Source organism: Chrysoperla carnea, chromosome 5 (genome assembly GCF_905475395.1).
Source record: "Chrysoperla carnea chromosome 5, inChrCarn1.1, whole genome shotgun sequence".
NCBI lineage: Eukaryota > Metazoa > Arthropoda > Insecta > Neuroptera > Chrysopidae > Chrysoperla > Chrysoperla carnea.
In genome coordinates this window covers 1,133,575-1,277,753 of record NC_058341.1, presented here as the reverse complement: position 1 = coordinate 1,277,753, position 144,179 = coordinate 1,133,575, and the positions used below count along the sequence as shown (strand labels likewise).

At 29.1% G+C, this 144,179-nt stretch overlaps 1 long non-coding RNA gene across 1 annotated transcript; it reads right to left on the bottom strand.

Moving 5' to 3' along the window:
- Positions 1 to 44,740: 44,740 nt before the first annotated feature.
- Positions 44,741 to 122,573, bottom strand: LOC123300718. Its single transcript, XR_006535393.1, has 3 exons — positions 122,479 to 122,573; positions 102,808 to 102,933; positions 44,741 to 44,815 (listed from the first exon to the last, which is right to left on the bottom strand). It is a non-coding gene; the product is annotated as an uncharacterized LOC123300718 (long non-coding RNA).
- Between the last annotated feature and the right edge of the window lie 21,606 nt (positions 122,574 to 144,179).

Below are 144,179 nucleotides of genomic sequence, written 5' to 3'. Positions count from 1 at the left end.
AGAGTATAATTCACATATACGTAAAGAAATCGTTTCGCAAATAAAAGGGGTAAAATAAATATATCTCGGTATGACTTCTATATCATTAGGTATAAAAATTTTGTATTTGTTTAAATTCCTGTTTGATCCATTGATATAAGTAAATAATATATAAAATATAAAGAAATAGATCAATATATTTATAAAAAAAAACTACATCAAAATATGAAAAATATACCTAACACGAACTTATAATAACTAGACAGGGTGATTCAATCATTTAGAAGCAATGTTATTTATGAAAAGATATCGAAAACATAGTTTTTATACCCTGTATACATGTTCCCACTGTCAGTTTGCCTGTCTATGGGCCCGATGTTTAAAAAATGTAAAGATATATAAAGCTGATAGATTAATAGCGTGCTCGGGATGTAAAAACTGAGGTTGTGCTCTCGTGCAGGGAGATGAATCACCTTATACTTTAGATTATATTGTACCTATATAGTTGGATGAAGGAAAACATATTTATCGCTTCATTGAACCATATTAAAAACTTCATAATATTTATTTTTCTTAGATGCTTTTTACTTTCTCATATTACTGTATATTTTCGCCATATTCCGATATAGGCTAGGAGTCTGTGATACCAAATTCGTCCATAAATACACTTAAAAAAGTTGTATAGCACTAAACTTAATATACCTTAAATTTTCAGAAAAATATCTTTTAAGTAAAAAAAGTAAGTGCTATAATGTACGATGTTTCAAAGAAAAATAATCCCTACCGGGTGTCCCGTGACAACTGTCGTTCTTTTTAAACTGTCGTTCTTTTTAAGCTCTGTGTAGTGAAAAACCTAATAATGTAACTGGCAGGTACATATTATCTTTCAGATAAATAATCATTTTTTATTCAAGAGCTATCAATCGTTCTAAAATCAGTCTTAGCTGTAACAGCATGAGCTTACTTGATATCGAACACCTATGAATTTTTGGTAAAAAATAATTCGAAAATAAAAAACGAATTTTAAATCCAATCCAAAGTTTTCTACTTAATATGCCTTCTATTCACATGGATACTTCTTCTATCATTTTTCAAGAAACTTTAGAAATTCCATACCAGTAAGGCTCATTTCGAATATCGTTGGCACCCAACCTATAATATACTTTTTACCACCAAGCAAAACTATTACCACATCGAGTTGTTTGTAATAAGTTTGTGGTTTTTTTTTCGATATCATTTTCTCTTTTCTCTTGACTTTTCCGTAATAAAAAAGTAGTTTTTAAAAGTCATATTAATCAATTCAAAAGGTTTTCATAAAATAATTTGAACTGGTATTATTATTATTATTATTATTATATGTCAATAAATTATTCTTTTTACAACACAAAACCTCAGCACATCTGATAGCAAGCTTAGATCTATTCATATTCACCACTCACTATACAAGTTGCTTCATGTGGAATTAACGTATCTTTATAAAACTATCCTTCTAGATAGAATTCTATCTAGATAGAGTAACCATACCAATCTATACACTAAACTCCAGAGGGTAGTTTTTGAAGTGTGTATTATTCATCATTATTTGAAAGTTTTTGGTGGGTCATAGATATTCATTTACTTACAGGGTGCAACTTAAAAAAGGTTGACATATGCTTGACCTAGGTTTTCAAGCTCAATGAAAAGCCAATTCTATTCCATAACGGGTAATCGATAGATGAATACTTTAAATTAGAAAGTTTTTGTTTTAAACATTTTTCCGAAAACCCTACATTGTTTTTTCGTATCAAAATTAGCTGTTTCAGTGAAATCTAGGCACTCTTTTTCTAGAAAATTATCCAGTAAATCCAATAAAATTGGTTTCCTTCGCTATAAAGCCCATTTTTTGTTCAAATTGAATGAACAAACCCACAAAATGTTAAATTTTTGTTAACAAATACTGTCAAATGGTTCAAATACAAAATGTTGGCCTATTTATAAAGAACAACTTTTTAATTAAAGAATTTATCTTATATTTGTCCACTATGAATCGAATTAGATCGAATTCGATGCCAGTATAAGATGTGTGCGCCTTCGAAACTAACATTTTTCGTTTCGAGTTTTTTAAGCATGTATCAACTTTAAAAAGCCACTCTGTATTTATTAGATACGTATATATATATTCAACAACTTACCACTGAGATGAGTTTGGAAAACTTTTAAAGTGAGAGAATTCATTTATTTTGATTGTTCAAACGAAACTTTAAATAATAATTTAATGACCTGTGTATATTGAGATAGTCGAAAAACTTGTTAAAAAATTTATGAGTCACTCATGCTTTAAAATAAATTTTATTCTAACTCAGACATTGACACTCTATATAACTCACCATATATGTATATATAAATTTTAACGATGGTCATTTTTGACATCTATTTGGTGTAGGATCGATGAACATTTGAAGAAAGTTTTTCAAAATTCTATCATTAGTACAAGAGCAATAGCTCTATTTCCATCGAAAATTCGCTTAAAAGTTAAAAAAAATTATTAAGAGTCGTTTTGTTTTTGTATGTTTTAAAAACAAATTTATTTAAATTGACAAATAACAATTTTGATGTTGATTAAAAATTTTAAACAAAGTACACATGTCTGTGCCTCGAGTTGTGTTAGTTAAAAAACTTTTTAATAATTTTTTGCTGTTAGCTATTAATTCTTTTTTTAAATGTAAATTAATTGCCTCTGTGAAATTAACACCATTTTAAAACATTACCAGAGAAAACAAAATGCACAATAAAATTGAGCGTTAGAACACAATACACTTTAACAACTATTGAAATAAAATAGGTCAGGAGCAACGGGACCAAAAAACGTGGAAAAAAAGATCGAGTAGTGTCGGGGACACCTGGTAAGAACTATATTCCTTTCGTACCTTATTATTCTTATTTTTTTCATTTACAAGATATTTTTCTGAAAATTTAATGTACTAAATTTTCTTGTCACGTATTCTACGCTCGATTTACGCAGACCAAGATATGCACGCAGACCAAATGGTCAATTTTTAATAAGCTGTAATGAAAAATACATACCTTAAGGAATATAAGTTGCTTAAATTTTTAAACAGTCAAACCTGTTACCATGTAGATAAAAATGTAATCTTTTATGTATCTCACCTCTTAGACTATTCAACAATACTGCTTGTTTTTGTTTGTTGTTTATCTTTCAAGAACACAACATCATTGTTGTATGATGTTTGTTGTATTATTACGTTCTTTGTGTATAAATTTCTCCTTAGAGATGTGATTATTTTTAAAGTATTGCTGATTATTATACGGATTGTATTTTTTTTAACTGAACTTATACTTTCAGTAACATTATACCTCATGTTATAATGTAAGGAACAAAATTTTGATCCGTAAATCCTATTGATCCCTATTGATGAAATATACTTGACATGGAGGAAGTTTGAAGAAAGGTTAACTCAAGTGAGAGACGATCACAAAACCGCTGATAATTTTCAAGCACTATCAATCTGACCTACTGAGACTTCTGTAAATCACGAAATTTCGAAAATTCATCTATTTACTTTTGACATCGAATATATAGGGTATCCACAAGTTGAAAAAGTTCGATAAGAATGTTATTGGTCGTTTAGAAATGTAAAAAATTTTGAACAGATAATAATGGTAACGGTTTTAAAAATCACTCCCGGGAAATGTATTGAAATTATTAGCTTAAAGGCGGTGTACCCATACCAACACTTTCAGCTATTATTTGTAATTAAAGATCCAATTTGTCTATCTACAATTCTAAAAAATACAACCTGTTTAAATGCAGTACAAATAGAAATATTATTATTTAACACTTTTTCAATTTATTTTTCTTACAACTTTGGTGTACAACTTTAGTGCATTATAAGCATCAAGAATATATACTTTTATGGCTTATGTAACACCTTTTTATATGTGCTTCAACATTGCCATAAAGACTTATTTTATCAATTTTTAAAAACTATGTATTTTTGTAAATGGAACTCATAACTAAAATTTAATGTCCTGTAAAAATGTTTCAATGGTTTGTTTTTATGATTTCGATTTCCCATGAGCAAATAACGTCACTTTTGAGAACGATTTCTAATTTTAACCTGCGATAATTTTCTAATAAATTTTAGATTGCCCATCTTGATTTTTTTTGAATCTTTTGTAGATGAGTATCAAAGTAAAAATTTATGAATCAATTATTGATTGAAACTGATTCAATTTTTTTGAGTTAAACAATACAAAAACTTTGAAAAAAATACTCAATTTATTTTTTTTATAATGCAATCATAAAATTTATTTAATTCTGTAAAAGAGCAAAAGAAAAAAGACTTGAGAAATCTTCTTATTCTTCTCATAAACAAAAGGACGCTAGTTTTTTAAACATATTTGTATATATGATAATATCTATAATAGTTTATATAATATTAGGAATAATAGACCAGAAGCTAGCTAGAAAAATTGGGTAATTAATCCGATCGAAATGAAGCTTTGACTTTTGTACTGATAATGAAATAAAAATTCTTGGAAAACTAAAAATGCAATACTCGATTTAAAGAAAAATTTGTTATTTTTTCAATCTCGGAGGAATTTTGCTTAGATAACGGGTTATGAATTTATTAAATCTTTATTCGCGTTGTCCTCAAAATACACGTTACGAACTTACGCCCCTTTTTCATGTAACTTCTCAATTGATTCAAGTGGCGTTTGGATTGGAGTATTAGGTCATTTTGTAGCCTAATTCCGGTCTAAAAGAATGCAGTAAGACGAGATCGTAGATACATTCACGTAAAAGAGAAGATAAACTTACCATTCGTGTACCTACGTAAAATTATCCGTATTACCTTACGATGAAACAAGTCAAAGGATATGAACTGATAATCGTATAGACAGAGATAAAACATCGTCTTCTTTCACATACCAAATACATCAACACACATAAAATATTGGAAAATGGCATACTTTGAGCTTTTGTTATGGGTGGTTGTGTACACTTTCTTGGACGAAGCAAAGTGAGTTATTATATACACGGTGTCTACTTATTACGACCATTAACATTTTCAATTTGTGACCATCCTGTATATTCGATGTCAAAAGTGAATAGCTGAATGTATTTTTGAAAGCAGAGCTTTTTATAAAGAATAAATTTTTATCGTAAACCCAATAATAAAAAAGTTGTAGCCAACTTAAGTAGACACCCGGTATACTTGGGTGTTAGTAATGTCATCTGGAGAAGAAATGAATATGGTTTCAAGCTATACATTTATACAGGATGAGACAAGAAGGATTAGTTTTATCTTTTGTGGTGTAGTTTTGGTAAGTTTATGGATATAATAAGAAGAACAATGCTCCTTGTAAGTTTTAGACTATTTTATTGGGTATTTTCAAGAAATGTATATTCGATTATCAAACTGTGGATTTGCATAAAAATGAAACGATAAGTTTTAAATCGAGCTTGAACAAAATGCTCATAATGCGAGTGCTGGCGTGTTAAAATGAATTCTACCTTCAATATTTCTCGAATTAGCTTTACATTCATATATTATAGATACGGAAGCTTATATTAGAGGGGTTGCAGATAAATTGAATACAATATGAATTTATCAAATATATGCAAGAATTAACTCTCTTTACCCAACAATTACATGTATAGCAACAAACATTTAAATATAAATATTGTTGTAATTAGTTTGTTCGCTAATAAATGCTAACGTATAAATTTTTTATACTAAAACTGCAAAGTTTGCTTAAAAAAAACTAATTTTTTGTTTGTTTAAATTTTGATTTTTTTTTACATATAAATAGAAATTTTATCCCCTTTTATCCCCCTTCTGTTGCTGTTCTGTTGTGTTATTTAACAAAATAATTGTGATTGCTGAGTGTGTTAAAAATATATTTATATTCAGTGTTAATGTTGTTAGTAAACAGATTGTATTTTTTATGATTGCATATAGAGAAAATTTGAGGGAGCTCTTATACTATCACAAGTGAAATTCTGGATTATTGTTAATGATTTTCTTGTTTTCAGCTAACATTAGGAGCTTCAAAACCAAGATCTGGTTCATTCACCGATTCAACGTAAAGTTTCTCACATGAGGATTGAAATTGCTTTGTATAACAATCTTTGTATAAGACTTAGGGCGATATTTCAGAAATCACATGTCTGATCATCAAATACACCCAATAATCGATTGTTTTGGGTCAAAATTAGTCTTGAAAATGATTTGTATCTTATTCGGAGCCAAAAAAGTTCCCCCGATTTTTTGCAATTTTTTAAATGGTAGGAAACGCTTTTAAGAAATTGTAGAAAATCAAAAAATGATTTTTTGATCTGGAAGTTGATGAAACTTTTCTTACAGGGTAATTTTGGCCCGTAAAGTACATAAATCGGGATCATTTTAAACCTGGCTGACTAATTCTGGAGATATCGGCCACCGTATGTGATTTTTTGGTAATATTTCAGCAATTACATATCCAATCGGAATATAAACCAAATTTTTGAATTTATTGGGTCAAAATTACTCTAGAAAATAAGTTTTACTCAAATCGAAGACAAAATAATTTTATCGATTTTTTGAAATTTTTTTAAGGGGTACCCCTTCAAAAAAATCCAAAAAATTAAAAAAACATTTTTCGATCAGGAAGTTGGTGAAACTTGTTTTATAGGGTAATTTTGACCCGAAAAGTACAGAAATCGGGTACATTTAGAGCTTGGATCACTAATTTAGAAGATATCGGCCATCGTATATGATTTTTGGGTGATATTTCAGCAATTTTATATCCAATCGGAAAATTAACCAGGTATTTGAATTTTTTGGGTCAAAATTACTCTAGAAAATAAGTTTTACCCAAATCGAAGACAAAATAATTTTCTCGATTTTTTGGAATTTTTTTAAGGGGTACCCCTTCAAAAAAATCCAAAAATCAAAAAAACATTTTTCGATCAGGAAGTTGGTGAAACTTGTTTTATAGGGTAATTTTGACCCGCAAAATACAGAAATCGGGTACATTTAGAGCTTGGATCACTAATTTAGAAGATATCGGCCACCGATTATGATTTTTAGGTGATATTTCAGCAATTACATATCCAATCGAAAAATTAACCTGCTATTTGAATTTTTTGGGTCAAAATTACTCTAGAAAATAAGTTTTATCCAAATCGAGGACAAAATAATTTTCCCGATTTTTTGGAATTTTTTTAAGGGGTACCCCTTTGAAAAAATCGTGAAAATCACAAAAAAGTTTTTTGTATTAGAATTTGATACAACTTGGTACATAGGGTATTTTTGACCCAAAAAGTGCAAAAATCGGATTAATTTAACATTGGATGATTAGTTTTTCTGATATCGCACTTAAATCCCATATAAAATGCTTTTATTTTGAACCGATTTTGAAAATAGCGTTGGTTCCCAATGTTTTTAAGTATTAATGAGCCTAAATAATTCAAGAACACGAAAATACGATTATTTTGACTCTATCCAATAAATTGGCAGAAACTATTCCGAAATTTCATTGTTCGGGTACAATTTTCGAGAACTTTATATATCCATAAATAATTTGTTTTCCATATTAAAGACGATAATTAACGAAACAAGATTTCTTACTTATTGTAAAAGTTTTCATTCATAACTGTCTATATACAATCCAAAAGAATCCAACCCGTATTAAATTTTGTGCTGTTTTTATAAAAAAGGGGTGTACAATTTAGTAGTCTATTGAAATGATCATACACTCATTAGGGTAGCTATTTGTCAGTATTTAAAATTGAATTATCTATTTTACGATGTACATGACACGAAATGAAATCATATTTTTATTCCCTATTTTATATTTAAACGAAGGGTAAATCATACGATAATCATCTATGTATAGATTAGTTCATAATCAAAAATTTAAATTTTTCAATATTTTCTTTTCCCCTACCACCTCAGAAAGGTCTCATTGAATTCATTGGCTCATATTGACTACATCGATTTAATTAGAAAGATGTTTTACCATAATTCAAGTAAATTGAACATTTTGTTAAGTTATTTCGCTTTATAAAGCTTTCAAAATTTCGAAAACCAAGGAAGTTATAACAAAATTCATCAAAAGTTAAAAAAAAAAGGTACATATAGGGAACGAAACCTTATTTTCCATAAAATACTAAGAAAACCAACTAAATCGAACCATTTAAATAAAATGAAGGACAATATTATTTATTTTATTGAATGGGAGCGTAGAAAAGCGAAAACGAAAAAGTTCACTCCCACACACACACAAACAAATATTAACAGAAAATGAAATTTTCTCTTTTATGTTTTTCTGACAGTCGTACAGGACAACGAACGTTGAAAATTGTTGACATTTCTTATTTTGTTTTTTTTTTTTTATACCATGTATATTTGTAATATATATCACAAGGTATACTAAGTTTAGTCCCAATTTTGTAGCGCTTAAAAATGTTGATGCCACGTACAAAATTTTGGTATAGGTGTTCATAAAATCACCTATTTCGCCCATTTTCGCTAGTTTTTCCGCCCGTCTGTCAACACGGTGACTCAAAAATGAAAAAAGATATGAATCTGACATTTTATTGCGTTAAAGTGAGGTCGAGTTCGTAAATGAGCAACATGAGTCAATTGGATCTTTGGTAGGACCGTAGGACACCTTTTTGTACACCATTAGCGATATAACAAGTTTAAATGTAAAAAATTGTTTCTTTTAAAAAAATTAACAACTTTTGTTTGAAACATTTTTTTGCAAGCATCACTGTTTACCCACAATGGTGCAAATTAGGTGCAAATTTTATAATATGTATGAATATGGGATTATCACAGTTATGTGTGTGTGGATATCTAAGAGTGTCAATACATGGTATTTAAACAATGAACTCAGTCAATTGCTTGTTTTCACGTGTTTTTTTATTCTTTTCATTTTCAATGAGAGTTAAAAAAAGAATATTGTTGAGTCATCTTCAAGTAATATAAATCTATAACAAAGGGTTCTTTCGTTCTTCTAAGTAAACACCATTACAGGAGGGTAAAATATGGTGACATATTTGTTTTGTTCGAACGAACATTTTTGAGATTTCTGAGTGATTATTGTTAATAATTATCTATAGATAGGTACAATATGTTGTTTTTCTCGACTTGTCTCTTGTCCACATTCCTGTTAAAGAATGTTCAAATAAATTATTCAAAAAATTACTGTATTCCAGGCAGAGCTGGTAGCCATCATAAGATGTGCTGACCACCTCCAATTGGCCCTGGCGAGGCACAATAAAGTCAATATTACCTGGATCCCCGGTCATGCTGGTTGGAACGGTAATGAGAGAGCAGACAAACTGGGAACCACCATGGCTCCCACTCAAGAAAAGCTTGCGAGGGAATTAAACATACCAAGAAAGTCTTAACAGATTAGCAGATAATCTGAAAAACCAACAATTAAAGGCATGGGCCAGCTACGAGGGAGGGCGAATCGCCAAAAGCCTGTTGGGTGAAGGAAACTCGCTCGGTAACCCAGCCGAGGAGATCTTGAAACTAAACAGAGCTGATATTAGAGTCATCGTAGAGTTACTCACAGGACATGATAACCTGAACAAGATCCAACATCCAATTGGAAAAAGACAATCTCCCGCGTGTGACAGATGAGGAGAAATTTCAGAAGAGACATCGATCCACTTTCTCTGTTACTGCCCGGTGCTCATACAGCAGCGAAGGAAATGGTTTGATCCAGCTATAGTCGAACCAGAAGAAATTAGGAAACTCAGCGCTAGGCAAATGCTGGGTTTCAATAGATCAGTTTGTTATAATAGCCACTAAAAAGCGTAGCGGGGATAGAGTATAAGGGTCTATTTGGCTAGGTGCTCTGAGCCATTGCTCCCAACCAGCAAAGAAATAAGAACGGTAACGTGCGATAAGAATCAGAGTTTCAGAAGTTCAATAAACGTGCTTACTTCAACCCAGTAATTTTCCTTTACAGTGTAAAATATTAAAACTTTCATTCTCTAACATTCAAAAAAAAAAAAAATTCTACTTTTACGCTCCATATAACTAACTATACTTTCTATGTCTGCCTAATTCATATAGAAAACATATATTCGCCTACCATATGCATGCAATATACCTTTCTAAATAAAAGCTGAGATAATCCTTCGATATGAATTTTAAAGTGAACTGACTCCAACATACACACATACACACGCATGCAGTATATAAAGGATTTTCGTCCTTTTTCTGGTATATTTTTCACAAATAATTATAAGGATTTGGTTCCTAGAATGAACACAGACATATTATTTATATAAAATAATCATAATAATAAAATGTATCCATTTTTTTTTTAAGAACTTATAAAACATATTTTTATTTAATCGGATTAAAAACAAAGCTTATATGTTCGTATGTACGTAGGCATGTATGTATAAAAAGTATGTATGTTTTTTTTTTGATACTCCAAAAAAAAGTCGTATATAAAGTGTTTTCTATATTTTATTATGAGGAATATAAAATTTTGTTTTTATAGCATATTGTAGTAATTCTATATTAACTTTTGTACAGTGTACTTAAAAAGTGTGTTCTACTCAGAAAACAGGAAAAAATTCAATTATCAAAAAAAAAAAAGTTCAAAAGAGTTCAAACAATCTGTATATATAAAAATTAATTGCTGTGCGTTAGTCTCGCTAAAACTCAAAAACGGCTGGACCGATTTTCAAAATTTTGTTTTTGCTTTGTTCGCTATAGTTCAGGGATGGTTTAGAAAAAAAAATTAAACAGAGCTGATATTAGAGTCATCGTAGAGTTACTCACAGGGCATGATAACCTGGACAAGTTCCAACATCAGATTGGAAAAGACTATCTCCCGCGTGTGACAGATGCGGAGAAAATTCAGAAGAAACATCGATCCACTTTCTCTGTTACGCTTTACAAAGTTAAAGAATATTTAACGCATATGCAGAGCGCGTGCGCATTTCTCATCATGCGACTAAAGATTACCGAACGTGCCTTGAGTGCTGATGGGTTACAAAAGTATGTGATACATAAAAAAAATCTTAGGTTATACTTCTTACAACTATATGCTCTCCAGGAAATCGCTAAATGCCTTTCCTTATTTCTGAGCATCCTGTTTTCAATACTTTTGTATATAATTTTATAAATATAGATATATTTTTCGTTTAAACATAAATTTATTTATAAGGATTGGATAGAAAATGGATAACCCAAAATCGCAAATCTGATTAAACTTTAGTATTTTATGTGAAAAAATATAATAATTTTTTAATATTTTTTTATGAATAAGAAAAGAAAAAAATCAATAGGAATAAGTACCCAAAGTTTTTCCCACAATTACGAAGATTTAATCCAAATAAAACCCAAATATATTTTAAAATAAAAGAATTTCTAATCAAAGAAAAATTTTAATAATTTGAATCTTGTTATTCGTTTATAATGTCAAGCAGGAACAGAAATAAATTTGGGAACTTTGGTACCGGAAGATTTAAAAATATGTTTAATATCCCATCAATTTCTGAAGGCTTACGTGAATTAATACTTAAAGAATACTTTATGCAGAGTTAGAATCTGGTGCAGGAGTGTTATTGCATGGGCTTGTAGACTATAATACTATTTTTATAAGTACTAATCATTAAAAATCGATGTTACTTGGATCACTATAATTCTACCATCACCAATTTTAATACCAAGATCATATTACAAATATTAACAGCCCATTTTAATAAATTCATAGGTAGAGAGGCAGTGCACGTTTTGTATACTTGTATAGAATATAGAAATTCACTTAGTACACAAAATATGAAGAAACATCATGACGATGACATGACGATATGATACGAAAGAGCTATGAAGTTAATTTGAAATTGAAAATTTAATAATTTGTCACTCACTACTAGTCACTATATACTCAAGTCACTTTGTATTTAACAATTACTTTTCATTAACTATAGCTACTTTGAGTATGTAATTTTGGAGTCAAGTATAAAGGGATTCAGTCAGAAATAGGGGTACTTTTAGAAAAGCAGTTAAAATATTTCGTACAACAAGAGAAATTTACAAAATTTAAAAAACCCAGGACAAATTTTTTGGCCACGGATCCTTCAACTCACACTTGTAACATATCTAAACTCTCCATTTTTCCTTTTTCCTTAAGGTATTTTCCTTAAGGAATTTTTTTAGTTTTTTTCGGGTACTGAACTCTAAACTCGCACTTAAAACATAACTTAGAACACTCTCCATTAAATAACCTTTCAAAAGAAAAAAAAATCGGTTCATCCGTTAAGGCACTACCATGCCTCAGACAGACAGACAGAAAGACACACTCACACATAGCCTTCAAAAAGGATGATTAATTGAAAAATTAAACTATAAATCTTTGGTCCCATTTTAATTTTTTTAGGAATCGTAATACTTTAATCTAGAAACTTACATTCTTGACTTATTTCCTTTATACTTGACCTCGAAGACGTATGATTAGTATGAGAGTAAAGCTCACAAGTTAAGTGTTGTAACATCTATTGTCAATTAAGCATACATAATCACTTTTCATACACAATCAAGAAGAACCAAATATAATTTTAAATGACATTTAATGATTCTCTAAGGTAATCAACATAACCTTCTATCCACCCGCAAGGTTTTGAACCTTATCGTACTAACACGAACAGTTTAGTAATGCCATCAGGAGTATTCCTACTCTTTTTAACTGGATGACATGATGTCCCTAATCTGTCAGTATTCATTAATGAATATTTAAACAATTAAGTAATTATTGTCTTAAACTATATAGAATTACGAAATTTGTTGAAGAACGTGACCCAAGGATGACGAGGTTACTTTTAAATATGTACAGTGCGTCAATTTTGTTTTGTGATAAGAAGAAAACCGTGAGTGATAATATACTTTTACGGTCACATGTGATTAAATCACGAGAAAATATAAGGCTTTTTAGTTTAAAGTGGGTATTTGTGGAAATGCCAGTCGCAATCGGCTTTCAATTTTTTCCAGTTACTTTCATCAATCCTCCCTTTTCATTAATTTCATTAAACTTTAATCGTTGGAAAAGTTCGAAAAAGTCGAAAAAAATGTATGTGAGTGATAATTGATACTAACAAACCATAGTAATTTACAACTATACCATAAAAATATATGAATGAACTGTCTTATAAAAAGTAGCTTACTTTTATCAATCCTCCTTTCAAACGGTAAAAGCAAAGGGCTCACAATCAAAACTTTAATTTAATTAATTTCATTAAACTTAAATCGTTGGAAAAGTTCGAAAAAGCACATTCAAAACTTTAATTTAATTAATTTCATTAAACTTAAATCGTTGGAAAAGTTCGAAAAAGTCGAAAAAAATGTATGTGAATGATAATTGATATTAAGAAACCATAGTAATTTTCAACTATACCATAAAAATATATCAATGAACTTACCTTATTAATATGTAAACCTGCTTTTGACTGCCACATTGAGTGCTTGACACCATTAGAGATTTCAAATATGGCTCTTAAAGCATTTCAGACTTTTCAACGACTTTTCAAAACGAAAATTGTAAAAAAATCTGCATATTTTTGAAGAACACGGCCATAGAGACTTTTGTTTTTCTCGTAATTTCGTGCCTAATCCTTCATTATAGTCCTAGCTCGAATAACGTAGTTGATATTTAATAAACTGTAATAATAATTATAATAATAATGTATTTACAAATAAAGCCTAAAACCTCAAAAATAATCTATAAATGTATGTATGTTGTACCTACCTCTACTATAATGTGTGTAATTTTGTAATATTTATTTGACCAACCGCACACGATATTTAAAAGCCATTAAATTTTATTTACAAACAAACATAACACAAGTACCAACTAATTGTGTAGCTGTGTATACGATTTTAATATTACGTTACCAGACCAGTATGACCACAGTCCATACAAAGTCCATATAGTCCATGGTCCATGGTCCACAATATATATATGAGTGATTAACCAATAATAGATACATTTTCTGATATAAAGTTTTTGATTTCATTCTGAAAATTGAAAAAAAAAAACAGTTTATTAGAGTCGAACATAATTCAGAAAAGAATTTTCATTCTGTGTCATCCAAATTTAGACAACTTTCGTAAAAAAAGAAGCTATTGCCTAAAAATTGAATTAGAAATGACTGGAGAAATTCGTGAGTCGGGTAGCATGAATTTGTTGGAAATAATTTGAGTCACTTATTCGTCAGGACTAATACAAGAGAGTCTTGATTTTTCTTGCTTTATCTTATCAAGAGTTGGTTTTGATTTTTAAATGGTCCTATTCAATACCGCTTGCATGAACGAAAGTGTACACTGCACATACTCATTAATGAATTAACAAACAAACCTATTAACCGTCTAATATTGATTTTATTGTAAAAAATATATATATTTATAATTATAGTAAGAGACAAATAAAACGTTCGGTTTTAGGCCAAGAGTCAGTGACATCAAATGTTTACTACACACTATTTATACAACTTAATTTCTTCTTGTTTAATTATAACGATTACTGAAACTAACCCTCGTATGTTTCTAGGTTGGATAAAAGGCAGTTAAAAATTCAATAAATTTGAGGATTGGATTGCGTTCTTCTAGCATGAGTCACTCAATAAAGTAGTTACGTAGCATTCGGAAACAGCAGCCAAACTCATAAATAATGATTTTAGCAAAACAGTTCCATATAAAAGTTGTAGAGCTTAAGAAGTTGTATAAAGCTGGACTTTTAAGATCACTGATAAGTGACTCTTAACTCCTGTATGATGATAGATAGAGGAAAATTACAAAAAACCAACAACTTTGATGATGATTTAGACAGAAGTCTAGTTTTCGCAATATTTTTATTGCCTTTTTTTACTGATGGGTCAGCCTATTTTTCTAGAACCATGTTTTTCCGAGTTCGGCTGATGTTCCAGGATATTTCTAACACCCGGTTTAAGTCGTCCATATTTTTGAATTTATGAACCTTATATTAGAGCCTTGATCGATTTGAAAAATGGATCAATTAAGCCCTAACAAAATTGGACCAAAATTTTTGTAATTTTTTATTGAGACTGTAAAAACAGAATTATCATGATAAACAATCAAGGCCATTTTTTCCGTCCTATACTGTATACATTTATTAGAAACACGAACAAATATTTACATGACATAGACTATAATATAAATGTACACATATACAACATATGACTGGTGAGAGTATTTTCAGTATATTTCAGTAAAATGTCAATCTAAGTTAAAACTAATTTGTAAAGGTGTCAAAGTGTAAATACCATTTGTTGTTGTTGTTGTACAATCAGAAGCACACAACATACATATATAGAAAATACATAGAAATTTCTATAGAAAACAAAATGAATATATGTAACAGCGTACCTTGAAGTGTTGCTTGCTTTCATAGTGTTTGTTACTTCATTTTACTGTTTTCATTCTATTTTATTATATTTGTAACACAAGGTACCAGTTGTACAACATATCGTCATTCTGATCGTCATCGTCATGACGATGTAACAAACTGTTGATGTGAATGAATGAATTGGTGTGTTCGTTGTAATCTTTTTGGAAAATGTTGTAAACAATTACAGGGTTGGTTAAATATAATGCAACTAAGATAACTTGTTTGGGAAATTTCGAAGGAAAAAGAGCTATTGCTTTTGTACTGATGATCATCTAATGTTTATCGATCCTATCTAAAAGATGTCAAAAATGACCATCGTTAAAATTTATACATGTATCTATACGTTTATGCGTCCTTACCCTCTCTAGCGATCAAGATGTCCAAATGACCATCGTTAAAATTTATACATGTATCTAAACGTTTATGCGTCCTTACCTTCTCTAGCGATCACAATTTAAGGCCGATTTGAATATAATTTGGTGTTAAGAAAGATTTTGGTATTTAAAGAATCAAGTTCGTAAAATGAGACAAATCGACATATAAACAAGGTGTGGGGAGGCGTGCAAAGTACAAAATTTTAAAATTTTTTCCTCATTTCCTCAAAATGAACCAAATTTCTGTGTGTTTTTCTTAAACAAATCCAAGGTACAGTTCCACCAATAAATATACGTTAGTGTATTATGTTAAAATTGGCTATTGTGGTCCTGTTAATTAAATTTTGGACAACCTTTGAATTCGCTGGATGACATGTAAGAATATATTTAGAATATACAAAACTAATTTTACCCACTCATCGTCAACTTTCACTAACATAGAAGAATCTAGATGCATATTCTTGATAATATTATATGTGATACTTGTGTGTTAGCTGAAGGCAATCTAGATTAAATACCCGGTGTTTAAAAACAAGTCGCCTATTGGCTAAACACACTAATCGAACGAAATCGGTTATGCTCATAATGATTTTTGATCTATTCATCAAAGTTGCTCTCAGAATCCTTACATTTTTACAGAAAGTCGATTCCAAGCGTTGCCAAGAGTTTCATTTCAAAGACAATATTTTTTGGATTCTAAAATACACAAAAATTTTTTGTATTGAAGTAAACTAGTTTTTTACTTGGTTCAAGTAAATATTTCTTTGGTCAACGATCACATTACCTTAATTCAAGAAAATAAGTATTTGACTATTTAAAAATTTAGTATTTTCGTGCAATATGCTACCATAACGGAATATTTTCTTGTAACAAGTACTTGTTTTTCTTGCAACAAGTAATCTTTTGTTTAGTTGTTCGAGTGATTTGAAACACTTGGTGTATTTCCTTTATATATATATAAAGAATAGAAAAGGACACAAAATATGTGACATGTATCGTGCGACAACACCATCATATTCATTCATTCAATTCTCATTCACTCTCACACGATAACACGATTTAATCACGATAACGATAATAATCATTGAACCAATTCACTCCACTTACATCTATTTAATAAACACGTCGAAAAACATATGTTGTATTTTACATTATGTTTCATTTAGAAATTTCTATTTCTATCCATATCATATAGAAGAGTTAGAAAAGTTCAAAGGGTTCAAAAACATTCTACCCATTCACACAGGGATCTCTCTGAATGGATAAGATACTTGAGTGAAACATTTGATATACCCTAAAAACTTTATTTTATTAAAATGTTTAGTTAGACAGTCCTTAGTGTTTTAGGTAGGCTTGGACGACAAACGGAACCAGCAGTTATCAATCGTTTTATATATGATTTATTTATACCCTATGTATACAGAGATTTCGAAGTTTTTCGAAAAATGTATAACAATAAACTACATTCATCCTTTTAATTCCGAGAAACTTCGAAATTTAAAAATTATCTTCTAAAAAGATATCTTTCTCTTAGGAGGAATGACAAACTTATTCCATACTAGAATCGATAGAATTTCGAGTTCAATGTCTGTTGCATATTTATTAAGTTCTCGAAATAATGTTTAGAATAATAGTTGCTGGTTTTTTTTAATGAGTAAAACCTTTGTAGTTTTAAATTTTATATTTTACCAATTAAACGATTACCTTTCAGTAGTGACCTTGAAGGCCGGGCTTGGCTACTGTCCCGGAAAATTTTAGCACAGTATGTAATGTTAAGCTAATAAGAAAAATTCCAGCTTATTTGACTATTAAACAAAGTATTTATTAAGAAATGGCCTGAAATCGTTTCGAAAAATCAATAATATTCTTTGATAATTGCTTACTTTCCGGTTTGCCCCATTCCCGTTTTTATAAGGGCTATGTGTCTCGTATTAATAACTCAACTGCATCCAAAAAAACCATCTTTGTGAATTCCCTATTGAAAAGTTCAATAAAATTAAAATATACACAGGGTATATACATAATTGTTTCATCATCACAACTTGTTCAAAGTTTCTAGGTTGATGAGTGAGCCCTCTATACGTGTCTGTATTTGAAAGATTCAATTAATTAACAAATTTTAAATGCAAACATCTTTAATTATTATATCTACGTTTGTGATTTAAAATTACTTTTCAAATCAAATTCTATGTAATCAACTTGAAAGGGTAATGGGCGGCCTAGACACAGGAGGAGTTTAGTTTGAGGTGTGGGTGGTGTTAAAAGTTAGGTCTAGTGTCGGACAAAAAATTTTATAAATCTTTTAGAATGTAGAGAAATTTAAGTGACGCCTATTGCCAAGGCTATTCCTAACAAATTAGAACTTTTGACAGAAAAGTACTCAACTGTTTTTTGGAGGGAGGATTGTGGTATTACAATAAAACTGAAATTTTGTGTGTCAATTAATCAGTATTTAAAGCCCTTTAAAGCAGAAACAAGCCCTTTTTTCATATTGGTGTATGAAGAAATCGTAATGAATGTTGGCTTTTTTAGTTAATAGGTGCTTTTAAAAATGTTTTACCATTTACATAGAAAAACTTTTATCAATATTCCTCAAGTTTTAAGCAATAAAATCATACCAAACTTAAGAACCGTGCATAAAAATTAAAAGCTTTTTTGGGTTTTCTAAAAACAATGACTTTGATAGTTAATTTCTCCTTAACTCTTCAGAGAAACGATATGAAATTTTCAAAAAAGACGTATAAAAGGATGATTAATTGATCAATAGATCAAAATTTTTGCATTTTCATTTTTTCGGTATCGAATTACCTTAAAACACAGCCTTTGGCTTTAACTAACAATCAGAATTAACTGTCAAATTCTACGCTTGTCCCCAGTCTATCTTGTTTGAAACTATTAAATTATTAATTTTTTATTTTTGCATTGTTTTTTCTTAAAAATTAAAGTTGTTAATTATTCATTCGCTTCGGGCGATTTATTTTCGTTTGTGTTATTTATTTGTGCTGGGAAATATAGAAGGAAATCTTTCTCCCTCTGTGAGACAAAGTATCATTGTGTTTTTGCATTTTGTATATTTAATATTTCATAATTTGAATGTTTTTTCATCTACCATCGTTCAAAAGATTTTCATATTTAATTGGGAAAATTCATCGGGAAAAAAGAAAAGTCAAAGTAATTATAAAAATTGGGTAGAAATTTTAACCCTTTGTGTTTAACTTAGCTTAAGGATGTGAAAGTTTTTTGATTTAATCTTTTTTTTTTAATTATTTTAAAATTATATTTCAATAAGTTTCTTCTAAACAACTAAAAAATTGGTGATGATCTTCAAAATAGGTTCAGTTCAGGAAAAGACTTCTTTCAGGTTCAGACAGAAAAATGGAAATTTAATGGAAAGACTTAATATTATCTTAAAAGTTTTTTGTAATTTGAATTTTGTTATAGACACTTATTTATAAATTTAATCCGCAAATGTCAGAAGATGATGTTAAATTTCAATAAAAATCACATTAAAAGTTTCAAAATTTTTAGCCAACATGCTGTGAAACTCAGTTTAAAATAATTTTATCGCTACAATTTTTCTTTAATGATGCATTTTTTTTTAAAAGTTTTTATTAAAAAAGTAAACAAAAAAAAATTTTATTTCTTAATGTGTTTTTATCCACCCCATTTTTAATTTTTGTTGTTTCGGGTAAATAATAACAATATGTGTTTTTTTTTTTTTTATATGTCTGGCGATAAAATTAAATAATAATGATATTTATAATTACCTTGAATGTTCTCTTGTTAAAGTCCGCTGGCCAAATTTTTATGGTAATTCAAGTTAAGATATTCTTACAATTCATTTTTAACCCCCGAATAAAAAAAAGGGTCGTTGTAAGTTTGACCGCTATGTGTGTGTGTTTGTCTGTCTGCCTGTGGCATCGAAGTGTCTAAACGAATGAAATTTAATGGAAAGTGATTTAAGCTATGTTTCAAGCGCGACTCTAGGGTTCCGTACCCGGAAAAACTAAACAATTCTCGAAGATCATCAAAATCGACTCAGCTTGAAAAAGGTTTTTAGGATAAAGCCTTATTTCGAAAATAGGTAAAATTATATGAAGATAGAACAAGTTACCATTTGAAGCATAAAAGTGATTTACGTTTTAAGTCACTTGTGAGCAAAATTCTCATGACGCGAGTACTGACAGGTTAAATTTATATTATTATTATTCTAGCAAATTCTACCCTTATCGTTCTTATTTCTTTATCAAATTCCATGATTCATATCTCATTTTCAACCTTATTATGTCTTGGTTTGACGAAAAATATACTCACGGTCTAAAAATGTACCACTTAGGAAAAAACACGCTACACAAATAATTTGGACAAAAAAATATCTGTCTTAGAAGTAAACTCATATTGCATTATTACAGTTAGCCCTCTGTAAATACCTCAATAGGGTGTCCATCTCATCATATTAATAACAATTGTTTATTACAAACAATAATACTACCCCCATATATCCCCTATTTCCCCTTTTTTATGTGGTTTGCTTTATATGTGTGGTTTTTTAACACAACATATATATTTTTATGATGATTAGTATTATTAGCAATGTGAAAATGGATATATATAAAAATTTGTGCAGAATCATATCATAATAATTAGCATTTTTATATTAAAATAGTATAATGAAGAGAATGGAAGGGGTGGGGGAGGGAGGGGGGTTGAGAATAACTAGTGGTTGGTTGGTTTGTTTGTATAATAAAAAATAAATATTTAAAAATAAAAAGTTACATGTGGCAGCATATTATTATACCTTGCATATATGTAATATGCAAGGTATACTAAGTTTAGTCCTAAATTTGTAACGCTTAAAAATATTGATGCTACGCACAAAATTTTGCTATAGGTGTTCATAGAATCACCTAATTAGTCCATTTCCGGTTGTCCGCCCGTCTGTGGACACGATAACAAAAAAACGAAAAAAGATATCGAGCTGAACGCCTTACAGCGTACTCAAAACGTAAAAAGTGAGGTCAAGTTCGTAAATGAGCATCATAGGTCAGTTGGGTCTTGGGTCCGTAAAACCCATCTTGTAAACCGTTAGAGATAGAACAAAAGTTTAAATGTAAAAAATGTTCCTTATCAAAAAATAAACAACTTTTGTTTGAAACATTTTTTCGTAAACATCACTGCTTACCCGTGAGGGCGCCAATTAGGTAGAAGTTTTATAGTATGTACTATACTTGAATATCAGTTATGTAGGTGTCACATGCATGTATATGTTATGTGATAAAGAAATCAACACTGATTATGCATGGTATTTCAACAATTAACTCAGTCAATTGTTTGTTTTCACTTGTTCATATATGTTTTTAGAAAAATATATGAATAAACATATTTTTTTGTTCATAATTAAAGTGGACCAAAGTATTCCATACATTTAAGATCAAATTTTTGAAAATATGACTTTAATTTTACTATAAATAGGACTCCTCTGTTATTTTCGCTACCGATATTTCTGTGAGGCCTCTCTAGGCCATATATTAAATTATCCATACATCTCGAGTCTACCAAACTTTCTTACGTTTTTAAATGAGCATGATAGCGGTATATTTAAGCTATCGGTCTGAATGATCAGCAAAATTTAATCATGCTTGTGTTAAAAACAAAAAGGGCAAATGTTTATCCCCAAGATTTTGATGGTTTCTCTACTTTTTTCTCGTAGTGTATACGTATATACTTAGTAACTAAATAGACCAATTTGTATTACTTATATAAATAAATACATATGTTATGTATATAATATATTATTTATAATAATAGATAATAATCATAATAATAATGATATGGGTGGAGGACATTTAGTTTTATTATACATACCAGTCTTCATTTATACACATAACAAAGTTATACTCATTTATTTTATTTAACTATAATTGATTCTCAAATTCCAATAACTTTTTAGTACTTCCTATTTTTGTCGAATTGTTTTTTTCGTTTAGAAACCCGTTTAACCATCGGCGAAGGCAGTTTATAAGGGAAAAGAAAATAATAAATTCGATTTACACTTGAAATGATAATATTTCAAAAAATAAGTTATATTAAAAAAGACTAATTTATTTTCTTCGCCAGCTATAAACAAGAAATGATTTTTCAACGTTCGTGAAAAGCTGGATGGAATTCATTGCTTCCTAAAGACTCTAGCCTTCAATCACTTTTACATAAGTTATTATTTCAGAAAGTTTTTCGTTAATATATCAAAGCTGCTTCTTTTCAAATGAATTATCCAGTATGTAGGTAATTTTGAATGTAGTATACTCAAACCAATAAATATATTATTCATATGTTAATGTTTATACATATTATTGTTTTTAATGGTACATACCATGGTATATGGTTATGGTATGATGGTATATAATGTTTACTTTTTACATAACAATAAGCATTGACTAGCTCAACTCGTGGGGAATTCCGCTCCTGTAGTTGCCGTAACCAGTGGCTACCCTTTACCCGTAGCTAAAAACCACAAATTTCGTAGAATAGTGGTGAAAAAATTAAAAGTGTTAATATTAATATTTGGAGAACATGTATTAAAAATAGTAATTATACGTCTAGAGTATTAGGAGAAAACGTGGTTTTTCCTAAGCGTTACATTTTTAGACCGTGAGTATATTTTTCATCAAATCTAGACATAATAAGCATGAAAATGAGTGGTGAACCATGGAATTTTATAAAGGAATAAGGTACATAAAGATAGGACAGAAAGAAACTTGCTAGAGTAATAATATATAAGATATCGTTAAATAATACATTTCTACCATAGTACTATAGCAGCACTGTTCACTGTCAGTTTGTAATTATACCGAACATTTATACCAAAACAAACCATGTTTTATTGAAAATACATTATCTGAATGATTCAAATTACATTTACAGTACAACATATACTATACAGTAGTGTATACTTTGGATACAGGTTGTATGTTTTATAAATGTATATACACTTTTACATAATTATGACATATTTTCAAAACTCTACGCCTCCTTGATTTATTTATGACAATATATTTAGGTAAGTCGAGCAAATTATTTAGGAATATAGTGAAAGCAACCTATGTACAGATCTTAAAAATACAGCCTGTATATGAGCATATTATTAATCATTACAAGTATAATAATTGAATTATTATGTCAAGACTTTAATTATTAAATTTCTGATCAATCTCTTAGGTTGTTAAACAAACAAAAATAGGGAAAAAACGAAATATAATTTTCGTAAATAAAGTCTTAAAAAAAATTAAAACAATAATTATTAACCAAAAATTACAAAATAATTTTAAATGTAAAAAAGTTGGAAAATTTGTCAGGGTGATAATCAAATAATAATCAGTCTTAGAAAAGAATTTCTTCTTCATAATTTCCCCATATCATATATTTTTGTTTTTGATATAAATATGATATTTAAAAAACACAAAAAAGGTGAAAAAATTTAATATAAAAAGTTTTTTTTATAAGAAAGAAGAAAGTTGAAGTTAAATTATAAATGAAAAAAGTTTTATACATTTATATTCATTCATATTTATTAAGGGAGATGGTGTAGTTACCCACAGTGTATTATTACAACACTTATCATTATGTAAATAATATCTAATATTAATACTTCAAAATTTACAAAAAAAAAAATGGTCAAGTGTGACTGAAAACTATGTAGGAAGGCTCCATACCGAAATAAATTGCAAGTCTCTGAATAGATAAGTAAGCGCCTATAACTTCCCCGAAATCATGTACAAATCAATAATATGGTTGTTGCCTGATGTCAAATTTACCATATTACCCATAAAAATGTAAAACAAGACTTGATAACATGACTTGATTTGAAAGTGAAATTAAAATTGATTAATTTTAATAATAAGCTCAATAAGTGCAGATAACGTTTTAGTTAAAAACTTTTTTTTATGATTTATTTATATTTCAATTTTTATTGAAAGCATTCATAATAATTCAATAAATATTTAGGTAGGTACAGTGATTAATGAATATGATTATGTTTATTTTGATTTTTGTTCTAAAATTATTCACTTATTCAAATTCGCACTCAGTAAATTAAGGAATATTTAATGCGCGAAATATTCGACGCATATTCAGAATTCGTGAGCAAGTCTCTCATCAGGGAACTAAGGATTAGCGAACGGTTGGCGTGAGGATTAAACTTTATATCTTAGAGTATCCGAATGTATCACAAATTACCAAGTCTTGAAGAAAAGAAAAGACATGGGAGTCATTAAAACGGAATCTTAAAAAGGTAAATGAACGCCTACAGAGTTTTCTCTCTTGTTTAGGTTTTAACTTGATATCTAAACAAATTAGTACTAAACTTTGTGATGATGTGATGTGATCATATTAATTAAAAACCTGGCAAACTTTTTTTTGTTACTTTCCCTTCATTTTCATTTTAATAAAATATTTTAATAATTTTACATTAAATACGAATAAAAATTAAAAGTTTTTTTTTTTTAACTAAAATCTTCATTAGCTTCTTGTTTTTTTTCTCCGTAAAGTTGTTTAAAAAACATCGAAAAAGACACTTTAAAATGCATTAATTATTTATTTTTATGTGCTACGAAATCAATTTTAATTAAAAATTTTTTTTCATTGATTCAGTCACTCAAATCGTACAGTTTCTCAATTTTTATAGTTAGATTTTTATATTCATAGTATTCCAAATGATAGTTCAAAGTTCCTTGATAACAATAAATACAGTTTTGGAGTCTCTTGCGAGACAAAATTTTGAATTATTTCATTTTAAAATTCTAATTTTGAACAAAGTACCTTATGGAAGAACTCGCAATAATGTTAACTGTACAAAAATTAATTGTAGAATGAGCTTCAAAAAAGCTTTTATCATGAGAAAATTTTATCATGAAGACTTTGGTGTTCGGCGCTTTTTCGATATTTTAAAAGTTTGTTTTTACATTTAGTCATACATATTGCCTAGTTTACGATAGTTTTAGAATATTTTCTTACATTTACGTCATACAAATTGCCTAGTTGACTAGTTGACTAGTCACGTGACCACTTTAAAATTCTAAAATACAAAATTTGAAATTTCAATCGTGTTCTTGACTAATACACAAATAAGGAGCATTTATTCGTATATAATTAACACAATTCTATTTGTAATAAGTCATTTAAATAAATACCTTCGAACTGATCATCCGTCAACTATCGCGACGGTTCCCAAACCATGATGGTCATGCCAACAATCGAACACACAACAGAAACAAACCACCAATGTGTGTTATTTTGTTTGTTGTGAAGTTTAATTTATTACTTTTTTTTCCTATATTGTCTATTTTTATTTGTTTTTCTAATAATATATTATCAATGTCAATAGATTGATTTTTTTTTTAAATCATTATGTTTTTAATCAATTTTCTCTTCGAAGAAAGTAAGCTGACGGTTTAGGTTAAGCTGAGTTGAAGTATTCAGTCAGCAGTTTCAACAGTTACATGGAGGTTTGAGGCAAGTGACACCTTTTGATTTTTATACCATGTATATAGGAAATATATCAAGGTATACTAAGTTTAGTCCCAAGTTTGTACCAAAATTTTGGTATGGGTGTTCATAAAATCACCTAATTAGTCCATTTCCGATTGTCTATCTGTCTGTCCGTCTGACAAAACGATAACTCAAAAACAAAAAATGATATCAAGCAGAAATTTTACATAAGTCAATTGGATCTTGGGTCCGTAGTACCTATCTTGTAAACCGTAAGAGATAGAACAAAAGTTTAAATGTAAGAAATGTTTCTTATAAAAAAATAAACAACTTTTGTTTGAAACATTTCTTCGAAAACATCATTGTTTACTCGTGAGAGAGAAAATTAGGTTTGAATATTGAAAGATATGTATTATATGGGAATTCTCTTAGTTTATGCAGCTTCTGTGTGGAAGTAAGTGTTTTTTTTTTGTATCTATAAGGAAGAAGAAATAAATAATATGTCGTAAAATTGTACGCTGATGTTGATGTTGATGGTGACCCATATAAGATTTATTTTTATAGTTTTCAATAAAGTATCTATCTTGTATCTATCTTTAGATTCTATAGATACAAGATAGCTATCTATATCGATATTGTAGATGATATGTTTCTTTACAAATAATTATCATGTACTAAATACACACATAGATGTGAAATAAACATCTTATATTTCTTTCTATACAAAAAACATCCTTTCTAAACAAGCCAAAAAATGGGTGGATCTTTCGTTAAAATAAACAAGATTTTTCAAAATTTTGGCCCAAAATTAGCTGAGAAAACGATTTTCATAGAAATCAAGAACAGAAAATTCTTCCATTTTTAAAAAAAAATTACAAAAAATCGAAATATTATTTTTGTTTCCAAAATAAAAATTACTGTTTTAGGCTAATTTGGACCCAGCGAAAACGATTACGACCTTAAAAAATCGATCAAAGCTGTGGTTCTTACGTTGTCAGTTCTATGATACTAAAATTCAAAATCCACCGAATTGACAATGTCGCATTTTACATTTTGTATACCTACGTGAAAATACACATGATTTTTTAATATTTAGGCCGAAAATTAGCTGAGAAGATGATTTTCATCGAAATCGGGCACAAAAAATTGGATATTTAAGATATACTTTTTCCTATACACGATCACACCATACTACCAGTGATAATTCCTGTCTATATTTATACCTAGCTATATAAAACATTTATTTTTAAACTCATCTCATGTATGTTTTATTAGAACAAAATAGATTATTTGTTTCCATTGTAACAATAATGATATGTTTATTTTGTTGCCAACAAGACCTAATCATTAAATTTTTTAATTAATTTTTATTTTCTTTTATCCTTGGACAGTTTTTATTTCCTATAATCTATTTTCTTTTAAATAATAAATCGTTTTTCTCACTTAATTTTCTTTTTTTTTTTTTTTTAATAAATAAAATGGATATAAATGACCATTTAGTACTTATTTTTATTGTATCTATGACATGACATTCTTAAAATGTCATCTTTTAAATTCAATTAAATAATTTAATAGAAAGGGAAAACATTTTCGTCGTAAAAGTCGAGACACTTAAGAAAAATTATTGGACAATTATCTTCGTTTAAATGACACTTTCATTTTATCATATTTTTTATAGAAAAGAAAATAATAATAACAAGTGAAAACAGACAATTGACTGAGTTAATTGTTGAAATACCATGCATAGTCCGTGTTGATTTCTTTATCACATAACACATACAAACATGTGACACATACATAACTGATAATCAAGTATAGAACATATTATAAAATTTCCGCCTAATTGGCGCCCTCACGGGTAAACAGTGATGTTTACGAAAAAATGTTTCAAACAAAAGTTGTTTAATTTTTGATAAGGAACATTTTTTACATTTAAACTTTTGTTCTATCTCTAACGGTTTACAAGATGAGTCCTACGGTCCCAAGACCCAATTGACTTATGATGCTCATTTACGAACTTGACCTCACTTTTTACGTCCTGAGTACGCTGTAAAAATTTCAGCTCGATATCTTTTTTCGTTTTTGAGTTATCGTGTCCACAGACGGACGGACGGACAACCGGAAATGGACTAATTAGGTGATTTTATGAACACCTCTAGCAAAATTTTTTTCCTAGCATCATTATTTTCAAGCGTTACAAACTTGGGACTAAACTTCATATACTATGTATATTTCATATATACATGGTATAATTACTACCAGCTCGACCCGTGAGAATCCCGCTCCCGTAGTTACCGTAACCTCAAGCTACCTTGTATCCGTGGCTAAAAACATCAAACGAAACTAACATGTTTGCCCAATAAACTTGTTATTTAAAATTATGATATTTTTTCGTTCAAATTATTTGCTTGTTTTTCTAAGCGGTATTTTTAGACCGTGAATATATTTTTCGTCAAACCTAGACATGATAAGCTTGAAAATGTTGAGTGAATCATGGAATTTGATTGAAGCATACCTTAATATTAGAAGAAGATGATATGGAATATAATGAATATAAAAAGTCAACTATAATAATTATAAATATAACATCTCTGTTAATGTTATATCGTTAGTTATTGTGTAGTTAGTCAGTCAGTCAGTCAGTGGTTTAATTATAATTTTCTGTTAATCGAATTCACCCTCCCTCGTACTTTTAGCTCAGTATGTCAGTATTGTATGCTTCTACAACATATCTATATAATAATAGATATCTGGTATAAAGTGTGTCAACTCACTGTCTATTTTTCTTTTGACAGACATTGTCAATTACAAAACTAAGTGTATTTACATTTAAATACATAAACATAACATAATACATAAAATACATAATAATACATAAACATAATATCTGGTAGTGTTTTCAACGTTTAATATTACATAGAGAATATAATATTATATGTACAGGTGGTATTCTTTACAACTGTATATATAAAAAATACCGGATATATTCTAGCATAGAAGTTGATATATGCTTGAAACTTAAAAAATAACTTATATTGTTAAAAATTGGGCGTGTAGGTACACGCAGACATTTAACTTGACCTAAGTTTTGAAGCTCAATAAAAAGCTCAATCTACTACATAATTGGTAATCGATAGATGAACACTTTACCTACAGTTTAGACAAAAACGTACTGAAAAGATTTATCCAAAATTGTTATTTCATATAATTGTTTCAGTGAAATCTAGGCACTCATCAATCAGGTTTGTTTTTCTATAAAAATCATTTTTGTTCAAATTTAATGAACAAACACACAAAAACTAATAAAGAATAATATAATAACTTTCTAATTTAAAGCGTTTATCTAATGGTTGTCAGTTATGAATCAGATTGACATTTTAATTGAATCTGACAACTAAGATCGAATTCGATTCCGTTTGAACCTAACATTTTTTGTTTGAAGCATTTTTCTCGATTAATTTTTTTTAATCGAGTTTGAAGCATATATCAACTTAAGTCAAATGTACACTCTGTGTACAGTTGACTTAAATATACGCCTTGAACCTTCAAAGGTTTTACCATGGTAATTACTTTATAAAGTGTATGTACAATTGTAATGAATACAACCTGTATTATATTATAAATTTTATATGTTGATAATTAACAAGTTACATACATATTTAAAATGGTAGATAGATAACTGATAATAATTATAATATTTTATTTATTTTGTAAATGTATGTCAATTTTAATTATTACACAAATATTACAATAATTAGAAAGACGTTTTATAACGAACGAACGAAATGAGTTAATTGTTAAATATTTTGTACGTTAATTGTTTATATGGAAAATCAATTAGCATACAGTTATAATAAATAATTCATTATTAATTTATAAAATAAAATATCAGAAGGTTATCTGTAATTTTAAAAACTAAAGGTAGAAATTTTTAAATCTACGTGAATATTTAATGTTTGATCCATTAAACTTGTGAAAAAGATTTCACTTAATATAATATATACAGGGTTTTTCTGCAAAGCACGATCATGGGGCGTTTTTAAAAAGAGTAGCCATATTTACCTAAACAATGTCAAAGTAGCTGAACATAACATTTTATTTTATTTCACCATACTTCTTTGTTTTTTAATTAACTGAGTACGACTTGTATTTAACTAATGACAGTTCACGACCAGATCGGAAAATTGGTTATTTTTGTCGCAATCGAGTGTTCTTATACACAGCTTACCCATTTAAATGGTAAAGTTTTATTAATCAACCCAGAATGTCCCCTTTGTGCATATTATATGTCCACAGCTTAATTTTTTTCAACGCCTAAGTAAAATATTTTGATTTTCCAGAAAATTTACCCGAAAGAAATATAGAAAATGAGGCAAAAAATAATTTAGAATGATAGAAAAATATAAATAAACTATTCTGGCGAAAGTATTTAAAAAAACATTGAAATTAATTCTTGGAAGTAGTACACCGTTGATTCTTCGATTATTCGCATACAATGAAATAAAAAAATCTAGGCTTTCTAGGCTAAAATATGTCAATTATAAATATAACATGATAGTTAATTAAAGTTCTAAATAATACATTTTGCTACTCGACACTTTAAAAGCCAGGAGATGAGTAAAAAAGAAGATTCTACTTAACTTTCTACAAATAATATTTTCTATGAAAAAGTAATTAGAAACTGATAACAATATTCATACATATATAGAATCTAGAAACGAACGTTCTATTGTCTTGTTTTTATTATTCCCAAGCTGCAATTCACATCACAATAATAAAATAACGATCACATAACGACAAGTTCTCTGATGATGATGTTCGTTCAGCTAACTTTACCTGTTATTAGGTACTAAGGTACTAAGGAAAATACTACGTAGCCGCCACTGAGAAAAGGTAGTCCTTACGCTGGCTGTGAAGTAAATTGTGAATTTTTTCTTGACGGTAGATGATAGTTCAAAGTCCATTGATCACAATAAACACAGTTGGGACCTCTTGCGGGATAAACTTTGGAATTATTTCACTTTGAATGAGCTTCAACAAAGTTTTCACAGTACTTTACGGTGCTTTTCAAAGAGAAAACATAAAAAAACTTTGTTTTTTGACGATTTTACGATATTTTTAGAGCATTTTTTTTACATTTACGTCACACAAATTGCCTAGTTTTCAATATGTTTATACCATTATACCATATATATATGAAATATACATAGTATATTAAGTTTAGTCCCAAGTTTGTAACGCTTAAAAATAATAATGCTAGGAAAAAAAATTTGTCATAGGTGTTCATAGAATCACCTAATTAGTCCATTTCTGGTTCTCCGTCCGTCCGTCTGTGGACACGATAACTCAAAAACGAAAAAAGATATCGAGCTGAAATTTTTACAGCGTACTCAGGACGTAAAAAGTGATGTCAAGTTCGTAAATGAGCATCATAGGTCAATTGGGTCTTGGGTCCGTAAGACCCATCTTGTAAACCGTTAGAGATAGAACAAAAGTTTAAATGTAAAAAATGTTCCTCATCAAAAATTAAACAACTTTTGTTTGAAACATTTTTTCGTAAACATCACTGTTTACCCGTGAGGGCGCCAAGTAGGCGGAAATTTTATAATATGTACTATACTTGATTATCAGTTATGTATGTGTCACATGTTTGTATGTGTAATGTGATGAAGAAATCAACACTGACTATGCATGGTATTTCAACAATTAACTCAGTCAATTGTTTGTTTTCACTTGTTTTCTTTAAATTTACGTAATACAAATTGCCTAGTTGACTAGTTGACTAGTCACGTGACAGCCGAACAACTTTAAAAGATATAACATTCAGTTTTATCAGTTTCCCTACCAGCTGCGCCAATTACAATTTTTGAAGTTCATCTGAAAAAGTTTCTGAAGTCTGTAAATATTGTTGGTAGTGGAGTCACTTCCATATTATTATTATTGTTATTATTATGATCAATGCGCATAAAACAAAACAAAACAATATCAGAACTAGGTAGCTAGATGAGCTAACTGTGGTAGGTAGGTAGGTAGGTAACTAGTACTAGCTCCTAAGGGTATGATATAGCTCAGATAATCAACGCCACAAACTAATACTAAAGACGAACTGAATAGAAACATGATACGATTCAATATTGTTGTTGTGTCTATTAATAACAATATTATTAAACTTAACAAGTACATTATTGATCAAAAAAACTGAACCAATAGTTCTATTTTGGTACAAGTTTTCACAATATACCTTTATTATGAAGATAAAATGGGAAATTTAATCAAAAATTCATTGTTTTATTACTCCCGTGTGAACGAGAGTAAATTAGCATTCCTAAGAACTTTCAATATTTCAAAAATACGGTATATATCGAAAAGTTTTACTCTTAACTTTCGTCTTATTTTCCCACGTTCTAACAGAATTCACCCACACAATTTGAAACGGAAGGATTTAAATTATAATTTTCAGCGAGCTATAATTCGCTTAGTACCAAAACTTTTGGATAAAAATTATCATCTTTATTAGTGGAAATTATTTCAAGTAGATTCAGTTTTCTTGAATTAAACATTTTATGATCTCGAATATAATAAAGCGTAACTACATATGTTCGGTATACCTCCTAGGTAGTTGTTTGTGGATGGATTATCGAAACTATCACACTTAACAACAGTTCAGTTTGTCTACGAAACCTGTAGACGTAGACAAAGTTACCTATATATTATATACAGCTTCAATAAAGACTGTTATCGTTAAGTTTAGCCAATTTTGCTTTTGTATTAAATGTCTCACTTCACTTAAACAGCCAAAAATTTGTCGGAAAAAAGTCACAAAGATGTGTTGATTTGTGTACAAAACAATTTCTAAGTATGTTTCCTATGAAAAGCAAATTGTTTGATCACTGACCAATTTGCATTTTACAGTAATTTGTAACAATTTCGATAGGCTGTCAATTGCCCACGAAATTCTATCTAGAAGCAAGAACAGAAGAGGTTATCAAGTGTCTTATTAGCAATCTATATGAGTTAGCTTTCTCCTTCTACAATATTTTAAATGGGAAATGTAAAAAGAACAAGATATGTCGTGGGACATTCCGTTGAAATTATTTTTATCTTATTTCCAACTTTGATGATGGATTTTGTTATAACTTCATGAATGTAGACGAAAAATACGAATAAAATTTTTCGATATGTGTCTTGGTTTTCGAAATATCGAAAGCTAAATAATTAAACAAAATTTTCAATTTTCGATATTTTGAAAATTAAGCCAGAAATCGAAAAATTTTATTCTTACTTTTCGTCTTATATCGTCAAGTAATAATATAAATTTATCATCAAAATTGAAAATATCTATTTTGAAATTTGTGCCCCCACTACCATGCTCATACATCCTTAACTTATCTCAATTATCTTTAACTTTTTTTTTTAAATTAATCGAACTTGAATTTAAATACAACTTCAATATTTTTAAATAAGGTTTTAGTTTAAATTAAGAACCATGAATGGCCAACCTTGATGGTAACAACCTATAAATATGTGTATTAGAATGTTTTTCAAAAACTATACATACAGATAATGACCAAAGTTTGTTAGTTAATTACATTAGTTAAGTTTTATACACAACACATTATTATTAAAATACACTTTACTATACCTACACTGTTCAGTATATACAATGTTTATAAACATTTATTTTTAGTTATAATTATATGTATAACAATATTGACAACACGTTATAGTTGTTACCTATCCAATAACAAGGCTATAATCAACGTTTGTTTCCAGGTAACTTGGCTATCACATTGTTATTACCACAGGAATTTCATAAAATCCTATCTGATAGTATTACGGGAATAAAATGAGATGATTTACCCCAAGCTTAGTTCCCAGAGATTATTTTAAGAAAGTATAAAATATTGAAGAATAAAAATTTGTTGGTATCTTCAAAAATTGTGGTCTAAGAAACGGTATAAGGTCGATCTTCACCCATCTGATAACCACGATGAGACATTAATAAAATTTTATTGATCTTAAAACACTTCTATCATGGTTTTTCTATCGAAAATTGTCCACGGCTATTTTGATTACATTAATTTTTTATCAATTTTTAACCACCGAACTAAAAAAGAGGGGTCTGTCAGTCTGTCTCTCTGTGGCATTTATTTGTTTGTTTTATATGATTTGTTTGAGCGCCTCAAGCTTTTACAAATAGTCGGTTATAAGTGACTCATAGATAAAATTATTTAAGCTTGTCCACTAAAAAGTATTTTTTATTAAAATTTTTTCTACTTCAATTTTGAAATATTCTAAGATTTACTGTCCATAAATACTGTTTCTATATTAATTAGACATAATACAGTGTGATTTGTACATTCAAGTAAACATTTCGGTTCATGATACACCGCACAAGAAGGTTTAACCTTACACCGCATTACATACGTACCTTGAAGTCATACAAATAAAATTACAATTAACATCATAAAATAATTAAAATCATACAACTGTTTAATTATTATTGTGTGTATGTATTCTGGTTCTACATACTACCGGTACTAACTAATTAAAATTAATCAAAATATAAAATATATGTTATATAGTCATTAAATAGTACAGAGTGTACCATCTACACTATGTCGCATTTAATATGAAGACACCTGCCCTATTTATAGCAAAAAATTTAATTTTAAAGTGAGCTTTTGTACTTTAAATTTTCGTTAAAAAATAACTATAAAAATTGGATATTAAGTAGTGACTTAATCATTACGGCACCATTCTGTATTTATCCTGTAAATTCCTACCCAAACTATATTGGTTAGTTTGTTTATCACAAACAAAAGGGAATAATTATCAACAACAATTTGTACATTTACAGGATGTACAAAGAAATATTACGACAAGAAATATTAGATTTTGTTATTATTATAGCAATAGTTTAAGAAATCGTTCAAAGTCAAACTAATTTTGTTTTTCTTTTACAGGTAAAAAATTTTTGAACATTCCTAGCAAGTAAGTTAAACAGCTTTCATCAAAGAGTATTATTGAACAAAAAAATCACAATTTTTCAAAATCAACTAAGAAAGAGATGATCTGAAGATGACTTGGTGCAGTTTTACTTAGAATTTTAAGTATTCAGTATAAATTTTACTCAAAAAACCATGACAAAGTCGAAGGATTTTTTAACACAAAATTTTACCAAAATTTCAAACATATATCTCTTTGCGAAAAGTCAATTTTGGAATTGCAATAATAATTTCTAGTTTTGGAATTTCTTCTGCTTTTTGACATGCTTTGAAGTATATAGAACAAAATAGATAAATAGAATAGAATAGAATATAGATATGAACAAAATTTCAGAGCGATGAAGAGATTTAGTATTTTCGATGCAGAAGTGTCAATTTTTGTTGGAATGGAGCTATAAATTTTGGAGAAACAGATTCTAAAACTATAAAGTAAAAGTTTTCAAACGAGCAGCTCTAAATTCGATGGTTTTTCACAAAGATACAGTGATTTTTTTTAATACTTTGGTGGAGTATATTTTAAAATATTAAATGAAGAATTAAAAGAAATATGTGTGACATCCGGTACATATATTATATACACAAAACTGATATAAATAAACATTTTACAAAACAATCTTCAATTACAAATTTAATTTTATTTTCACTAAAAATAAAATTTATTTGCATTTTGTGAACAAATTAGAATGTTGTTGTCAGAGTCAGAGTCAGTCGTCATTGGTGTGGCGTAATGTTTAGATATACAAATATAATTCATGCAATTATTTTATGACCCTTTCTTCTTTCTACATACCCTCGTCATCAATATAGTCATCATGACTTGTCGTCTTTTTATATACAAATAACAATTTTGTACAATAAAATTCACTTAATTGAATTTGAAATTTTCAATTTACGATTTCGCTGTTGATGTTTGCTGGCTGCAGTTTAACGAAACAATTTATGTAGAAGAGAACTCGAAGAGAGTTTTTATTAGTTTTGTATAATAAGATAAATTTTATGAGTTTTTAATTGAAAACTTTACACAATTTATTTGTCATTCTTAAATTTTAATTTGAACAAAATAATTTCTTGTTAAAATTTTATAATTTTACCTAGAAAGGTGGTTGGGTTGGGTTGGGTTGGGTTGGTTCCAAATACAAATTATTGGAAAATGGTAAAAAAAAGAATCAAATTTATTAGAAACAAGTGAAAACAAACAATTGACTGAGTTAATTGTTGAAATACCATGCATAGTCAATGTTGATTTCTTTATCACACTACACATACAAACATGTGACACATACATAAGTGATAATCAAGTATAGTACATATTATAAAATTTCCGCCTAATTGGCGCCCTCGCGGGTAAACAGTGATGTTTACGAAAAAATGTTTCAAACAAAAGTTGTTTAATTTTTGATAAGGAACATTTTTTACATTTAAACTTTTGTTTTATCTCTAACGATTTATAAGATGGGTCCTACGGACTCAAAAACTGCAATAACATTTCCCAATTATGGTACACTTTTTCATGGAATCACCCCAGGAGATGATTGAAAGTTTTTGGCACAGAGCATATAAATCATATAGCTGTTTCGAAAAATGCAAATAAATTTTTCAAGGACCACAAAAATTGAAACAAAATCGGCTACCTTCGCTAGAATCAAGGGAACATTTTTTGCGTTATTAAAATAAATACAGAATAAAAAGCTTATCTCTGCATTATATTCGTAAAGCTTATTGCCTACGTAGGTATATAATAAGTATGTAAGGTACGTGAGATAAAGTGAAATATAAACGTATTTTTAAAACCACACACACAAATAAAAGTACTTAGTTGAATGCTACGACCTGCTACGACCAGCTACGATCCAACTACCTACTATTTTTATGATCATTATCCATTTATGTGCTTAAATACGATTAAACATTACACGTGGTCTACACACACATGAAAAGTAGTCAAGTCTTTAAAAGATCATATAGTAAGTAATCACATAAACATCAATCCACTTTCTCTGTTACTGCCCGGCGCTCACACAGCAACGAAGGAAATGGTTTGGTCTGGCCATAGTCGAACCAGAAGAAATTAGGAAACTCAGCGCTAGGCAAATCCTGGGTTTCAGTACATCAGTTGGTTTTAATAGCCACTGAAAAGCGTAGCGGGGATAGAGTACAAGGGTCTATTTGGTTAGGTGCTCTGAACCATTGCTTCGAGGCCCGATGCTCGAGCATGGCCCGCTAACCTCCATACTCATACTCATACTCAATCACATAAACACATAAATTTTCATTACAAAACAACTCAAGATCAAGTCAAAAAATTTACTTGTTCTACCATTGACATTTACCAAGTGATATAGCCATAACATTATATGATAATTACATGTACTCTTATAGTAATATCACTTAGAATGATTCAACTTTTGCGTTTATTTTGACTTAGAATTGTCTTATTTATGACAAAACATAAAATTTCCTTGTACGTATTTTAAATTATCTCTGTTATCTTTAACTTCTGATAGCCCACTTTCATCACTCATTTTTTTAAATAATAAAAAATACAAATTGAAAAATTATAAAAATATTTTTACATATTCTCAAAATTCATGGCGAGCTGAATCGATTGAGAAAGTTTTAGTTTACTAGATGACCATGGTGAAAATGGCCGGTTAATGGCAGGCAAATCAGAACAATTACGTGTAATAAGGAATTTTGTCCCAATAAAATTTTAATTTCTATTAAAAAAAGTTATCATTCGATTATAACTTGCAGGATATCGTCCGATCAACTTTGGGACGCGAAATATTTTTAACGAAAATCACAATTGGATAATTTTTTTCAAAATAGAAACGATCTCCGATATTATAACTTTTTCTATGAAATATCCGTAATTTTAATGCAAGTGTCAAAGCTTTTCCACTTTTCCACTCCATGTACGCGTCCCTATTATATGGTTTCATGTCTATGTTATGCAGTACTTATGTTATAAATGCTTTTTTATAAAAAAATATAAGAACTCTCTTGAAGATTAACTTTTGTACATACATGAATGGCGTAGGTAAGTAAATTATGCACCAGGTCTTAGTGATTATGGCTACTATTCATTTTTCTAATCTCTGCTTTTATTTTGTATATTTCTAGTATTTTTATTTGTGATTAAATTGTTAAGATTTGTATATTTATAATGTAGGTACAATAAAGTAGGTATTATTTACTTCCATTTTCTAACTAAAAAGTAGCATCTTCGAAGGTTTTCTAGGATAGGTTGGCTTTTTTACCGTAGCTAAATACTGTTGAGTTGAAACGCGAGGAGACAAGATAAGATAATCGGCTCTATTCTAATATCTGGAACGGGCCCAACGCTCCCTTTTCTGCTACTAATTATTGAATTATTTACAAGCGTTTACAAAATTTAAAAGGTCTCGGACAAATTTTTCGGGTACGGAACCCTTAAATCTCACTTGAAACATATCCAAGAACATTCTCCATTAAATTACTTTTTTCCGAAAAGCCTTTTCCAAACTGAACCGATTTTCATGATAATCGTTAATTTTTTTAGTTTTTTTCGCGTACGGAACGTTAAACTCGCCCTTGAAATTTAGCTATGAACACTCTCCATTAAATTACCTTTATAATGAATAAAACAAATAAAATCGGTTCATCCGCTTAGGCGCTACGAGGCCACAGACGAACAGAGAGACAGGCACATACAAAGTTTGAACGATTACAGAGAAAGTTTGTCCGTTTTTTTCTTTGTTCTTGTTTCAGCTATTTGAGTAAGGTGAAGAGGATAGGGTAAAAATAGGATTTAATTCCCCATGACAGTTAAATGCTTGGTGGTAATGGAAGTAATGTGTTGTTCTAGTCTTTCTGGTTTTTCTATTATTTATTTATTTTTTAGTGTGATGTTTTAAATTTATTTAAATAAAATTAAAATTACGATTCAAAGTACTTAGATAATGCAGCAGACGATGTGTATTCATTCTATCTACTCTGTGTGAAATGTGGTTTTTATTTATCTAGAAAAAAACAAGAAAACTAATCTAGGAAAAAAAACCCAGCTGCTACTGCAATGTGTTTATAAGATGTGATTTTTCTCATTCGAGATAAAAATCGACTAATTTTTTTTAATTATTAATTTAGAAACTAAAACATTCATGAATAATTATTAAATTAGTTTAAAAGACTCCCTTTCATTTGATACCAAACATGCTATCATTAGATCGAAATCTGTTTTTCGATCATAACTTTATGCCCTCTAGTATGCGCAATATAAAGTTAAATGTGACGCAATTTCAATTCAAAAATCAACCTTGGATCGATTTTTTTCGATATCTCAAAAAATACCCGCCCAATCGTTAAATGAACCCGATTTTTGAATTTTTTGGGTCACTTATACCTTAAAAACTGTGTTTCATCAAATTCCGAAACATAATTTTTTTTTTTATTTTTTACCATTTTTTGAAGGGGTACCCCTTGGAAAAAAATCGAAAAAATCAAAAAATTTTTTCTGTTTCAGAATTCGATAAAACTTAGTTTATAATGTAATTTTGACCCAAAAAATTCAAAAATGGAGTTTATTTGACGATTAGGCTAGTAGATTTTGAAAAAAACAAGTAATGGGATAGATTTTTGGCGATATCTCAAAAATTATCCGTCCAATCGTTAAATGTACCCCATTTTTGAATTTCTTGGGTCAATTATACCTTAGAAACTTTGTTTCATGAAATTCCGAAACAACAAAATTTTTTGGATTTCTTGCAATTTTTTGAAGGGGTACCCCTTGGAAAAAATCGAAAAAAATCAAAAAATTTTTCTGTTTCAGAATTCGATAAAACTTAGTTCAGAAGGTAATTTTGACCCAAAAAATTCAAAAATCGAGTTCATTTGACGATTGGGCTGGTAGATTCTGAAAAAATCAGTCCTAGGATCGATATCTCAAAAATTACCTTATAAACTAAGTGAATACTGACCAAATCTTAGTGAATACTGATTTGTGGATAATTTACAGCGGATCATTTGTGTGAACATTTGTAAATGGGTTTTCACTCCGTAATCATCTAATCCGGTCGATCAAACTTAGTTTATCAGGCAATTTTGACCCAAAAGTTAAGTTTGACGCAAAGTTAAAAGTGACGCATAGCCTATAACTAGCGGACAATCAAGGCGCTTTTAACGATACCTCACTTGCAAATTATGATAAGTAGTTTAGAAACCAGGTGAGAACAGATGAACATGCATACATACCGGTTCAACACATAACCCTCGCCATAGTATGTAGTCGGGGTAAAAAGCGAAAGTTAAAAAGATTATCCTTCCATATTAAGTTCAATTCAACTTGAATGCATAAAGAATTAATAAATAAAAATTGAATAGTAAAATATGACATAAAAATATGAAAAACACTTCCTTCTTTATCCTGTCTACATTCACACAACACACCTATCCTACAGGAATATGTGTTGATAATTGTTGCATATTTTATCCTATAAGGATATATAAAAAAAAAGATAATATAATATACACACATCGTGTGAGATATTCAATGGATTATAACCCATAAACTGAATCATCTTGAATATAACAACATATTAAATATACAGATTGGAATTTATTCTATTTTCCATTATCATTGTCTGCAGTAAGAAGACATTCTTATTTATAAGACAAGGACAGGCTCTTTAGACAATTAATAGATGATATTGTGTACGCATTACGCAATCATAACATTTCAAATAACATAAACAAAGTCTGTACAACTGATGAACTTACTGAGTATTTCTGTTCATTTAAGAAACCCCCACCCCACTCTTCTAGCGTCTAACAACTTACTCAACACGTATCAAAGCTTCAATACAGCTTCTATAACACCTCTTGCTTAGATGCATTGCTTAACGCATGTATTCTGTCATACTCGTGGTAGGCCAATGATAGTGCGTACAATATCATCTATTAATTGTCCAAAGAGTCTTTTCTTATCATATACATAAGAATGTCCATAAAAACTTTTCTTACTACATATATCATAATGGTAAACAGTATAAAATCCAATCTGTATACACCAGGTGTATGTTGAGACAGTATATATAATACAATTGTGAATATCATCTTCGAAGGATAATATGTCGTTGTGTAGAATGTCTAGGTGTGCTAGGAGCTATTATATTTAAACTCTACACATAAACACACTAGGTACTGTTCGAAAGTATCTAGAACCACCACAAAGGAAAAAAAATAACAGAGTAGAAAGAGCTATTCAGTAATAGTGATAAAATTTCACAGCTATACGGGTAATAAAAGATAAGGTGGAAAATGCGTAGGTACTGTTAGGGTAATATTGTGTTGTGTGTAAGTGATGACGGTATATAAAACGTAAATAGGTATACGGAGGTTCATAAAAAATTGAACCATATATGAATTCAAATAGATCCTTTAGGTTCAAGATGTTAGATCCTGAGATGTAAACTTCTTTACAGAAAATTAACCGTAATTTAACAAAATTTTTTTAATGGGAAACCCAATATTTTGAGGCTTAAACAAAGATTTAAGCGACTTCTTAACATGTTTAAGAACAATTCCTCAAAATTTTTAGCTCATTAACGAGCTAAAAAAAAGTTGTGTTATAAGTATGACGGCTATGTGTGTGTGTATGTCTGTCTGTGGCATCGTAGTGCCTAAACGGATAAACCGATTTTAATTTTACTGGTTTCGTTTGAAAGGTAATTTAACAGAGAGTGTTCTTAGCTTTTAAGTGGGAGTTTAGGGTTTCGTAACCTAAAACTTTGCCTGGGGTTTTTTAAATTTTGTAAATTTCACTTGGTTTCTGTTCAATTTCTAATTACTTTTTAGGAGATCCCGTTGCCAAGTGACAAAAACCCGAGTCCTTTTTCAAACTAGGAACTGGTCACAAAATGATTTCAGTAAAATTAGTCATACGCTTTTTTTGCCACAGCCGTTCAATTTTTTGAATGTACGCACAAATATGTACTTTACGTACATAGACAATCACCAAGAGAAACGTCATATACACCCACCAACAATACTATAGACACTACCAACAAAATAATATAATTCCCCTAAAACTAAACACACCAGAACTAACTATATAACAATACTCAGAACGTTCTTGTAGAGTAGTAACGTAGGTAGTATAGTAAGAACGTAAAATAGTAAACGTAGATAGTAAAAAACAATCCAGATTTACGAACTGGAAATGAAATTTAACCACCTATTTAGTAACACTTCAATAAATTTATTTAAAAAGTTTATTCACACAACCAACAATTTTTATTTTCAATTACTATTAAATTATTTTTTTATGTGCATAAGTCTTTTTAAAAATCATTTTCACAGTTTTTTTTTTTGCGTCTCTCTTTCTTGATTTCCTCTTGGGTTGATTCGGTTTTTGTATATCCGAGATTTATTTCCCTCTACCCCATATTTAAGGAATAATATAATTTTAATTATACAGTTTTATTATTCTCACGTCTTACTTAATAAATTAATTAGGAATAATTGTTCATCTTTTTTTACTAGTACAGTACAATATGTTACAAAAATCGCACAAATTAAGGAAAATAACATGATCCGCTTGATTTTTTTCCTAAAACCTGGTGGAATATGTTTCTTAGGGGTCAAATATCATTCGGAAACCATGAGTTAATTGCATAAAATGTTTCTATTTGTAATTAAACAATAAATTGTTAAAAGTTGACTTAACAAATTAATAAATAGGCAACTTGTATGACGTATATGAATGATTATGATACAAACATACAACATATATGCAATACAAGTTGCCTATTCATTAATTTTTAAGGGCAAGGTAAGTTTAGACTTATAGTTGAAATTATTTATACCTTATTTTCTACTTTGATGATGAATTTTACTTATAATTTCACGAATGTAGACGAAAAATAAGAATACAATTTTTCGTTATCTGCCTTGTTTTTCGAAATATTCTTTTATAGAGAGAAGTCAATCGAGGAAAGCTTGTAGTGGGTTTGAAGGGAGCCGTATCTAGATCTACTAAGTTAATCTTTAGCTGACTCCAATATTCGTCAGGAACATACAAAGATTAATAAAAATTTTGTTATAACTTTAGGTGAAAATAAATAATAAATACAAAAAGCTTTGCTCCCTTTTTCAGTTCGATTCAATCTCATAAAAAACATTTCATAAAACACGAAAAATTTTTTTATTTGTTTTATACGATTTTGTACTACAAAGAAAAAAATTTTATATGAAAAAATATGACTTTCTACATTGAATGAAATATTATTATCAATTCGTAAAGCGTATTTTATACAGGGTGAAACAGGAGGAATGTAAACAAAAACTCAATGTATATACCTATGTTCCAAAAGAAAATTATATATAAAGCCACAGTAAGGTTGGGTTACCTTATCCCAGACTTCGAGTACTAAGTATCGGGAAAAGTAGCCCTGGAGATGGATGAATGAATGGATGTTTGTTACTCAATCCCACCAGAGTGGCTGAACGGAGCTGGATTGAATTCGGCAAAGAAATAGATTAGCACTGTTTATTCCAGTAAAATGTTTGAATCCTGAGCCATGTTTTGGACTAAATACTGAATTTTAATATGTGTAAAATGTACTTTCAAGGTCAAATACGTTTCTTCTGGCTCACCCTTTCCAACTTTATATAGTGGGGGAACAACAGCTTGCCTGACCTTGTAGAATGAAAAAAATCAGTACAACTTACAAGGTACCCCTTCAAATAAAATGTATTCGATCATAAAGTTTAATAAAATAATGAAATATTTTTCTATTATTGCTGCAGTCACCGCTGTTGTCACTGGTGACAATAATAGAAAATATTATTTTATTATAACACTGCGACTGCAAGCAAGAAAAAAAATGATTAAACTTCTTCTAGAACTGGCTAGCGTTCCCCTAGTTAAATATATATACTAATAATTTTATATGAATTTGTACGATTTGTAGATACCTAAGTCGAATCGAAGGAATTTTATAGTTTTAGTCATTTATTTATGGATTTTAATAGCTAGGGGTGAAAATGGTAGTAAATTGAAAAATCACGATAATATAGTGACATTTTGAAGTATATAAAAATGTAACGTTTAGGAAAAAAAAACGCTAAATTAGATGACAAAGCATAGGCGATCTCCCCGTTCGACTCAAAGCTCTTATTAATTTCATTTCGTGGGTGTGGGTGTGGGTGTGGGTGTGTTTATTCCCATATTGTTTAAGGCCAGTCGTTGGAAGTTTGCGGGATTAATTTAGAATTTCCATGCTTCTCGCATGGACAACTATATGTCGCGTGTTCACGTGTAGGAAAGCCATTGTCTTTATATATTTATGCTCCGAAAAACCAAACTAAAAACGTAGTTTATCAAAAAGCTTTAAATTGAATAGATATATTTATTATGTTTTGTTATGTATTGATTATATTTTGTTGTGTTAATAAAACACATAAAACATGTTAAAATGACCAACAATAATCACGAACCAAAAGTTGTAAAAAAAAAAGTTGCAGGTGATACGAAGTTCACCGGGTCAGCTAGTACCTTAATATTAATTTCCAATGAACTTAAAGAATTCTAGATAAAAAATGTGAGCATTTCAATGAATATTTCTATAACTCTTACATAAAAGATATAAAAATTTCTAAATAACAAATCTTTTACATTTTTATTTAGTTCAATAAATTAATATAAAGAAATCCAGCAAACAAACATGATCGACATTTAAATAACTGTTTTATTTTGACCTCTTTCCAAAAAACGTTTATTTAATTTGGCAGCCAGTTTTACTACAATATTTGCATCTTTAAATATTCACTTCACATACAGCCAAAAAATATTGCTTGTATAGTGAAATTCATTTATAACGACAATCTGTTCCATATATGACATAATTTTAGATAGGTATACTTTATAATAATTCCTTCTCCAAGAATATATTTTGGAATTGGTTAGAGACAGCGAGCTCTTGGGCAAAAGTTTTATATCGTGTATATATGAAATATATATCAAGAAACGTTTTAGTTCCAAGTTTGTAACGCTTAAAAATAATGATGCAAGGAAAACAATTTTGTCGTAGGTGTTGCTGATTAGTCCATTTCCGGTTGTCTGTCTGTCGTGTGTCGTCTGTCCGTCTGTCACCACGATTACTCAAAAACGAAAAAAGATATCAAGCTGAAATTTTTACAGGGTGCTCAGATCGTAAAAAGTGGGGTCAAGTTCGTAAAAGAGCAACATAAGTCATTGGGTTTTGGGTCTGTAGGACAAGGTCGATGAAACACGTCGCCATAATTGTGTTGCATTTAAAACTTTTCTAACTTTTTCTAACAAGCACTGACATTTAATTCTTTCTATACGGGGTATTTAAATAATTAATTCAGTCAATTGTTTGTTTCACTTATTTATAAAATGTTTTGAAAATGGGACAATGAGCCTCATTTTTTTATTTTTTTCAATGAAATTATATAAAAACCGACTTACCTTGGTCGGTTTACTTCTTGGAAGATTTCTTCTAAGCAAGGAAATGTTCTCGAACAATAGACATCTTGAAGAATAACCTAGAAAAAAAAACAAATTCTAATTAGAAAAACTAATTTCCATTCGATGTCGAATTATATTCGTAAACGAATTCCACTGTACGGTTTTATATACGGACTAAACATAAAACTGTAAGAATATATGAATTTATTTTCTATATACCTTTTCGAATAATCTATGTGGAATAAATACAACCATAAAAAATAATATAAAGAAAAACGACGATCGAAAAAGAGAAAAAAAAACAATTACGAAAAACACGTACGAACATTAAATACGTTGTTTGTATATCCACCCACATCATTATACATTAATTATTTATTATGTACACATAAACGTCTCGTAAATAGATATACATCATTTTACTGAACATCCTATGTGTTTTTATAAGACCTGTTTTCCATGAAATTGAAGAAACTTCGATTCATATATTTTTTTCTTTAAAAGACAAGAGCGATAGAAATCATTTTCTTAGTAAAAAATAGTAGTAATTTTGACCGAAAAATAACGAAAATCACTATATTTCATGAAATCAATATTTCAGTCCCCGAGGGTTTTCAGCTTGAGAGACTATGGAGCAGATATTTCGAAAACAGATTGTCTGATCGAATTTTTGATGGGGTACTCCTTTTATTTATGAATATTTTGCTAAAAACCAGAAACGGAATGTCAAATTTGACTCAATAATTATTAAGAAAATTGTTTTCGTCGGTATAAGCAATAATCGTTTACCTTTTTGGTCAAACCCATTCAGAAGAAGTAATGCTGGATAAAAGTGTATCGTTAATTTTTCAACTGGTTATTGTTTTATTTCATATACATCATAATATTTCGATTATTTAATGTACTTTCTGTGTCTTAAAACAGTGTTTTATACATTTTAACAAGAAAATATATGCGGCCTCCATTAAAAAGCGGAAAAAAATACCCAAAAAAAGAATTATTGGTACATATTTTGTATTTTTTCTTCTTTTTTTTGGAGGCATACAAGGTTACAGCCAAGGTTAAAAGGTTTTTGATATATACGGCTGTTTAAAAAGTTCTTGAACCGGGAAGGAGAAAACTAGAAGAGAATAATTAGTCGAATTACACGAAAAAGATAAAAAAGTATTTTGCTGCTCACTTAAATGAAGAGAATTTCCGAATTAATTGCGGGTATGACATATTCAAAATTGGATTTTTAGGTAAAATCTCGATAATCAAAAACGTCCAGTTATCGAGTCAATTTTCGCCCTTCTGCACTTTCCACAACCCTCTCTTCACAGTCAGTCAGTCACTCAAAAATGATATTGTCTGTTTGTATATACATCAAATATGACTCTTTGTAATGATTCTAAAGACACAATAACACGTGTTTAATGCTGTATGTACAGTCTCGTTTACATAAATACTTACGGCAATGATTCATTTTATTTGAAATAAATATTTTCAGAGGAAAAACTCTTGTACTTGGAACACCCCTGGTTTTACTGAGTGCCAATAATTGAGACTCTACTGTTTATGTTTTTCAGCTCTTTTGACTGGCATTTCTAAAATAATTCGAAAATGCAGAAAATAATCATTTTTCCTTAAAAAGGCAGGTCTCTATTTCGTAAATAACGGTTTATTTCTACATGGAAACCTCGGTAAATCTGCCCCAATTCTAGTCAAAACTTCCAAACATACATTCGGGATAGATGCATTGGGATAATACCTCAATTATCTTTCAGATAAAAATCATCCCATAATAACCCAAAAAAAAAATACAACCTCTGTATTATAAACAGGAAAAAAAATATGATATATAAATATTAATAATATTCCATATTCCCATAAATGTCTTCGATGTGAACCAAGTTTATATTCTTCCATTTGGTCTTCTCTAACGTTATCTTTCTGGTAGCTGGTAGCTGGTAGCTACTATACATGAATATGAACATAGAAAATTCGAGCAAGAAACATTGGTAAAAAATGTCGATATAAATATTGAAATAATATGTATAATAAATTTTAGCTAAAAAAATAAAAATATATAAACTTAAGGTAGTTTACGAGAAAAACTACTGAAAAATTTAAAAGGCCTACATTCAGGCGTAGTATTTAATAGCCATTTTAGTAAGCCTGGAATACTAAACCGTCTTTTTACAAAAGTGTTCACACTCAAACAGAAATGACTTCTTTTTCTGAGGGAATGAAAAAATTATACAATTTGAAACATGCTTAAAATTGATAAATATTAGTTGTAGACCCCGTTCTAAAATAAATCTGGATGTCACTTGCATTAATTGTTAGAAATCCCATAAAAAAAACATTTCTGGTCTATCGAAAATTTTCATTTTCACCCTTTGAAAATGTACCCCTTTGAAAAAATCCGAAAAAACCAAAAATTTTTTCACACACTCACTTTCAATGAAAATCATTTTCCAAAGTAATTTTGGCCTAAAAATTACGAAAATCACATTGATTTGGATGCCGGACCCGTATATTTCAAGATATCAAGCTTTTCGCTCTCAACATTTTCAGCTTGAGAGGTTATGAAGCGATATTTCGAAAATAGATCGTCTAATCGATTTTTTGCTGGTCGCATTGTTTTTGCCGGAGTATAATTAGTCTGAGAATGTGTTTTAATAGTTTTAGGCGAAAATTTCTTATACTTAGACCATTCACTTAAGCGTCTATCTTGAAAATTTTGTTCTAGGAGAAATTTCTAACAGACTGTACACTAGTGGAAAAATTAATGATATTTAAATGAATCTTCGATGGCTAAGCCTAAACTACCTTTGAATAATTTTAAGGAAAGAGAAAACCGTACCATCGAAGACGAAAAATGAAAATCCACTATAAAACCCATTAAAAAAAACCACATAGAGTGTATTTATTGACCTTCAAATAAATTAAATTATTTAAATCAGTCAACTGATAAACTTGACTGGGTTTTATTTGATATTCCTGTAGGACTGTTGTACTAAGTAAGTTATTATATAGTAAAGGATATTATTTTATGATCAACGTGAAATATTGTCTGGAACAAAAGGTTTATATTATTATGATTATATTATACAATTGTGTGCGGTTAGTTGGTTACCTCGTTGTCAAAATAATTCAATTTTTGTTCTATATAAAGCCCTTTTTATAGGTTTTTTTTGTACAAGAATTTTATTGTAAAATATATTCAGTTTTACAGTTCAGTTCAAGTAAAAAAATTCTAAGCCATAACAAAAATTTATTAACTAGCCAAAAATCTATTTAAATATCTCGAATTTAAAACCGCTGATAGTAAAAACTTCGGAAAATCATGAAGAAAATTTATTACAGATTCTGTTTATGCAAAAAAACATTACCTTACGGCTTTTTCCAAGAAGACAATTTGAAAAAACTTTGGTTTTTGACGCTTTTTCGATACTTTTAGATCATTTTTTTACATTAACGTCATACAAATTGCCTAACTTATGATGTTTTCAGATGATTTTCTTATATTTGCGTCATACAAGTTGCCTAGTTGGCTACTAGTTGACCAGTCACGTGACAGTCAACTACTAAAATGATTGATGATCTGATCGGCTTTTCGACTAATTTTCGGACGGTCGTATCATTAGTTCATAAGAGAAGGACTGAAGTAGATTCTCCCATTATTATTTTCTAAACTCTCTGTACATTTGAATTACTAAATAACATATTACATAAATAAATGTTGTTATTTTTGTTTTTTTATAAAAAGAAATAATCATAATATAAATACAACAATTTTTCGTTGTAAATTTATTTAGCATCATAAAACACGCAAGTTTTTTTTCTTTCCGTTTTCCTTTCTTTACCATCAACATCCATCCTTACATTTCGTATAGCTCACTAAAACCCACGTGACATTTTAACGATCTTTCTAACACACACAAAAATGTTATGTTTATTTGTGGGATAGATGTATGAGATATTCTTTTACTCCTTATTTATTGGAAGAAATATCTTTTTATACCTTCCCAAAAAATAGAGTGTCCTTGTTAAAATTTATGTAGAGGTTATGATTTACAAAGTAAAAAGAATATTTGAGGAATGTACAGAACGTACGAGTAAATCTCTAATGAGGTGATTAAATATTACTGAACGATTGATGCGAGTGCTGACGGGTTAGTAAAATAATATCTAGAAATGTTCGAATCTGTCTAAAGCAAATTTTCTTTTCATTGGCGCGTTAAAAGTTAAAGTTTCCTACTTAAAGCGTTTGTAATATTTGGTGTCAAAGTTTTACATGTATCCCAAATTGTTAGGGAAGCCACCCTGTAGATCAGGATAGATATCTTTGCTCCCTAACATCATATAAAAAGATAGTTATGTTACAGGGTACGGACGTACGGACAGCTCCTGTGGATGAATGGATAAAGAATAATTTTTTTTCGAAAGTTATTTGAAATGCATACTGCAGCAAGGTTATGTGTGATTATATTATTTTTAAGAGGGGAGAAAAATGATAATTCGAATTCGTTATTTATAGTTATTGGTCTCAAATGTGTGTACGATTTCGATATGATTGTTTGAAAGGGTGTGAAAATTTATTGCAAATTACTTTGATTATTGAAAACACGATTCTAACATTTTCGAAGCAGAGTTTGTGAATCAGTCGAAATGTGAATCTGAACTTATACAAGATGAAAAGTAAGTATTATTTTTCAATATTTCAAAAAATCGAAAATTGAAAATTTTGTTTAATTATTTAGCTTTCAATATTTCGAAAACCAAGCCAAATATCGAAAAATTTTATTCTTATTTTTCGTCTACATTCATGAAGTTATAATAAAATTCAACATCAAAATTGAAAATAAAGTACGAAATAATTTCAAGCACAAGTCTAAACTTGACTTGGCGCTCGGACTATAATAATTATAGTCCGAGCGCCAAGACAAGTAAAATAATTTAAAATGAAATCTTAAACGTCGATAAATAAAAGGAAAAAAACAGATTTTATTCCTGTAAGATCATAAAACTGTATAATTAGTTCCTGAATTACAACGCAATATATTTTTTATTTTTACAGATAAATATAAAACATTTTTTATTCCCAATTTATTATTAATAAGATTGTCCTATATAAATAAATAAGAAGATATTCCCGTATCCTGTATTAAAATCTATCTCTCGTTTATTATTATTATATAGGTTAAATACACATACATGTATTTTTACAATAACATATTAGGGATACAAATAGCTATCCTGTATCGTCCCGTTCAACCTTCTATGCCCTTACATCCTTGTAAAATAATATGTAGTAATAATTCCTTTTACAGAATTTTTATTTTTATTAGAAATCTTTATTATTATATGAACTTTCGATTTAATTTATTAGTTTTGTTTTATTTCTTAAAGGTTTCGATGTTACACGGGGTAATTTTCTTTCTAGATATTTACAAAAACGGTCGATTTAGGGGAGAAATTTTTAAACTAGTCGGTGGAAATTAAAGTTAAAGACCTGAGGTATTAATGAAAACAAAAAAACCCGTTGTGCCTCACTAATTAAGGATGTATGAGCGTAGTAGTGGGGACACAAATTTAAAACAAAATATATTTTTTCAATTTTGTTGTCGAAAAGTAAGAATAAAATTTATCGTTAATTGAAGTAATTTTTAAAATATCGAAAATTAAAATTTTTGTTTAATTATTTAGCTTTCGGATATTTCGAAGGCAGATATCGAAAAGTTTTTTTCTTATTCATCATCAAAGTTAAAAATAAGGTACAAATAATTTCAACCACAAGTCTAAACTTGTCTGCGCACTTGTACTACCTTAACAAATTTGCAGAATCAATCATAGTAAAAAGAATAATTAATTCTGGGCCCCAAAAAAGAGGAAGTTCTTTACACAGTCAACACGATAGCTCATTTTTTTCCGCTGTCTGATTCAGCTCTTCCCTGATAAAATGATCAGTCATTCTTCGACGACCTCTCGGATTTTTACCCCTGCCTGTGGCATCGTAGCGCATAAACGAATGAATCAATTTTGATTTTTTTGATTTCGTTTGGAAGGTAGTTTAATGCAGAGTGTTCTTGGCTATGTTTCAAGTGCGAGTTAAGGGTTCCGTTCCGAAAAAACTACAAAATGCTAGAATAAAAGTAGTAGAGAGATAGTATATAAGACAAGCCTTGTTTATCCTACCCGAAATCCCACAGTAGTCGAACTTTACTTCAAAAAACTTCCTCCGTATAGATAAAAGAAATTAAAAGAAATTAGATAAAAGCTCATTTTTTTCCGCTGTCTGATTCAGCTCTTCCCTGATAAAATGATTGAAACACACGGGTCATGGGTCAGTCATTCTTCGACGACCTCTCGGATTTTTACCCCTGCCTGTGGCATCGTAGCGCATAAACGAATGAATCAATTTTGATTTTTTTGATTTCGTTTGGAAGGTAGTTTAATGCAGAGTGTTCTTGGCTATGTTTCAAGTGCGAGTTAAGGGTTCCGTTCCGAAAAAACTACAAAATGCTAGAATAAAAGTAGTAGAGAGATAGTATATAAGACAAGCCTTGTTTATCCTACCCGAAATCCCACAGTAGTCGAACTTTACTTCAAAAAACTTCCTCCGTATAGATAAAAGAAATAAATAAATAAAGAAACCATGATAAAAAGGAACATATTCTATCCATATTCTAAAAACGTTTACGAGAGATATAAAGTATTTATTAATTTGAAAGATTGCGAGTGTAAGACGAGTAAAAAAAAAGACAAAATGGTTGTAAGATACCTATTAACTAATAATTATGATCTTCTATTCTCGTTTTTTTTTTTAACGAACTCAGAACATAACAATAACAACAGCTCTCACATCATCATAATTTACGAGTTGTTTTGTATGCGTTTAAGTATCTTCATAATATTCTTTTTGTGTCTTAATAATAATCAAGTTTTATGTGTTATGTGTTCTGTAAGAGAGAGATTCAGTTTTAATGTGATACTTATGTACTCACTAGATCGAAAAATGTGTAGGTTAGGTTAGGTTAGAGTGGCTATCCTGGAATGGGATACACTTAAACCACACGGTCCGTTGTTATAACGAAAAAGGATTGGCCCAGCCCCCAACCACTACTACATGAACCAATTGGAGTTGTTTAGGAACAGCAGAAGTGCTTTGACGTCAACGGACTTCACCACCTCGTGGCAAGAGCTGGGTAGTGACAGAGAAGATGATCTGCCCCAGGCTTTTAGCGTGCCTGCCACCTAGTCAGTGTGTCCTGTAATAAGGATTTTGCTAATAGAAGCCCTTGGAAGTGATATAAAATCTTCGGAACTCCTACGATTATACTCAGACCATATCTGTCTTGTAGTACCACAAGTACGTTCCTCCCTCCATCTAAGACCTTTTTTAAGATATCCTTTTTTAGGAGCCACATGCATTTCGCAAATGGAACTCCCGGATGTCTAGTGATGCTTGTTTCCGGCAGCATTGTGCCATTTCTAGCAAGCTTGCCGGCTTCACAATTTCCGGGTATGTCTCTGTGTATCTTTTTAAAAATGTGCATATTTAAAAAAACAAAAACTGGCCAGAAAAGAAATTCAATTTTATCAAAATCGTTCTAGTAGTGTGATGGAATAAACAAACTTTCACTTTTATAATATTAGTAGGATATTAGATGGCATATTTGAATAATTTCTCGTTTCTGTCTTTAAGGGCTAACAAGTATTCTATATGGTTTATAACTCAGGCAAATTTAAAAGGGAACCATTTGGATAAATAAGTCGAAAAATTGTCTTTCTCAAGCTTTACAACTGTAGATTAAATTTTTCGAACGAAAGTGTACACCAAACAGGAAAAAAATAAACATTTAATGATGAAAATGTCGTTTTTATGATTATTTTATGAATGGATTGTAAGCGTGAGCTGATTATTATCATACAGATAATTTCTTTCATTGATTTATTCGTTAAATTCTACAACTTTCTGTAAACACGCTATAAAGTCTTTATTTTTCAGGGCTATAGATAGTGTAATTTTTTTGATTTGCCAACTTTTAAACGCGTCTTCTTGTCAAGACCTTTTTAACGAGTACCCACATGACATGGTTCGGGCAGATATATGCCGAATATCGGGCTCTATCTGAAGAAATTTTTCGAAATTCCATCTTCAGTACAAAAGTAATAGCTCCATTACCTTCGACAATTCGTTAATAAATTATATATGAACCAATTAGCCAAATTTAATTAATTAAGCATTAGATAAAAAAAAAAGTTAATTGATTAACGCTCCCATGAATCTGATATGAATCAATAAATTTTGTTCACTCATATATTTTTTGAATCACTTGATAAATTAAATCTACCTACAATTAATTACTCGAACCAACCAATTTCAATTTCATTGATTAAAATCAACAATTATTATTTGTTTAAAATAATGTATTATGGACACCAAAAAAGTAATTTTCAATTTATCTGATTTAATTTTTTGATAAATTTAATTTGATTACCCGGCCACATATAACATATTTTTTTCTCGAAAACATACATCCCTGGCTCATTTTAGGTTTTTAGGGAATTACCGAAGGAAATGAAGCTATTGCTTTTGTATTGATGATGGAATTTTGGAAAAATTTCTTCAAAGGTTCATCGTTCCGATCTACTACATGTCAAAATTTACAAAATTTCAAAAAACCCCGTCAAATTTTTGGGGTACGGAACCCTAAACTCGCATTTGAAACATATCTAAGCCAAACTGAGCCGATTTGGAAGATCATCGCCAATTTTTGTTTTTTCGGATACGGAATCCTTAATTCACGGTTGATTGACATGGCTAAGAACATTCTCCATGAAATCACCATTCAGAAAACACCAAAAAAAAATCAAAATAGGTTCATCCGTTTAGGTGTTACGATGCCACAGACAGACAGACACACACATATAGCGGTCAAACTTCCACCCCTTTTTTTTAGTTCGGGGGTTAAAAACGAACGTGTCTGTAAACTCTCTAGAGGTCGCAATTTAAGCTCGATTTGAATAAAATTTGGTATCAAGAAAGCTTTTGGTATTCGAAAGGTCGACCGAGAAAAATCGACCGATAAACAAGGGTTGGGAATGCGCAAATTACAAAATTTCAAATTTTTTAAAAATAAAAAATATTTTAGTAGTTTTTGACCAGTTTTAAGCAAAAAAGTATTATTGTGATTTTTTCTCTAATCTGTTAGTTTTCGAACAAAAAATTCTTGAAAAATTAAAAATGCTGATTTAAAGAAAAATGTGTTATTTTTCCAATCTCTGAGGGAATTCACTTAGCTCTTACAGCTCCTGCGATACGAATTTTTCGTTGTTACCTTGATTTTGAGAGTAATAACTTTTTTCGATTCTAATTTTACAATCATAATATTATTTATTAATAAAAAATATCTGTATATATCTATCTGTTTTATAAAATATCTGTTTTAATATCATGATTATTATTAAATAGATATGCGATACCAACTCTTCACAGATATTATTAGAGTACGATTTTAATTAAAATGTCTGCTGTTATCTCTATCTCGAATGTTTTTGTTTATATACGGGTGTTACATTATATATTAATTTATTCTTCTATCTTTTTCTATCTAGAAAACATATTCAACATTCAGCTATTATACAGAATGTTACCACAAATAAGTGAAAAAGCTATCCAATATTGAATCCAATCAATTATTATAATTTCTCAAAAGAAGACAAGTGGAAATTACAAAATTTAAAAAAACCTCCGACAAATGTTTTTGGTACTGAACCCTAAGAATACTTTTCATTAAGTTACCTTTTCCAAGCTGAGCCGATTTTGAAGATCATCGCCAATTTTTTAATTTTTTCAGAAACGGAACCCTAAACTTGCGCTTGAAACATAGTTAAGAACATTCTCCATTAAATTACCTTTCAAGCGAAACTAAAAAAATCAAAATCGGTTCTTCCGTTTAGGTGCTACGATGCCACAGACAGACAGACACACAAAAAAACAAACACAAAGCAGTCAAATTTATAACACTCCTTTTTTCAGGTCGGGGGTTATTAAAAATGACAGTTCTCTCATAAGGATCAACTTTCTAATTTAAAGTTTTATTCTATCTTTTACTTTTTAAGGTCTAAATTAACTATTAAAGTAACCTGGAGGAGGAGATAATGTCTCATCTTCACTGCCCAGCTCTAGTCATGGACTTACTTGAGCCAGCCTCTCTTTGACGACCTCTCCGGCCTAGAGTCCGTCGACGTCAAAACTCTCCTACTGTTCTTAAACAGCTCCAAATGGTTGTACATGGAGTAGTGGCCGGGGATGGGCCAACTCTCTTTCGGTATCACAACGGACCCTATGGTCTAAGTGTGTTTCAATCCCAGGATAACCACTCTAACCTAACCTACCGAACCTAACCTGGAGAACTAAGTCCAATCTGATGTCAGAACATAGTGTCCCCCATCAAACTCTACACTCTGTTTAAATTATTTTAGATTGGTTAATTACGATACAAGTTATTAGCCATAATAGATTAAAATGATCGACCCTGTATAAGAATTCAGTCGAAATATCTCTATTTCGACTGCCTTTCTCTGTTACTGCCCGGCGCTCATACAGCAGCGAAGGAAATGGTTTGGTCCGGCCATAGTCGAACCAGAAGAAATTAGGAAACTCAGCGCTAGGCAGATCCTGGATTTCAGTACATCAGTTGGTTATAATAGCCACTGAAAAGCGGAGCGGGGATAGAGTACAAGGGTCTATTTGGCTAGGTGCTCTGAACCATTGTTTCGAGACCCGATGCTCGAGCATGGCCCGCTAACCTCCATACCCATACCCATACCCATCTTTATTTCGAAGTATTAACCGATTTCTCATTGAATGTGGTCATAACCTATATTTGGCTATATTAGCAAATATTTTTTGTTTTTAGCACATCCTGTATATATGTAAATACATATTAAACAATATTTATCTGATATAATGTCAACATTGTAATAATAATAATAATAACTATGATTACATACAAATATACATCCACACAAAAAAACACTGTACCATTACATGTTTATTATTTATGTTTACAATCATGGATGTTGTAAAAAAAATTTGTACAAATTATTATTGTTTTGAGTCAAGTCAGTTTTATTACTAACTAACTCTGATGATGAGAATAATACTCAATATTTATTTACTTATAAACAATGGACAACAATGGATATGTTTGTACGGTACGGTTCAATAAAAAAAATGTGATTGTTGATTGTTGTGTTACCTGCTGAAACACAAGAGGAAACAAATATTTATTGTTGGTTTTACAAAAAAAAAATCTTTGTAATAAAATATATTGATATGTTTATTTATTTTAAAAAAACATGGGAAATTACAGTACAACCTCTTTAAATATGGTTGTAGATTTCGAACGACATTCAGAGCTAATAAACTGCTGTTTATGAAATAAAATTGGTCGGAATTCTGATATGAAAATCACCCGCATTAACTATTAAGAATCATTCCAAAAACATTTCTAGTCTTAGATGGAGGGAAGACCTACTTGTGTTAGGTACCAAAAGGTAGATATGGTCTGAGTATAATCGCAGGCGTGCCGAAGATTTGATATCACTTCCAAGGGTTTCTATTAACAAAATTGTTGCGGGTACTACAGGACACTGGCTAAGCGGCGAGGGCGCTGAACGCCTGAGTTTTCCAGTGTATCATGACTACTACAGGAGCTGTCACATTGAGGAGGATGCAGAAACGATGTTTCATCTTGTCTGTCAATGTCCAGATCTTGCCATGAAGAAAAGTCGGAAAGGCTGGTTCAAGTGAGCTCAACTCTTTTCGGTATCACAACGAACCCTATGGTCTAAGTGTGTATCCCCCCTCCCACGGGACAGCCACTCTAACCTAACCTAACTTACTCCGATTATTTTCATTCACGTTTCATTCAACTTTGCTTTCATAGAATGTCTCATTCTAAGCTTACTCGTTATTTTTCGAAGTATATTTGACTGAGTAATGTCGGAATGTCGGGCATGGAATGGTTGAAACCTTGTTCGAAAGGATTCTAATATTCTTGATCCAAGTGGCATCTTGATCAGAGTATCGACTCAATGGTTATTCTTGATATTATAAGTTTGACCGCTATGTAGCACCTAAGCGGATGAACCGATTTTGATTTTGTAGGTTTTTTTTAAAGGCAATTTCATGACGAGTGTTCTTTGCTATTTTCAAGTCCGAATTAAGGGTTCCGTACCCGAATTTAATGAAGAATGTTCATAGATATGTTTTAAATGTGAGCTTAGGGTTCCGTAGCCGAAAAATTTGTTGGGGGTTTTTTAAATGTCTTAAATTTCACTTCAGACCGAAAGCTTTTTTTCCTAAAGAAATTTTACTATACAGTTAAAATAACTATAACAAAAATATAAAAATAATGCTTCAATGATAATATATGGGACCACCAACAATTTATTTTTTTAAATTTATACATAAATGACAAATTTTAAATCAAATTTGAAAACAATAGAAATTGTGTTGGTTCGTTGCTCGAATAGCTACATATAGAGTGATTTGTTCGTTACTTCCATATAGCTGCTGCTATGAGCTATGTATGTATAGAACTGAGCTAGCTATTCATATGTTGACAATTTAAATGCTATTGTAAATTATATTCTTATTTACATGTAAAATACAAATCTGAATGGTTTTTTTTTTGGACATAGAGTATACTAGACCGGATGTGTATATCAAAAGTTTGGTCATTAAAAATGGTTGTTAAAATAATTTAATGAAAGCTGTAAGCCAAAATAAACAGGGACTAAAAAATACACAGTTTTATGATATTTGTATACTTTACAGCCAATAAAAGGCGATTCTGTAAATCAAAGAGGAAGTATTAAGCGTAAAAATAGTGTCTTGGATCTTTTGTAAAATTTTCAGGCTTCCAGGTATATTTCGACTAACAATTTCTAACCAAATGTACAGAAATTTTGATTTTTTGCTCATATTATTCCAGGCGAAACCTCAAAAACTATCGCTAAATGGTCAAATGATAGTGTTTTTGGATATTTTAAGGATTTAACTTGCATCCAGTTTTTGCAATAAATCTCGGAAAATGAAAAATGGCCAAAAAAATCAGTTAATTTGCTTATTAGACACAATGCTTTTAAAAATTGCCAGAAATCGATCCGACAAAGCCATTTTCAAATAAGATTTTGGACGAAAACACAGAAACTATGCTTCTTATCATCAAATGAACCTGATTTTTGAACTTTTTGGGTTTAAATAATCTTATAAACTGAGTTTTATCGAAATTGGAAACAAACAATTTTTCTCGAATTTTTGCAAATTTCTTAGGTGAGAAAAAAGCATGAAGTCTAGCGCTAGAACATGAAAATTGGTAAGATTAGGTTAGGTTTTGAGAGGCTGTCATGGAGTGGTGAGACACACTAATGGAGGGCCCATCTCGGGCTACTACTCCATGAACTATTTTTAGCTGTTTAGGAACCTTACTACATTAAACATGTATATTAATTTTTGATTCTTTCAAAAATATAACTTTTTATCCAATATTTTTAATCGTACACTGAATTAGAGAATCCGTAATATACACTAAAAAGTATTATCTACCAATTTTAAGCACATATTTTTATCCTTACTCAATCCACAATAATTTATCATTATTGAAATGACAAAGCAATTAAACGTATCTAGATATTAAAAAACATAAAATACAAAAAAAAAACTCATTTAGGTTTGGTTTGGAATTGTTGTAACGTGATATACATAAAAGGGTTTAATATAAAGGCAACAGGAGTAGTTAGAAGGAGGAGACAGCAGCAGGCTACTAGTTAGGCTCTACCTACCTGTATACGTAATGTAAAAATTGACTATTTGATAACATATCCTTCAGATTTAATCGAAATAAAATTATATATCATTGAATGAACAAAAATGTATACATATTTACAAAGTTTACACGACATTCATAAATACCTACGTAAAAAAAATTAGTCTTTAGATAGTTCGCCATTTCGCTCTATTCGCTCAGTTGGTTAAGGCGTAACCAATTCCGTGCGCGGTATGCTTAGCGGGTACGATTCCCGCCGTCGCAACAAAATTAATTTAATTAATAGTTGTGATGGGCTGGTGTAGTGCATGGTATATGCATGAAGGAGGTGCACTCAGCCTCTGAAATTAAGGAGCTGATAAAAGAAATTATCAGCGGATAGGTGGTAAAACATATATATGGTATCACAATGGGCTCTATAGTCTATGTGTGTCCTTCGTGGACAGCCAATAAAACCTAATCTAACCTAACCTATGATAGTTCGGCTGTTTGCTAAGTCAAGAACAGCCTAAAACAGTTCAAAGTTCCTTGATCACAATAAACACAGTTTTGGTGCTTCTGGGAAGGCCTAATTTTAAATTATTTCATTTTAAAATTGTGATTTTTAACATAGTACTTTATGGAAAATCTCACAATAATGTTAATTGTACAAAAATTAATCGGTAATTCAGCGTAGTAGAACTTGAAACACTCTGTACACGTCTGGCATACTATAATTTATTGGTTACTTCAACAATCAACAATCAATTATAACGCGAATTTCAACAATCAACAACCACTTTTAACAAATAACAATCAGCATTTATAGTCTACAGTACATGGGCAGGGGTATGATTTTGTGACTAAAATTCTCACGAAATACAGGGATACAGACACAATTTTAACATTTTTCAATCTTTATCCAAAGCACTCTGTAATTTAAAAGATTTAAAAAATCGTCGATATTTCTGAATCACATATAAAAATAGGCTTTCAATATGAAACCAACAAACCATCAATGAATAAAACGCCACCACACATATGAACACACACACACACACACACACATACAACAACAAAAAATCCCTATTTCCCATTCCTGGATATATATGGCAAAAATATCCTGTACCTAACTCAATACTTTTATATTATACACATACGGGCAAAAAACCACCACCCCCACCACCATTATGAAACACACCATTCTGTGAACGAACTGAATGAACGCGCGTATCCCACACCGCTCATTCTTCCCCCCTCCTCACCTCGAATCTCGAAAAATTCATCTATCTATATATGCTTCAATATTATATAAATTTCAATTGTTTTATTTTCACTACTCGATTCAATGTGTTTGTTTTTTGTTTGTTATTGTTGTTGTTGTAATATGATGGAGTGGGGATGAGAGTGGGGGGTAAATACATAGTAGAGTTACTAGTTAGAGCTATCTAATGTCACCCCTCATACTTTAACGTGTACGATGGCTGGCTCACTGGCTGCTACCTCATTGAACTAACTCCAATATTTTTTGGTTGAATCAGATTGTTTTATAAAAGAATATACATCTATCTGTTCTGTTCTGTTCTGTTGTGTTGTCTCTGATACAATACGTACGTACGGGTAATAACAATATAAATGACATGTTTTAGAAAAGGAACACGATATGTGATTTTTAGGGCTCAGTATCCCAAAAAATTTTGAAAAAATATTTTTACAATTACATAAAATTTCGATGTGATAGAAACCAATCAATTTTCGTGGATTATGATGACGTCACATAGTCACAGGTGTTCATAAAATCACCTAATTAGCCTATTTCTCTGTCTATCTGTCTGCCTGACAACACGATGACTCAAAAATGAAGACATATCTGTCAATCCGTCTGTCTGTTCGTCTGTCAACACGATAACTCAAAATTGAATACATATCTGTCGGCTCGCCTGTCTGTCTCTCAACACAATAACTTAAAAATGAACAGAGTGACTCAAGCTGAAACTTTTGAAAGCGTGGTACGGACGTTAAAAGTGAGAAGGAGTTAATGAACAACATAGGTCAATTGGGTCTTGGTTCCGTAGTACCCAACGTGTAAACCGTTAGAGATAGAACAAAAGTTTATATGTAAAAAATGTTTTTTATAAAAAAATAAACAACTTTTGTTTAAATCATTTTTTCGTAAACATCACTGTTTACCCGTGAGTTAGCATATTCTATATCCACTGAAGAAGTGAGAACATATACTTTTATTACTTTGTTTGTAAGAGTGGCTGTCAACACTGTCTATTTGTGGTATTTCAATAATTAACTCAACCTGTTTGTTTTCACTTGATTTTTTCATAAATTTATAATATATCCCCAACCCTCTTCGTTGACCTTCTATACAGTACATAGGTCTATATTTTTGGAGAAAATATGGCTCAAAATACGAGTAAAATGAATATATTAATTATATATTTCGTTTGGCATACTTTAAGCAGTTCGGAATATTCTAGAAACTTGAAAATGAGAAGATTAAGAAAAAACATATAATTGACAATATTTTCTATATACATTTTTAGTATCTAATAAGAAGAAAAGCTGTTGATGAAAAACACCCACGTCAAAAAAAGTTTGTAAAGAACAATTAAAAGTATATTCTTTTTGAGAAAATTATTTCAATTCTTCTTTTCGCCCTATGCTTGTATCAAAATATGAGAAAAATGTGTATTAATTTGTCTTTTATTCATATTGAAATTATTTGTTACTTTTTTTTTTTTTAATAATCCACCATTGTCTTTAATAACGCTTTTCTTATAATTCTCATCGAATATTTTCAAGATGCGCAAATAAGAAATTTGTTTTCGAGTGGAAAAATTCATTTCATATCAACAATATGGTAAGGATATTTTATTTGGGTCATTATAATTCGGCAGTTAAATCTATTAGTAAATTATAACATGATCATAAAATCCATAAACAGGATTCTAGAAACGCGTCGACGTTTGGTGAAAGATGGAGATCCAATTTTTCGAAATAAATAGATTCTGTTTTGATACAAAACTAAGATCCAAATATCTTTTATTTTGATCGATTTTACTGATTTTCAAGTGAAAACTGTCAAAGTTTGTCGATGGGTCAGGTTTTTCCTCCCTACAAAACCAGTATATAGACAGTATAGGGTCGTTCTTCATCCTTCTGATAACCCGGCGAGACATATTTTTAATGAAATTTTATTGCTTTTTAATAGCACTTCTATCATAGTTTTTCAATCGAAAAGTGGCTACTGCACACTTTTCGTTAGAAAAACTATAATAGGCGTGTTTTTATGGTCAGATGGGTGAAGTTCAACCTTATACCGTCTCCTTATGCTACAGTATTCTCAACTATCTCAAATTTTACAAATTTATTTATACTTGGAGAAAACAAATTATTTTATAAAACTTCAGTGCCAGTAAATTTTATCCTGATTAAATAAAACTATAAGTCTATCTAGAACATATGTTACACCTACGAACCCCTCATTATGTGTTTCCCCCTTGTCTTAACCAATGGTTGTTGTCTGTTATACACACATTTATATATATTTTTCAAATTTTCTTTATTATCAAACAAATTCTAACGGATTTGTTTTATTGTTAGTCGTGGAGGAGATGGATAGAATGGAGGAGTTCTACCAACATAGAATAAATAAATATTACTGCATAAATTTATATCATGTTGTTATTTTTCGATATTTTTGTATCCATTTAAATGGTTTATTTATTGTTTAAATAAATTATTGTTTATTATTCACAGCAAGCAGAAATAAAAAAAAGATTTACACTCACTTCACTCACTCAACTCAACTCAAACTAAACTCACTTAGCAGTAAAAGACCGTGAGTCTATAATAAAGTGAAAAATTCCTATGATTGTCTTTGAACACTGAAGAACGTGTGACATGAAAAACCCCTAAAATCGACCATTTTCACCTAGTTTCAGCTAGAAAACTCTAAAACCTTTTCAATCGATTGAGCTTGCCATGAATTTTGAAAATATACAAAAACATATTTGTAATTTTTCAATTTGTATTTTTTGTCAAAATTTTAAGCTTTTTCGTTTAAAAAAAAGAGTTTTGAAAGTGAGATTTCTTAGCGAGTCTTAAGTGCGAATTTAGGGTTCAGTACCTACAAATTTAATGGAGACTGTTTCAAATACGAGTTTAGGGTTCCGTAGCCGAAAAATTTGTCAGGGAGTTTGAAATTTTGTAAATTTCACTTGTTGTTTCAATATATACAGCGGATAAAATAATCATAGAAAAACACGAAAATTCGATTTCCATTAATAAAATACTGGATCTACAAAAAATAAATTTTTGGTTGATTATGGATGGGTTTACGGTCCATCATCACTTCAAGTTGTGTGTGGATCCATGTTGTTTTTTTTATGTGCTGTAAAAATAAATATTACACAAAATAAAATTGGTTTTTTTGTTGTTGTTGTTATTTTGATGTAAAATTATTCACACTTTTATGGGAAAACCGCACCACATACAACAAAACACAGCGCAGACATTAAAATTAACCTTTTTTTTATTTTATTTATTTGTGTAAGTGGGTGGGTTGGGGTGAAATGTTTGTTTGTTTAATTTTATAATCTTTTTGTAATAAATTGGGTTAATTATTGTAATATATGTTATGGATGGTTACTTTGTTACCTATCCACTCAATTTTAAAGTGATTTGGCTGTTCGAGCAAGTACGATGAATGTTCAATTTTTCTTGCGGTAGATAAAGTCCTTTGATTACAATAAACACAGTTTTGGGGCCTCTTGCAAAAAATACATTACCTCACGGCGTTTTCCAAAAAGAAAACATAGAAAACTTTGATTTTTGAAGCTTTTTCGATATTTTTAGAGCATTTTTTTACATTTACGTCACACAAATTGCCTTACTAACTAGTTGACTAGTCACGTGACAGTCGAATCACTTTAATTAGGACCGAAAATTTTCATTGGCTCCCAATTTAATAATGAGGTTATTAAAAAAAACCAAAACAAATACCGAATGAGTAATTTTTTTTGAAAAGTTTAGAACAAAAAAACATTAATAATTAATTATGAAGGGAAAACATAGAAAACATAGAAAAACATAGAAAAAAACATAGAAAAACATGTGTGCCTATTACATGGAAAAACACGTATGCATAATGAAATGATATATGAAAAATTACATTTTTATGTGAAAATTATTAAATATGAAATGAATGTGAACATTTTTTAATAGTAGGTACCTATACGATGGTGATGATAAAAAGAAAAGTGGAAAAACCGAAGGGGAAATAACTACTTCTTTCTAGATAATTCAATGCATATAATAGGTAAGGTGAATTAGTACAATCGATGGAACATTATTTGAATCAATCAGAAATTAGTTTTGAAACTATGTTCCTTATCGCTGAGGTAAAACCAAGGAAAGTGTAACAAATGAACAACACGATCATTTGCACCTAGGTCATCTAGGGAACTAAAACTTCCTCAAGCGATTCCTCATGTCTGAATTTTGAGAATATACAAAAATATTACTTTTATTTTGTATATTAAGATTTAAGCCTGCTTATGATTGGCATAATGACGTCAGTAGTCATTTTCTTAATATACTAATAAGTTTTTCAATTAGTAGGATCAATTTTTTTTGAATATCTCACATTACGTAATAGCTATTACATCACACTATATTTCTCATTAATGCAGGTTTAATTTTCTTTTTTTCTATTTTCTATTCCGCAATATAATAAAAAAACACATTACATATAAAACCAACCACATGAATAAAGACATTATATAATAAAAATTATATTATACATGTGTGTGTGTGTGCAAGAGGGTAAAGTAGTTCTAATGAAGCGAGAGGGACACAGATAGAGGTATGAGGTATGAGGTTATTATAGTTACTCTCACTAGTAGTATGTTATGAATACATACATACATAGTTAGTTTAATGTATATATTTATATGCAGATTGCAGATACCTTATATTTCATTATTAAATAACATTTAATTGAAACAAATAATAATTATATGAGTTTTATATTTTATACTTCCAACATACTTTATTTTATTGAAGGGAAAGAAGCCTTTACATTTTCTAGTCTGATTCAGTAGCTATGGGGAAATTAAATTCATTTCATCAACTTGGTGAAACGAAAATGCAACTGCAAGTGAAATTTACAAATTTAAAAAACCCCCGACAAATTTTTCGGCTACGGAACCCTTAACTCGCACTTGAAACATAGCTAAGAACACTCTCCATTAAATTACCTTTCAAACGAAACCAAAAAAAACAAATTGATTCATCCGGTTAGGCGATACGATGCTACAGACTGACAGACAGACCGACACACAGTCAAGCACACAGAAAGGCACACACACATATCGGTTCAACTTAGATTACCCCTTTTTTTAGGCCGGACAAAAAAAAAACTTTTAAAATCTGTTTGATCCGATTCAACAAATAACAACCATTTCAACAAATAACAACCAATTCAACAAATAACAACCATTTCAACAAATAACAATCAAAATATAAGAATTAACAACTAACAAAACAATTAAAATAACAATTAATAAAACAATTTAAATAACAATTAATAAAGCAATTTAAAATCAATTAAGAAAGCAATTTAAATATCAAAAAACAAAGCAATATTTTATATGCGATGAACAAACAAAAAATGGTGTTGGCGCAAGGAAGTGTATACTTGATATATCAACATATAGTGATCATTGTGTTAACTGCGTTTCCACCATATTTTTTGTGTTAATATTGATATACTTAATAAAATGCTTGGGAAAATATTTTAAGAATTTTATGAAAGAAAAGTATTCTTAAGTTGTTAAATTTACCGTGATTCATGGCTTTTAGACTTCTAAAAATTCCCTTAATTCTTACGAAAATAAGATAAAGTAACTGAAAAAAGACCATTTGTCCAAAGAAGATAGTAATGGGTTGGGAATTTTTAATATATTTCTGATATGTTAGTTTTGATTCTTGCGGTAATTGATTGTTTAGAAATTATTGAGAGGATTGTAACTTCTGTAACTTCTTCAGTAGGTCTGAAAAAGGGCAATATTTGAATTTGATAGAAGATTTACTGAAATTTATACTAGCAACAAATTTTTAGAGTCGACAAACATAATATTTTCTAATTAGAATACACTCCTAATTGAGTTATTCCTTGAAATTTGTTTTTTAGGCCAATGAACGAGTACTCTTTTCTGAAATTTATTTCTGGAAGTTTTTTCTTGTAGGAAGAATAACTTTAGGGAAATCCTTTGAATGTAAACCCAAGTTGGTGGAACGAATGGGGTGTAAGCTTGAGCTTATTTTTGTCTTACGATGTATGATTTACGAAATATTTGATAAAACGTGTTTTTTACACGCCAGTAACTGAAGTTCGCCCCCCTCATCCAGCAGAATGGGTTGAAATTCGGTTAATATCCTCGAACATTTTCTAAGAAGACAAACTTTCTGCAGTAAATTGTATTATGAACCTATACTTTTGTTGGTCTGGCATTTATGTGAAGTGAAATTATGAAAGGATAATTTTTTCTCGAAAATTAGCTTGAGTCTCAAATAAAAAAAAAAAGCTTTCAGAGAAGACGAGCATCAATAAAACAGAAAAAAAAGAACACGTTATTAATAAGAGTTAATTGTTATAAAATTTTCTTCAATTCAATCAATGATTTTTCAATTCCAATATTAAATTTCCTTCCCATACCTTCTTCCCGTTTGTCCCACACCTCACACATCTTGTAAGTAAGTAAGTAAGTACTCCTCCGTATAAGTAAATAGTTAGGTATATAATGAAAGATTTTCATTTAATTTTATTAAAGTACACTTGTAAACATTTTATTATATCTAGTAGCTAGGTATAAAGACAAAGACAAAGAATGCTAAGACCTCTAGACCTCTATATAGACCTCTTCCTCTACATATAGTTATAGTATAGCTAGCTAGCAAGAGTCTAACTCCATCACTTGAAAAAGAAAACTCACTTAAATCAATATAATAATATAGTTTTCCAATAATTAAGAAGGAAATGAAAATATATTTCCAATTTTATGATTGCAATGTGAGGGTACAATAATAAAAAAAACAAGAAGTAACAACTTACTATTACCTAACAAACTTATTAAGTTGGGCAATTATTTGAACTGATTTACCTGAGAGAGACTAAGAATTGGCTAATAGTACAATTATGTACGACGGTTATTTCAAAAGGCCAAGAAATATCTGGGAATGTTTCTAAGGTGTTAAGTTCGTAACTAGCACTTTTTTTGAAGGTATTATGTCCGCTATGGTCAAGTTCATAAAATGGACAAGAGGTGTCGTGGAACACCTGGTAGGAATTATGTTCTTTTCGTACCTTCGTACATTATTTTAGTTTCCTTGGTAACCTAGTATTTTAATGGAGATTGTTCTTAGATATGTTTCAAGTGCAAGTTAAGGGTTCCTTACCCGAAAAATTGGTCGGAGGCTTTTTAAATTTCACTTATTGAACAAAATTAAAATAAAACACTTTAAGCTATGATTTAGAAAGATTCAGTTTTAGTCGATTGATACGTTAAACTCATGCAAAGATATCCAATTTAGATTGCGAAGAGCGCCAGTTTAGATATCTTTTATAATTGACGAGTAAAACATTTGGAATGTAGCAATACTCAAAAGAACGAGTTTTCTTAAAATCGACTCAAAATTTTAGTTTACGGGCTTCAATAATATTTAAAAAGTGTTAATATAAGCTTTCTTTATCGTTCAGATAATTTAGTGCCCCAATGATTACCTCATTCAGAACTGTATCATTTTTTTTTTTTTATATATATATAATAATGTTTTAGCGTTGAGAATCCAACCGCCACCTCCATCACATTTAGAGTTCTATACAAAGTTAATGAAGTAATTTCATTAGTAGACGATGTTATACACTTATATAATATATAAAACTAGGATACGATATATATATAGAACGAATAACGAATAGAAACAACATAGAAAAATATCAAATCATTCATAAAACGGAAAATTCCTAGAATATAAGCAACCAAGCAAAACAAACTGAGCCGAATATGTATATATGTGAACGGATGACGACAGACCGTTGCATCAATAACGATGCTTTAGAATTCTAGACATTAAATTAATATATACAGAATTATTTACGTTTATTAATTAAAACATTCAATTTAAAAAAAAATATTCAAGATTTAAGCCTGTTCAAGGCTAAGTCATTCTAGAGTCAATTGAAAAATATTTCTCTAAAAACATCGTAAACTAGGCAATTTGTATGACGTAAATGTAAAAAAATGCCATAAAAATATCAAAAAAGCATTAAAAACAAAAAATTATTTACATTTTCTTTTTGGAAAGCAGCGTAAGTTAATGTTTTTTTTTTTTTTTTTTTGCTTAAACAGATTCTTTAATAAATTTTTTTCATGATGAAAACTTTTTTGAAGCTCATTCATCGATTGATTTTTGTTCAATTAACATTATTGTGAGTTCTGCCATAAGGTATTCGGTTAAAAATCACAATTTTAAAATGAAATAATTCAAAATTTTGCCACCCAAGAGGCTCCAAAAATGTGTTTATTGTGATCAAGGGACTTTGAACTATAATTTACACCTCAATTGACGATGATCTTCCAAATCGGTTTTGTATAGAAATGGGTTTAATGAAAAGGGAAATTTAATGGAGGCCGTTCTTAGATATGTTTCAAGTACGAGTTTAAGGGTTCCGTACCACAAAAATTTGTTGGCATGTCACTTTTTAATAGTGGAGAAAAAGAAATAATCACGATGATTAAATAACCCTGTATATTATTTATTTACTTATTTATTTATTTACACTAATTGCAGTTTTTTTTCAATTCTGTTTTGTAATGAAACACTTGACCATTGAACTGTAAAACTCTCCACAATAATTATTAAGTACATTATATCATCATGTTTTTTAACTCCTTTTACATCTATCCCATCTTTTACTTACTCATTCCTGTGGGATTGTTTATGGGAGGAGCTTACATAAAAATAATTATCACTATAATATATATATACTAGCTCGATCCGTCCAGAACAAACAACAAATTTCGTAGAAGAGTGGTGAAAAAATCAATAATTCTCAAAATACAATTAGGAGAACATATGTTAAAAACGGTTATTTAATGTCTGGAGTATTAGGGGAGCATCTGTAAAAACTAACATGTTTGCCTAAATAAACTTATTCAAATTATTTATTTGTCTAGCGTGTTTTTTCCTAAGCGGTACATTTTTAGACCGTGAGTACATTTTTCGTCAAACCTAGACATAATTTGTAGGACAGAAAAAAACTTGCTATAGTATAAAACTAAATATATAAGGTATATCTGATAACGATGACTATTTATATGTAAAATAACACCACTATAGATGGTGTTATTATATGGTGTTATGAGGTACCACCAAGAACTTAGTTTTTGAAAAAAATTATTTATTTTTTTTTTTGTAAAGAAATAGAAATTAATTATTATTTATTATAATTAAAAGTTTTATTTATTACTTTATAAAACTTTCATCATCATCAACTCAACAACGTACGACCGGTGAGAATGCAAAAATGTAGATTGTAAGAGTGCTTGCATATGTTTCTTTTGTATAATTTATAATACCTTTAATAACATACGAAACTATTTCTGTAGATGGAAATACTGCTCGGAAAATATGATCTTAAAATTTACTCCGTCAAAATTTGAGCTTGTGTAAAACTTCTTGGTGTGCATAAAAGGTATTCAAAAACACGATAATTAAATTAATTTGGCTATTAAAGTTCATAAACGAACTATTTGCAGATTACGTTTTACCTCGAGCCAAGAAATTGACAAAAATAATTGTAATTTTGGACAATTTTGGACGTTTTAAAATAAACAATGCATAGAATAATCAAAGGAACCTGATATTTTTATTTTTTTGGTTCAAAATTATCCAATGTACGGATTTAAATCAAATTCTGTTACAAATAACTGGTTGAGAAATTTTCGATTTTTTCGAAAGGGTACAAAATGTGTCATGATATTTTCTTAATCGAAAAAGAAGCAAGAACGTTTGAACAATTTTCTTGAATTAAACAGTACATTGCTGCATATAGTGTTGCCTATATACTTCTCTAGTAGGTACAATAACTAAGTTTATTTTTTAATTATAAATATTTTTTCTTCTTATTATTTCATATATTTTTTTTATTAATATTTTCGTATTAAATTAAAAAATATATAAATTGTAAATGAAATAAAAACTAAATTAATTGATTCAGCAGTGTTGTGTTATACTTATATATACATAAACTACATACTAGCAGTGTATATACATTATTATTATTAAATGAAAACTTTAATTTGTACACACCATTGAATTTTACATACATTTTGACTGGGTGTTCCAGGAAAATTGGTGCTTTATTATCAGAAAATAAATATGAATGTATTATTTCTGTTAAAAAACGTCAGCCACCATAGCGATTAAGGTCAGTGAATTATAGAAAAGGGACAAAAATTAAATGAGCAAACTTAATACTTGAGAAAAGAAAAGAGATGAAAATTCAAAAATGATTATAATTGCTTATGATTATAATTTTCAGGTTATTTGACAACGAAAAATTCAATCAATGAATCCGACCAAGGATCTTGTATCTTTCTAATGCAAGAACAAAATAAAAGCGCCAAATTGAAACCAGTTAAAAAGTTCTATCAGAATTTATCCAATCCAAAAAGTTTCTTAAAATGATAAGAATATTTACAATGATCGTCTTTCTTGTCATAATTATATGTTGTATGATGAGGAAAATCGATCAATTCCATTTGAAAAGCAAAAATGGAAGATCAAATCAAAAGTGGAAATCGAATTTTACGATTTTGAAAGAAAACAAAACCTGTCATCTATAGTATAGCCAATTTCATATTTTTTTTAAATTTAAACTTATTATCAATTAATTAAGTATTAATCTAACATGAACATAGAGGACATATGAGTATTTCAAAATTTAATTTTCAATTAAAAACTTTCAGCTAAAGGTACGTTTATTCACCTGAAATGAAACGTATTAAAAACAAATTCTTTATGAGTTATAAGTAAATAGTTATTATATTATAATTATATGGTATCTATACAATTAGTTCTTTTAACTACATATCGATATTTAAAACGACAAATTTGAATATTTTATTAGTAAATATTTTATTATATTTTTAAACATTTGAATAGAGAAATGTAAGGTATACATTTTTATATTATTTGATAAAATATCAATCAATTGCATAACATAAGATTTGTTTTTACCAGGTCAAATATTTTGATATAAAAATTACTTACAAACACACAAAAATATCATTTTTAATGAAATAACAATTTGAAGGTCAATTATTTAAAAAAATATTTTATTTTATTTGTAAAAATAACAACTAATTGAGTCATTTGTTTAAAAAACTTTAAATAATTTGGTGTAGGTATACTTAAACTATTGATTATTAAAAAATTATACACTTTTTAAAGTACTATAAAAAACTGAAAAAATTCATTTGCACGAAAACTAACGGAATTGTAATGAAAAGAAAGGTTTCTCGAATCGTTTTTAAAAATAATTTTCAACACAAAAACAGATGAATTTATTACGGGAACTTAAATTTATGCTTACAGCTTTCTAATTTACTTTATTTGGATACTAACAACATGCTCGAAAGTTTAAGAAGTTTCGGATATAAAGCTTTCGAAATATTGCAAGTACATTTTTCGAAAAAAAAAAAAAATGTCTTTATCATTAAATAACTCGAAAAATATTAATAAAGTTACGATTTTACTCCACAAAGCCATAAATTTAACACCTAATATACCTTTTCGCTATTAAAATGAAGTCGATAACTTTAAATTAATTGAGTATGAACAAAAATGAAGAAAAATAGGAAAAATTAGATACTTATTTGAATTTACGTTTTCTTTTATAACGATGATGATGATAAAAATAAAAAATTTCCACATAATATAAGTATTTTGCATATAATTACACAAAAAAACTTTTAACCATTTTTTCCATTAAAATAATCCATAAACTTTAATATAAAAGTTTTTTTTACCCATAAAAATTTATTTTTGAACGAATTCAAAAATGAGAGGATGTTCTCAATTTGTACGTAAAAAATGCTAAACGAAAATTATCCCTCTGTTTTTAAATTTTTTTGGAGAAATTATGTCCTAGAAAATCAAATTCTTATGACTATTAGAAAATTGTTTTTTTTTTCTAAAATTACTCCAAGATATTTTTATCTGGAATTATGGACGAAAAAATGATGATAATTTCGACTGAATTTTCCACTCGTTATTTTTGAATTCGGAAAATCTTGATTTTTAAAGCAATTTTTTGAAATCAAAAATACTAAATTAGGGTTCCTTTGTCGTTTTGGTATCGTTTGGATGGTAGGTATTGCCTGAGGGTTTCTGTTTCAAGGAAACTTTCGGTGAAAACTGAGACCTATTTTTCTAGTTGATAGTAAAGTAATTCCTCGAAAAGTGAATGTATGATCATACTTGAAACTTCTGTTTCGAATTTCATTTATACATTCTGTTAGAACTTGGGAAAATTAGACGAAATTTTTTCGATATAAGTAAATACCCGATAGGTTTTGAAAATATTGATGCCCAAAGATTTATAGAAATCACTTTTAGAAGAATAAACACAAAAATGATTTTTTTTCATAATTTTAAAGTTATTTTATGGAAAAACGAATGCCGGAAGTTATAATTTTCTTTGCCAGGAAATATTTGCCATGTTTTTAACAAATGAATGTAAGTTTGTCCAATTTTTCGGAAAAAAATACGCCTTTTAACAGCCCAAATTAAAAAAAATGAACACAGAGACAGGAATTGAGAGTCCATTATACACGAATTAAAGATTTTCTGAAGAAAATGAGATGGTTTTGAGGAACTATGAAAAGCATTTTTTTAATGTCGGTTCTAGTTTTTTTTCTTAGCATTAAAAAGTTTTATATTTTTCTAAACCTATTAAAGTACAACAAAATTATGTTTTGGAGATAATAATAAATGATTTAAAAAAAGCTTTTAATTTACACAAAACTTTTTTTTCTTTCAATATGTTTTTTCGTTGTAAATTTGGGAAAATACAAAAAAATCTAGAGCCAGTCGTACCTATTTGTAGGCAAGATCGTGTCTTTAAACAGTTAAACTTTTTTCTGTCCTCCGTTGACATTTGTTATACGATATTGTTAATTTTGAAGTCCCGAAGAATTTCGAAAGGGGAAAAATTGCATTTATTAATTGAATCACTGGCTTATGGATAAAGCACAACTGTGAAAATTGCATCAAAATATTTCTACACGTTTTAAAATGACTCTCGAATACTACACTTGGCCCTAGATTTGGAAGAATTATAACAAAATTCTATTTTATAATTCATAAAAAACATTTTCATTTTTTTTTCTCATTTTGTCATTTTCTTCGCTATAATAAAGAAATTTAAAAAACAATGAAAATTGTCTTCAGAATTACAGTCTTTTTAATATGTATCCTGTACTGGTTTGTTGTTTATTTTTTTATATATTTTTAATATTTATATCTTTTACTTTTATTACATTTTACTACGAAATAATAATGATGTTTTATTATGAACATACGTACCTCCGCCCATCAAACCCACCCTCTCTCTCGGCAAGATAAAACATAAATAAATACACGGTGCCTCCTACACTTTAATATAAGGATTACTAACACACAATTACATCTATATACACAAGAAAAACGATAAATGATATAATTTCCTCATTTTTGCTCCAAGAGGAAGAAAATATAAGAATTGTCAAAAATTTTGACAGCAGAAAAATATTTCTCTTTAAATAATTCATCAAGCTCTCTCAGGTTTCCAGAAAAAGGGGTCTTGAGCCAGAAATTTATCACAAGGGTTAATAATATCGTAAATCTAACATCATAGATGAAAAGATTGACCCAAAATTAGTGGGTTTCAAAAAAAAGTCCATTCAAATTGGATAAAATTTGGCTGTGATATCACAAAAATCGATTTTTTGAACTTTATGACGTCATCAAAATCCAAAAAATTTAAAATTGCTGTGATATCACAAAAATCGATTTTTTGAACTTTATGACGTCATCAAAATCCAAAAAATTTAAAATTGCTCTATCACATCCAAATTATATCCGATTTGGGTAAATCAAGTATGTAATTCTACTAAATTTGGGTCGTACTTTTCAAATTTGTGGTCAAAATTAACCTAGCTATCACAAATTTGTAGAATGTGGGGTCCTGCATTGGAAATTGATCACAAAGGTAAATGAAAGAGTAAATCTAACATCATCGATGAAAAGATTGACCCAAAATTAGTGGGTTCCAAAAAAAATTCCATTCAAATTGGATAAAATTTGCCTGTGTTATCACAAAAATCGATTTTTTGAACTTTGTGACGTCATCAAAATCCAAAAAAATTAAAATTGCTCTATCACATCCAAACTTTATCCGATTTGGGTAAATCAAGAATGTAATTCTACTAAATTAGGGTCGTAATTTTCAAATTTGTGGTCAAAATTAACCTAGCTCTCACAGGTTTCAAGAATATGGGGTACTGGTCCTGAAATTTTTCATAAAGGTTAATGGTAGCGTAAATCTAACATTATACATGAAAAGATTAACCCAAAATTAGTGGGTTTCAAAAAAAATTTCATTCAAATTGGATAAAATTTGCCTGTGCTATCACAAAAATCGATTTTTTGAACTTTATGACGTCATCAAAATCCAAAAAAAATAAAATTGCTCTATCATATCGAAATTATATCCGATTTTGATAAACCAAGTATGCAATTCTACTAAATTTGGGCCGTACTTTTCAAATTTGTGGTCAAAATTAATCTAGCTCTCACGAGTTTCAAGAATGTAGGATCCTGGTCCTGAAATTTATCACAAAGGTTAATGGTAGTGTAAATCATATACATGGACGTCAAGTCAAATTTTTCCTTCCATATTTTTTTATAAATTTTAGTGTCGGTACAGTGTTAGTTGCTTCAAGTCAAGTTTTTTTTTTATTTTAAAAAGATATAAAAAGTCGTATTGAAATTTATGAAGGCAATAAAAAAATTTTTTTAAGAAAATATGTAGAATTTTCTTCTTAGTTTTTTTTTTTGTTGTTTTCTGGCATAAAATCAAGTTATAAATATTTATGTTTAATGAAAATTTTTAAACAATATAAATATTATTATTATTATTATTATTATTAAAATGGCTTCTACATTTTTTTAATAGTACCAATATTGTTTTTTTTGGCAAACGAAAAATAATAATCATATACTCTACTCTAGTTACTCTTAAGGCTATTGTTGTGAATTTATTAACTCAACAATAGAGGAGCAACAACAAAAAAAAACTTAATAAATCATGAGAGAATCATCTTTAAGGATCAGACCAACATTTTACTTGTAAATCAATCCATCGAAGTTGTTATATTAGGTATAGTAGTCGACTTCCCGAACTGAAGGCCTAGAAAATTCTTTATGACTTGATATTTAAACATTATACTCCCCTAGGTGAATTCTTTCAAAACTTTGTGATATTTTACTGTTTAATACAAAAGTCCGCTAATCTTCGTTTCTAGATATATTTACCAATAGTTTAACTACTTTTAATACTACACCGAAATTAAGTCCGTTCACAATGACTGTCCATAGACTAATTTGTTATTTCCACAGCATATTTTCATATATGGCTTTTTCATGAAAACCATTAAATGGACGTCATCAAATTTAATGAAAGTTATCGCTACGTGTTTATGGATCCCCAAGGGACACTCAGCCACCTTAACCTAATCATAAGGGGATATAGCGTCCCAGTAGGGGGCAATGTATTCCAAATTTTTTTTTATATGCTTATTTGGAGAAAATTTCTATATAGTAGTTATTTTTGGTCCCTAAATGAATCAGATGTCAGATTCCATAAAAAATGGGCGCATTACTTACTCTAAATTTCATTTTTTGGCACAAAAACGGAAAACGAAGTATTTATTGTCAAAACTGTTATCTAGGAGCTATTTTTCGTACGAATTTGATGTCTAATTAACGGATTCTATTAAGTATTCGAAAACCATTCTATTTTTATTCCAAAAACTTCACTTTTTTGGCACAAAAATGGCAAACTAAGTATTTATCGTTCAAACTTTGCTCTAGGAGTTTATTTTTTCCGCCGCTTACGAAACCGATGTCCGATTGATTCTTTCTCCTTTCCCCTCAAAATTCTCTTTAGCCAAGTCACCTAGTATTCCAATATTTTTGATAATTTCTAATTGATTGAACAATATGTTCAAATCGTTCGACAGAAACCTTAAAACATAACGATATCATAATATTTTTTGTTTTCGATTTTCTAGGCGAAGACTATCATTTTTTATCAGGATGTTAGAACAAAATTATTCAATGCACTTTTTTTTGTGTGTGCTGTGAGTTGTTATGATGTCATAAGTTGGCAAATAAGTGATGATTTTAAATTTCACACTTCAACAATTTTTCAAGAAATTGAGTTTTATAGAGTTTTACAGTTTATAAGAAAGAATATGAAGATTTATGAGATCTGATTAAGAATTTTTCACATAAAAATCTTTTTTTATTCATCTATTTCGTGTTTCATTAAATTTAATGTTTCAATTTTTATGCGCAAATCAATTTTATTGATAAATGCTAAATTATCAAGAAATTGTAACGATCAAAACTAGAATAAATTTTTTAAACATTCTGTATATTAAAAGTATAAATTCGATGTTAATTTTTAATTTTTATGGCAATCTTAGAATGGACGAGAATATTTATTTGACATTCGACATGTCGAAAATTTGACAAAGCAGGGAATCCATTGTCTAACTCCTCGAGAAGTGCAATTTTACCGGTGTTTTCGACTGTCAATAAAAATCACTTTTGCATTTTTATGAAATTTGCACTTTTGCATTTTTATGAAAGGATTTTCGTACATTGGGGAACTTGTGGAACAGTGGAAAAAAAGTACGTCAGATTTCGAAAAATTTTTGTCTTACTTTTCGTCTTATATCGTCAAATTATAACAATATTCCTTTTTTTTTTAAACACGCTCAAACATTCTTAATTGAACAGTAGGTAATACCTCCTTAAGCAATTTTTATCCAAATAAAAGTTATCTAAAGTTATCTAAAACCTTTAAAATCACCTTAAAAATAGCAAAAATACGAAGAAATATAAAAACCTTTATTTTTTAAAAAACATAAACCAAAACATAAACCAATTATTTTAAAAACAAAAAACTTTTTTTTACCTAAAAACCTTAAACCTATAAAAAAAAACTTTAAATCAAAAAATTTAAAAAGCAGTAAAAATTGATCTTTCTCAGTGTTTGATATGTTTTTTCATCCAATATTTTCTTTTGTCTATCAATCACAATTTTATTAGAAAACAAACCAAACCTCTTAAGTCTCTCCGTTACCTCGAAAGAACGCAACGAGAAAAAAGGGAGGTAAAAAATTTATATATAACAAAAATATTGACACTGTGAGTAAAGCTGTGCGGTAAAAAGTTTCTTTATTTACATAAAACGTTTAATTTAAAATTATATTATAAGTACCCGGTGCAACAAAATTATGGTTCACGTGTTTATCACGGAATTATCATTGTAAAAAATTTATTTAAAGTTAAAGTTAAAAAAATTTAAAGATATTTTTCTTGAAACTTAAAATCAATTTAATTTTCTAACACTCCCTTCTGATTTGCATGGTATTATTTTCTTTGAACTATGACACAGAGAGAAATCAATTTTGGCTTTTTTATTAAAGTCTTGTTCTCAAGGTCTATCATTTAAATTTTCATCTGTTAATACTTTTCGTAATTTGCCAAATATTGACCTTAGTTTGATTTGAAAAGTCTATTTGTTTGGCGAATCTCAAACGATCAAATCATCAGCAGCCAACCTCTAGTGTTTTTATGTTTCCAAGACGTGAGGTTGAACAAACTTCAAGCGAAGCTAGTCAAGTCACAGCAGGATGAAGAGACAAAGTTTGATGTTTTTGCATCATAATTTTGATACACCTTGTACATGTATATATAAAGGAATAATCCTTTTTGATTGAACATCTGTTGTGAGTAAGATTAAACAACAATATGAAAAGTTTATATTCTTCACAAATTTTTTAATTTCCTTTCAGAATGGAGCAGCAAAAAAAAAAGTTTTCAAGTATCATCACATTGAACAAAAAATAAAAAGGGAATATTTTTCAAGTATTTAAAGTTCAAAGCTCACACACAGTCGTTAGGGTTTTAATATTAAACAGGGATAAAAAATAAACCACAATAAAACTCATTGAATGATCACAATTGAACTGACTATATCCAATTATGTATACACATCGTTCCAAAAGTATGAAGTAACTTTTATTATTTGTGGAAGTGATTTGGAATCTTGGAGCAGGTACGAACGATTTTCAAATCTGTTATCATATCCTAAGACTGTGGACATAGAACGAAATAGTCCCTGCCAACTTTAACAAACATATTTTTTTCAGGCGTTTCGATTCCAAAACGAAAGTGGTATCCAAAAAAGTGGGTCGGTTGTCACGTGACTAGTCAAGTAGCCAACTAGGCAATTTGTATGACGTAAATGTAAGAAAATGCTATTAATAAAATATTGTAAACTAGGCAATTTGTATGACGTAAATGTAAGAAAATGCTATTAATAAAATATTGTAAACTAGGCAATTTGTATGACGTAAATGTAAAAAAATTGCTCTAAAAATATCGTATCGAAAAAGCGTCAAAACCAAAGTTTACTTCGAAAATTTCAGAAATTCTATGCTCGAAGACAACTGAAAACTCGATAAATAAAACGGGTCGCTGATAGAAAATAGGTTTTCCATATAGAATAGTATCATGTATAGAAACAATATTTTAGCTTGTCATTAAATCAAGATAAAAATAAAGATTTATCTAAAAAAACTAAAAAGTGAAAACTCACACACGGAGTAGCTTTCTTTAAACTAAAAAGGAAATAAGGTTTTAACTAAACCCCTGGAGAGACAATTAAGATAGTTATATTATATATAAGTTATACATTACATGGTTTTACCCTAAAATTATTACACGACTGCATTTCATAAAATATGATTTAATACTCGGAGTAAAATCTAAACCTAACAAACGCAACGCAATGTTCTTAACCCCTTTCTATGTTCCTTCCTCTGCGTCAAGCCATCACCACATATACAAGTAAAACCTTAAACCATATCCTTAATATGAGATCACTATAAATCTACAGTTAAAACTATTTATAATAATTAATGAATTAACAAATTAATTTTAAATTTTATAATTGTAATTTTAAACAATTATAAAAACAATTAAATTAACAAATAAATTATGATAATTTTAAAACAAACTGTTAATTTGTAAATATAATTATCAATTAACTATAAATATATTGAGTGTTTTTAAAAATTCGTCACAAACTCGAATGACTCGAAAAATTTAGTTTGAACGATAAAAATCCATTTAAAAAAACGATTTTGAAGTTCAAAGTATGTTTTGTGGCTGAATTAACTGAATTTTAAGTAAATAAAAAGTAAGCGCATTTATAAGGAAAGAAAGGAACATAGTTCCTACCGGGTGACCACTTGTTTGTGTTATTAAATGTTAAATTCAGCGCTGAATAGTTTTTTATGACGTCACAAAGTACCAAAAAATTCCGAAATTTTAATGAATTGGGTAAACTTGCTGCGATATGTAAAATTGATCAAAATATTTTGCCAATATGACTAAAATTTGTGTGCAATGGAAAACAAATCAATTTGTTTCGATTTTTTTAACGTCACAAGGTATAAATGAATCGGGGTTTTGCGTAAAGTGGACAAAATTGAACCAATATATAAAATTTAATAAAATTTTACACTCTGGGGTAGGCGTATAAGTTCAAAATAATATTGTTTTTGCTTTTCCCACCATTGTATGGCATTCGTCTGTCGTATCTTGGTAATTAATTTAAACAGATTTCACTGTAGACGTCATAATGTTTTATAAAATTATCATCTCCATCTGGTCCAAAAATAACATATATTAATTAAGCGAAAACCAAGCTATTTTACTCATACTCCCTCCTCAAACACAGACGACAAATTAGCATATAGTCTTTTAGAACCACATAAATAAATTAAAACATACCTTATACGTAACGTAACGTAACGTAAATACATGTAGGTTGTGCGTAACGTATATCTAAAAACACACACGCAAATGTATTATTAGGTTTTATAAGGTTTAATACGTTGATTAAATATAATCATATTTATTTTACACAGTAAACATACGGTATAACATATACATAGGGTGCATCAATTTAATCTAGAATCGCGAATACCTTGTTTTGTAGTTAACCAATAAAAAAAGAACTTAAACAAAAGTTGTAGAGTTTCATGAGGGAATACATATTCTAAAATTAATATATATTAACGCTATTTTTTTTGGAAAAAAGCTGGCTTTCGGAAAAAATACGAATTAAAAAAATTTACAGACAACTAGGTCCAATCAAATGTCAGAACATGATGTCTCCCATCAAGCTCTACAACTTTTGTTTAAGGTATTTTTTGATTGATTAACTACAAAACAAATTATAAGCCATGATAGAATTAAATTGGTTCACTCTGTATACGTACGGTAACAACATAGATGGGGTGAGAGGAATTTTCTTAAAATCTTAAATTGAATTATTATTTTGGCACAATCAACTGTGTTTATAAAATGAACTGCAAAACATTTTCAACATACAAAATAAATATATATTTCTGTTATGCTATGGCTGTTGAGCTGACTGTGTGTGCAATAATGTAAGGAATGTGTTTATTGTTGTTGTTGTTGTTAGGGAAGAAGAAGTGGGTGAAAGGGTGAAACGGGGATGGCAAAAGGAATTTAGAGTGTACTGCTGTACAGAGATTCATTTATATATATGTGTTGCCTTCGTAAATGATATATATGCCTATAATAGTTTAGATATGTGTTTTTTGGACAGTATGTCACAATTAGAAAGTGACCAGAAAACGTAAAATAACGAGACGAAATTTCAAAAGGATACAACATATTAGAATGAGTAGGTTGTACCCCGTTTGAGAAGGTTCCCAAAAAAGGAGTGTTGGATTCTGGTAGGAAAAATAAGATGAAAATTAGAAGAAAATTTTTCGATATATACCATAGTTTTTGAATTATTGATGCCGAAAGATTTAGAAAAAATCACTTGCAGATGAAATAAGACGTTTATCATTGCTTATTTAGTGTCTTATTTCTTTTATAAGGAATTTTTTATAAATCGTTAGGCATGAATATTTCGAAAACTATGGTATGTACCGATTAGTTTTATCGAATACTCGAGTAGTTGAAGAAGGAATTGTGTCTGAACGTCTGAGCAGACAGTGTCATTCGACCAAACAATATAATGTCTTAAATTTTACTTGTGTATGCTATTCATTTCAATGGAAGAAACCAAAACCGCCAAACAAGTTGACAAGTCCCAAATGTAATGTGTGCTTGAGACATTTTGTATTTGAATTAGTATTGTATTTGGTAAAGTAATATTTGAAATTATATAGTGTGGGATAGTTGATTTTGTTCCTCTTTTCAAAAAGGGGATAAATACATAGTTATGTTATAGGTGTGTATGTAACGTACAGGAAGTTTTTTCATAAATCAAGGTGAAATCATTGATGCCATAATAATATACCGCAGTATTTTAAAACAAGATTTGACTTTCACGAGATACAAAAAAAAATAATATATTTGACAGTCTGCCAAGTGTGTCTGTCTGTATGTCTGTGTGTCTGTCTGTCTGCCTGTGGCATCGTAGAGTCTAAACGGATGAAAAGATTTTGATTTTTGTCGTTCTGTTTGAAAGGTAATATAATGAAGAGCTACGTTTTAAGTAAAAATTGAGGATTCCGTACTCGAAAAAAACTAAAAATTGGCGATGATCATTCAAATCGGTTCATTTTGAAAAGACTTTAAGGAAAAAGTCCATTTAATGGGAGAGTGTTCTTAGATATGTTTCAAATGCAAGAAGTTTTCTGTTTCTGCTACAACTGTTTCCTATCATTGGCAGATTTTTTTTTTTTAATTGTTAATTATATTTCTGTCAATATATCTAAGAGTATATATATAAATCAGAAGAACTTATTTTAGAGTTCGAAGTCAGAAGCTACTTAATGAAAATTGTTCCAAGATTTTAAAAAAGTTCGTCTTTTCAATAAAAGTATCATCAACTTTCCTACATACTCAAAAAATTAAAATTCCACCTTCAATATTTCTCAAACTCCCTACAAACGTACAGTACATAGCTCATCACTACTAACACATAAAAGAGTAGTGAGTCCTGTAGGTATATAAGTATATATCTATATAGAATTCTGAACTGAGTGTAGAGTGGCTTTGTCGTCCACTGGCAATTCTCCAAATTGAAATGTATTATCTATGGAATCATTTATACTAATTTCCGGCGGCTAACCTCATTTATTTATCATCTCACTCTTTGTAAAAAACAAAACGTTGTAAACGCAATATTATTTATCTTTGTCAGTATGTATATAGTATCTACACTAATATAATTGTTTGAATGTATATATGTTTGTTTGTTTGTTGATCATAAAACCCAAAGTATTATTATTTATATCTACTATTATTGTATTCAATTGAATATTTATTTAATTAAATGTTGAATGACTCTTGTCTTTTTTTTGTAACACACACAGAACAATTGTTTGTTTGTTTGTTTGTTGTTCGTTGGTTGTTTATAAACAACAAAAAGAAGCTAGTTGATAATGAATATACAAAAGAATATGAGCTAATTTTGGTATTTGTATTAGTAATTTTTGCCCAACTAATTGACTAAAATGAATTTAAAACAAATTTTTGCAAGATTGAAGGAATAGAGTAGTAAGTTCAAGATACCTTTTCTCAGATGATTGAGGCCACCTTCTGTCATACATCTGTGGTAATAATTTTTAAGCCCGGGTAAATTTTCAAGATCATTTGAAAATCAAGGTCTTTGATACTAGAATTTCATATAAAAATCATGGTCACCGGCCTTTTTCTTGTGAACTTAGCTAGCGTAAATTCTTCTTTCAAATAAATGTCGTCTTTCAAAGTTGCATTTCCTGCGAAAGCTAACAATTTTCGAAAAAAAATATGTTATGGAGAACTAGGTCCAACTTGATGTCAGAACACCATGCCCCCATCAAACTCTGTAACTTTTGTTAAATTTTGACTTATTAATTATAATATGAGTTCATTAGTCCTATTGTCTAACCGTCCATCTGTGTCTATCCCCGAACCCGATAGCTCAAAAAACAAAACAAAGCTGATGAATTGAATTTTTGTTTCCTAGAAGACAATTGTTACTTTGTTAAAAATCAAGTGATAGAAGAAAAATGAAGATAAAAAAGCTACTTTCGAAAAAGAATCAACTTTTGTTTGATACATTTGGTAAAATATAACTGCTCTACTTTTCTAAACATACTCAAATCATGCTAGGACCAAAATTAAAATGTGTATAATTCAGAAATTCGATGCGTGAGAGAGAAATACTTGAACAGATAAAAGTGATGTGCGCTACGCTTACGAATAGCAATTTTATTCAATTTTTTGTATGTGTGTCTGAATGTTCAGGTTGTATTTCTAAAGATTGTATATACACTCAAAGCAGAGTTCTGCGAGTAACGTGTAATAGATAAGATCTCAGACAAAAAGAAAGCGACTCGACCCTGAAAGTCATTGTAGAATCGACGAGTGTCAACAGAAAAATAAATTCATGTCCTGTGTGATTTAATAATCATTAAGTGGGGCATTAAAAATTTGATCGTTTGCTCACTGAAAAATCTCGCGAGCTTTAATCTTATCCTGGTCTTACAAGCCTTGTGAGAGCAAGATAACGACTGACTTTCATCTCTTCAGTACATTTTGAATCCGATTTCAAAAGAATTTACTTCCTGGCGGAGAACCATTTTTATTACATAATTTCCTATATTTAGTTGATAAGAATACAACCTGTTTATATGCCCACATACATATTTAGATTGAATTTTGTAACATTCTTTTGATGAAAATATTTTTCTTTCCGTTTCATTAACCTAATTATGAAAATTAAATCGTTGTTGTCTCTTTTCTACCCTCTTTACTCTACAATTTTCAAATGTTTTTTTATATTTTTCCATTCTATTCCATCCTTTTTGAAATGAAATTAAATGCTTGTTATCAAAAAATAAGTCACTTTATTGTTTCATTTCATTTTAAAAAAATTTTATATTTTTTATGCAACAATAATTTTCCATTATTACTGCATCAATTACAAGAAAAGCCTAGAAAAAATGACAACTTAAACGGGAATGAAAATTTGGAAAATATTCTGTAGCAAGGAAAAGAGTTTTATGCGTTCTGGAATAAATTCATTACTCCTGTTACCTGTATTAAAGTATAACTATATCATATTACATTAGAAAGGTTTTCCGACCAAAGAAAAAATACTTTATTTACAGAAAAACAAATTCTTCCAACTGTATTTTTATAATCACGAATATTTAGCTGAGAGAAAAGAATACCTGTTGAAATTTTATTTTCTAAAATATTTTTATTTTTAACAAATGAACAAAAAACAAGTGAAAACAAACAATTGACTGAGTTAATTGTTGAAATACCATGCATAGTCAGTGTTGATTTCTTTATCACATTACATATACCAACATGTGACACATACATAACTGATAATCAAGTATAGTACATATTATAAAATTTGCGCCTAATTGGCGCCCTCACGGGTAAACAGTGATGTTTACGAAAAAATGTTTCAAACAAAAGTTGTTTTATTTTTGATAAGGAACATTTTCTACATTTAAATTTTTGTTCTATCTCTAACGGTTTACAAGATGGGTCTTACGGACCCAAGACCCAATTGACCTAGGATGCTCATTTACGAACTTGACCTCACTTTTTACGTCCTGAGTACGCTGTAAAGATTTCAGCTCGATATCTTTTTTCGTTTTTAAGTTATCGTGTCCACAGACGGACGGACAACCGGAAATGGACTAATTAGGTGATTTTATGAACACCTATTCCAAAATTTTTTTCCTAGCATCATTGTTTTTAAGCGTTACAAACTTGGTACTAAACTTAATATACATGACATAAGACGAGATAGAATACATCGAATATTCAACAAAATTTTAGTTTCTACAATTTTCTAGTTCTATAAAAACAAACATTTTATTTGTATATATATTTATTTATTTATTTACAGTGTTTTTAATAAAAGTTTGTTTGTAAATAAAAATGTTTAAATAAAAAAATAAAAAAAAAGAAATAACATTCCTACAACATATGAGAATATATCCTGATTTTTTACTTTTTTTTTTTTAATTTTAATTTTCCTTTTTCTTTTACTTTCTAAATTATAGTCTAGTGGTGGTGGGTGGAGCAGTAGATAATCAAAAGGATTTTATTTACCTGTGTGAGAGAGCTTACAAAGTAAACTACAGCTGTAAGCTAGTGTGCGGTATCTAGTTTATAAATAATGGTGTTTTTATTTCTTTTTTGTTTTTACTTCCTTGTACAAATATACAGGACGAATGTTAAATACGAACAAAGTTAGTGTCTTTGTAAATCATAACCTCTACATAATTATCTATTAATTTAATTTTTTTAATGCACGTTGTTTATTGAATGATGTTTGAGAGTAAAAATATTAGAGCTGGAAAATCTTTTCAGTTTTCAATTTTTCAATTTTCTCGTAGAGTAGGGGTACCCAAAAAATTGCAAAATATCGAAACAAATTTTCCGCTTCCGATATGAATAAAACTCATGTTATAAGGTAATTTTGACCCAAATAATTCAAAAATCCGCTTCATTTTACATTTGGATGAGTATTTTTCGATATAAAGTCAAAAATCGATCCCAGATATCAATTTTCTTTGAAACTATTAGTCCAACCGTCAAATGAATGCGATTTTTGAATTTTTTGGGACAAAATTACCTTATAAACTGAGTTTTATCAAATTCCGAAACAATAGATATTTTTCGAATTTTTCGATTTTTTTGAAGGGGTACCCCTTAAAAAAATTCCAAAAAATCGAAAATTTTTTTTATGTTTCCGATTTGGATAAAAATCATGATATAAGGTAATTTTGACCCGAAAAATTCAAAAATCCGGTTCATTTAACATTTAAATGGATAGTTTTCGAGATAAAGTAAAAATTTGATCCGAGATATCACTTTTCTTCGAAACTATTAGTACAACCGTCAAATGAATACGATTTTTGAATTTTTTGGGTCAAAATTACCTTATAAACTGAGTTTTATCAAATTCCGAAACAATAAATATTTTTCGATTTTTTTGAAGGGGTACCCCTTAAAAAAATTGCAAAAAATCGAAAATTATTTAACGTTTCCGATTTGGATAAAACTCATGATATAAGGTAATTTTGACTCAAATAATTCAAAAATCCGGTTCATTTAACATTTGGATGAATAGTTTTCGAGATAAAGTCAAAAATCGATCCCAGATATCAATTTTCTCCGAAACTATTAGTCCAACCTTCAAATGAACACTATTTTTGAATTTTTTGGGTCAAAATTACCTTATAAACTGAGTTTTATCAAATTCCGAAACAATAAAAATTTTTCGATTTATCAATAGCATAGAGCGGACTCGAAAAAAATTAATAGTCGCAAAACCAATAGAATTTGGAAAAAGATACTGTTCTTAAATCAAGTATAGCGATTGAAGTATCCGATTTATCTGTCCTTAAATCCTTTTTGTCCACTTTATAAGTGTACAAGGAAGTCATACGATGCTCACATTTGGTTTTTTTTTTGTAAAAAAATAAAAAACTGATATTTTAATGAGAGAACACTAAAAACAAATATTAACATACATAATTTTATCCTTTTTACTTTGTTGAAACTGTTTATGGCCAGACCATAAATAAAATGGCATAAAAACATAAAAAATAAAAAGAATACACTGTAAAAAACATTTACTGAATTGAAGTAAAAGCATTTACTACGCTGTTGACATTCTAATCTCAATAATTAAAGCAAGAAAAATATTTCGTTGTGGAAAAGTTTGCTTGAACCAAGAAAATTTTTACTTCCTACCATGTTAGAAACATATTTTGTATGAAATCAATTTTTATGGATTTCTTGTGACGTCATGAAGTACAAAAGCGATTTTATTCAATCAATTTCAATTTGACATAAATGAATAATTAATTTTCATAGTTATTTTGTCTTTTTATTTAAGGATGTATGAGCATGACAACAATGTTTGATTTAAAGGCTCAAAATTTGTTTGTAGGTAGTCTTTTACTCAAAGAATATGTGGTTAAAATTTCAGCTTAGGTAACCGTGCAAATTTTTAAGAAAAAAGTCATTAAAAATCGATATAAAATACATTGACTCTTATGGAGGATTCTCAAAAAACGACATATTTTGGAAGTTTTTGATAATTTTCATTTGGAATGAATGAAAACAAATTTAAAAAAAAACTTTTTAATAGAAAGTAAACAAATTAGCAATGAATTAGAAAAGAAAAAAACTAAGTGTCACCGTCCATATAAGGGATGTAAGAGCAGGGTAGATTAAGGGTCGAAATTATTTTTATCTTATTTTCAACTTTGATGATGAATTTTGTTATAACTTCATGAATGTAGACGAAAAATAGGAATAAAATTTTTCGATATGTGTCTTGGTTTTCGAAATATCGAAAGCTAAATAATTAAACAAAATTTTCAATTTTCGATATTTTGAAAATTAAGCCAGATATCGAAAAATTTTATTCTTACTTTTCGTCTTATATCGTCAAGTAATAATATAAATTTATCATCAAAATTGAAAATATCTATTTTTAAATTTGTGCCCCCACTACCATGCTCATACATCCTTAAAATGTTTCGAAATTAACCTACTTCTTTACCCGACTGCGCGACCGACAAAAAGGAAAGGTAATGTGTAAAGGTAAGACTGTCCATAAAAACTCTTCTTACTACATTTATGATAATGGAAAACAGTATAAAATCCAATCTGTATATTTCTGCATTATATATTAGTTTATAAATAAATGTCAAAGCCGTTGTTAAACCGTGACGTCATCGTTAAAACCAATTATAATTAATATGATAATAATAATAATAATAATATTTAACAACAAATAAATGAAATTTCACAATAATTTTAAAACCAGTACCACAGAAATGTGGGAATATGGGTTAGATGAAAAAAAAAACAAATGTCTTCATCACATAACAATAATTCTGATTATTGGTTGTGAAACCAAACACCTTGTACAGAATGAAAGCGCAATAATAGGCCTTTATCCTTTTTAAAAAATTGAAAAAGTGCGAGAATAGATGGCAAGTTCAATCTTTATCTCGCAAAACAACACTTCGCAAGGCAATCGCAAGTTATGACGTCACCACGTGCTATTCCTCTCTTTCTATTTGTACATTTAAACCCTTCAAATTTTCATAGTTTTTGATGATATTGAAAAATTGTTGATATTTTGCAACAATTTGCAGAGTTTAATCAGGGATATCATGGTTTGACATATGTTGATCCTCATAATCAGACTAACAATTTTTGTTGAAAACATTTTCTTCAAAAAACGTTAGCTTTCGGAGAAAGTGAAACTACAAAAAATATATTACACCTGTAAATTGAAATAACAATGTTTCCCGAGTTTATGCATATTATTTCCCATTCACCTTGTACTATAAATAATATATAATTAGCACCAAAATATGTTTTTAAACAAAAACTAAAAAAAAAAAATAATTATACATAGAATAAACCATGACACCACGACACGATACCAACCATATATATAGAACATACCCTGCTCTCCCCCCCCCATTTTACATTCAGTACATTTATTTATTAGTACAATTCAACCATAAAATTGTTGTTACCGTTCGTTCGTCCGCCCCGGATCCATTCAGGTTCGTATTTTGTGGTTATTTACATTAAATAAATACATTATTATTAATTATAATTTTGTATATTTTAATTAGCATAATATTTAGTAGCTATATATAGAAAATTCATTCATGGATGTGGATTTTTATAAATGAGTCATCACGTTATGTTTATTTTTAATGTGATACTGTGTAATGAGTCATTAAGAAATAATTTGGTTGTTGGTATTTAAAATGGTCGTTTTGGTATATTATTTATATGCGATGATGGTTTATTATTTATATAAATAACTGTGTTATCGATAAATAGTTTTAGCAACAAAATTCTGTATCAAGATATTTTTGTCATTCAAATGAATTTATACAAAGCGTTAAATAAGTCACGGTCTGGTCAAAATTTACAAAATTTTAAAATCTCCCAATGACAAATTTTTCGGGTATGGAACCCTAAATTCACATTTGAAACATATCTAAGAACACTCTCCATAAAATTTGTATTTTTCTTGAAAGCCTTTTCCAAACTGAGCTGATTTTGAAGATCATTCGCCAATTTTTAGTTTTCTCAGGTACTAAAAAGTATTTTCGCATTTGGACATAGCTAAGAACACGCTCCATTAAATCAACTATCAAACAAAACCAAAAAAATCAAAATCGGAACATCAGTTTAGCTGCTACGATGCCACAGGCAGACACACACCCACATAGCGGTTAAGCTTTTAGGATAACACCCCTTTTTTTTAGTTTTGGGGATTAAAAAATAAGAGCTGTGAAAGTGTGTTATCAGAAAATCAAGATAATAGAGATAATTTCAAGTCAGTACAAAAAATATCATCTTGATCAAACCAAATTTAGGTATTGTACGCAAATATTAAGTTTGGACACATATTACGAAGGTACGAGAAGAACATAGTTTCTGCCGGGTGACCCACGAAATCGTGTCATTTTTTTCATAAACATCAGTTTAGAAATCCTCTGTCGTTTTTTTTTTTTGATTCAGAATGGTTATTCAAACATAATTTAGTTTTATAATAAATACATAAATAATATAATATTTTGTTATAATTATTTAAAATTTATCATAAAACAAATAATAAATAAAGGTAAAATATAATAATTTATTATAATTATAATAATTATTATTAAAAGTGATGAGAGATAGATGGGTTCACATTATTCATTCACTGGTTTTTGGAAATAATTTTGCTCATATTAACACAAAAGAATAATATTACTGACAAATTATTATCATTATAATTATTATTAAATATTAGCGAAAATATGAAATTAAATAGGGGATGATTGACCATATCGTACCTGCACAAAACTAAATCGTATCAATTTCTAGATTTCTCATTAAAGTGGTTAGTCAACTAGTCATAACTAGGCAATTTGTATGACGTGAATGTAAAAACATACTCTAAATATATCGAAAAAGTTTCAAAAACCTAAATATTTTTAATGTTTTCTTTTTGGAAAGCGTCGTAAGGTAATGTTTTTTGTGCATAAACAGAATCTGTGATGGATTTTATTCATGATGAAAACTATTACGATGAGAAATCACGAGTTTGAGTTCTTCCATAAGGTACTATGTTAAAAAGCACAATTTTAAAATGAAATAATTCAAAATTTTGTCCACGCAAAAGGCACTAAAACTGTGTTTATTATGATCAAGGGACTTTAAACTATCATTTAGTTGGTGGTACGATATAGGCAACTATCTCCTATATAATATTTATTTATATTTTATATAAAATAAATACAAATACATCATATTTTATTATAAAAGCCATTAATGATATAGTTTTTTAGGTTAGGTGGGCTACAGAATATAATTAAAATATCATTTTTATATTTATAATATTCCACTTTTATTTTATAAGTGTTTTGATGTAATTATATAGTACAAAATTTTCAATACAAAGCGGGATTTTTGGAAAAATTCGGTCTTGAAATCAATCATAAAATTATATAAATCAATTTTTCGGACAATTTTTTTTACCAATTTTTCTTCGTGATATAAGCAATGATCATCGATACGATGGACATTCTTTGGAGAAAAATAAATTACAATTTCAGCATTAGAATGGTATGGATATAAATATGAAACTCTAATATTAATTTTAATATGATGTCTACAGCTAAGTAACTGAAAATATTAAATAATATATTTTATTAAATGTACATAAATCAACCAATTATTATTAATAAATAAAATATATATATAAAATCATTTTGAAATTATTATGAAGAGAAAAATTAATATCAAAAATTTAAAAAAAAAGATTTGTTAAACACACATAAGTATAGACATAATTATAATTATTACTATTAAAATATTATTATTAAACAAATTATTCATATTATATTAAATATCATTTTTAGTTTTGATTTTTAGGGTAAATTCATCCATTCGTACACTAAAAATATTACACTTTTACTTTTGTGATGAAACAGATTCTCACAATTTCTGAAGGAAGTGAAAAAAATATTTAAAAAAAACAGATTAAGAAAACTTTTACACGGTTTTTACTCAACCTTTCTTCCTATGGATTGTAAAATTATTGGTTTTACGAAAGAGGACTTTAAATATTTCGAAATAAGGAAAAAACTTCATTTATTTTCTATTATCAGAGAGGTTCTTACTATATAAAGTTTGTTGATTAGAAAACATGTTTTTACTGGATTTTAATTTGTCGAAAGTGTAAAACTAACACACATACAGATTATTTGTAACATATTTTCGATAATAATTAATTATCTTTAGTGCTGATTAAGCATTATTTTTCATTTCCAATGAAAGAACCGAAACAAAAAAAGACCTCCAGTTTTCTTTCTAATAATTTACGAGCTTTTTCTAAGTATTTCGTTTCTGTATACATTTCTAGTTAATTAACATCGTTGAAAATAAAATTCGAATTTAAGAACAGATACCTTGAAGGACTTCTTGCGGGGAAAATTTTGAATTATTTCATTTTAAAATTGTGATTTTTAACATAGAACTTAATTGTACAAAAATTGATCGGTGAATGAGTTTCAAAAAGCTTTCATCACGAAGAAAATTTATCACAGATTCTGTTTATTCAAGAAAAAGTTTACCTTACGCCGCTTCTCAATAAGAAATCATAAAAAAACTTTGATTTTTGACTTTTTTTCGATATTTTTAGATCATTTTTTTACATTTACGTCATGCAAATTGCCTATTTGACTTAGTTGTTTAGTCACGTGACAGCCGAACCACTTTAAATGACTTATTAACGTGTTTCTGGGCTCTTAAGATTGTGCCAATTGAGGGTAAGATGCATGTTTTTTTCTGCACAATTTCCCTTACATAAAAATTATATTTCAAAATAGATATTAAATGTAATAATAATGCAGTGGTTTATTATTAATTATCATAAATTAATATTTAAACATATTATTTTAACTACATTTACATTTACAACATTACTCGTCGGTCGGTCGGTACTTGTACACTGGTAGTATGTTGTGAATGCATACATAAGCGTAGTACCACCACCAAATTCATAACAATAAATTAATTAAATTTTATATTCATATTTATAAGTGGCATCACTGAACACTCTAGTACTACCTACGTACCATAGAGGTACTATAGCTTACTAGAGGGAGGGTCTGCTATAGCTAAACTTTATATTATAATCTATTCTAGAGTATCATTCATGAACCATTTATATATATTTTATGTACGATAAGAGTGAGTAGAAAGTAAATTCAACTGTTGGGTGCTGCCATGATTGGAAAAAAATGCAACTGTCTTTGATGATAACAAGAGAAATCTACATATTTTAAAAAACACCCGGGAAATTTTTCAAGTACGGAATCTTAAACTCGCCCTTGAAACATAAATAAAAACCATCTCCATTAAATTACCTTCTTTCTTAAAGCATTTTGAAGATCGTCCCCAAGTTTTTACATTTTTTTTCTGGTACTTAACCCTAAACTCGTACTTGAAACATAGCTAAAAATACTCTCCGTTAAATTACATGTGAACAGTTTTGTTGTAAATTACTATGGTTTTTTAATATTTTTCTATTTATTAAATGCCTGCAGATATCCAATTTAAGTCTGTTATCATAGTTCTATTCAGCCAGCATCTGTGGCTTGAAGATACGCTTAACGATTTTATTATTATAATCTTTACTAATTTCCCTTCCGATGTATTTACTTTCGACCTGCAATTGACATGAAAGTGTGAGATAAATAGATAGAATCCACATTTTATGAATAATATTCTTTATATATAAAAATTCCACACCACGATGTTCGTTAACGCTAAGCTCAACCGATTTCAATGACATTTTGTAGATTTGTATTTTTTAGATCCAACTTTAAAGAAAGAATAGATGTTATCACGATTAGTGAAAGTAGTTTTTTTTTTAAATTTCGAATTTAAGAGTTAGGTTGGGTTATACAATTGCCTTCAAACAATTTTAGTTTGTGTGATTCAATAGATGGCATCGTGCTTCAAATAAATTCTTTGTTTTTTTTATTATTCAATTTAGTCCTCACTTAAATTGAATATAAACAAAACTTGTTGGGTCGGGACAGCTAGTATTCATATAAAAATTAAAAAAAATAAGCAAGGAATGAGAAGCATGTATAAAATTTAAAATTGAAGCAGCAATATGTCAGTTTCACATGTACAGACTTTTTTATACTTTTATTTTTTATTTTATTGTATTTTTATTTTATTTTGATTGAGTGTTTTTTTGGAGCTGAAGTATTATGTTGGTACTTCCATAGATGTTAGTACCACATTAAAAATTATCAGTTCGAAAATTTTATCAATGTACAATAGATCCCGATTCTCTGGACTCTGAACAGATGGCCATAAATTAAATTCAGTTCACCGTTTTTTCAGAAATCCTTAATTTATGCTTTACAATGATGTTCAGAGATAGCGCAGTGAAGTGTCAAAAAATGAATTCTATTTATTTATATTTTTTGAATACTTTTTTAAATATCTTTATAAATAATAGGTCAGGTGTTATTCCGATATACAAGCTATATTATTGTAAAGTTTCGTTGAAATCCATTGAGTTGTTTTTGTGAATTCGCGTATTGTATAAGACAGTTCAGAAAAGTTAACTTTGTGAACCGTAAGGCCCGCATTCACATAAACAGCTTGTCTGATTAAAAAAACCAAGCAGTCTCTAGAAATTTTTAGAGAATCGCCCGTTTTGGCGTTTTGTCAATCATCAATTTTAAAATATATGACGACTATGGAAGTCGTTTATAGTTATTTTATAAGTGTTCAAGCCAAATACGAAATATTAAAAAAAAAAAAAAATTGATAATTTGTCGCTTGAATTCACCCCAACAGTTGCTTCAACTCCCTTGAAGATGATACCATTCATTCATGGTAGGTATATTACGTGATTGGTTTCTATAATTGAGTCACTAGTCACTGGTATCGTATGGCAATAGAATATGACATAGTCACATGTCCAGTATCATAACCATGTCACTTATGACCATGTAGAAAGAGGAGGTCATAGCTAGAAGTAATGGTGTACGGTTTCAACAGTGTAATTGTTGGATGACACTTATTGGTACAGGAAGTCATAAGAAGGGTGGACAAATTGAAGCTGGAAATGTTTAGCGTTTAATATTCACTGCAATTATTACCACTAAATTATTACCCAAATAAATACTATAATTTTTACCGTACAGAGCCGAATATCCGAAAGCTAATGAAAATGTGCACGAATAGGTCCGAAAATTTCCAAAGATAATATATCTTTAGTCTCGTAATGAAAAAATTCTCACAATTTCTAAAGGGCTCGAAAAAAATATTTTTTAAAATTGTTTATAGACTGAAAAATCTAAAAAATTCGAAAATACATAAAATTATATGAAGAAAGACAAGTTTCAACCCCATTTGCACGTTAGCGAAATGATCATAATGGAATGCTGACGGGTAAAGTTGTTTATCTAAGCCGAAGTAAAATCAAAGTTAATTCACTGGCACACACTGTAAGTTTGGATACGCATTGACAATTTTATTTCGAAGGTTCATCTTTCTCTCTATGTCGAAGGGAGTTTTTTTTTTTTCTAAGTTATGAAGATGACGTGAATGACAAAAAAAAAAACGCACGTAGCGATGGTTTTTAAAAAAGAAAAATATTGAATGTCATATTCATTTTAACTAGCGTGCAATTTTCTTAATAGAGTTTTTTCCCCGAGTTTTTCTTTTGGTCGCATAATTATTATTAGTATGGCGAAGTAATTGGAAATATAATAGGAAAATAATAAAAATAAATTTCATATTTATTGTTATGTATTTTCGGGAGAAAATTACCCCATTATGAAAGGTGGAATGATTGGACTAGAACCATGCATGAAATTGGACATAGTTATCCCATCATAGGGTCTCTTGTTTCCTCTAATAAGAATTTCCATTGCCGAGTCTTTTTTATGAAGCTTAGATCGTGGTAAGTAAAAAATGCGAAAATACATTTTATCGGATTCGAAAGGGTGAGATTTTCTCTGCTTGATACTTCAAAAATTGTAAATTTGAAGATTTCAAGGACAAAATACCTTTTGTTTTGTTAGAAAACGTGCAAATAATTTTTGAATCCGGTCCCTGGTCAGGAACCACAACTCAAATACCACAACTGGCTTTAAGCCCATGATGGGAATTTCTTTCTAGTTCATAAAATGATTTTTTCTACATTTTCCATATTTATATTCCTTTCTATCTCTTTCGTAGATTCTTTTTTTCTAGACAAATTATTTCCATTAAGTTGTTTTTTTCCAAATCATCAAGTAATAAATATAAAAATTATTTACTAAATTTTCCATATTTAAAAAAAAATTCTTTTTATGGTGATTTTAGATGGTTTTTTTTTAATGGAATGCTTTTAAAAAGTCAACACGCAGGAGCTGCATATACGAAGAGAATTCGACGGAAGTAAAAAAAATATCGAACGGTAGATAGTAACATCATAACATTACCCAACATAAAACAAATTTTTTGATCAAATGTAGTGTCAGTCACATATATAGAATCACCCTATAGATAGATAAATAAAGTTAACGTTATAATAACTAATGAACATCAAATTTTATTTACTAAACGAATTTCATTCACACCTCTAAACTCGAAAACACAGAGCTGGTTTGGATTCTATATAGTTTAGAATAACAATTACATACTAGAATATTTTAGTTTTAGTATATATATAGTTTAGTTTAGTTTAGTTATCACATCACAACACAATTGAAGCAGATCAGATCAGATCAGTTGAGAGAGAATATTACTGCCACTACTGCTCTATATAAATATAGTTTGTTGTATATTGTATTATATACAGATTGGAAATTATACTATTTTCCATTATCATATATGTAGTAAGACAAGTTTTTATGGACATCCTTATTTATAAGACAAGGAAAGACTCTTTAGACAATTAACGGATGATATTGTGTACGCACTACGCAATCATAACATTGCAAGTCTGAGTAGTTCTGTTCAATTAAGAAACCCCCACTCTCTAAGCGTCTTACAACTACCTCAACGTGTATCTAAGCTTTAATACATGTCTATATCATCTTTTTCTTAAATGCATTCCTTAACGCATGAATTCTGTCATAATCGTGATAGGCCTATGATAAATGTTATGATTGCGTAGTGCGTACACAATATCATCTATTATATGTCTGATGAGTCTTTCCTTGTCTTATAAAAAAGAATGTCATAAAAACTCTTCTTAGTACATATAAATGATAATGGAAAATAATATAAAATCCAATCTGTATAAATATAGTTTGTTGTATGCATTATATGCTCATATAACTCTCACTGGTTGTATGTTGTGTTTGTACGTATCTATGTTGTACAACATTTATTTAGTCAACGACCAAAATACAACAAATATGTGTGTACGGTTGGTACGTGTGTGTTGGTGTTGGAGTGTGGGTGTTTAAATTAAACAACACAACAACACACTATTATCGTTATTATTATTGGAGTTTGAACAACTAGTTGGAGTTGAATATTGAGAAAATTATTATTGATGTTAAGCAATCAATATGGTGTATGGAATCACTATTAGTAGAACCAGTTGTCCATTTACAGATTGAACTATTTTTCATTAGTTCCAGCAGTTTTGTTGTAAGTTACTGTGGTTTTCTTAATATCCACCTATTTATTCAACGCCTGCTGAAACTCAGTAAGACACCGATCACAACTTGACCAACTACAAGCTTTAGATGGTATAGAAGACCAAGAATTGAGTCATATTTTCTTGAATTAAATATTGCGATTATTGACTCAATCGCGTTTACTTCAATGCAGTGATTTGCATCTCGTCTTGAATTAATAAAAGTCATCGTCTTTTGTAACAAAATTACAAATATTAACTCTGCTCTACGGTTATTTACATACTCAACACCAGCTCGTACAAATACCTAGCTCACTAATATAACAATATAATCTATTCTAGCGTAGCACTACGCTTCGCATCCCGTTTTCTGTTAGTTATTTCCACAGATAGGTAAATGTAGAGAGTTATGTTACCAAAATGAATCTATAATTATTTGTTTCAAATTATATATTTAGTTCGAGTTTACACATCAACATCATCAGCAGCGAGCTATACCTCCTAGTGCACGAACAAACGAGCTAGTAAATGGGTTAACAACATATCTAGTGGTAACACTGTAGAAACAGTTGTTTAGTAAAGTGTTGTAAATGACTGTAATGTTCTCGAAGGGAAAAATTTTTTGTTGAGGAAAGTGATTCAATTATGAAAACAAATAAAGTCCTGGTGTTTGAAAGCCATGGAGATCAATAGATTTTTGTTTTTGATATGAGTTCCTAAGTTTAGCACTAGGCCCAGTAGAACACTGGAAAACTGCTGACAAAGTTAGATGTAACAACTTTTTTCTCAACAAAAATTTTCAAAACCGAGTATTTCTCATTCATGGCTCCAAGAAAATTGCGGACGATAATCAAAAATGAAAAAAATTGGATTAAAAATACGAAAAACAATAAAATAAGTATCGTGGGACACCCTGCTGGAACTATGTTCCTATAGTACCTTCTCATGGAAAGCTGAATCTATTGAAAAAGTTTAAGTTTCTTAGTTAACCTTGGTGAAAGTAGTAGATTTTTTTTTTAAATTCTAATTATCGTTTATTCTTGGACACCCAATATTCTAGTCACAACAATAGAATGATACCTAGGTATGTTTGTTATTTTCCACGGTGTTCGTCGGCTCATCCATATCAAATATAATTATAAACAATAATAAAACAAAACACATAACTATACAATGTAGCGTAAAGATAGTGCATAGATAGCGTTAACATTATTATAACGTCCACACGATGGCGCTACAACTGAATGAACTAAATTGATAAATCTGATTGATGTGTTTCGTGCATGATTTGTATTGCAACAATATTGATGATGAAAACAAACAACAACAATTGTCGAACAGAAATATTGTTTTTGTAATAAAATATTTATTGTAAGGGTTTGCCCAAAAAACATTATTAAGTAAGAATCATTTTTGACTCCAATTATTGTGAGATTTTAAGTAAATTCAGACAGGTGTGTTGAAAATTCAAAGATTTTTAAACATGAGCGTTATCTACGCAATAGTTTCAAGAACAATTTAGTAGAGTTATCAAAAAAAATCGTTTTTTTGAACTTTATTACGTCATCAAAATCCAAAAAATTTAATTTTGCTCTATCACATCCAAATTTTATCCGATTTTGACAAACTAAATATGTAATCCTACTATATTTGGGTCATACTTTTCAGATTTTTGCTCAAATTTAAGTTTGCTTACACGGGTCTCAAGAATGTAGGGTCCTTGTCCGGATATGCACGACAACTGTTACAGATAGAGCAACAATTACATCAAAAATGGAAAGATTGAACCAAAATTAGTGGGTTTCAAAAAAAATTCCATTAAAATTGGATAAAATTTGACTCTGTTATCAAAAGAATTGTTTTTTTGAACTTTATGACGTCACCAAAATCCAAAAAATTTAATTTTGCTCTATTACATCCAAATTTTATCCGATTTTGATAAACCAAGTATGTAATCCTACTAAATTTGGGTCATACTTTTCAGATTTTTGCTCAAATTTATGCTTGTTCTCATAGGCCTCCAGAATTTGGAGTCCTAGTCCGGATTTTTACCACAACTGTTACAGATAGAGCAACAATTACATCAAAAATGGAAAGATTGACCCAAAATTAGTGGGTTTCAAAAAAAATTCCATTAAAATTGGATAAAATTTGACTCTGTTATCAAAAGAATTGTTTTTTTGAACTTTATGACGTCACCAAAATCCAAAAAATTTAATTTTGCTCTATTACATCCAAATTTTATCCGATTTTGATAAACCAAGTATGTAATCCTACTAAATTTGGGTCATACTTTTCAGATTTTTGCTCAAATTTATGCTTGTTCTCATAGGCCTCCAGAATTTGGAGTCCTAGTCCGGATTTTTACCACAACTGTTACAGATAGAGCAACAACTACATCAAAAATGGAAAGATTGACCCAAAATTAGTGGGTTTCAAAAAAAATTCCATTAAAATTGGATAAAATTTGACCCTGTTATCAAAAAAATTGTTTTTTTGAACTTTATGACGTCACCAAAATCCAAAAAATTTAATTTTGCTCTATCACATCCAAATTTTATCCGATTTTGACAAACTAAATATGTAATCCTACTAAGTTTGGGTCATACTTTTCAAATTTTGTGTCAAATTTAAGTTTGCTTACACAGGTCTCAAGATATGTGGTCCTAGTCTCGATATTCACCATAACTGTTAAAGATAGCGTAAATATTACATCATAAATGGAAAGATTGACCCAAAATTAGTGGGTTTCAAAAAAAATTCCATTAAAATTGGATCAAATTTGCCTATGTTATCAAAAAAATTGATTTTTTGAACTTTATGACGTCACCAAAATCCAAAAAAATTAATTTTGCTCTATCATCTCCAAATTTTATCCGATTTTGATAAATTTAGTATGTAATCCTACTAAGTTTGGGTCATACTTTTCAAATTTTTGGTCAAATTTAAGTTTGCTTTCACGGGTCTCAAGAATGTAGGGTCCTTGTCTGGATATGCACGATAACTGTTATAGATAGCGCTATTCTTACATCATAAACAAAAAGAATGACTCAAAATTAGTGGGTTTCAATAAAAATTTCATTCAAATAGGATAAAATTTGGCTTTGTTATAAAAAAAAAAGCGTAGAAACGGCGAAGAATTGATAGTTCAATAAAATCGTATAAGTTGGAAAAGTGGAATTAGAGAAAAACGCTAGTAAAGATAAGAAATATATTTCGGGTGAGTTTATGATAAATATTTAGATTCATAATACTTCCATGTAAGAACCTTTCCTAGAAAGTTTTGTCCAGATAATAATGAAATGGTCAATCCTAATAATAATGGATGTAGTAAATTGTTTAAAACGTGTCCATTTGTAGATGATAACCTAACTAGTTATGAAAACAAACATGTTTGTCTAGAATATTTTCACATCACATATGAATGAATATATGTAAACTAAACTAATGTAGACACACACACACAACACACAACACACGCTATGTAAACTAACAATTAATGAATTAAATAACATTTTGTTTACATTTATTTGTTGTAAACTAAAATAAATTTAACAAACAAATGTTTATAAATGTTTATAAAATAAATGTGTAGAAAATAAATAAATTGAATCCATAGTGACTGGTGTGATTCACATAATTATATAGTTAAGTACATAAATATGGGTATATGTATGGAAGAGACAACCCGTTGAAAAATAATTGTATCGATATGTAATCGCTCATACAACCATAAGATTCGATACGAGACATATTTAAAAAATTCGGTAATTTCTAGTCGTTTGATGAGAGAGTCGCATTAATGAACTAACAAAATGAAAAATAGTTTTGATTACGTGATTCTTGAATAATGATTTTCTGAGTACGACTTATATTAAACGAAAGTACACGTACAGGTGCAAAATTTGATATGCCTTTTCCCTCACGATAAGAGAAACCTGTAAGATTTCTTTTATCTTTTAACCTGTAGATTGCTTGAAAAATTTGAACAATTCATTTAAATCGATCGTGAGCAAAATGCTAATAATGCGAGTGATTACGGATCAAAAAAATGTATAGCTCTTATTTGATTACTCTCTTTACATTATTAATGATTTCTTTTTTCAAATAAATTTGAAATTTTCAATATTAATAAAGTCATTTTTGTTTCAGGTATGATTTCATATATTTTTGGATGATTGTACTAAAATGTAAGTTTATTTTAAAATTAAGAATAAAATATATCAAATACATTCAAAACTGAGTAAAAGAGAACTGGGTAAGCGAGAAAACTCAATAGGTGAGAATATTTCTCAGGTCCATGTCCAAACAGGTCCAAAAACCTGTATAAGTGACAGTCGTTTTTCCTATACTGACTTCTATAACTGAGAGTCTCTCTTGCCTATATGGGTATGGGTATGGAGGTTAGCGGGCCATGATCGAGCATCAGGCCTCGAAGCAATGGTTCAGAGCACCTAGCCAAAAAGACCCTTGTACTCTCTCCCCGCTACGCTTTTCAGTGGCTATTATAACCAACTGATGTACTGAAACCCTGGATTTGCCTAGCGCTGAGTTTCCTAATTTCTTCTGGTTCGACTATGGCCGGGCCAAACCATTTCCTTCGCTACTGTATGAGCACCGGGCAGTAACAGAGAAAGTCTGCCCGGCGTTCTTTTGAATATAACTCTATTTATAAAGAAATACTTTGAATATTATAAATAGACCTGTCTAAGTGAGACAGACTTCTCTTCCAGAAATAAATTAGGGAGAAACCTCTATAAGCGATAAAAAATTCATGGTCCCTTCAACTCTCTTTTAACCAGAATTTTAGCTTGCTACCTCGGACAGGCAGATAAGGACATGTCATAAAATAACTGAAATAATGTTTTTAAATGTAATTAAAATTGATTTGAATTGCATAAAATTAGCAGAAAAACGAATGAGTCTATGATTTTGTTATGTTGAGTAGTTGTGTACACACATAATAAATACCCACGTACATTTATAGGTATACAGTTGTAGATTCATTTTATTTTATATGCTGATGAGTTGAACTGTATAATTAAAATTAAATTCTAACAAGCAAACCAAACTTTATATATAATTAAAACATTATTTATTATTTATATTATATATTTATAATTATAATTAGAGGATCAACTCTTTGACAGCGAACAGAATTTATTCGATTTACTGGCCAAAAAAATTCCTAAATACAAACCGTCATAGAATAACAGTGACTGTCTGTGTACCCAAAGCAGGGCAAAACAGGAATTTTTGGTCTAGAAGGACATAAATAGAAAATTTTTTGTCTAAAAATTTCCTAGCTATATTGTCATAAAACCTTACTTTGCCAGTTAAATCTATGGGTAAAGGAGGTCAGATGAAGACAGAAGGCATAATCCGGTGTCAAAGAAGGCAAATGTCCTGATCCACTCTCCTGTCGATACGCTGACATAAATACAACATTCGAAATCGAAAGAATGCAAGAAGAAATTCACAAGTAATTCATTAAAAGCTTTTGATTTTTTGATAAAAATGGATAAATTTTTGTTATTTATACGGAATTTTTAAGGAATATTTAGCGTAAAGACATTTGTCAACAAACTGACCAAGTTTTTTTTCTCAAGGCTCAGAATAATAGCATCTGTGAGAGTTCAAAGTTGCAGAATTTTTGGTGGTTTAGATCGCAAGATAATCAGCTCTCAAGTTTGCGATTTCAAGAGTCAAAGCATGCAAAACACTGTCTTCCGAGCAGAGTATTCCCTCCCCTCCCCGTAATTTTCGTTTAAAAATAATCCTCAATCAAAACTAAAACTCTTGGATTCTATTTAAAATCGTTGCAAACTTTTTTTACTAAAATATAAATTTTTGCTCGCTTCTAAAACAATAATATTTATGTAGACCATTATTTTCTATGTTTAATATTGTTTTTGAAAACGTTATGAAAATAGAAAATGAGAAATAAAACATTCTATAAAATGTAGGAAAATTCTGTGTTTAACAGTTTAAAGTAATAATTACATGCATTAAAAACTTTTCTACTTTTAAAAGTACCTACACTTTCAGAAGAAGAAAATCGTTAACAAATTCTACAAGTTCTTTTAAAAATAGAAGTAAAAACTATCAAATAATACAAGATCATAATATACATTTCACTTACCTTTCTTAGTACAACTAGTTTCACATATTATCTGCATTTATTAGATCAGCATGTACATCCAATGTCATCGGTTTGGAAGTTTAATTACTGTTGGATCATGTACGTAAAAATCTCCGAAATTCTGACCTGTAAAATAACAAAATAGAAAATATTTATTTCGAGTCGTCAACTGAACTGAAGATATTTGCTTATAAAAGATCCAAAAGATCCAAAAAGATTTTGTTTCATCAACGGTTTTCAATTTTGTATTTATAAATAAAGATAAAATATATTCAAATGCATTAGAATGAAATAGGAATACATCTAAACAGTATAACTGTTATTATTTAAATGGAAAAATATTTGAAAAACATATATACAAGCTTTTCTTTTACACTATATATATAGTCTGTTTCAAAAGTCGCTAGACACCAGTTGCAGGGAAAATAGGGGTGAGCATGTACTGATTTTGGACTATTCGTTAGAAGATGTAAGTCAGTTGAATTCGATTGTCGGCTTTCTTATATCGCTATGAGGAAGAGGGCGAACCAAAAACGAAAGGATGTTATAAGTTTGACCGCGATGTGTTTGTGTCTGTCTGTCTGTGGCATCGTAGCGCCTAATCGGGCAAACCAATTTTGATTTTTTTTGTTTCGTTTGCAATGTCATTGAATGGAGAGTGTTCTTAGCTATATTTTAGGTGCAAGTTTTAGATTCCGTACCCGGAATAACAAATAATAGACGATGATCGTCAAAATCAGTTCAGTTAGGAGAAGCTCTAAGGAAAAAAGTAATTTCATGGAAAGATTGTTATTTCTTTGAGCAAACAAAACTGAGAGTTCATAAAATGAATCCCTTCTGACTTGTTTCGACCTTATTCGCACGAATCTCGTGTAATCATAGAAAATAATCTATTTTTAGATATCAAGACAATGTTTTTTTTGACTAACCTTCAATGAATTTTGAATATTTCCTAGTCTAGAGACAAATCATTTGATGTCAAAATTTTTGAGATCTACGGACTTTTAAATCACACTATATATGCATGTTTTGAGACTGATGTTTCTAACATGTTACATACTTATTTTTTTCGTAGAAGAAAACTTCATCTTTTTCATGTATGCTATTATTTTCCGTAGTAGCATGTTGTTTGGTGTATTAAAAAAAGTAAAAAGAAAATTTCACCATTCTCATCTTATCGTGTGCGAATGTGTTAGAAAATTCTAGTTGTCTAGAATTTGTAAAATTTTTATGGGAATTTTTCCTTAAAACTTTTTAACACTATTACATTATAATAATGATAGTAATAATCATAAATGTAAATCCATATATTTTCTCTTCGTTCGAGAAGAAAGTCGAGTCTTGGTGAATTTGATGAAAAGAAAAAAGATTACTCAAAGTGGAAAAAGTAAATTTTATAAAAAAAAAAAAAAATTATTTGTCTAGCGTTTTTCTCCTAAACCGTACAGAAAATTGATTGAATTTTTCACAAAAGACGTATAATTCTCAATTTCTAGAACTGTAAAAACTACATATAGATACTCTTACAGAAAAAGATAGTGAGGAGTGGCTCCCTGTAGCTCCTGTTTGTTTTTCATTTACACAAAAGTAACTTAAACATAAATAAATACTTTTCTTAAATTCTTTATTTTTGTGAGCTTGCAATGCTCTTGAGCTTGTAAGCTCTATGTTTTAGTTTCAATGTTTTAGTTTCAATGTTTTGGTTGTGTGAACGTTTTTCTATCATTTATGGCGGTAATGAATGTTCAAGAGTGTTCATGGTTTTATGTGGTTCTAAAAACATCTTAGTTTTTACATCTTAGAATAGAATGAGAATATGTTTTTTTCTGTTTATACCTATCTATTTATTTACACTCTTTAATAACTTTTTACTTCTAAAAGAGCTACTTTTAACTTGGTGAAAATGCATAAAGATAAAAGTATATTTTGAATGGTTAAGGCTGTATACCCACGGCTGGTATAGGTGAAGAACATATAGAGTTTTACTGAAGGTGTTTCGATACCAAAACGAAGGTGTCACGATACCAAAAGTTTTACCAAAAAAACTGAAATTTTATATGAATTAATGATTCTTTAATACGTCTTCTGTATGCATTTCAAGTCGATTCTCTGTACGGTTTACGATAAATTAATTACTATAAAGAGCCCTTTTTATATAGCGATACATGAAGCCATAATAAATGTTAGTTTTCTGGTCAATAATTGCTGTTAAAATATAGGAAGTATGTCTGATACCCTTTTGAATACAAATGTCCATAAATTATTCTCCTTCACCCTCCTGTCTTGTGAAATGTCAAAAATTTTTTAAAACATATCATCATAAATTATAGCTAACTAGCTGTGAACTACCTGCTTTGCTGGGCAACATCCCCACTTGCACCCCTCCCTCCACATTTCCTTGCGTGGGATAACAGTTTTGTAATGTACACGTCATGCTCTTTTATTTGATACCCCACTTAGGTATATTTGTAAATATTCGATAATTCCTTCCCACTTTCTCGCTACACCTTTCTACCCTCCGAAGGTTAAAAGTAGATAAAAACAATAGATCTTTGAAGCTGGTTGTATATCCTGTCAATATTTGAGCTTAATCGATGCACAACTTTTTTAGTTTTTGAAGCATATCCCTTTCAACCCCTATTTCAACCCTTTACTCTACTATAATATGGATGTATTATACATAAAAACCTTCCTCTTGAATCACTCTATATATTAAAAAAAAACCGCATCAAAATCCGTTGCGTAGTTTCAAAGATTTAAGCGTACAAAGGGACATAGGGACATAGGGACAGAAAAAGCGACTTTGTTTTATAATATGTAGTGATGTGTTATTCTGGTGTATGAGCTATATTATTGTTACCTTTCATTCAAATCCATTCATTAGTTTTTGCGTGAAAGCGAAACAAACAAACAACCACCTTTACTTTCACAATTTTAATATTTAGGGATTATCAAAGAATCAAAATTATTCCTAGATGTAATTAAGAAGCTCATTTGACTCACTTTAAATTGATAGAATCGAACGTTATAGGTTGCCAACCTCTGACCTAGATCACATGGTACAAAAAAAAATACCAATCTTAGAACAATATGATATTTCAATTATTTCTCTTCTATGAGCAAAAAAAAAGAATTATAAAGAAAGTTAAATTTTAAAAATATGGAAATAAAAGAAATATCTTTACGAAATATTCCGAAAGCTTTGAATAATGGAAAAAAAAGGAATAAATTGAAATAGTTCCAGTTAATATCACAAAATAAAAATTTATTTTAATAACAGATAATTTATGAAATATAAAATGGTTCGTTGAGAGAAGTTTTTAAATGTAAAAAAACTAACTTATAGCGGGCGTACATCATCGAAAAGATATAGTTTGGTAAAAAAAATCTATTTGATGGTAGAGAAAATGATTGTATATTAAATATTTTAAAAAAATTTGTGAAAGCCTCATACAACGTCTATGTAGCTAAATCGACAACGATACAATTAAGGTAGTAAGAGCAATTTTAGTTTTAGGGTTAAAATTATTTGTACCTAATTTTCAACTTTGATGATGAATTTTGTTTTAACTTCATAAATGTAGACGAAAATTGAGAATAACTTTTTTTTGATATCTACCTTGGTTTTCGAAATATCGACAGATAAATACTTAGACAAAATTTCCAAATTTTTGATATTTTGAAAATTACTCCAGATATCGAAAAATTTTATTTTTACTTTCCGTCTTAAGTTATAACATAATTCATCATCAAAATTGAAAAAAACCATGTTTTTTAAACTTGTGTCTCCACTACCATGCTCATAAATCAGCAATAATTTTAAAAAACTCCCCCCTTTTTGGGAAATTCTCTCAGTACATAAGATGATTTTATGCCAAAATTACAAAAATCGGGTCCATTAAATGATTGGATGCATATTTTTCAAGATATAGTTCGAAATTCGAGTCCCTTAGAAATTGTAGTTGTACACAGAAGTCCAACAAAAAATACTCAAAAATATTTACATGATTTTGATGTCTAATGTTTGCTCGACTCTCCTCTACATATGGTTGAGAAGCCTATCCCATTTAGCCCACCATGCCATCACATATCTTATTTTTCATATATTATTATTATTATTATTAATATTTTTCATGTAACATTTATTTATTTATCTAAAAAAATATTTTTATATCAAAAAAATCATCTTTTAATGTTGAAAAAACATTTTATTTTATATTTGTATGAAAGATGTTTAATGTGTTATGAAAAAAATATTAAATTGCCTATGAATGAATGATTAAATATTATTACAGAGTGTTACAAGTATATGTGGCAAGAAAATATCTATAAAACTATTTCAATTTTTGAATTTGGACGTTTTGGGTCAAATTATTCATAGGCTGCTCTATTGATTTTTATACCATGTATATATGAAATATATCATAGTATATTAAGTTTACTCACAAGTTTGTTACGCTTAAAAATATTGATACTACATGTATCGGACGGTGTTCATAAAACCACCGTCCATTTCTGGTTGTCTGTCTGTCTGTCTGCCTGCCTCTCAACACGATAAAAACGAAAAAAGAAATCAAGTTGAAATTTTTATACCGTGCTCAGGACGTAGAAAATGATGTCGAGTTCGTAAATGAACAACAAAAGTCAATTGAGTCTTGGGTCAATTCTTGTAAACCGTTAGAGATCTTGTGAACAAAAGTTTCAATATAAAAAATGTTCCTTATAAAAAAATAAACAACTTTTGTTTGAAATAATTTTTCATAAACATTATTGTTTATCCGGGACTGTGCAACTTAAGACAAAACTTTTGTATCGATTTTCTCCAAAACATATAAAAGATGAGGAGTTAAAAATTTGTCAGATAGCTTCAAATAGTGGTCTTGTAAACCATTCTCCCAGCATTGACATTCAACACTTTCTATACAGCGTATATCAACAAGTTACTCAGTCAATTGTTTGTCGGTCAACAAAATATTCGGTCAACCAATAAATAAAAAAGTAAAGTTGATAAAATAATGAAATAATAGATATATAAAGCAGAACTTCATCATATAAATAGATTTACTTGAATTAACTTTGAATTGGATTTATTTTTTAGTATCCATTCAAACTATATCTAATTTATTGGCAAAACAAATAATACACTTAATAGAATACAACTTATCTTTTACTCTACTTACCTACTTTACCCTACACAAGCTATACATTATTATTATGATTATTATTATGATTATTATGAACATATATGTGTAATTATCTGTTTCATTTAAAACTAAAGTGGTTCAATATGGATAGGAAAAAGCTTTATAATCATTATTATCATTGTTGTATCATTGTATTAGATAGTTAATAAACAAACAAATACAACAATAACATACTTCAAATGTCTATTAAGTTAACAGAGACTTTCATTGCGGTATTTCTCTCCACATTATACACATTGTTTGGTTTCAATTTTTTATTCATTCTTTAAAGGCTTCAAAAAATCGTAAAATTAATCAAAAAATTGTAACAACAAACAGATAAAAGATTCTAAGACTACTTAAGAACCAGCGCAAATCGTTGATGAAGATTTAACCAGAATTATGGTTCTTGATGATATTAGTTTCAAAGGTTAAGAAGACACTTCTGCCTCAGAGGCAACTGAAGTCTGTAACAGTTTTACCAAGAATTATATTTCCAAGGTATCCGAATGGCTTATCTACAGTCCCGTAATTCGATAGACATAGCTTAGGAGCGTATTTTTTGAACAGTTTTAAGTCGTGCCTCATATACTTTTGTCCAAATCCTTATAATTAAGGAGCTATGTGGGCTTTTATGTCTCCAACGATTGTAACTAAGAAGATTAAACTTAACAGTAAATTAATCTGATAGGCTTTTCGACCTAGGATACTTAAAAATAAGTTTTAGATAAAAAGTTTTTGTCAACTTCATGGATCTCAACAACAATATAGATAATAACCAGAACAAAAACTAAGAATGGAGAGAAAATTGTTGTGAAAAATAAAACTCATTTACAGCACAATTGAGTTTATCGGAAATATTACTTAACGGTGTATATGTAGGGGAGATTGGGGAAGATGGGATACAAACAAATAATGCTTATTGCTTACTCAAATACTGTTAAAAACACCTAGCCTTGCTATACAAACTGTTGCCGTCCAGATTAGACATTTCTGACCGTTCCTTCGAAGGAAATTAAATCGAGTGTCTAAGTTTTTTCTTGTAGGTACCCAAATTCAAAGTAAAAGCTGTTACCAAAAAACTCAAATTTTGTAAGTCAATTAATGAGTATTTAATACGCCTTGTGTATAAATTTCAAGTCGATTCTCTGTAAATTATTAAAAGCAGCCATTCTTTCATGGTGCTATATGAAGAAGTCGTAATAAATGTTAGTTTTTTAGTCAATAAGGGCTTTGAAAAATGTTTCACCATTTATATAACAAAATTTTATCAATATTCCTCAAGTTTTAAACTTTAAAATCATACCAAAATTAAGAACTGTGTATAAAAATGAAAAAATTTAACCACAGACTTTAATAGTTAATTTCTCCTAAACCGTACAGAGAATCAATTTGAATTTTCACAAAAGACTTATAAAAGGATGATTAATTCATAAACGAAATATATTTTTCATCAATGTTATCGTTTGAGAGTCTTATTGGCTAATCTTAACTGTAACAGTCTGTATGATAGCACTAGCTAGTTAGTTGTTACTAAAGTAAGGTATAAATGAAGATTGTAGCAAGCTTTTCTATATATATTTTCACTTGTTTTATTTATACATTTTTTTTCCTAGTATTGAATGAAAAGTTTTGTTCGCTTTTTCATTTAATTATTTTTATTAAATAATGTTTAGTTGTTTGTTGTTCTATATCTATCTACCTAGAATTCTATTTTTATTTTTCTATTTTTATTTCTATTTTTGTTTTGTCGATATTTAATATTTTTAGCTTAAGTTGCTTTACTGAGAAATTAGAACGCATTTTATCTACAAGAGAGAAGATGCACTGGCCAGTAATTTTATAATACAATATTTATATACAGGTTGTAATTTTTAAGAGTGTATATACGGTTTAAAGCATAGCATCATTATTTAAAGCATAGCAGACATATAATTTCCTTCATGTTTGCGAAGCTCTTGACAAGTGTATTGAGTATATGCGTATACATTACGTCTAAGTATTATTTACAGCAACATGACTACTATCGAAAACGGTGCATGTATAAATGGCTAGAATTGTCATCCAACGGTAATTCAGTCTACAGATTTAAAAAACACAAGTTTTACATCATCACCTTGCTATGCTTCGGAATAGAATAGACCAATTCATTTGCATCAGAATCTCGATAACTCGAATTTCAAAGGAAATGCTACAAAGTTCAGGTAAAAAATGTACGAGTTGAGTGGAAGGTAATGGCTTTCTACTCAGTTTTAGTTTTCCTCATAAAATTAGAAGTCAATTTTCTGCCTATAGATTTAAAGAAAATCACTTATAGAAGAAATAACACACAAATGCCATTCATTTCATCACTTTAAACGTATTTTATGGAAAACCGAGTGCCGATTGATATAATTTTCTTTATAAGAAAATATTAGACATGAAATTTCCAAATATTTCTTGAGAAAATAAGCCAACAGATCGAGATTTTACTGTACATCCAAACTTTCTATATTCCCTTCAATTTACATATTTTTAAAGTACAATACTTAAATGTATGTACAATATTAAAACATACAACCTGTACAGAGTACAGTGATACACTTTCACAAAGGAGATATATAATCAACTTTATATACAATTGAAACAAAAACAGATGTATAAAGTCGGTATATAACTACCATAGCTACCGTCAATTACTATATACTTTCTACTTTCTACTTTCTATATACAGCTAATAATAATACTACACATATAGCTTTTCTATGATCATATTATTACGTTATAGAATTCAAAACTAACTTTTAGAATGAAATAACATAATTTTATTAACATTTTACAAATACATTATTAATAATAGTATTATTATTATAGTTCGTTTATTACTTTTAAGTAATTATAATTATTTTCAATCTAAAAAAAAACTAAAACTTTATCTGACTACAATTTATTGGAAAAAATTATTATCATTTTAAAATAATCAAAAGTCAAAGAATCTATTTTGTTATAGAATATACCAAAAATTGTTGTATGACGTACATGTATGAAAGTGCTATAAAAATATCGTAAACTAGGCAATTTGTATGACTTAAATGTACAAAAATGGTATAAAAATATCGAAAAAGCGTCAAAAACCAAAGTTTTTTTTTAAATTTCCTTTTTGGAAAGCGACGTAAAGTAATGTTTTTCTTAACCGACTTCAAATAAAAAAAAAAGAGGTTCTCAATTCGTCTGTATTTTTTTTATGTTTGTTTCCTCAGAACTTTTGACGGGGGGAACCGATTTTGATGATTCTTTATCTATTTGAAAGCTAGTGCTTTCCATGTGGTCCCATTTCAATTTGGTCCAGTTCTGACAATGGTATCCTATCTATTTGAACTATCATCTCACAGCCCAGCCACTTTAATACTTTATAAGTTTTAGATATTTTACAAGGTATTTAAACAATTAACAATGTTTCAATTTTCATATTTTGTAATGTAATTATTAAATTATTCTAAAGTAATTGGATTATAATTAGTTGTATTAAAACACTATTTAGAAGATGAATGCGTTAAATTTTCAATAATCTCTTTTGTCTGAATTTGAACTATTATATATAAGGTATAATAATAGTTTTCGTAAATAGTTCATTCAATAAACTATATTCAATACCTAATTTACGTGGCTAAAATAGCATTAAATCTTTACTATTAGTAATTTTCGAACGCATCATTAAACAATTACAATATATTACATACAATTCATAATGATATAAATGTGTTAAGAATCGAAAATAAAGTCACTAATATGCTAAAAATTAACCAATCTATAAGGAAAATGACACGATAACCTATTTATTTCCTATATTTTGACCCAGTATTGGAAACAGCGAAGAAAAAATGTGACTTTAGCACCGTAAATATATTTATGTAGGTCGTATTAGGATATTCACTATCTTGTTATATTTATTTGCGAACCTAGTGTAAAATTAGTAAATAGTACTTGAGATACTAAACAAATAGTCGAATAGTTCTTGCAGTTCCGGTCAAATTTCCAAATATAGCACTTTTCATAAGTTTTTCGACAATAGTGGAGTATTTTCACAAATAAAATACACCAGAAATCGTCCAATGAACCCAATTTTAGAGATAGAACAAAAATTTAAATATAAAAAATGTTTCTTATAAAAAAATAAACAACTTTTGTTTGAAACATTTTTTCGTAAACATCAATATTTACCCATGAGAGCACAAATTAGGCGCAACTTAAATAGTATGTATTATATGGGAATATCAGTTATGTATGTGTAACATGTATGTATGTCTAATGTGACAGTGTAACCAACACAGTCTATACATAGTATATTAACAATTAACTCAGTCAATTGTTTGTTTTCACTTGTTATTCTTATTTTGTGTCATATCGGACGAAATTATATGATAATCGATTCTGAAGGAGTAAATTCCCAAAAAGAGGTTAATTTTTTTTCTGATTTTTGAATCCATTTTGCAATTGTACTCACATTGAAAACATTTGTCAATGGTCAGCAGTACATCAAATATCCATGTACATATAGTTATATAATAATTATTATGTAATACTTACAAATGAATGGAGTAATACAGTAAGTGGATAGTTGTAACCAGGAACAAGAGAATGTCTGTCTATATATTAGTGGGATGATGTAAGATGAAGAGGAAGACTTCACATCCAAACTAAACTATATACACATACTAGCTTGACCCATGAGGAAATCAACTTTCGTGGTTACCGCGTAACCCGTGGCTACTCTGTGTACCCGTGGTTAAAAACAATAATTTACGCTCTCGCGGGTAAACAGTGATGTAAACGAAAAAATGTTTCAAATAAAAGTTGTTTATTTTTTTATAAGGAATAGTTTTTGTTCTTAAACTTTTGTTCTATCTCTAACGGTTGACAAGATGGTTCCTGCGGACCCAAGACCCAATTGACCTATGTTGCGCATTTACGAACTCGACCTCACTTTTTACGTCCTTAGCACGCTATAAAAATTTCAGCTTGATATCTTTTTTCGTTTTTGAATTATCATGATGACCAACAGACAGACGACAGACAGACAGACAGACAGACAGACAACCGGAAATGGACTAATTAGGTGATTTTATGAACACTTATACCAAAATTTGGTTCATAGCATTAATATTTTTAAGCGTTACAAACTTGGGACTAAACTTAATATACCTTGGTATATTTCATATATAAGGATAGGACAGAATAAAACTTGCTAGAGTAATAATATATATAAGATACATATATTGCTGTTAAATATTAATTTTAAATATTAAATATTAGTTTATATGGATAATAATAATGTTAAACAATATACTCACTTACTTTGTTTTAAATAAAATATATAAACAATCATATTATTATTATTATTATACAACAAAACTAAATATTATATAGTTTTGAATTCTATTATTGTTATACTGGGGCTGTTATAGCATTGAATATAGATATGATATGAAGGGTACCTTAACGACCCATCCATGTATGCTGGCTTCGTTCTAAAACTGGTTAATAATGGTTGAACAAAGTTTGATAATCATAAAATTTTATATCATTGTTATTAATAAATATATTGTTCTGTATTATTATTTGTTTATTTCTATATTGGTTATTATTTTATTTTGTGGAACCAGAATCAGTCAGAGAATTTGATAATAAACAAAAACAGCTTTTTGAAATACGAAAATTTTCATAGATAATAATTTTTAAATGGAAGGTGTTTAGTAAATTCCCCAAAATTAAAATTGGTGAAAACCCGTAAGCGACATGTTCAACATACTGAATTCTTTAGCTACCGGGAAATGGACATCTTGATTTTCCCCGAACTAAGTTCCCTACTTCGATCTAATTCATTTAGATTGGTTGGGAAATGCAATCAAAAAAAGTGTAACAGAAAAAAACTACACCAAATATCGATCATTTTCTCCTGGGTCAATACTTAGTCAAAAAATAGCTTGTGAAAGTGGATTTTCAGAAGTTAAAGATAATAGAGATAATTTTACGTAAAGGAAACGATATTTTATGTTATGCCATAATAAACCAAATGTAGGTAATGTACGGACAGATTGGGTTGATTAATAAATCAGAAGTATGTCTTTTTTAAAACTAATATTACAATTATTAATTCATATAAAGTAAAAAGTGAAAGTAGCTACACAATTAAATTCTTTGAAGACTAAAACAAGTATTTCACTTCTAAAATTAATATTTGTTTTATAAGACCCTAAAACCGTTTCTCAAATTTACAGCCGTTTTGAAATGAATTTCAAATACTTCGTCCGATTCTAGACCCACAATAAGTAGAAGTTGAAATGGGATGAGGTCGATACTGTTCCATATTATAGATAACTGGATTTGAATAATATTGTTTAGAATAGATAAGATGAGAGAAACACCATCTGCTGCTTACTTTTTGTTTTATAATAATTGATATTAAATGAGGTGAATTTGTTTTTAATAATTTGATATTAAGGCGGTTGGTGCAATTGAATCACACCTCAATTAACAATCTATACTGAAATATGTTTGTGTAATGTGTTGAAGATATAAACAAGAAGATTGCATCCTAATCTTATTCTAATTTTTTAATCAGAGTGAAATCCTTGTCATATAGCACGTTATAAAAATTTCAGCTTGATATATCTTTTCGCTTTGGAGTTATCGTGTTCGCGGACGGAAAAACCAAAATGAACTCATTAAATGTTTTTATGATCATCAATATTTTAATGCGTTACAAACTTGGGACTAAATTAAGTATACTTTGATATACATTTCATATTCACAGAGTATAATATTTTCAAAAATTTGATGCTAATATAGAAGAATTTTATACTTATTTTTGTCGATTTTCATTATTTTTCCGAAGATTCTAATTTCATGAAGGCAATCATTTCTTGCGAGTTTTTTTTTGCTTATAGCTCTCGAGTAAATTATGCAAATTATATCAAAACTTATATAAAATTAAACAACTTATTTTAAATATTAAAATTAATAAATGCAAAGGATTGCATCAATATTATATAGCTCTTAAAACTACATGAAACATTGAATATAAATATAAAATAGCTCCACCAAAAGCAAGCAGTTAGTATGTAGCTCCATGTGAATGTATGAGATAGGTACCCACACACACACACACACACACACATACACCATATAAGTGATAATGTTTTCGACAGAACCAGGTTAAGTTGATCTAAAGTGTTTCAAACTTCAACCCCTATGACTATAACTTCTTCATACTCAGTTTGTTATGTGTTATAAATGTTTATTTATATAGATTGTTCAAGTATTTAAATATCATATACAGGGTGTCATCCTCACAGCAGATCCAAAAACTATCTTTAACATTCATCACTGGCCCTTCTATTTACGACCACTTAAAGAGGTTCGGCTGTTTCAACAAATACGGTGAATATTAATTTTTTTGCGGTAAATTATAATTCAATGTCACTTGATCACAATAAACACAGTTTTAGGGCCTCTTGCACGACAAAATTTGAATTATTTCCTTTTAAAATTGTGATTTCTAACTTAATACCTAATGGAAGAAGTCACAATATTGATAATTGTACAAAAACTAATCGGTGAATGAGCTTGAAAAAAGTTTTAATCACGAAGAAAATTTATTACAGATTCTGTTTATGCAAAAAAAAACATAACCTTACGACGCTTTCCAAAAAGAAAATATAAAAAATCTTTAGTTTTTGACGCTTTTTCGATATTTTTAAAGCATTTTTTTTACATTTACGTCATACAAATTGCCTAGTTTACGATATTTTTAGATAATTTTCTTACATTTACGTCATACAAATTGCCTAGTTGGCTTTTTTTAGGACGACATAAGTGTATCAAGTCGGTACACTTTACTGATAGCATGTGACAGACAAATATTGAAAATTTCTACCAGTCTTCATCGGTACCATTATAAAAATTTTCCCGCATGTGTTACAAAAATATTCAGATCTGTCACAGTTTATAAAAAATTTATAAATAAAAATTTTTCATCAAAAGAAACCAAAAAATATAAATTTTATCTTCAAAAACAAGAAATAACAACTGTACTCAGCTGGGTTGCTTTCTGTTCGTTATTTTTGCTAAAGGATATGGCTTTGATTTCGATTTGAATCGACAAAATGATGATACAAGACAAAACAAACGCTGTTTTTCAATTTACAATTGGAAGAATTGAGATGCCTTCACAAAATTCAAGCTCAAAGCTACAAATCAAATGCATATTATAAAAAACCCACGTTTTGTACGTATGCAGACAGCTTTCTTCTGATATTTATTGCGCTGATCCCCACGATTATGGTGAACGGTAGGCCTTAGCACTTCGCGGAAAATCTTTGGAAAATAGATAAAGCGAAAGTGAGAACTATCAGAGTAAGCTAGAAATGTTATTTGGATGATTAATTTTTCGGACTAGGGCTTCTGGTCTTGCACGATTTACAAAAATTGTCAGAATCCTTCCAATAAAAGCATTCTTTCAAATCAATCAAAGAAAATAATTCCTGAACGTTCAAAATCAATATTCGAACAATTAATACTCGATAGAATTGTCCCAGAAAGATAACTCATCACCATTTCAATGCCGAGTATTTTCTAGTTAGAACCGAGTATTTTCTAGTTAGAATTCTAGTTAGAACATATATAGAAAATGAAGATTTTCATTTGGTAACACATGTTTTTGATTGGTTAATACATGTTTAGCAAATAAATCTGTTTTCATTTTTTTTTATAGACGAGGCGAAAAGTAGAAAAAAAACTACAAGAAAATATGTGTACAAATGTGATTTATAACATATGGCAAAGCAGGATGTATTTGGCTGGTAAAAATACCAAAAAAAAAAAATTAAAGGATTCTCTGGATTTAATGAGTGTGATAATCTACATTTATTAACAAGGATTTTCTGTTCTAATTAAGATAAATCTTTGGATATTTGTATTCATTTTAAGGATATTTTATACTTAATTTGATTTGGTTTCTTCATTTTATTAACATTATCAATAAAAGTTGTGGAAAATTGAAAAATTATCTTGGAAAATTAAGAAGGAATTTATGGAAGAAATTGAAATATAGTGTTATTCTAAGAAAAGGGACGACAATTATCGTGGGACACCCGGTAGGAACTATGTTCTTTTCGAAACTTCGTACATAATAAATGTAACACTTAATTTTTTTATTAACAAGATATTTTTCTGAAAATTTAAGATTTTAGTCAAATACTTGTTTTATTCTTTAAAGAATTTAATTTTTATCCCTACTTTTTACTTTAGGAATTAATTGGAATATAAGTTTAAAAAAGACATACTTCTGATTTCGTAGTCAACCCGATATGTGTATTACAATATTATGACTTTGTCCTACAGTACGATTATTTCAAGATTGCCATAGAATGATATGTGAAATGGAAACAAGAAATATCACTTCCAAATCTTCCTATGGGCGGTTACCCGGTAGGAACTATGTTCTTTTCGCTATAACTTCTGTATTTTTAATTAGAAATTAAAAAAAAAAAGTTGATTGACATTAATTGATTTTGAATTGATGACCTTCTGCATTAGGGGTAAGATAATAAACTATAAAAAAGTGTCAATCGGAGACTTTTAGCTCCAAAATGAAATTAGACCTGTCAAATTTCGACAAGCGGGAGAAAAGCATGATACAGGTCATGCAATATCCGTAGCAGATTTGTTTTATCGATATTTTTTAATAAATAAATTATAAAACTATTAATAATGCATAACAATAAAAAGTTTTATAATCGTTTACAACAATGCGTATAAAAATAATTCAACTAAAAAATATGAGTTTTTTTTTTGGGGTTCGATATTTGAATATGGATATCTATAGATATATATCGATATATAGTAAATATCTGTTGGTTGGAATGTTTCACATCAAATTTATTTTTGTCCTATTTTCTTTGATTTCACGCATTCTTAAATTGTTGGTTTCAACCGGAAAAGCACATCCTGTTGCATAATATACGTATCGATGTTTTATAGATTTGCGACAGTATAGTGTAATTCAAACTATACAGGTTGTATTCTTTAGGACTGAACATAGACAAAACTAAAATTCTCTGGCATGAAATAACAAGCTTTTGATTTTTTGCTTTTGTCCTTTTATCTTTCGAACTTTGCGCTCAAACAGTGACAAAATTTAGACTATTTTTTAAACATTTTTTAACATTTCGAAAAAGTTCTGAACACCGTTTCGTTATAGCTGTTAAACGTAAAAACGAATATGTAGTTCTGTGAAATACAACCTGAACTAATATTGAAAAAAAATTATATTTCGATTTATTCAAAACATTTTTCGACACATGTTTTAACAGTTTAGTAGATTTATTGAACGTTTTTTTTTGTGTAAATAAAAACGATTCGAGATTTCTGTTTATTTTTTTCTATGATTTGAAAATGTTATTTGTATTCGTTTTTTGTTAGATATTTGTGTAATAACAGTTTTGCAGTCATAAAATGGATAATTTTGTACCAGTTTTTTGACGCAGTTTTGTGTTTTCCTTTATATATTGAAAATTTAATATCATAAATCAAGAAGAGGCGTAAAAACTTGTGCGATTAACATACTGAAATTATTTATTTCGTGGCAAATTATTAAGGAAGCTTTTCGATTCGTATCTAAATTGTATTGTATACTAATATAGGGATATTTCGCGTTGATAAATTAACAATTTCTAACACTTTTCGCTTGGATCTAATCTTCATAGTGCCCTCACCAAATTATTAAATAACTTTGTGGTAATTTTTTCACATCTGAAGCCTTGGAAATAATGAATTATTAATTTCAATTTTAATTGGTTAACTGATTTATCAAACACCCGGTACTTAGATAGCGTATAAAATCCATTCCAGTGACTGGAAGCGTTAAATTATACAGGAAACGGTTATTATTTAATATCGATAAGTTACGATACTGTAAAAAAAATTTTTTTTTTTTTATACTCCATTTAACTTTTTTATTTTTCAAATAAATCGTTAGTTTTTCTTTTATACTTTTTTTTTTTACTACCAAACTATATCATATGAATATAGAGATACTATGAGTCTGGGGTCAGACGTAATAATTGACAATTATTTCGGAACATTTTCAATAGAACTATGGAAAGTAGGTTTAGACTATAGATTTCACCAGGTGGTGTTGAATAAATAGATAGAAATTTCGAAATCATAAAAATTTATAACAATACTGTTCAAATGTATGAATCACTGCCAGGAAGTAATTTTAAAAAAACAAGTGAAAACAAAGAATTGACTGAGTTAATTGTTGAAATACCATGCATAGTCAGTGTTGATTTCTTTATCACATTACACATACATACATGTGACACATACATAACTGATAATCAAGTATAGTACATATTATAAAATTTCCGCCTAATTGGCGCCTTCACGGGTAAACAGTGATGTTTACGAAAAAATGTTTCAAACAAAAGTTGTTTAATTTTTGATAAGGAACATTTTTTACATTTAAACTTTTGTTCTATCTCTAACGGTTTACAAGATGGGTCCTACGGACCCAAGACCCTATTGACCTATGATGCTCATTTACGAGCTTGACCTCACTTTTTACGTCCTGAGTCCGCTGTAAAAATTTCAGCTCGATATCTTTTTTCGTTTTTGAGTTATCGTGTCCACAGACGGACGGACAACCGGAAATGGACTAATTAGGTGATTTTATGAACACCTATGACAAAATTTTTTTCCTAGCATCATTATTTTTAAGCGTTACAAACTTGAGACTAAACTTAATATACTATGTATATTTCATATATACATGGTATAATTAACATTGGCGGTGAAAACACCGCCTTAATTAATAGTCTAGTCCTGTAAGAGAATTTCTCGGAAATGAGAAATTTTTTTGAGGTATTAGTTGTTTAGATATGATTTGAATAATAGTTTCTTCATTTTCTATTCTTTATAAGTCCAGCCCTAGTCTAAGCATGCATTGATATTGTTATTACTATATATCTAGTAAATACTAGCTTATAGTTTAGTAAAAACTGTGATACAATATGTCACACAGCTGCACTATGGTTTTTTTTTATATATCTCTATAATATCTCTCTGGTATCTCTATATATAGATATTTATCTACCATATACCATATTGTATCTCTGATGTAGTCTCTCTAAGTATTATCTACAAACTTTTATAATAAATATTTAACTCTATGGGTTTATTTATCATTTTGGGTTATTTACTAAAATATTGATTAAGTACATTTATTTACAAAAGTTTATTATATTCTTATTTTCATCTCTCGATGAGGTCGAAAAACTTTGCAGTGTTGGTTAAGAAACTTAAGAGAAAATCTACGAGGGAGTCCATTGGCTATTCTAGGCTGTTAAATTTGAAAGACACAAGTGAAATTTACAAAATTTAAAAAAACCCAGACCAATTTGTTGGGGTGTGGGTTGAATTGGGTTTTTTTTTCAATTTTATTGATCTGTATATATAAAAATAAATTGCTGTGCGTTAGTCTCGCTAAAACTCAAAAACGGCTGGACCGATTTTCAAAATTTTTTTTTTGTTTTGTTCGCTATAGTTCAGGGATCGTTTAGAAAAAAAAACTAAACAGAGCTGATATTAGAGTCATCGTAGAGTTACTCACAGGGCATGTTAACCTGAACAAGTTCCAACATCAGATTGGAAAAGACAATCTCCCGCGTGTGGCAGATGCGGAGAAAATTCAGAAGAAACATCGATCCACTTTCTCTGTTACTGCCCGGCGCTCATACAGCAGCGAAGGAAATGGTTTGGTTCGGCCATAGTCGAACCAGAAGAAATTAAGAAACTCAGCGCTAGGCAAATCCTGGGTTTCAGTACATCAGTTGGTTTATAATAGCCACTGAAAAGCGTAGCGGGGATAGAGGTGCAAGGGTCTATTTGGCGATGCTAGAGCATGGTCCGCTAACTTCCATACCCATACCCCATAGATGGAATTTGCCAATCACATTATTTTTCATAAACATTGGTTTGGCTGTTGATTCAGGGGCTTGCTCCAGGATTGCCAGATGGAATAATTGGATACAAAAAGGGAATAATTTTGTAATTCTCTGTATTCAGCTAGTTTATCCTAAAAATTTTAGATAAGAATATTTTTTTTGCAGTAGTCGGGGGTTTAAGTTTTAAGTATTTTATTTATTTTTTTTTGTTTCTTGTTAGCTGTGATTTTTTTAAAGAATGCTTCCTAAATCTTTTGGATAACTTCAAAGCTTTGGAAAGTAATAACCTTGATATTTGTATACATTTAATGCAATAACCTTTATCTTCCCATATCATCATTTAATGATAAAAATAGGGTAAAATTTTAATGTATAATCTTACCACATACATTAAATATATCAAACCTTTAAAGAGGTGCATCGTTAATGTGTACTAAAACGTTATTATTAGGTAGGTACAGACAGTTCTCCCCTATAAATATATGTAATAATTAAAACGAAATACATTAAAATGATTAGGTATATGAAAGATGGATACTTAGTATCTTAGTTATAGAATCTTAACAAGAACAAAGATACAATAACAAAGTATACCTTATACATGTATATAGACAAGTTGTGGTGAATATGATCTTTAGAAGCAATATCATAAACTATCAGATTGGTTATCAAAGATACAGTCATTGAGAAAAATATAAAATATTTAAGGATGTAGGAGCTTGGTAGTGGGGGCACAAATTTAAAAATAGATATTTTCAATTTTGATGATAAATTTATATTATTACTTGACGATATAAGACGAAAAGTAAGAATAAAATTTTTCGATATCTGGCTTAATTTTCAAAATATCGAAAATTGAAAATTTTGTTTAATTATTTAGCTTTCGATATTTCGAAAACCAAGACACATATCGAAAAATTTTATTCTTATTTTTCGTCTACATTCATGAAGTTATAACAAAATTCATCATCAAAGTTGAAAATAAGATAAAAATAATTTCAAGCCTTAATCTACCCTGCTCTTACATCCCTTATGTGGACGGTGACACTTAGTTTTTTTCTTTTCTAATTCATTGCTAATATGTTTACTTTCTATTAAAAAGTTTTTTTTTAATTTGTTTTCATTCATTCCAAATGAAAATTATCAAAAACTTCCAAAATATGTCGTTTTTTGAGATTCCTCCATAAGAGCCAATGTATTTTATATCGATTTTTAATGACGTTTTTCTTAAAAATTTGCACGGATACCTAAGCTGAAATTTTAACCACATATTCTTTGAGTAAAAGACTACCTACAAACAAATTTTGAGCCTTTAAATCAAACATTGTTGTCATGCTCATACATCCTTAAGAATCGGTATTTGAGACCATTAACATCTTTAGAATTTCTTAAACGTAGTTCAAGTTTCAATTTCCTAAACTTAAAACTTATATGCTAGAATTCTCACTAGAATGATGGGATGTTGTTAAAAAAATTGTCAATTTTAATATAAGAAAACTTACCTTGTATAAAGTTTTCAAAACCCATCAAATCCAACAGAAATCCAACATGATGTGCAGAGTTTTGATATATAACAAGAATGAGTGATGTCGTGGGACACCTGGTATGAACTATCTTCGTACTTTATAAATGAAGCGCCTTATTTCTTTGATCACAGGATATTTTCTGAAAATTTAAGATATTTATTTGAACTGCTTATTTTATTATTTTAAAGAATTTAATTTTACAGCTACTTTTCCTTTTTAAATAAGACATACTTCTGATTTAGTAGTCAACCCAATATGTGCGTACGTTACCTACAGGATATTTATAATGACATAAAATTAAAGTTCTGTGTACTTATTTGAAAATATCCCTATTATCTTTGACTCTTGATAATTTACTTTCACTACTCATTTTTTTTTAGTGAAAAAACATAAAATTTTGAAAATACAAATGGACAAGCCGAATTCGCTTGAAAAAGTTTCAGTTTCCTAGGTGACCTAGGTAAAAATGGTCGGTTTTTTCTGTCGGTTCTTTTATTGCACTTTACCTTCCAACCCGCAAAAAAAAATCAAAGCAGCTACGTACGATAAGAAATGTAGTCCCAAAAAGTTTTTTGATTTTGATTTTCAGGATGAATATAATTGTTTCTATCATAGAATTAATCATATATTTATTAAAGTAATAATAAACATAAGATGATAGTCTTTACAGACACCAAACATACATATATTTATACGAACATTACATATATACGTATATGTATGTATAAACGTATATCAGTAGTAATAAGTAACAGATATAGAATTAGTTATATAAATTATAAATGTTGAACTTATTTAAACTTAAACTTAAAATAATATTATTATACTCTTACTTACAGTGTATACGGTACGGTACACTCTTGTACCTTGAATCATCATCTGAATCATTTAGAATGTTGAGGGGGTAAAGTTGCCTCAAGGATACTTTTTCCTGAAAAGAAAGAAAAATCTTTGAGTAAAAAGAAATATTTACTTTTTTTTCATATTTCAAGCTAATTTTTATTTTCGTTCGAATAATCTTGGTCCACGAAAATCATTTTTTCTTCTCTAAGCATTACTAGCTAAAAAAATTTATGACTTTTCAGTACTTTCTGAATTTCCTATAATCACAAGAGTTTAAATATAAAGGAAAAATTGTGATTCAAGGTACAATAGCCTACCATTTTATTTACTAACAAATAACAGTTGTAGTAACATTATACGATTGGAACTGTTTTAGAACTGTTTTGTTCGAACTGTGTTATATATATATATATCAAAATGTATTCTGAATTAGAGTGATATTAAAATATATTATAGATTCTATTATACTGTATGTTTATGCATATCATACAGAAAGTTTCATCAATATTCAAGGAGTTGTATTTCATGCACTTGAAAAATCATGCGTTTTCCATGATACTTGCTGGTTTTTTTAGTTTTTACAAACATATTACTATCAGTCACATTCATAAAAACATCCTAATATATACATAGATTATTTGTGACAATAGACGTGCAACGGTAGCTGATACATAGACATCGTATGTATGTGTATACAAATTATAGACACAGCTGCATATTTACGAGTAGCTTTTGTGTTCATCTTTTTAACCAGACGGTCAAGTTTTCTTGTAACAAAAAACTCGTCATCAATTCATGAAATAAAAAGTTGTTTTTGAAAAAACTTGTTGATTTAATTTAAAATGAGTCATTTCTAATCAACTGGTACGATTAACCTATCAGAACTCACTTCAATTGTACGGTAATATTTATTGGCGTGATGACAGAATACCATCAAGCTTTCTGCACATACGTCCAATATATCGCACGTTGAATATAGTTATGTACCAGTAAGAATGCTTTCAATAAAAATTTACATATTGTTTGAAAGGAATGTTTCTCAATCATCTCCGAGTCTTTAAAAGTTACCTTCACTTTTTTCCTAATTTTCCGTGCAAGTATGTACACACATGTACACTTAGATGTATAAGTGTATATATTTCTTTGTTTAGAATATCATCTAATTGGATTAAATCTTAGTAAAGTGTAAAGTCTGGTTTATCAAACACGATTATATACCCTATGTATACAGAATATACTAAGTTTTACTTATTTAGACAATACATGTTTAGTCTGTACATGTATTTATATATACTTACATTATATTTAATACTAATATATTTTAATAAACTTATACATTTTATAATCAGATGTATATGTTATATATATATATAACATACACTATATATATATATATATATATATATATATATATATATATATATATATATATATATATATATATATATATATATATATATATATATATATATAGTGTATGCTTTATCTGATGAACTATTTGTTTAATAGTTTTGTGGTAAATTCTATACACAGGTGATTATAAAAAGAAAGTCAACAACTTATTAAAACAATGAACAGAAATATCGACTTGTTGTTATGAAATATATTTTAAAAGTTCGTTGTATTTTGGAGTGACTGGTGACTCAGTTTCGATTAAATATGTTTTTCCTCAACGAAAATTTTCATAAATAGAAATCATAGCCATGAATATTAATGGGACAGTTACTTTGTACGATACTCGGAAAGACAGGGTATTATTCATTCGAAACTCGAAAAATGAAATTTTGAAGTTTTCAATGACAATTCTTTCGAATGTCTGATTGAACTGTTTTTTCTTTTATTATTGCATTGACTTCATATTTGAATTTTATCTTCATTGAATATTCATAAGTTTTAAGCAAGTTACTCATTTTAAAATTTCATCGATTTCCCGTAAGTCTCCGGCTGTGAGAGTTTTTGAAGAAGAAAAATTTCTTACGCTGTCACCTTAACAATAGTATCTCCAAATAAAATAATCATCCTATATAATATTCAATATTATTTTATATACAATAACGTAAAAGCATAAATATCTTAGAAAATAGTAAAATATACATATATATTCACTTTTATATTAAATACAGGGTGTCCTCTCCTTCATATAATGAGACAACTTATTGCATATTATTAAGTTTCAAAACGCAATTTCGTTGGTTTTGAAGATCTGGAAATCTGTTCTATCTACATTTAGATGGATCAATGTCATGAAAACAGAGGTCCGTTTCAACAATTTTAAGTTTTAGTTAATTTAAAGATCAGTTTTTACATTTAAACTTTTGTTCTATCTCTAACGGTTTACAAGATGGGTCCTACGGTCCCAAGACCCAATTGACTTTTATTGCTCATTTACGAATTCGCCCTCATTTTTTATGCCCTAAGCTCACTATAAAAATTTCAGCTTGATATCTTTTTTCGTTTTTGAGTTATCGTGTTGTCAAACATGCAGACAGACAGACAAGCAACCGGAAATGGACCCTTTAGGTTGTTTTATGAACACCTTCGCCAAAATTTGGTTGGTAGCATCAATATGTATAAGTGTTACAAACTTGGTGCTAAACTTAGTATACCTTGATATACTTCATATATACATGGTTTAAAAATTAAGGACCCCGATGATTCTCCCCTTTGATAATTGATTTTTTTTTTGTATTTCAACTACATATAAAAAGAAATCAAGCCTTGATCTTTAAATTGTCCACTCTGATCTTACATCGTTGCGGTCATTCAACATATCTCACAGATATTTGTGAGAAATTAAAAGTGATTATATTTATATGTGTTTGTGTGCCTCCCTGTAAATATTATAAGAATATGAATATGTGCTTGAACTTGCTTTGAACATTTATATAAGATATACCCACATCACATGTTCATATATAAAATATTTTGCATTAATGAGTAAGAACTTAAATTTTCAGAAAAGTTCTTTCCACTTCTGTTTTCTATTTAACATGATCGTAGCATCTACATACATGTTAGAAGCATCTTTCTAGATGTATAAAGAGTTTAATTAACAAATAAAATTTAAGTTAAATTTAATATTAAATAATTTATTCTTTGAAGTACTGTATCTCTTTAGAGTTTAGTTATATGTTTTATTAAAATAATATAATATTGAGAAATGAACTCAAGTCAGTAAACTTATATCAAACTCAAAAACATTGAACTAAATAAACTGAACTGAACTGTCTACAAAAACATTTTATTTTATATAATAAATTATATTAATATTATTAATTATTTTATTAAACATATGAAATATTATTATACCATGCATATATGAAATATACATAGTATATTAAGTTTAATCCTAAGTTTGTAACGCTTAAAAATAATGATGCTAGGAAAAAAATTTTGTCATAGGTGTTCATAAAATCACCTAATTAGTCCATTTCCGGTTGTCCGTCCGTCCGTCTGTGGACACGATAACTCAAAAACGAAAAAAGATATCGAGCTTAAATTTTTACAGCGTACTCAGGACGTAAAAAGTGAGGTCAAGTTCGTAAATGAGCATCATAGGTCAATTGGGTTTTGGGTCCGTAGGACCCATCTTGTAAACCGTTATAGATAGAACAAAAGTTTTAATGTAAAAAATTTTCCTTATCAAAAATTAAACAACTTTTGTTTGAAACATTTTTTAGTAAACATCACTGTTTACCCGTGAGGGCGCTAATTAGGCGGAAATTTTTTTATATGTACTATACTTGATTATCATTTATGTATGTGTCACATGTTTGTATGTGTAATGTGATAAAGAAATCAACACTGACTTTACATGGTATTTCAACAATTAACTCAGTCAATTGTTTGTTTTCACTTGTTTTTTATTTTGAATTTTAATAAATTTATTTATTTATTTTTATTAAAACATGGTAGGGATGATTGAGAAATGTCTCTAAAGAAAATGTATATATTATGGTCGCACTATTAGGGAATTTTATGAAAATGGTCAATGATGCTGCTTAATGGGCATACCATTAGGGACAATATTATCTTAAATATTGAGTTTAGTCGAAAATGCGAAAAATTGTAAAAAAATAAAAATAAATAGTTTGGTTCAGAATTTGATAAAACTGTATTTAGGGAGTAATTTTGATCCAAAAAATACAAAAATCAGGTTCATTTAGTGATAAGATTAGAAGTTTCCGAGATATCGATTGAAAATATTTGTTTTTTGTTGATAGCTCCGAAAATATTCATCCGAATGTAAAATGAACCCGATTTTTGCATTCTTTGGGTTAAAGTTAGCTTATTTACAGAGTTTTATCCAAATCGAAAACAATAAATTTTTTTCGATTTTTTGCAATTTTCTTAAGGGGTACCCCTTTGTAAAAATCGAGAAAATCGGAAAAAGTTTGCTGATTCTGATTTCGATAAAAATCAGTATATAAGCTAATTTTGACCTAAAAAATACAAAAATCGTATTGAAAATGCGATCAGGGTAATAGTTTCCATGATATCGCCTAAAAAAATGGGATTTTTGGTGAAATCTCCGAAAAAACTCATCCGATTGTAAAATAGACCCGATTTTTGCATTCTTTGGGTTAAAATAAGCTTATGAACAGAGTTTTATCAAAATCAAAATCAACAAATTTTTTCAAATTTTTGGAATTTTTTTAAGGGGTACCCCTTTGAAAAAATCGAAAAAATCGGAAAAAATTTGCTAATTCTGATTTCGATAAAAATCAGTATATAAGGTAATTTTGACCCAAAAAATACAAAAATTTAGTTCCTTTATTGATTCGATATATAATTCCTGCAATATCAACCGAAATTCTGTTTGGAATCGATATTTCGAATCGATTTCAGTCAATTTCTTATCCAAAAGTTTATTGACCTATGTAATTTTGAATTCATACTTTATGAATGAATTTTCGAAAGATTGGCGTAAAGAATTTTGATTACATATTATAATAAAACATCAACATAAAAGGTAGGGTGTCCCACATGTACATCCAAGCAAACAAAAAACCTAAAACCAAAACCTTTTTAGCTTACAAAAAACCAAGTTTTAACAACTTTTGATATTGTATACTAATCTGATTTGAGTAAAATACAAGAATCGTTTTGTAAATAAATGGATGGTAAAATAAACGATTTTTGGTAGAATAACATGCGTGGAAACTAAATTGGAAAACTAAAACTTTTTTCAATCAAAAAAACAAATGTAATGATAACTAAAGCTGTACAATTAACTGTATACTGAGTAGTTATGATCCTCTATATTTTGTCTTCGACTGATTTATGATTTTGGTAGTGGTGACATCCTGTACATTTATCAAAAGAATAGACATAAATTGTATTAGATAGTGGATTTAAGATTAAAAATTCCATTGAGTTTGATTGATATCTAGGCAGTAACAGCATCAACAGCATAGTCTAATCTTAGCTAGTGAATGAATTTATTGTAGCGTATGATAAAAAAAAAATGTTATCTTACATCACCCAGCCAATAAGTTGAACCTGAGAGTGTGATATATGCATCAGAATAAGTGTATTCATTCTATACATCTTAAAAATTGACAATTCTAGGCTACTAAATCTAATCTCAACGTACATATTATGTAGGAGTCAGAAGATATGAGTGACAAGCGCAATTTTCAACATATAGCGTTAAAAATGAATAATAATATTGTGTTACGTAACAAATAGAAAGTGTCTGAGATAAAACTACAACATTAATGGTCAGGTAGAAAGATACACGATAATGTTAAGAATACGCAGCTGTTTGGAAGTAAAAAATCGAGATGCGGATAAAGTATTGAATTCGATCTGACTGGTGGATCAGTGGTATCACTACTGGATTGCTATTGAAAGTCTTACGAGATAGTAAGACCCTACCACTTTATCTTGAAATTGATTAGATGCAGTGAAAAAAAAACAGAAAATTAGTTTTCCGAAATGAAACTAAAATATATAATTTACCGTTAAAGAGAAATCAATACATAGGATAAAACAAAGTCGCTTTCTCTGTCCCTATGTCCCTATGTCCCTTTGTATGCTTAAATCTTTGAAACTACGCAACGAATTTTGATGCGGGTTTTTTTAATAGATAGAGTGATTCAAGAGGAAGGTTTTTATGTATAATACATCCATATTACAGTAGAGTAAGGGGTTGAAATAGGGGTTGAAAGGGATATGCTTCAAAAACTAAAAAAGTTGTGCATCGATTAAGCTCAAATATTGACACGATATACAACCAGCTGCAAAGATCTATTGTTTTTATCTACTTTTAACCTTCGGAGGGTAGAAAGGTGTAGCGAGAAAGTGGGAAGGAATTATCGAATATTTACAAATATACCTAAGTGGGGTATCAAATAAAAGAGCATGACGTGTACATTACAAAACTGTCAACCCACGCAAGGAAATGTGGAGGGATGGGTGCAAGTGGGGATGTTGCCCAGCAAAGCGGGTAGTTCACAGCTAGTAAATAATAAACTGAAAAAAAGTGCTAGCAGTAAAATTTGTTATCAATGCAGCAAGTAAATACTCAATACGAAAGGACCTCATTATGCCTTATCCAGTTTGAAATCTGTTGATGTGTTTGAATAGCTCGAAATGGTTGAGAAGTATTCGAGGTCCTTTTGCTTAGAGCTTCCGTTTTAAAAAATAACTCGATTTTGAATAAAATCGAATAAATTGGTTCATAAATTTTGCCTACAGAGAATTCTTTTCCCCATTATTATAAGTATACTTCATTGTTATACATTTTTGTGTCATAGAAAAAGATGCATTAACAAAAAAAAAGGTGTTGTGTTGGTTAGATTTTCGAGAATGTGCATAAAGTGCGAATAAGAAGATCTATTATTATTACTACTCTTATACGTAGGTGTTCTTGTAGAAGAAGAAGGGATCTTTTCTAAGTAGATATCAAACATAAAAGATTTACCTATTTAATCTGAAATATATAACTATGCGACATAGAGACACTCTATGAAAAACATCCCCACATATACCTAGAGATTGTATACTTACTCATAGAGTATTATTGTATGTTGTTCATACATCAACACCTTTTGCCCTTTCATTTTATACTTTACCCTTATATCTATCTGGTGATACTTCGGTATTTTAAACGTATTTTGAATAATAATTTTTTTTTTGTAGTAAGTATTAGAATCAAGAAGTGTGAATAAACATCACACTACCTCTTACGCACTTATTTTAAGTTGGTGGGCTGGGTTGGGTTGGGTTGGGTTTTTTGGGTTGGGATTTTCTAATTGTTTTTGTTATATATCTTCATTAAAAACCATTCGCTAGTTTTAGCGTGAAGGCGTAGCAAACAAACAAACATCCTTACTTTCGCATTTATAATATATAAAGATAAATATTGCTTTAGGCTTTAGTCCAACTTCATATAAAAAAAAAACCAAGCCTTATATCCAAAATTGTCTTGGCGATTGTACGTCCTTAAATTTTTAATTTTACAAAATATTGAACTTTTAAGTATTATACCATGTGTGTTTGTACCATCTAGGCATATACATATCTGTAGTATGACAGAATACATCCGTTTAGTAATGCATCTAAGCCAGAGGTATTATATACATGTGTTGTAAGACTACAGATACGATAAGACAAATCTTCTGTTGTATGCATGTAGATAGTGGGAGTTTTGATGAACTTACTAGTTATCTGTAACTAAAAAAACTCCCACTTTCCAAGCGTCTTTCAACTATTGTTCAATAAATGTATATAATACCTCTCGCTTAGATGCATTACTAAACAGATGTATTCTGTCATACTACATATATGTATATGCCTAGATGGTACAAACACACATGGTATAGACATTTTATTATATAAATATTACCATTTATATAACTATACTTGAAATAAAGGTACATTGATGCATGTACAATTAATTCTGTTAGTTATTCTGTCTCATTATGATATTTTTTTGTGATTTAAAAAACAAATATTTCATAATATATTAAAAAATTATAATAAACTTTTTTTTTAAAATAATATAATAATAAATAATATAATACGTTCCCCATTCAAATTATTATCTATAACACATTCAAATTTACTAGACCAAATTCAATAAAAATATAATATACAAATGAGTAAAGTCAGCCATATTATTTCATACAATATTCGTCATATAGAAGTTGCGTAAACAAAACGAGTTTCCACTTAAAATTAGCTAAAAACAAGTGACAACAAACAATTGGCTGAGTTAATTGTTGAAATACCATGCATAGTCAGTGTTGATTTCTTTATCACATAACACATACAAACATGTGACACATACATAACTGATAATCAAGTATAGTACATATTATAAAATTTCCGCCTAATTGGCGCCCTCACGGGTAAACAGTGATGTTTACGAAAAAATATTTCAAACAAAAGTTGTTTAATTTTTGATAAGGAACATTTTTTATATTTAAACTTTTGTTCTATCTCTAACGGTTTACAAGATGGGTCCTACGGACCCAAGACCCAATTAACCTATGATGCTCATTTACGAACTTGACCTCACTTTTTACGTCCTGAGTACGCTGTAAAAATTTCAGCTCGATATCTTTTTTCGTTGAGTTATCGTGTCCACAGACGGACGGACGGACGGACAACCGGAAATGGGCTAATTAGGTGATTCTATGAACACCTGTACCAAAATTTTTTTCGTAGCATCAATATTTTTAAGCGTTACAAACTTGGGACTAAACTTAATATACTATGTAAATTTCATATATACATGGTATAAAAATATATCTTCATAAATGGTGGAAGTGCCAATAAGTGATGGTATATATCCTGTATTAACATATAATACACATTTATCTGCACTTCCACCATTTTTATTCTTTTAACTGTATTTAATCTTCGATTTTTTCAAATTATTAGTTTTATCCATGAGCTTGTTGTTTGAGTCCAGGTTCTGAATTAATTTTTAATTTTATACAATCATAAATTCCATAATCGTTGCAAAAACTATAACATATTTTTGATTTGGAAATTCGCTAACATATTATACGATTTTATATGCATAAATAAATTGAAATGAAACGTCAAGTTGTATGCTATGATGCTATGAGTATCTGACTGAATCTGTAATGTTAACATTTTTAAAAAATATATAATAAAGAAAATAATATAATACATATTTTTCTATTATTTAAAATATATATTATATTTTTATAGTAAATATTTTTTATATATTTTTAGTTTTTTATAATCTGAAACACAAGTATTTGAATTTTTTTTTTTTTTGGTTTTGTATATGTATCGTCAATTACAAGAATTGTCAAAAGTATGGCCTTATTTCTTTTAGACCGTTCTTTTACCGATCGCAACATTTAAGTTCTATTTTATGCAAAATTTAGTTGAATATTACTTAGTACAAGTTAATGATAATCTGTATAAAGTTGCTAAATTTGAATCAATGAAGTTAACTCGGCTCTGTATGGAATAAATTTGGAAAAAATTATGAAAAGTGTTTTAAGAAATACCATAATTTTCACAATAACTCGAAGGGATGAAAAATTTAATTTAAATAGTGCGACATTATGAAACATTTCGTGTAAATTGAGCAGCATTTTTCAAACGTTTTGTGTATAAAATATATTTTTTTGTAATATTTGAATTTTTTTAAATATATATTTGAATTGTCTGCGATATATAATACATCCATGCATATACTTTTATCTATATACAGGTTGTAACTTTTGGTGTTGTATATATAGTTTTATGCATTTATAGCCCAAAGGTTATGTATTAACCCTGATCATTGCATCGATATAGGTACAGCGACATTTTTTTGTATGAAGTTGCACTAAGTCTAAATCAATTTCGAAAATTTTAGGAGAGTTAGCCCGATTATCTAAGTAAATAAATGACTTCAAAAGTAGACATATTTAACATTGGTCTTATGGGAAATCGGCAGATGGATGACATGTTTTTATAGATTTTGGCTAATAAATGATGTGCAAGCACGGTAGTGGGGACACTAATTTCATTTATGATGATGAACTTGACAATAATTGACGAAAAGTAAGAATATAATTTATCGATACCTGGAGTAATTTTCAAGACCTCGAAAATGAAAATTTTGCTTAATTATTCAGCTTTCGATATTTTGAAAATCGAGGCAGATATGAGGTTATAACGAAATTCGTCATCAAAGTTGAAAATAAAGTACAAATAATTTCAACTACAAGTCGAAACTTGCCTTGGCGCTTGTACTACCTTAAATAGAGACTGGCAAACTAGTATTGCACTTTGTTTCATATTTTTTATAATCAGGCATTATCAAACTATAGTTAAAGCATATATACAGTCAAAAAGAATACAACCAGTTTACAATATATCTAGACATTATTATTATTATTATTCTATATCAAAACACAAAAATTGTTTAGCAGGAAACATGCTTTGAATACGGGCGGCGGGCAGAATACACACACATAGAGCATGGAGTGCGCCTCTTTTTTTTTTTATTATTATTCCTGTACTCCTGCACTGTATATGACGTATTTGTAAATGTATTATTTCCCATTGAATGCATTCGGTTGAAACAAGTTTTGTTCTTCCGTTTGAAAAACACATATTTAAAAATTGTATATATGTATATACGGGTGAACTCATACAATAAATGAAAAGAAATCAAATATTTTGGATAGTTTTTCATAGAAAATCACTGATTTTTTCTATTTTTAACCCCCGAGCTAATAAAAAAAGGATGTTATAAGTTTGATCGCTATGTGTGTTTGTCTGTGGCATCGTAGTGCCTAAACGGGTGAACCGATTTTGATTTTATTGGTTTTGTATGAAAGTAAATTTAATGGAAAAAGTTCTTCAAGTTCGAATTTAGGATCCCGTATCCGAAAAAGCTCAAAATTGGTGATGATCTTTCAAATCGGCTTAGTTTGAAAGAGGCTTTAAGAAAAAGGCAATTGAATGTTCTTAGATATGTTCCAAATGCGAATTTAGGGTTCAAATACTATATACTTTTGTGAAAACAAAAAAAAGTGTGTATATTGTATATGTTCAAGAACTAGAAATCCAACCTGTACATATAAATATTATGCAATTATAATTGTACCCAGAGAATTAAAAAAAAATGTATAATTTTTTTAAATTAAATTATTTGAACTTACAAGAACACACACCCACACCGTACATAGATACTAACACACCCATTCCAACCACTTCCTTTTCCCCCAGTGATGTCACTCTCTCCATCCATGTGTATAGTGTAATATTATAATTTAATTTTCCAAGTAAATGACTTATATAATGTTAGCTTATTTAAATTAAGAATATTTTCTTATAAATATGTTTTGAAAGAAAGAAAACGATGAAGAAACTATATGAACTTGTGCTGATGGACTCGGTGACTTACTGACTTGACTCTCTCTGATGGGTAAGGTACAAGAATATGATGATATGAAGATGATGTAGTTAACCCCTTTTTTTTTAATAGAATTACTATCACGTCGTGTACATCAACTTTGTGTTTCTATAACAGTTTCATCATCTTAAACAATGCCTAGATATTATGTTTATTTTTTAACCTACTTCAAATAAAGTAGGTGGACAAATCTTTCTGTCAAAGGTTGTGTTTATCATTTTTTTTGGTCCTGATCAATAAAAAGGGATTAATTGTAAAGTATTTCTGACAATTATATTTGAATACGTAAGTGAAAACTTCCGGAAAATTATATCGATTTCGGGATGATTTCTTGTTAGATTTTCGGTAAAAATCTTTGAAAAATATAATCCTTTTTATACTCTGTATATTTGAAATTTGAATCAAGGTATACTAATTTTAGTCCCAAGTTTGTAATGCTTAGAAATATTGATGATACGATGAAACATTTTGGTTTAGGTGTTCATAAAATTACCTAATTAGTCCATTTCCTGTTGTTAGTCTGTCTGCCCTTCTATCCATCGAAACGATAACGCCGAAAATGATAAGAGATATCAAGCCGAAATTTTTATAGCGTAGAGTTTGAGTTCGTAAATGAGAAAGATGATAAATTGGGTCTTGGGTCCGTAAGAGTTATATCAATTTTTTCTCTTTCATCGACTGTTTAAACAATATCAAGACCCACTTTGCGTAACAAAAGTAATAATCGTTAAAATTATCGAATTTTCATATAAAAATATTTCTATTTTTAATGTATGCTTTGAAGTTTGTAATATTTTTATTATTAAAAAGTTGTTCATATTTTAAAATTTACATTTTTCAATTGCTTTTCATTCGTTTCGTTTGTTATTTTCGATGATGTAGATGCTGATTAGTTTAATTGAATTATTTTGTTTAAATAGGTACAAAAATTAAATTATTAGTCACACCTTGCTTAAAATATACAGCCATTTATATAATTCATGCAAAATGTAAATATCAAAAAATATACGATAATTCGAAAATTATGCAAATAAACGCAACAACATTAGAGGTGTTTTTATAAAATTCTTTGGATAAAATAAATGAAATTTGTAAACAAAATAATTTTTAACTTATATAGAGGTAATTCAGGAAATTCGTCTTCAAATTGGCATAATTAAAAATGTTATGAAGTCGCCAAAATGAAATTATTTTGTTATTTGATACCTCATAAAGTGAAATTTTTTGCCCAGACACATTTTACAATATCTAACCTGATACATTCTGTAATCGTTGTACAAGAGCTTTGATTAAAACCTTGTGGAATTTATTGTTTGGGGGTGTTAGAGGATTGTCTGCCACTAACGATGGTGTACTCTTCTCCTCTAGATAGCCAAGCGGGGTTATATAGGTCCAGGCCGATTAAACTTAGACACCTAAGAACACTCCCCATAAAATTACCTTTTTCCTTAAAACCTTCTCCAAACTAAACCGATTTTGAGGACCATCTCCTAATTTCAAGTTGTTCCAAGTATTATTACTAAACTCACCATTAAATGACTTTTCAAACGAAGCAAAAAAAATCAAAATTGGTTCCTCCGTTAAGGCGCTACGAAGCTACAGACAGACCCACACATAGCTCGGGGATTTAAAAATAATCTATAACCTTCTACGACTTCTGCGTCAGTAGTTTTAGTACTTAGAAATGCAAGAAAATCTTATAAATGCAAGAAATGTTCTCAAACGGTCTTCCATTCAACATGGTATTTCGGAAAAAACGGGAAGAGAATTAAAAATTAATTTTGCACAATTACTCAAGCTTTATCACAATGATTTTTTCGCTTGCCAAATTGCGTTCTCTTCTCCTGATACATGCTGTTAATTGTTAATATAATATGCATACATTTATGATTATAAAATAATCATTAAACAACAAAATTGTTGGTTAGAATTTATAATTTTAATAGAATCTATATAGAATAGAACGTTCTATAAAATCAACACACATTTATTTAGCTATTGCAGCAGAAATTAAATGTTAACACAATCTATAAATGATATTTTAATTCTTCATATTCATAATCACGATTCAATATTATTATATAATAATAATAATACAAAACAACACATTCAAACTACCTTCCTACATGTACCATACCAGAAGAGGGTGTACAGTCTACAGACATTCAAAAATTTTCAATATACCTATTCTTCTCTTATTTTGTATCGTAGCGAAATTTGGCAAATTTTATCATAAAAACTGATAAAAAATTGAATAAGACTCAATTTCCACCAAAATTTTGACAACTCAGAATCCTTTCACGCAATATTTTGAAATATTTTTAACCCCAAAACCAACAAAAGAGTGCTATACATGTGTCCGCAATGTTTGTCGTCTATCTATGGAAAGTGTTCTCAGCTATGTTTCAAATTGGTTCAAAAAACAATCTTAAAATCTTCTAAATATGTATTTCTTTAAAGATTCTTGTAAATTCATTCATCACCAAAAAATTAATGAAAAGGTTTCATGAAAATTTGAATGAAATATGTTATATCTGTCTGTCTGTCTGTGGCACCGTAACGCCTAAACGCATGTACCAATTTGAATTTTTTTTGTTTCGTTTGAAAGGTAATATAATGGGGAGTTATCTTTGATAAGTTCGAGATTAGGGTTCCGTACCAAAAAAATTTGGTTGAAGCATGTTTAAAGCAAATAATTATTTCTCACGGAGTTAATGAATTTTATGAATTTTACTACGGTCAAAAATTAACCCTCAAGTCTTTGGTCTTTTATGGTTGAAAATTTTTGACTGTATAAAGATTGTACACTCTTTTCCATATAATGGACAAAATACTATTTATCAAATATTGATTTTAAATGTTCATTATGTATACTCATGTATTAGACCAAAATTATTATTAACAGCTATAAATAGAATCATTTTTTGGGTCCATGAGTCCACAACATATAAATACACAAACATGTACCAAGTGATTTATTTAAAGTGATACATTTAAACTGACTGTGGCTGAGTTAATTGTTGAAATACCATGCATAGTCAGTGCTGAATTCTTTATCACATAACACATACAAACATGTAACACATACATAATTAATAATCAAGTATAGTACATATTATAAAATTTCCGCCTAATTGGCGCACTCACGGGTAAACAGTGATGTTTACGAAAAAATGTTTCACACAAAAGTTGTTTAATTTTTGATAAGGAACATTTTTTACATTTAAACTTTTGTTCTATCTCTAACGGTTTACAAGATGCAAGACCCAATTAACCTATGGTGCTCATTTACGAACTTGACCTCCCTTTTTATGTCCTGAGTACGCTGTAAAAATTTCAGCTCGATATCTTTTTTCGTTTTTGAGTTATCGTGTCCACAGACGGACGGACGGACGGACGGACAACTGGAAATGGACTAATAAGGTGATTTTATGAACACCTATGACAAAATTTTTTTCCTTGCAACATTATTTTTAAGCGTCACCCAGGTACTTATCTATTATATAAAGTATGTATAAAGTCTTTATATGTTGAATGAATGACCCTGTACAAGAGAGTGGTCGGTATAATGAATGTAATGTGTAAAGTAAAATTAGTATTAATAATTTATTTAATGTTTTAAACTAAACTAAAGCACACCAAAACCCTATCAACCATATATTTATTAATAATAAAACATTGATTATAACATTAAACTAACTCATTTCTATATTGATACTCAAAATGTTATTATTATTATTACTCAATACTTTGTAATCAATAACTAATAATAATAATTATAATAATTTAAATAAATAAATGTTTAGTCAATTGATTGATTTACAAATTATATGATGATGCTGAGCTTGTTGATTTTATTATATAATTTAGTACCTATCGATTTATCGCCCGTATTCACGTATTCAATTTCATGAAAACCATTGGAGTCATTTCCGAGATTAAAGTTTCCAAGATAAAACTTTTTTAAAAAAAAATAACCTAGCTATATTGATTTTTCGCCCCAAAAACCTCCCTGCACACTAAATTTCATGAAAATCGTTGGAGTTGTTTCTGAGATTCCTGATATATAAACAAGAATTGCTCGTGGAAATAAACTTATTATTTAAATCTATTAAAATTTATAATATTTTTTCGTTCAAATTATTTGTCTAAGGTGTTTTTTTCCTAAGCGGTACATTTTTAGACCGTGAGAAAAATTTCGTCAAATCTAGACATAATAAGCTTGAAAATGGGGGTGTGAATCATGGAGTTTGATAAAAGAAAAAGGAAGATAGGACAGAAAAAAACTTGCCAGAATAATAAATAATATGTAGGTTAGATTAGGTTAGGTTATATTGGCTGTCCATGGACACACTTAAGCTATAAAACCCATTGTGATACCATATATGTATTTTATCAACTTTCCGCTGATAATTTCATTTATCAGCTCCTCAATTTCAGAGGCTGAGTGCACCTCCTTCATGCATGTACCATGCACTACACCAGCCTATCACAACTATTAATTAAATTAATTTTTGGTCACGCCTTAACCAACTAAGCTACTAAGGCGACAAATAATATGTAAGATAAATATCTGTTTTCGTTTTAATGAAAAGATATCTATTTCTAAACGATATCAATGTATCTATCTTGTTCTTTATTTTGTTCAAGATTAACATTACAGATATTTTCCGATGGATTAATAAAATTTTCTATTTTCCTATCAGTGTGATGTATTTATTGAATAATAATAATATTAACGATATTATGATACTTCAAAACAGATATTATGGATATTTTAACGATATTTCTATATCTTGATATCTGTGTTGTTTGTAGGTATATACCTAATAAAAGTCATTTGTCGTACCTAATAAAATGTTATTCAAACCCTAATAACTATCTTGATTTCTATTTTATTTAGGTATTTTAATTGAATCCTTTAGGTTTTATGTATTATTGATAAGTTCTTATCTACAGGATTTGATCTTTTATTAATTTATTAATGTCCTTGTTGACACATGTTAGTTTATAATTATCTTTTATTTAACCCATCAGCACTTGCGTTAACCCTTCGGTAATCTATAGTCTCGTGAAGAGAGATTTGTTCACGAGTTCTGTACATGCGTTAAATATTCTTTAACTTTGTAAATCAAGGTGATTATCCCCAAAATCGGTTCAGTTTGGAGAAGGCTCTAAGGAATAAAGGTAAATTAATGGAGAGTGTTCTTAGATATGTTTCAAGTGCGAAGTTAGGGTTCCGTAGACAAAAAATTTGTCGGGAGTTTTCTAAATTTTGTTTATTTCACTTGTTTAAGTTACTGAGTCCGACTTATATTAAACTAACGAAGGTACACGAACAGATTTCCGATGGATACTTTTTTTTTGGCTCTCATGTTCAGCCTTATAATGAGAGATTTTCTTACAACTTTTAAAGTACTTCAAAAAAAAATATTTTTTATAACTGTAGATTAGTTGAAAAAGTATAAAAAATTTATAGGTTGAAAGTAGATAAAATTTTATGAAGATATAAAAAGTTTCAACCACATTTACGCTTTGAAAAATAAATTATTACGTTTTAAGTCGATGCTCTACATCCTAGTGAATCTAGTATTGTCTTTCACACTCTGTAAACGCTTTTCCAATCATCTCCTTTGAGTGTGTACTATATAGTTAGTTTCGTCATCAGTCGTTTTAATATAATTTTAATAACGTTTATCGTATAATAATAATTACTTTGTATGATATTGAAGTGTAAAATGTCGATTTGTTTTATTGGTGCATTGCAGTGAATAAATAATATATATTATATTATATTTATGCATGTATAGCTCTCTAACTACAAGCTCTGAGTGAGTGTACCTATCTATATAGCAAGCTCACTGGGCTCATATAGAGAGCTTGATCATATGGACCAATATTAGTAATATAGGTACAAGCGATTGGCTGTAGCCAAATCAAACATTGACTAGCTACCTTAGTAAATAGAGAGCTTTATTAAACGAACATCAAATTAAATTTAATTCCACTCTGTAAAGTACATGAACGTACCAAGTTACTGCTCGGATTAAGTTTACTTAAGTATTACTCCTCACTGAAGTATTTCTTCGCAGTCTTCTACTCTGAGGGAGCTAAGCTGGAGGGAAAACTAGACTGTGGTATCTAACTTGATAACCAAGACTTACGGCAATCAAATATTTGATTTCTGCAGAGAATGTCAAGCAGAAATGATGGCAAATTGATTCTCAAGTCCAGGCCATGAAATATTCACAAGTCAAAGTTACTGGAAGGAAAGATCTTTTATCTTTTGCGAATTGTAATCGAATCTAAATGGGAAGAAGATCGTTTTAATGACAACCATGGTTAGGTTAGGTTAGAGCGGCTGTCCCGGGGTGGGATACACTTAGACCATAGGGTCCGTTGTGATACCGAAAAAGGGTTGGCTCATCCCCGGCCACTACTGCATGAACCATTTGAAGCTATAGATTTTTGGTAGAAAATTTACATGACTGGTGCGCGACTACCAAAACTACTGACTTTCAGAGCGTTCTGTAAATGGATAAATTTTTTAATTTTTGACTAACAATATATCGAAAACTAGGTCTCAGATCAAAATACGATAAATAACTTTTATGTTCGTCTTTCTAAGATTATTCAGGAAGTTCAGAGCTTTACAGTCAATTATAAAACACCCCATATTAATAGTTATTATTAATATTATATATTATAATATATTATAATTTAGTATTATTATTATAATATTGGCAATACTGATAACCATATAACTATCCCAATACCAACCTAGCAAGCCTAATGTAACTATTACGATTATTACATACATAGGTTATGATTAGTGATGTAATTTATAGCATACATTACCAATTACCTATGTAATATTAGTAAGGTACTCATTGGGATTTGGATCAATTCAAAACTTTATCTGTGTGTTCTATACATGTATGTCTGTGTGATGATTTAACACCATTGGGTCCTTAAACAATACATATGTGTTGACTTTGGGGGGAAACAAGTGATTATTGGATAATTATAATTATATTATTAAAATTGTCTTTAATTACAGGTCTAGCCATACCCTTTCTTCTCAATTGCATAGAAAAATCGATTAGATGAAATCTGGGAATTTTCGAGACAGAAGTAAAGCGAAGTAATGGTAACAAAAGTAACATTATCTAACTAACTCAGGAATGCATACAACATTTCAGATATTTTTAAAATAATGCAAAATTACCGTGGTTTTTTAAAAAGACAGATTATTATTTCACACTTTTTACACATAATTTGCGCTCTCACGAGTAAACAGACCTGCTACTCGCGAAACTCTACGAAAACTCTCTACGAAAATATGTTTCAAACAAAAGTTGTTCATTGTTATATAAGAATTTTCTTTACATTTAACTTTTGTTGCTTCTCTAACGGTTTACAAGACCAAATTGACCTGTTTGAAAAGCGATGTTGAACTAGATACCACTTTTTACGTCCTCTATTTTCGTTTTTTATTTATCGTGTTCACAGACAGGTAGAAAGACGGACGTACAGATAGACAGACAATTCGTATAATCAATAGTTTCTAGGCATTACAAACTTGGGACTAAATTTAGTATACCTTGATATATATTATATATATATATGGTATAAAAAGTATAAATTGAAGAATTTTAACGTTTGAATAGTATATTACCAGAATGCGATCATACAAGAAACTCTATGTACAGTTATAAAACATACAATCTGTATATAATAATTATTAATTTTTGCATATAAAATATGAATAAATAAATTTATGTAAAACTTAAGTAGTATCTTTTGAATTTTAAATCAGTTAAGTAAGTAAAGAACTTTTGATCATAATAATTATTAAATTGATGAATATTTCTATATATTATAATTATTTTAATATCTCCTACATACTTGAATATATTAATTTTATATTTTATAGAAAACTACTATACTTAGAATATTTCTATGTGAACTAGTTGAACTCAATATACTATAATAAGTATGGGATTTGAATAAATCAGTTGGTAAAGATGTCATTTTCTAAGTATCTACCTACCAGTGTTATTAAATAATTTATAATAGAAAATATAACAGATATTATTAAAACATAGTATTTAAACGATTAAAAATAATTTTAAGAAAAATATATTTAATTTGCTTTAGTTATAGGAAATTAGTGTCACTCCGAAAACGAAAACAAAAGTAGGCACGATACACAATAAAAGAAAGTTACTGGACTTAAGTCAACATGTTTTTTTTTGGGTTGTAATTTGGCACGACTTGATTTAAGGTGATAAGATAGATGATAAAATACATGAATCTTTGATATGTCCTTAAGATATTTCGATACCAAAAAAATGAAAATGATAAAAAAAAGAAGATATTTTATCAATTAATCATGTCTGTTGTGAAAATTCAGATCGATTCGCTGTACGGTTTAGGAGAAATTGAGTATCAAAGCCAGTGTTTTAACCATAAAAAAGTTTTTCATTTTTATGCACAGTTCTTATATAACTTTGGTTTGATTTTAAAGCTTAAAAACTTGAGGAATATCGATACAAGTTTTTTGTGAAAATGGTTAAACATGTTTAAGGATGTATGAGCATGACAACAATGTTTGATTTAAAGGCTCAAAATTTGTTTGTAGGTAGTCTCACTCAAAGAATATGTGGTTAAAATTTCAGCTTAGGTAACCGTGCAAATTTTTAAGAAAAATGTCACTAAAAATCGATATAAAATACATTGGCTCTTATGGAGGAATCTCAAAAAACGACATATTTTGGAAGTTTTTGATAATTTTCATTTGGAATGAATGAAAACAAATTTTTTAAAAAAATTTTAATAGAAAGTAAACATATTAGCAATGAATTAGAAAAGAAAAAACTAAGTGTCACCGTCCATATAAGGGATGTAAGAGCAGGGTAGATTAAGGGTTGAAATTATTTTTATCTTATTTTCAACTTTGATGATGAATTTTGTTATAACTTCATGAATGTAGACGAAAAATAAGAATAAAATTTTTCGATATGTGTCTTGGTTTTCGAAATATCGAAAGCTAAATAATTAAACAAAATTTTCAATTTTCGATATTTTGAAAATTAAGCCAGATATCGAAATATTTTATTCTTACTTTTCGTCTTATATCGTCAAGTAATAATAGAAATTTATCATCAAAATTGAAAATATCTATTTTTAAATTTGTGCCCCCACTACCATGCTCATCCTTAAAAGCACTTATTGTCTAAAAAACATTTATAACGTGACTTCTTCATATACCATCAAGTAAAAAGGGCTAGATTATCGAGTGCTGGTGGGTTAATGTCCGATCAACCTTATGGTATATTAAAGAGAGTTAACTATAATGCCCTTATGATATTTAATATCTGTAGTATATGTGAAGTAGGTACAGTAAATGTAAATATCATGAATGCATGTAAAT